General features: G+C 38.0%; 2 protein-coding genes and 1 long non-coding RNA gene across 15 annotated transcripts in view; all 3 read left to right on the forward strand.

Moving 5' to 3' along the window:
• Nucleotides 1-1,606: 1,606 nt before the first annotated feature.
• STXBP5 (syntaxin binding protein 5) lies at nucleotides 1,607-109,096 on the forward strand. Of its 13 annotated transcripts, none has more exons than XM_032102145.1 (29): nucleotides 1,607-1,849; nucleotides 3,636-3,733; nucleotides 29,479-29,560; nucleotides 30,365-30,465; nucleotides 42,663-42,797; nucleotides 43,909-43,972; nucleotides 46,330-46,413; nucleotides 55,313-55,436; nucleotides 56,491-56,569; nucleotides 62,500-62,654; nucleotides 63,683-63,755; nucleotides 65,862-66,009; nucleotides 66,223-66,290; nucleotides 67,326-67,366; nucleotides 68,241-68,461; nucleotides 69,997-70,175; nucleotides 71,969-72,094; nucleotides 72,542-72,693; nucleotides 74,173-74,256; nucleotides 80,009-80,074; nucleotides 83,419-83,478; nucleotides 83,583-83,630; nucleotides 90,516-90,566; nucleotides 94,669-94,908; nucleotides 96,340-96,709; nucleotides 99,223-99,388; nucleotides 100,136-100,247; nucleotides 102,391-102,611; nucleotides 103,304-109,096. In XM_032102145.1, the coding sequence occupies exons 1-29, from the start codon at nucleotides 1,697-1,699 to the stop codon at nucleotides 103,343-103,345; spliced, it is 3,543 nt and encodes a 1,180-aa protein (XP_031958036.1). In that variant the 5' UTR covers nucleotides 1,607-1,696; the 3' UTR covers nucleotides 103,346-109,096. The 13 variants fall into 13 exon arrangements, with proteins under 13 accessions (XP_031958036.1, XP_031958037.1, XP_031958038.1 ...); XM_032102146.1 differs by having other exon boundaries at nucleotides 80,012-80,074; XM_032102147.1 differs by lacking the exon at nucleotides 90,516-90,566.
• A 6,224-nt stretch (nucleotides 109,097-115,320) lies between these two features.
• LOC116440868 lies at nucleotides 115,321-137,839 on the forward strand. The gene is made up of 2 exons (XR_004238788.1): nucleotides 115,321-119,179; nucleotides 125,049-137,839. It is a non-coding gene; the product is annotated as an uncharacterized LOC116440868 (long non-coding RNA).
• Nucleotides 137,840-140,212: 2,373 nt separating this feature from the next.
• SAMD5 (sterile alpha motif domain containing 5) overlaps nucleotides 140,213-144,179 on the forward strand; it is a 5,579-nt gene continuing 1,612 nt past the window's right edge. Inside the window, exon 1 of the mRNA XM_032102159.1 lies at nucleotides 140,213-144,179. This exon is cut by the window's right edge and continues 1,612 nt beyond it. Coding sequence (XP_031958050.1) covers nucleotides 141,360-141,905 — 546 coding nt within the window. The 5' untranslated portion in view covers nucleotides 140,213-141,359 and the 3' untranslated portion in view covers nucleotides 141,906-144,179.

Genomic DNA, 144,179 nt, shown 5'->3' on the forward strand with positions numbered 1-144,179 from the left:
TCTCTGCAAGTTTTCCCTCCAAAAGTGATGATTGAACAGTTAATTTTAGCTGAAAAAAAGTTCAATAAAGAGTCAAAAATAATAATGACCTTCATAAATAAAGCAGCGTGACTGAGATGAGTAATATCTACTGCCTGACTACTGACTAGATACTCCCAAACTACAAGCTAGCTAGTAAAAGAAAAATAAAAGCATATACAGAACACTGTACAAGAGAGGCTATCAGAACGAAACGTTTTAACTCTGTGCCACCTGTTTAAATTGGTTTTGCAACCATAAGAATGAATGGAAGCACCTCCGTAACCCCGGCGCTGGCCTTGCGACGCCAGGGCTGGCCGTGACTCCGCGGGGCGGTGCTGGGCAGCTCGGCCGCAGCCCTCAGTCCGGCCGCACCGCGAGCACTCCCAGGCCGGGGCCGCAGCGCCAGCACGGCGCTCGGGGTGAGTGGTACGGGGGGATCGCACCCCTTCGCACCCCTCCTCTGGCCTCTCCCACCGCCCCGCCGCGAAAGAACCGCCGGCGCTGTTCCGGCCGCGGCCCGCACCGGCCCCGCCGCCCGGGACGAGGCGCAGCCGCGGGGGGATCTCCCGCGGGAAACCGCGCGGGGAGCCCGGCTCCGCCGCAGCCATCGAGCGCCTCCAGCGCCGCGCCGGCGGCAGGGACAGCGCTGCCCGCGGCAGTCTCCGGCCGCCGCCACCTGTTACCTGCTGCCGCCTCCGCCCTGCCGGAGGCCAGCACTCGGCACCGGCCGCCCCGCCCGCCGCCCCGGCCCCCGCACGGCGCGGTGGGGCGGGGGAGCCGGCTCCGCCACATCCGGGTGCCGCCGCTCTCAGCGCGCATGAGCGGCCGCCCCGCCGCTGCCGGGCCGGGCGCCGCGGTATCGCTGCCGCTCCTCCTCCTCCTCCCCGGGGCGCTGCGCTCCGCGTTGTCAGGCAAGGGGGAGCGACTGAGAGGCGGGGGAGGCGCCTTCCACGGCAGGAGGAGGAGGAGGAGGAGGAGGATGGTTGTGGGGGCGGGCGGCGGCAGGCGCTGGCAGCAGCCGGGAGAAGCCCCGCTGGTGACTGGCTGGCGGCACACGCAGCTCTGGGGAGGAGGCGGAGGGTGCTGAGCCGAGCCGAGCCGCGGGGCGGGCGGCTGCTGCTGCCGCGGGGGGAGAGGCTGCGGCGGCGGCGGGAGGGCAGCGGCACACGCGCACACACACGCGCGCACGCACGCGGACACGGGTGGCAGCGCGGCTGCCACGATGTGAGGGGGCTGTGCGGGGGCTCGGAGGCTCCGCGGAGAGGAGAGGCGAGGCAGCCCGCACAACCCCGGCGGCGGGAGGGGCGGCCGGGGCGGGGCCGGCTGGGCTCGGGGCGAACCGCGTTCCCCGGCGGGCAGGGCGCGGGGCGGCCGCGGGCGGCGAGCGTGGGACCGGCGGTGGCGGCGCTTGGTGTGTTGACCGGCTCCTGTTTGCTTGGCTCCAGTCTCCGTCTCTGAGCCCGCGGGCCCCGATGAGAAGAGCCCCTGCGCTGCCGGACTGACGCCTCGCCGCCCTCCCCGCGGACGAGGAGGAGCGCGGCGCCCCCGACCGCGGGCCGCCCCTGCACCGCCCTCCCCGGCGGGGGCTCGTCTGCCGCCTGCGGGGCGGGCGGCGCGGCGGTGACAGCGCGGCGGCGGCGAGGCCGGGAGAGCGGGAGCGCCGCCGCCGAGGACCATGAGGAAATTTAACATCAGGAAGGTGCTGGACGGCCTGACGGCGGTCTCTGCCGTTGCCTCGGCGTCGTCCGCCGCGCAGCAGCAGGCGGCGGGGAACCGGGAGACCGAAATCCAGGAGACGCTCCAGTCCGAGCACTTCCAGCTCTGCAAGGTGAATGAATGCTGCAGCCCCGAGCCGGCGGGCGGCTGGGGAAGGGGGCGCGCCGTCGCGATGGGCGCTGCGGGCTTTGCTCCTCCGTACCGACTTCGCCGAGCCTGCCCGCCGCTCCTGTTTACTTGTTTGGATTGATTATTTCGGGGGGCGAAGACGGGAAGGAAGTAGGTGTAGCTGTTCAGGTCTTGCTGGATTTCTCTAGTCATCTTTCGTGGAGAGTTTCAGGGTTTGTCGTTTTCTAGGCTCTTTCGTTCGAGTAATATTGACAGTGTTCACGAAGGCTTCGTAGAAAGAGTTGGATGGATGGGAGAAGGAGTGATACTTAGCTGTAGCGCAGATCTGATTATCGCGGCGTTTGAGTAGAAGCCTCTGCCAGTGGGCCCGAAGGACAGGGAATCTGTCCCTCTGCATTATTTGGAAATCAGTTATCCTTTTTCTTTACAACTGGAGAAGGCTGTCGATGTTTGTGGTGGTTTCACTGCAGTGTGTTGCCACGTTGCTGATGCTGCTATTGCAAATCCTATCTAGAAACAAAGTTCCCGTTTATTTATTTGCCTGTGTGTGATACGATAACTGCAGTTTGTGTCTGCACGCTTCAGAAAATGATGCAGCGAATTAACCACCAGCTGTATCAAGAGGAATAAAAGCTGATTGGAATATCAATACTCATTTTTATCTATGCAGTGCACCCATGGCCTAGCTTGACATGGATGAGCTTGTTTGTTGTTTCTCCTCGTTTTTTTTTCTGGTATTGCAGGTATTCCTGCTGCTTTCATGAGTTGGTCACGAATGTTGTGGAGAAGAGCGGAGCTGTTCCCTGTTAGACTTTATTCACTTGTGAAATACAGAGAGTTGTGGGGTATGCCTGCAACTTCAGTGAAGTACAAGGAGTATATCAGAAGTTTGCTGTGCCTTTATGAGGTGCTGAAATACCTCTGCCTTAAACTAAAGGCTTAGAAATAGAAAAGCTGGCATTTGTATGGCTTATGATGTGTGTGTTTATAGTGGAAGTAAGTGACACTTGTATTACATTCTCAGTTCTGATTAATTGCAGCCTGAGAAGTTTAATGGAGTCATTGCTTGGTCAATTACCAAATTAGTCTTTGCCAACCAAAAAAGCTGAATGTGCCAATAGCTCCATATTAAGAAAGAATCTCGTGGCTGAGGGGTTTTGTTTTTGTTCAATGGGGTATTTTTTGGTTTTGTCAATTCTGGGGCTGCATGTTCTCTTTGAGGGAAGCAGAGGGTGAGAGATTGGTTCTGTCAAGCTCAACTTGCTATTTTTTTTTCCTTTACTGAGCTGAGAGAGGTTGGGTCTGTTGGATTGAAATTGTAGTGATTCTCACAGAGGCAAGTCTAGTAGTTTGTAATAGTTCTGCTGACAAGTCTGGCTTTGTTGCCAAACTTGGTAGGAACATCTCAGATTTTAATAGTGTCTTTGTTAGAGCTGAAAAAAAGATTACTCGGAATGCGGTAGATGAAAAAATGAAATGCTGAGTTGATACAGTCTTTATACAGAAGAAATGTAAGATTCAAATTAAGTTTCAGTAAGTCTGACTGTCACTTGATGCTCGAAGATGAATGAGTAATTATGACTAAAAAAGTCTTTTGTAATTGGTTCGTGTGAGGCAGGTGGTTTTCTCAGTCTGTGATTAAATTGCTTTGTAGTTCCTTTTTAAATTGTGATTAACATTGAATCCTGTTCTCTAACACACAGTCTTGATTCTGTTTATTTTTGGTATCCTGCTTGACCCATTGTTACTGCGCTGCTCTGACTTGTTAGACTGTACGCCATGGTTTCCCCTATCAGCCTTCAGCCTTGGCATTTGATCCGGTTCAGAAAATACTGGCCATTGGGACTCAGACTGGAGCACTAAGGCTGTATCCTTTTGTATTCTGAAGTGGATTTAGTGCACCTCACACAAGTGTTGTCTTGATTCAGCTGCTGGAGCCATTGAGAAGTCTTGGTGGGAACCAGGTATGCTGGAGGGGAGAAAAAAAGTAAGCTGTCTTTGGTGTTGGTGGGTGTCTTGGCTGTTCTGGTTGTACTTTGTGTCAGTTCAAGTTCTGTTAATGATGTGAGGCGTGGCTGCTCGGTCCCCATTATCTCAAGTTAATAGATAAATTTTGTAGAGGTTTATTAGTGTGCTGACAATTTACAGCAGCTGACTGCAAATCTAAAAAGAGATGTGGGCTGAGCTCTGTTTTGTTGTTCTCCTCTATCCACTGGGATTGAAAGATTTTGTGCTGCTTGGTGAGGTGTTGGGTTTTTTTTGGTGGGGTTTTTGGTTGGGTTTTTTTTTGGGTGGTGGGCTTTTTTTTGTTGGGCTTGTTCTTAAGATAAACTTTGTAATGCTTTAGTGACCTGCTACTAATTGTGTGTTGCCAAATGATGGTTTCAAGTGAGGGAAGTAAAAGGTACAGGAATTGTATCTTGCTAAAAGCTTCCAAGTGACTGAGATAAGCAGAATGAATTTGTGAAGTAAAGCACTAGTAACCCTGCTTCTTTTTGTTCACTAGAAAGTGAACTACCCATATGTTCATAGCCATATGGTATCACAGCCATATGGTATATCCAAGTCATGTAATAACATGTGTTTAAACTTTTATTTTTAAAAGATGTCCTGTAGATTCTTTAATCCACTCTGCTGTTGCCTGAACCTTTACTTGTCACCGTAAGAGAATGAATTGAATTCTTTGTTGTCCTGAAATTGACTGAATTCTAAACATTATGGGGAAGGCTTAGGCCATCTTGTTAGAAATATTGACTTAATCCTCTTTAAACTGTAGGTGAATCTAATAATTTCCTTTGGTGTTTATATCAGTCTTCAAATAGACCTTTTTTGTTTCTTTCTGGTATATCACTACCTGTCTATAAGGTTAATTGCCATAAGAGGGTTGACTTTTAAAAGTTGAAAAACCTGAACTGAAAAACTAGATTGCTATTATGAACTTTCAAGATTTCTTAACTTAGAGCATGAGGAATAGGGGTGATAATGCAATGTTCTTAATGCCATATTTGAAACTACACTGTAATGTCATAAATTTTCTTTTTGAAGAGGTCATAGGGTTGACTTAAATGAAGAGTGAACTGTGTGTGGGTGGTGTTAATTGCTCTCATACTGGTGGAATGTATGAGAAAGCAAAAAGAGACACAGAAGTAAGAACTTGGTTTGGAGGAAAAGGAAAGATCAAAATGTAACTGTTTAGAGCTTACCTGTAATTTTGGGCAACATGATGTTGCAGTTTGGATAATGATGACTCAACAAAACCTGTTTGTGGGCACTTATCCATGGCTACACACACCTGTGAAATCTTGGAGGGTGAATTGCCTTCTAAATAATTGAAAGAGGTATTGCAAGATTGTTTGGGAGGAAAGTGTTACTGTGAGAAAATTACAGAAAATGTGTTTTCTAAGGGAAGGGAAGAAGTTTCATGCAGGGGCTGAAATGTTAGTGCTCTTCCAATTTGATGAAGATCAATATGCTTCTTAGTACTTTGATACAGCTCTTGATTCTTGGAAGAACTGGTTAAAAGCCCTCAGCCTCAGCTGATGGGGCAGCCTTGTAAGCAGACAACACTGCAGAATTTACATTTCCTGTGATTACCTACTTCTTGTAGGAGGAATCCTCTTTGTGATGGAGGAATGCAGGCAGAGGGAATAGACTCAGACCTATTCCCAATGTAAAAGCAGCCTCTCTCTTTCTGCTGGTTTGAAAAGCCCTCATTGGATAAGAGTGGGGCTTGCAAGAAGTGCTTATTTCATTCTATTGCTTAAAGATAGAGCCAACCCTCAGGATGCTTTCTTTGCTCGCTAAGGTTTTTATGAGTAATAAATGATGTGCATGGGTTCATTAAAGTGGGAGCCACGTACTCTTTAAAGCTGCAAAAGTGTTTTTATTGAAATGAGGTATGGACTAGAAAGACTGAGTGTCAGTAAAGTGTTACTCATTGAGAAATCATAAAAGTGCGATAGAAGTCAATCCTTATTTTCTGCTGTGTTCATGTTGTGAGAGTATAGAAGTAAAGGAATGATAATGTTTCTTTCGTTGCTTTCCAGCAAATGGGAGCTGGGTATTAGTGTTTTCTTTGTGTCTTCAAGTATAGGTACATCTTTTTAAGCTTTCTATTGCAAGTAAGTAATCTGAGGAACTGGGAAACAAGTTTGGGGCTTTTTTTGGAAAGAGTATTAAAGATAAAATATTCTTAAAACAAGGAGTGAGAACCTCTTTGAGATTTCATTAATATGAGGAAAATAATGTTACAGTCCTGTTTTGGCTTTGGGCTATTTATCAGCTAACCTCTTTACAGAGGTTCTCTGTATTTGGTCAGTCTTCAAATTGGGTATTTTAAATTCAGAACTAGTATTGATCAGAACAGGTTAATGTGAGGAGGAGTTTTCTAAATCACACTGTTATCTCATTCTTCTTTATGAGGACTCTGTAACCACTACTGGAAGAACAGAGAGAGTTCTCTGTACACAAGTAGTAAATGTTTGTAGTAGTGTTAAAGTGATCTGTAAAAATAGAACTTAAGCTTTTTCTGAAGAACCAAAATCTGTGGATACAAATATACTGCCAGTTCACTGACTTTGTCTTTCTTTGTCTCTAATAGATAAAGATACTAAATATCAACATGGTGTTGAATTCTCTAAATCCACAAAGTAGTTGTAAAAATGGAAGTACCTGAATTATAGGTGTCGTGTTGCGCTGATTGGATTAGAAGTAGAATTGCTACTCTGTTAATATTTTTTGCCTCTAGGCTTGATGGGTGTAGTTGGTAAGATAGTGTGCCAGAGGGACAACTTTGCCATTCTATTCCCACAAGCAGCAGTTGGTTCTAGATCCTGTAGTTTTAAGAGGGAGAGAAGTCCATAAAAATACTAGGAAGAGACTGCTTTTAGTGTAAAATTTGCACCTTATGAGTAATGAAAGTTAGTTTGGGATTATTCACTGGCTTAACTTGAGCAGTATATCCCTTGTATTAATTTTAAAAAGCTTGATTAGTTACTAAGAAACATTTCTAACTCTTATTTAGCTAGGAGATTTAAAACCTAGTATTTTTGAGGCAGACAGATCCTTAATTAGAGAAATATCCCCCCTCCGCCCCCCCCCCCCCCCCCCCCCCCCCCCCTTCCAGAAAGGAATATTTTTAGCAGTTAATAACAAAGCCTTGTTCTGTTCTCAGCTATGAACAACAGCTTGGTTACTTTACGGTGTATGAGGAAAAGTAACAAAGTGAGTAGCTTAGTAGAAACCTTGAGCAGCCTGCTGATGTGACACTAGGATCTGTTGAAAACAGTTAAGCTGTTGGATTCTGTTTTCTTTGTTACAAGGGAAATTGAGGGATGAGGTACACACAAGGGCAGAATCACTCTGCTGAGTGACATAAAATCTCAGATGATTTCTTACAAGTAGTGGCACTCACCTGGAGATGCTGGTCCAGTTGTTCATCTGATTTTGTGGTTCTGATTGGAGGATAATTGTTCCAGCAGTTTGAGGTGTGTGAGTCTTGGCTGGTGGCTTGCCTCTTGTCTGGCAATTCTGCCTCAGGCTCCCCCTCCTCTGTGCTGGATTTTTGTGGATGTGATCCCCCCCAGGGAGCAATTGTGCTCACTGTTGATTTCCAACTACAATGGTCAGCGTTAGCTGCTGGTGGCCTCATTTGTCACTGCAGGTCAGTATCTTTAGTTTTCTCCATACTTGAAGAGATTTAGCTGCTCTTACCAGTGTGGCTTTCACTTCTTGATCTGCTGTTGCAACGTGTGAGATACCAAGTAGTTAAAAATCCATCTATGCTTTGCTTCTTTTCTGCACATACCCGAACCATTACGGTAGGACATGTAGTCCTTGGTCTTTAGCAAGTTTTGTGCATAGTTGGCTGTACTTTGTTTACCCAGCAGATATTAAAACCTTCTAAGGAGTTAGAGTTTAGTTTATCTGCTCAAGGTTTAACTTGGTGTAATCAGTTAGACTTTACCCCATGATGTCCTGACAGTGCTCACTGTCATAAGTAATAGCCCTGCTTCTGTGCTCTTCATTTCTTTTGCTCTTCTTCCTAGAAGTCCCTCTGGAAGCCTAATGTGATCTGAACAGGGTGGTGTGTAAACACAGAAGAGGCTAGAGAAAGATGAAATGGACTCTTTCAGGATTTTTTTTTTTTTGCCTTTAGGATGGTGTTTCCTCAGAAGTTTTAAGTTCAGGGCCCTGTACAATTAATAGTAATAGTCTGCTGAGCTTTTTTGTTTGCTTTTATAAGGTAGAATAAACTTCGAAGCTAAAGCAGAAATATTGAAGGAATTCTTCTGCTCCCTGCTGTTTAACTGTTCCATCTTAAACAAGTTTCTTCATTTTTCTGCACTTTAATTTCTCTGTAGCAGGACTAGGACAATACATCAAATTAGATGTTTTGTGATTGTCTCCCAACACGAATACAATATCTACTGGTGCTTCAAGCCTTAAAAATACACATTTGCAGCATGAAGTTCAGCCTCTCTCTTGATAAAGAGAGTTCTATAAAGAAAGACCATTTTCTGTAGAAATTCTTGAGAATGAAAGGGATACCTGTAGAGTTGAAGTGTTGTACCTTCCACACAGACCAAATTGTGCTTCTGACTCTTTATTCCCAAGCAGAATAGGTTATTTAATTAAAGTTTGGCTTTTTTGTTTCCCACTTGCAAACCAAGTTCACAGAAGGAGAAAAATTAGATTGTTCATCATTCTGTCATTAAAAATCTGAAGATTCCAATCATTCTGAATGTCTGAATGTCAGCTGTTAATTTCCCCACAGCCTTTTCAGCACTAAAAGATGAGTTATGCAAGCAAACGGCTGAAGTTCTTATGTCTTTGGGGTGTATAAAGCTTGTTTTCTGTGATTTCCATTCTCCAGCCTTTTTGAGAACTCCCTTTTTTTGAAATCGGAATAGCTCAAAAGCCTGGGTGTGTGGTTCCATGCAGTCAGTTTCTGATAAAGTGCTTGTTGCAGCATCCGGATAGCTTTGCCGTTGATGCATACTACAAAATTCAGGCAATTTGGTAAATTCTCTGAAGCTCTAACAAAATACCATTTCCAAGTTGTGATGTGATTATATCCATTAAAGTTACTTCTCCTTTGGGTTGTTCAGACTTTGCAAGGCAGTCTGACTGATTTTTTTCCTTATAGAAATATCAGCTTGAGATATTTGTATTTTGGGGTTTTTGCTTTGTGGGTATTTTTTTATTGAAGTAGTTCTATACTTGCTCTTTCTTCTCTGTAGTAGCTCTACATTGGCAGTAGGACAGTGGCTGGAGTTGTTCATAGTATGCAAAGATTTCAGTTTTCCAAATAGAGCATCCAACTGAAGTTGGCACATCTTCAAGTGGGATGCTGGACCAGATGAACTTGGGTGATCTTTTGTGACCTAAATTACTCTGTAATTCTGTTGATTCTCTGAATACACCAAATTTGAACTGAACTACTCTTTTGTGGGTGGTGAGGGTCTTTTGGCATTTGTACGCTGAAGAAAGTGGTCTCAACCTTTGTCAGTAGTGTTCTAGTCTTTGAACAAATATGTCTGTTTTGGGAAGAGTACTTTGGTAAAGCTATTAGAAGTATTGCAGTAGTGTCATGTCAGAGAGACACTGTGATTATTTATTAATAATAAATATTTATTGTCTACCTTGCCACCCAATTCACGTAGAGTAGCTTAAACAAAAAAAACTTCTTTGCTTAAAGCACATGTTAATCTTGTCACATTTCTGTTTCTTTTAACACTACTGCATTTCTTGTCATATCATCCAGCACTTTGTTCACATGGCTGTCGTTATCTCAGTGAAGAATTCCCATCCTCTCAATGAAGAAAATCAGCTAGTTTTGGGTATTGTGAAATGAAACGGGGCCAGAATGGCATGGTGAGGCATCTCTTAAAAGTGCATGGAATTAAAACAACTAACTCCTACACAGAGAAAGCTTTGACTGAATTCTTCATAATAAATAAGATGGTGTTCTTTTTAAATCTGTGGTTTTACTTGTTGGGAAACTTAGTGTACTGATTTTGGCTGGAGTAAAGTTAGTTTTCTTCACAGTAGCTGGTGTGAGGCTGTGTTTTGGATTTGTGCTGGAAACAGTCTTGATAATACAGGGGTGTTTTCCTTATTGCTGAGCAGGGTTTATACAGAGCCAAGGTCTTTTCTGCCTCTCACTCCACCGCACCAATGAGCAGGCTGGGTGTGCACAAGGAGTTGGGAGGGGACACAACCCAAGACAGCTGATCCAAGGGATATTCTATACCATATGGTGTCATGCTCAGGATCTAAAGCTGGAAGAAAAAGGAGGAAAGGGAGGGTGTTTGAAGTGGTGGCGTTAGTCTTTCCAAGTCACTGTTACATGTGATGGAGCCCTGCTTTCCTGGAGGTGGCTCCTGCTCACCCACGGGAAACAGTGAATGAATTCCTTGTTTTGCCTTGCTTGTGTATGTGGTGGCTTTTGCTTTACCCATTAAATATTCTTCATCTCAAACCATTATTTTTTCTCTCTTTCCCAATTTTTCTCCCCTTTCTCTCATGAGAGGGAGTGAGCAAGTGTCTGTGTGGAGCCTAGTTGCCAGATGGGGTTAAACACAATCCTTTATGAAACCCAGTGTGCAGCTCAAAGGATTTGAGATAATGACAGGTTTGCCTGGAATGTGCTAGATTGAATTTATAGCTGTAATTGCTGAATAGCTATTAATTGGCAGGTGCTTGTCAGGAGCCTTGCTTGCCTGACTGTACATTAGTCTAGTGCTCGTTAGTGGCTGGTTTTTGCTCTCGCTGCTGCTGTGCTGCTTTATCACCTCACTGTGCTGTGCCTGGGAACATTGTGATAACAGCAGTGGCGATGTGCCGGGGCTGGCAGGTGGCCAGGGACTCACTGCGTGTCTGTGCTGCTGCCTGGGCTGGCTGGGACTCTGCTGTGAGCTTCAGTCAAAGGGACCCGACCTGTGGGTGAGTCCACGTGGGAGTAGGCAGATCTCGAAGCGGCTGTGGCTGTGGTTACGTCAGTGCAGCAGCAGGAACACCTCTGGAGGGACTGAGGCCCAGGGATAAGTCTGTTCCAGCAGGTAGATACTGAAGCATCAGTGGCTGTGGATAAATCCATGCTGGAGCACCTGATAGCGTGTGGCCATGGATAATCTCACAACAGAGCAGGTATTCCCCATGAAGGACTGCAACCATGGGTAAGGCTATGATGGAGCAGGTTTATCTCTGAAGGAGCTGTGGCTAAGGCCACACTGGAGCAACTGTGACTGTGGGGAAACAGCAGGTCTGTCATTGGAAGTGTTACTGAATATACTTTAATTCTACTAATGCAACTTTTAGTAGTAATTACTTTTGTTCAGAAATATCTGAAGTATAACGGTATTGAAACTCATACTGTAATTTACAAAAATGAACTTTACAATGAAAACTCCCCTCTAGGTATTTTACTGACAGAGCAGAAACTTAATGGATACAGCCTTGCAGCTTCAAACTTGCTGGGTCTTGGTGAGACTGGGGAATGAAATCTTTGGAAAGCGTGCAAAGTTTGTAAGGCTGCAGCACTAGCATAGTTTGTTTCCTTGTACCACTTTGCTATTTGTGAAACACTGAGGTGGTATGTGGATTGTGTGATCTGATGAGGTTAGGCTAAACTGTAACAGGAAGTTGGATAGCTGGGGCCCAGTTTAGGCTTTCCGACTTGTGGCACACTGCTCAATTCACTAGGACCTTAATTTGACATTTTAGTAGATTTGTTCTTTCTTGATCGCTTTGGAAGGGCTTTTAGAACTGAAGTAGCATTATTGCTGCAGGAGATGACATGAGCAGTTTTAGTAAAGTCACATCTGGAAAAGTAGAAGCAGCTTAAGATTTGAGATGTGATAAAGAAAGCTTGAAGGCACAAATCAGGGTTGCAAACTCTTCCTAACAAAACTCTGACAGAAATTTTGTAACTGCATTAGATTTCTAAGTGTCCAGGTCCCTTTGTTGTACAAAGGTTTCAAAAGGCAAAGGTAAGTGTTCTTACACAAAAACTTTAGGGTGACTAGAAGTTGGCTTATCTATTCAGTGAAAAACAGAATAAAACTTGCAAATTATTACATTCGATATGAAGATAAACAGAACTGCAGGACATGGATTTTGGGAACAGTTGACTTTGTCCTTGATCTTAGCTATCTGGTAGTGGTTTTACAGTTTGAAAAATATTGGAGTTCTTAATAGTTTTGAGAGAGTTTATACTGCTTGGGCCTTCCCTTTTCCTCTTGCTGCTCTCAATGTGCCTATCTTGAAGTGTACCATCAAATTGATCATAGTTTTTCTGAAAAATGTGGATTCTTAATCCTGCAAAGTACATCTCATTAAGTAGACAAGACTTTGCTTTCCCAGCAGTCTAATTCTTTGACCCGTAGTGATGTATTTGTTTGCCAGCCTCAGGAATAGGTTTGTGTTACTTTTGAGGCAAAACCACATTGCTTACCCACTGGCAGTGTGCTGTCTGCCAGCAGCTTTTGGAGTTACGTTATTTTGCTGACCCACAAGTTTCAATTGTGGTATTGTAATTGGTACTTGAATGCCAGTCAAGTGTAGCCTTGTAGTATTCGTGATAACTTAGTGACTCTGTTCATGTCAACGCTTCCATCATAGGCGCTTGATCATTGTACAGCTTACATGTTTATCAAAGGAAGCACTAAGTTACTACCACTGTTGACTTTCAGTGCAAATACAGATGAAGGTCTAATGACAGAATTTAAATCGCTGTCAGTGATATTTGTATCACTGAATTTAGACACATTAAAATAATGAAGGTCTTGGAAACAGCTGAAATAGAAATGTTTCAGAAGAGAGGACTGGTAGAGTGGTATAATGCCTTATTTAGTAAATTTCTAAAATATGTAACAGTTCTGTCAGCCTCTGAGGACTCATACTGGATCCTGATTCCTTGTGATTTTTGCAATGAGTTTATGAAATTGCATTTTCTATGGCTATTTAGTTCTGGCACATTGATATTCAGTTTAAGACTGACACAAATGAGAACCATTTTGTCTTCCACTTAAAAATCTCTCCTTTTAAGAAATTCTGAAACTGGTGTTGTGTTGAGATATGCACAACTTGATGACATCCTTGGTCTGTGTATTACTTATTTTAACTTAATCACTTTGTGCAATGATTCAGTGTATTTTGAATCCCTGAGCTTTGCTTAAACAAAAAATGTAGTTATTGATAGTACTTGTATTGAGGCAACTGTATCAATTGCTGGATTAAGATTGATTTTAATACTGTATTAGTAAAAATTCTGTATTGAATATCAGGAGTAGGTCCTGCATAGTCTTCTGTCCACAGTAGTTCTAATCTTATAGATTTTTACTTGACAGATTTGAGATTTTTATTTGCTTTCAATTACTTAGAGATTTTTCTTTGCCTTGAATTCTGAGTGTCAAGAACAGTGAAAGTAGGTGAAACTTGAAATGTGTGTCTGCTATATTTCTGTAGTATAGAAAACAAAGTGCATTTAAGGAATGCTATGTTCACAGAATCAGAGAATGGGTAAAGCTGGATATGACCACTGGAGGTCATCTAGTGCATCCCTCCCCCCCCCCCCCCCACTCAAACAGGCCCTGCTAGAGCATGTGGCTCAGGATTGTGTCCAGATGGCTTTGTTAAAACATAAAACCAGAAGTTTTTGTAGTAACAATGATGAGGATCTTGTAATACTTGAAAAAGGGCAGTCTGAAGAGTTGCAGCTTGCCAAATCAATTATTTGATTGTGGTTGTACAGAGAGAAGTTTATAGCTTGATAGAAATAATTCAAGGCTACTTTATTTGCCCACTTTGCTAAATGTCTGGGATTTTGTTTCATAAACACCTTAAAAGGTAGTAACAAAACCTGATTTATATTTGGGAAACCTGAAGCTTAATTTTCTTCTAGGATTGACATAATTTAGTAGCAGTGGCCACTGCTTCCATGTTCTCAGTAAGTCTTAGCCTGTCCCACCCAAACCACAGTGTTCTTACAAGCAGTCCTGATGGAGAGAAGAGCTTAGGTTCTCCACCAAGAGGGCTATAGATCAAACTCATCCTTTTATGAGGTGTATCTCACAGATTCTCCAAGAATTAATTGTCATCTCCTGCTTCTGTATTCTTGCGTAAACTCCACAGGAGTTTAACTTTGAAACTTTGTAAGCCAGGGAACTAAAGAAAGGATGCGGATCTGAAGGAAACAAGACCTTTGTACTTTTGCTTAGAGAGCTATTATTTTATTTTGTGTGATTTGTATTATTTCAAGCAGAGGTTTGTATTGTGTAGCCTCTTGAAGCTGGTGCCTGGCTTGTACTCTGTATGTGTACAATTAACATTATTAGATTTTTGGTTCACATAATGATGATAAATTTAACACTTCAAGAGTAGCCAGCTAAAGAGGTAATCCAGCTGGTGTCCAGGGTTTTTGATAACAGTTTCTTCTAATAGGCCCTCCCTCGTTCCCAACTAGTAGTAATAATTTGTAGTCAGTAGCAGCAGATGGACAAAACCTATTTGCATTTTCCAACTTGCTCATTAGGGAAAAAGAATACTAATTTTTTCATGATCGCTTGATGTTCAATTGATAGTATTAGCATGCCTTAGTTTTTTAGCATATGCCCTATCCAGTCATACTAACTTGTTAAGCAGAGCAGATGTTCATCTTCACAGTTGAAAAACATTCTTAACTGGACTTCATAATGTTGATGTTAGAGGTACAGTTACTAAGCTTTAGTGATGCTTATTAATGTGGAGAATGGGCTGCAAAACAATAACTTGCCTGGCATTCCCTTTTATATGTGTTCCAAACCTGTATAGTAAACTGATACAGTAAGATTACTTCCACAGCCACCCCTAAATGTCAGATAAAAAGGAAGCTCACGAAAGGAAAAATAGCTGGCATGGTGAATATCACCCTCCTTCTTTAAAATAACAAGATGGGAAATATAACATTTTAGAAAGAAGTCCTGGTAAATTACTAACCTGGAAAGAGAGATGTCAGGTAGCCTACCTCTTAAAAGCACGTATTTTAGAGGAGATGCAGCAGCAGTTAACTTTTATAATACTGTTTCTTTTCTTCCCTGAGTAGCAAAGGAGAAAAACTACTTTGGAACTCTGGCAGTTTAAAAAAATTTTTTTCCCCATATGAATACTCTGCCAATAATTTCCAGATCAAATAAATGCTGTTCTGGTTTTTTTTTTAAAAAAAAAAAGTAGGGAGGAAGTGGCATTTTCCAAATGAACTTTATTGACTTTGACGATCTGTTCTTTCTGCTGGCAATTCCCAGTGAGAGAAGCAGCACATCAGATAATGCTAACAGTGATGCTTGGTTTAAAATATTTAGAAACTGCAGTTTTATATCACAGCATATAACCAGAAGCACTTCTTCATTTCAACTCAGTACTTCATATTGTTATCATTTTTGGACACAACTTACAATTTTCTTAGTTTTTCTGGTTTGTTAGCAAGGAAACATCTTTGCTACTAAAGCAAAAATTGAGATGCCTGGACAGTTGATGAAAATGTATTTACGGTATGGTAAAAAGTAAAATGCCAAGACTGCTGAAGTGGTGTAGTGGTGAGTTTATCAAGGAAGCTGTTGTGCAAACAGGAGCGTGATGATCACACTGCCATCTGATAATATTCTCTGCCTTCCCTCTTTTGGCTGCAGCGGAAGTTACTCTTGCAATGCAAACAGAGTGCTGGGCAAGTTCAGAAAGCAATGCCCTTGAGTAAGTTTTGAAGGAGAAATGCTACTCTGTGCCATTCTGCAGTGGTGACAGTGTGCTACCAGAGTAATTGTAACCAATTTGATGAAGAAGGTACTACTAATGCTAGCTGTTTTAATCTGTGACAGACTGGCATTTCTCGGAGTACAATCTCACTTGTAGAAAAGCTCATACAAAAAGACTATCCTTGCAAAATATTTCTGAAATTATATGTCAAACTTGAATTAAGCAGACTTTGATTACAATACAGGTAAAATATTTAAAAGCATAGTTTGAAAGCTTTATCCACGTAGCTCATTCTACAAAAATGCCAACCTTAAAGTTTCAGAATACAGAGGATTCTCTACCTGTCTTTATTTGCTATAGTACAGACAACACCTGTAAATTATACAACTGTAGTTAATTTGGGGGAAGTTCACCCCTGATGAAATTAAACTCAGTTGTGGATACTTGTTGTTAGTGTTGTGTTCGTGTTTTAATGGAGAATCTGTGAAGATGATCAGTCTAAGTGCATTCTGTAGAAGTGATACTGAACTGCTATATAATTTTCAGCTCCTAACAAGAACTTCTAAACATATTTTGTAGTCTGAAGTATCTTAGTAGCCCAGTGTTGCTCACAGCTATTATTTGGTATATTAGATCTCTGGCTGTCTTATTATTTTAATGACTACTAATAAATGCCATTCAATGTACTAATTTTCTCGACGTTTGACTGGAATACATGTATCAGTCTATCACAGTGGTTTTTAGTACAATAGGTTTCATCCTGCATTTTTGCAACAGGCCACTAATTAATGCTCCTTTTTTCAGTTTTATTCGAGGAAATTATATAAAGATATTGTTTCTTTTATAGTTGCTGTTTTGTCTTATTAGAAATTGTTGTGTAATAAAAATAATTTCTACTTTTCTTTTGAAATCTCATCTTTAAATTTTTCAGCATCTCTTTGTGACTGGTTTCTCAGAAAATAATTCTTAAAAAATACTATCTTAGTTTTTCAGGTGTGATTTATAGTATAGTGCTTTTTCTAGCAGAGCTCATTGTAGCTCTTGTCCATTAATAGTTTCCAGGAACGTAACTCTCTGAGGTCTCTGGTGATCTGGGATGAATGACTTAACTCTTTCCTCTTTCTTCTCTGCTTCAAGAGGATCATTCCTACAAGTTTGTGCGTGTATGTGGTTTGTGAGGAGGGGTAAGGCTTGATTGTGTTGAAATGTTTTTGTCCTGGCTGAGGTTTTATTACCAGTTCTCTGCAGACTCACCAAGTTTAGAGTTGAGCAGACTGAATATGTGAGGGAAAAATGAATAGTAATTAGACTTCAGGTGCAAGGCTTAGTGTATTGATCAGGAACTTTTATAGTCCTTTGTTGCAAAAGAAGTAGGGATGCTTTGCAGGCAAAACACTTTCAGATTTGTAATGCTTTGAAGAACTAAAGTGAATGTCCATGCAGTTAGCCAGAAAAGGTTCCTTAGCTTTTTCTCTTAATACATATGTTACTTGAATTTTGTTCTGGTGGAATTCTTTACCATCAAGAAGTCTAATGCTTTTCTTGATTTTTATTTTTTTTTCAAATTCACACAGAGCTATTGGCCACTGTAAATATACAATGAGGTTATTTGTTCCTGTTTCAGTGCCATTCTGCTATGCTAACATTTGAAAGAAGAAATAAACTTTGAACAGTACCTTTTAAAGGTGATATTTATTTTCTTCAAACTTTACTAGTGAAATCTTAGAAACAGTAGTTTTCCCCCATGGTTTTTTTTTTCCCCTTTTAAATGTTTGAGGAGCACCACAGGTGACTTGTCTGACACATATCAGCTCAGATGTTTACTATTCCAGCTTGTATTTGAGCCTCATGTGGTTTTTATGCCTCACCATGCAGAGCATACATAAAACTTCTACAGGTTACAGCTTCTAGTGAGTTGTCATAGCTGACTGACAATTACATCTGTTTTCCTCTTGGATTTTTGATGGAAGATGTTACAGAAGTGAACTTCCAAAACTAATTAATTCCATTTTCTCTATTGCTGAGTAGAAAAAGCTATCTGACACTCAAAACATTAAAGCAAATATTTAATCAAAAACATTAAACACTGGATTGCACTGCATAAATGCAGCTTCTGACTCAAAGCAGGTCTGAATTGATGGGACTACAATGCCACATTAATTTTAATGATTTGGATTTGGTGCTTAGAAACTGTCTTGAGGTTGGATGAAGAGTCCTGTTCCAGACAATGCTTTTCTTTTGTCTGAGCCCTTGGTATTTTCATGTTATGGCATTTCTGAAGTGCACTTTTTCACAGCTGGAAACTTCCACAGAGAAGGTAGGAAACCCTGTCTATTTGACATCTGTAGCTTCAAGCTTTAACATTAAAACCTCAGTAAAGCTTTGGACTATGGTGATAGTCTGCCTCAAACAGCAAGTGATTTTTTTTTTTTTTTTTCCTTTAAATTTTCTCTTTGGGGTAGTACTGTGACCAGTGGCGGTGATCAAGGTTACTTTTTTGTAATATACATAATTGCTAGGTTTTATCTTTTAACTAAACAGCAGCCATTTCACTTTCTTCTAAGCAGTTCTTGTGTAAATAAGTTGCTGAAGATTCCAGTGAGAACCAAACCACTTAAAAAAAGTTCCAACTTCCTTAGTTTTGTAATTTAACAACAGTCACTTTGAAGGTAATAGTTTTAGGGAATCTGGCTGTATTTTTCTTCAAGCATATCTTTGTGCAGACTTGCTCTTTACATTGCCTTCTCTTTACCATGGTGAAAAAAGTGAGAAGAGCAGTGGAAATGGGAATGTGTTCTCTTGGCATTTGGGGAACAGGGTGGTAGTGAAGGAGATGGAAGTGCTATGTGGGAAGGAAAACTTCTACTGTTTCTTCAGCCTTTCCTTTACTCTGCAGGAAGCGTACATAAACGCTCAAGTTTCTTTACAAACCCAACCCCCTGAACCTTTCCTTGCTCCTAATAAATCAGAGATCTAACTATTAACTTTCAGTGCTTGTATTTTTCTTAAGACTGTCTTACTCATGCAGAAATGTTGGTAGATTTTTCTGTTAAGGTACATGACTGTGGAAGAAACTTGGGAGTTCTGAGCAACATAAACAGCCCTCTCTGTGTTTGGGGTCCTTGAAACAACAATTTGCTGTGTATGGCACTTCTTCATGTTCCCTTGGAACTGGAACAGTTTCAGTTATGTGAAGTGAGTTGTAATATATGGATATCTGTTATTTTGGATACTTTTGTCTAGAGGAAAGACAGATGTTTTCACTGTGATACTTGCTACTGTATGACTCAATCTTGTAGTACTATTACATGTGTTGTAACTCTTGAAATGCTTCCTGTGACTAAACAGAGCCTGTATTTTAGGATGTTGAGGTAATGCTTTGGATGGGATATGGGCCTAATCTGGATTTTCCCCCCTCTTTCCAGCTTCCTTTATCCCCTCTTTTCAGCTTCATATTTGCATAAAATTTATGGCAAAGTATTATCTGAAGACTTCTTATCTTCAGTCAAAGTTGATTGAAATAGCTCTTCAGACTCAGATTATTTGTTTGTTCTGCTAGTAAACCAAACATTCTTGTAATAGCAGGGCAGATGAGCACTGCCTGAATTACCAAACATCACTTGGAATCTGACAGGCACTGAAAGTAAGGAGAATAAGAGATGGGGAGATTCTCTAAAGTATCAGGAAAAAAAAATCGCTGAGACTACAGTTGCAAGGTAATACTTCCTTCCATCTCATAAAGTACCTGCTAGGGAAAACTGCAAGAAAGATGTACAGAAGTACCTTGGACTGTTCTTTTTCTGTTGATGATCTGTTTTCCATCTTGTTGTAGTCTTAAACTGGGCTGTGGGTACTTGGAAATTTCATAACACTGAATTATTCCCTTCCCAGTGCTAAGAAAAACCCTTGGGTTTCTGACACCCACAGCTTGTACAAAACAGTAGCTTAGTATTTATACCCCTGTGGGAACTCTTTAGCACTGTGCATTTCTTGGGGCTAAGGAAAGGACCCATCTGAAGTCCTCAAGTACACTGAGAAAGAGAGCAAACTACAGGATCTAATGTGGCACCTGCAACAAATTTTAAGAGAAGAGTTAAGGTGGAATGGGTAGTGTTATTTTTAAGGCTATGCTTTACAACTTAATAATATTGAAGACACATGTTTTAATGCAAATTTTTAAAATCCACCAATTTAGTTTTTGTTAGTAGCCACTATTCTTTTTACACTTAAAAAATTAAGCTGAATAATGGAAAACATTTACAATTGAGGTTGAGCTAGTGCATTAACTTTTACAAATAAATTACCATCATGCATTTGAGGAGATGTGAATTAAGGTTGAATAAGCAACTTCTAGGGACAATGTCAACCTTTTAATAGTCCATGTCAAGTTGGATTTCTGGTAAACACAAACCATAAAAATACTACTTTATGCAATGCTGGTATGCAACCATTTTTGTGGTGTGAAGTGGAGCTCTATGTAATAGCAGAAATGCCTGGACAAAATAACTAAAATTGCAGGCATTTCCACAAAACAGTAATTTCTTTTAATGTTTTGGCATGTATTTTTCCATGTCCTGTGAAAAGCACCAAAAAATGCAGAGCACTCTAATGAGTGGGCATTGGTTTTGCATATTTAAAATAAAGAGTTCTAGCTCCATGGTACCCCTTGTTTATGCGAGGACCTAGTTTCCTCTCTTGATTTTTGTGGAATAGTGCCATCTACTGAATTGTTGGTATTGTACCTTGGTTTTTCATTTGTGGTGGTAATTTTGAGCAAACCTATAAAATGGTCACTACTGTTTTGATAGTAGTGAAATAGTAAGTTTCTCAGTCCTTTGGTGATATGCAAAACTAAAAATTATGCTGTAGTGGAACATTGAGGAGGCTTAAGAAAGTGAAAAACACTGTCTTAGTGTTACAAAATACTTAAAGTAGCAATTAAAGTATAGCTGTTGATTGCTTACACTTGAGGCTAATTTTAACAATTTTTTAGTGTCATTTTGAATGAGAATATTTAAGAAGTCTCTCCTTCTGTTTTGAGCAGACAAGGGAAACTTTTTCCCAAGACCCATTTATTCCATTATGTTTGAATTACTAGGGTTTAGACACTGCTAAAAAGCAATAGCAGCTTTTTGTGATGCTGTGCCTTTGAACATCACGTGGGGTATTTAGAAGATCTTTCAGCTTGCAACTGCTATGGATCTGGGGACAGATTGTCATACCAAGTTGGTATAGACAGAAGAGGTAAACTTGTACCTGCCACCTGGATCTGGGATCTAAGTTTCTCCTTCTTGCCTAATACCATGGAAGTGTTGGTACTTCTAATCCGTGACCTGCTTAGCACTCCGACAAGTGACTTTGCTGGTAACTACTTCAAAAAGCTGTGTAAGCAGAAACATGGTATACCTGCATCACTGTATTGATAAAACTTCCAATGATTAAACTTCCTTCAGAAGGATGTTTGGAAGAGGAAGTTATTTCTGTTGTTAGCACGATGCAAAATGGTGTGAGAAACAGAAGGGTAGATTTAAGCCTCATCCACAAGTCAAGTGTTAAAAGACTGGGTCCAAAGGAAGGAGCTGATACCGGTACTGAGAGAGAAACTACAGCAAAGTCTGGGGGAGAAGTTCATACACATGACCAACTTTTATTTTAATTTGAGATCTTCTTTAAGACCTCTTCCTATGCCTAAGTCACCTGCTTTTTCTGCTGCCTTTATCAAACCAAGTGAGTAAGTTGAGTGGTAAGTTGAATAGCAAAGGATGGGGCAACACCTGGCTTGAGGTAGAAAAGGATTTAAATGGGATTAGTAATTAATTTGAGAAATCAGGCATTGGTGCCAAAAGGAAAGTTGTGACAATAACCATAAATGTCTGCTGAGTGATAACAGAAGGGGGACACACAAGATGAGGTAGCTTACATAAGTTAGAACAGTACCTGTGGTCTTATTCTATATAACCCCATAATGGTGTAAAGGGTTAATGAGGTACAAGTAAAATTGGCTCAGGAGACTACACTCACTGCTATGAAGTTTGTGAGGAGGGGATTGGAGAATAGGCTTGTGTGTGAACAAAGCTGAGATGGAATGACTGGTGATTATAGTTAGTCTTATGTCACTTCTATCCAGTGGTTGGTGACTTGGTAATAACTGAAGAGAACTTGCTTGTCAGACAAGAGTTAAGGGGAAGTATTTTAGATTATGCTGTGAATGAAGAGTGATTTCTGGACCTAGCAAAACACTTTACAGTCAGAAATAGGTGTTGACAGACAATAATTGATTGGGTAAGGATTGGCCATGTTCTTAGTAAATGTTAAATTGTCCTTTTATTAGATAATATCCATGGTTATTTATGCTTTCATAAGCTGAATTAAATAAGTATATAAATTCACTTAGCATCTAGTTCTAGAACATTACACTTGTTAATGCTGCTCTTGGCAATGTCTGTACATCTGGACTCTGGGAAGAGACATCATTCTTATTCCAAGTGTACATCAGTTCTAGGAGCATAGAATGCCTCTGCCTTTATTCTTGGCCAAGAAGCTATGCATGTAAAGAGGAAAAGCCTGGTTAATTATTAATATTGTGATCTAGTATGTTGAAGTTTGACTTGGAAACTAAACTGGATTAAATGGATAACAGGTGAGTAGGATTTGGAAGCATGCAACAGACAACTAAGGTTTTTACCTCTGTATTTTGATGAAGTTCTTCAAAAATACATAATTATCTCCTGAATTTACTCTTATGTGTGCAGTCTTTGGAAAAACTTTACTGAATTAGGAGCTGCCACCCATTTCACTGCATCTTGTGTAGTCATAGGAACCAGTATTTGTAAGTTTCTTACCCTTGTGTTCTACTCTTCTCCTTCTCTTCCATCCTGCCCAGAAAAAGTAGTGGGTTAGTCACCTTCTTTGCATTGTTAGTGCTGAAATACAGGTCTAAGACTAAAGGAGTACAACCTGTATCAGAATGCAAAGTCAGTAAAATCAAGGAAAGCCTGTAGCCTTTTTAGGTTTTTTTCTTGTTTGGTCTAAATTGATGTTTTTACCTCTTCATTTAATGGCATGCTTTGCCATCTGTGAATTGTGCATATAGAAACTTATCATTAAAACCAATTTTGCTTCTTGTTTAATTTTAAGTCATTGGGGTTTTTTTAATCTTGTGTGCATTTGTACTGCTCAATTACATCTTGTTCCAATGAATGATTGCCTCTCACTGACAGCTCTGAGAAAATCTACCAAATACAGCCTTTACAGAAAAGTTGCTGGCACTTTCCATAGCTATTTGGGAAATGCTGTATTTGTGCATATTTATGTAAGCAAGATTGAAGTTTAAGAAGTGCTTTGATCCCTATCTGTTGTTGTTAAAAATGGATTGTATTTAAGTTACTGCTCCCTACCTGTTCACTATCAGCTTACATGCAAACTAGTTCAGGCATTGTTTAATTTTAAAATACAAAACTCATGCAAATTGAGGCAAAAAAAGGTGGTTTTGTGCTTTAAAATAGCTACAACTACCTTTATACAAAAACCAGTTAACAAACTTTAGCTGAGATCTATAGACTTTGGTATTTTTCAAAACAGAGCTCCTTTTTACTCTATCAGTCTGAGATTATTTTTTTTTTTTCAAGTTGACATTGAATCATTTGGCTTCTGGTGTTTAAAGGAGCTGAGCATTTTTCTATAAACAGAGTAAATACTTAAGGAAGCTGCTCTGCACTAATTTAGAAATGAACATTACTGGTAGCTCATTTGGAATTTGAGAAATTGAGCTTCCAGCCAGTTGTTTAATCACCACTTGACTGGAAGTTCTAAAGCTGCAATAGCAAACAGCAGTAGTAGTTTGCTATACCCTGTTAAACTACTGTGATATTTGTAATAGGATCTAACATCACTTTTTAAAATGTTGTGCCTGTTACCGGCCTCCCTCCTTACACTCCCCTGTCACCAAAAGGACAAATTATATTTTATCTTGTTTGGTAGTACATGGATGTGAAAGGTCAAAGTGTATTTTCTAGACAGTATTTGACTGTAGTATTTTCTGAATTTTTGAATAACTGTCTCTTGCTAAATAACTGTGTCTTGACAGATTGTTCTTTGAGATGGTTGCTGTAGATTATGTATGCGAAAGTAATAGTACTCATTAGATTTGATGAGATACAGTGGTGCTTTTTTTTTTTTTTTTTAATGATTTGGGGTCTGATTAAGTGGAAAACTGCTACACATACATGACTATAGTAAAATATGCAGGTATATTATGCAGTCCTGGAGAGCTGTATGCTATGGACTGGTATACATAAGCATACATCGAGTCATCTACTGGTTTTAGGGTTTTGTATGCAATTCAAATCAGTGGTTTGTGTCTTTCTCTAGCCAATAATCCTCTTTTTTTGGTCAAAACTGTCAAATGTTTAAGTACTGTTAGGTGTTACAGCTACAGTTTTGAGAAGTATCTAGGAATGAATATTAAAAGCTGCTACAGTTTCAGATTTGTCTTAAAACTCTTGAGCTATTGTAACAGTGGCAATTCTGATACCTGGTCTGTCTTTGCTGTACTATCAAGACTTTTTATAACAGTGTAATAAAAAAAAGATGCCAATACCTGTGTGGTGATAGTTTGGAAAATAATTTAAATTATAAATGTCTTTGTATACCTCAGGGTATACAGCCTGCTGAGCTGAAAGACAGGGACAGGAGCAGAATTAGACCCCCTGTAATCCAGGAAGAAGCAGTTAGTGACCTGCTGAGCCATTTAGGCACTCATAAATCTGTGGGACCAGATGGGATTCATCCACGTGTACTGAGGGAGCTGGTGGAAGAGCTCACAAAGCTGCTCTCCATCATTTATCATTAGTCCTGGCTACCCAGGGAGGTTGACTGGAGGTTGGCCAACATGGCATCCATCCACAAGAAGGGCAGGAAGCAGGATCTGGGAAACTACAGGCCTGTCAGCCTGACCTTGGTGTCCAGGAAGGTTATGGAACAAGTTGTCTTGAGTGTGATCGCATGGCACTTACAGGAGAGCCAAGGGTTCAGGCCCAGCCAGCATGGGTTTAGGAAACCAGGTGACCTACCTTGTGCACGAGGGGCAAGGCTGGGGATGTTGTCTACCTGGACATTAGTAAAGCCTTTGACTCTGTTTCCCACAGCATTCTTCTGGAGAAACTGACTGCTCATGGGTTGGACAAGTGTACTCTTTGCTGGGTTAAAATGGCCAGATCAGAGGGTGGTGGTGAATGGTGTTGTATCCAGTTGGTGTTCGGTCACAGGTGGTGTTCCCCAGGGCTCAGTGTTGGGGCCAGTTCTGTTTAATATCTTTACTGATGATCTGGATGAGGGGATCGAGTGCACCCTGAGTAAGTTCACAGATGACACGAAGCTGGATGGGAATGTTGATTTGGTGGAGGGTAGAAAGGCTCTCCAGACAGATCTGGACAGGTTAGATCAATGTGGTGAGGCCAGTGCTATGAGGTTCAATGAGGCCGAGTGCCAGGGCCTGCACTTCAATCGCAGCAGCCCTGTGCAACACTGAAGTCTTGGGGAAAAGTGTCTGGAAAGCTGCCCAATAGAAAATGACCTGGGGGTGCTTTTTGACAGCTGACTGAACTTGAACTAGCTGTGCCCAGGTGGCCAGGAAGGCCAGTGGCATCCTGGCCTGTATCAGCAATAGTGTGGCCAGCAGGACCAGGGCAGTGACTGTCCCCCTGTACCCAGCACTGAGGAGGTCACACCTCGAGTGCTGTGTCCAGTTCTGGGCCCCTCACTACAAGGGCATTGATATGCTGGAGCATGTCCAGAAAAGGGCAACAGAGCTGATGAAGGGTCTGGAGCACACGTCTTGTTAGGAATGACTGAGGTAGCTGCTAGTGGTTAGCCTGGAGAAATGGAGGCTTGGGGGAGACCTTACCACTCTCTACAACTGCCTGAAAGGAGGGTGTTGCCAGGTGGGGATTGGCCGCTTCTCCTGACAGGACAAGTGAACATAGTCTCAAGCTGTGCCAGGGGAGGTTTAGGTTGGATATCAGGAAAAATTTCATCATGGGAAAGGTTGTTAAACATTGGAATGGACTGCCCAGAGAGGTGGTCGAGTCACCATCCCTGGAGGTGTTCAGGAAAAGACTGGAAGTGGCACTTAGTGCCGTAGTCTAGTTGATAAGGTGAAAGGCTGGACTTGATGAACTTAGAGGTCTTTTTCAATCTAAATGATTCTGTGATTTTGGACAACTGCCTTATGCTGAGGGTTGAACTGATAACTATAGGTTTTGCAACTGTCTTCTATGTCAGAGGCATCAAGGTGAAGAATGCCCCAGTACTCCATAGGTCTACTTGGAGTAACAAAAGGAATTAAAAAAAAAAAAAAAATACTGGTCTTCTCTGACTTTCATAAATATTCTGGAATTAATTTTTCAGACATGATTTCTAAGGGCAGATGCGAACTGAGTTGCTGCTATGTAGCTAAGCTATAAATAATAGTAATAACTTTAAAAAAGAGTATTTTGCAGAGACAACTTGCATATTGCTAACTGAAATGCCTAAAGTGTAAGCTTAAGTCTGAAGCTTGTTTGAAAAAATATCTTTTGGGAATGTTGCCTTTCTCATAAATTAAAGTGAAATCAGAGTTATGGGATATGAATTCATGTGTTATGTGATACTAAATTAAGGTCATACTGTGATTTTCTTGTGTATTACCTGCACTTCTAGCAGTTATGAAAATGAACACTGATGTTAGGACATGAGCATGTTATCTCTTTCTTCTCTCAGGCACAGCTGTTGTCTCTTGTTTTCTTAAAAAATATCCTTGAAGACAATGAAATACTAGTGTTTTCCAGGGTTAATTTCCAAAAGGCAGTGGGGAACATGGAAGCAATATTCAAAGGTACAGCTGAGAAGCTATTAATTTATCCAATTTGTTAATATTTGGAATAGGGAATGAAACAGGGATAGTAGAATGAACTGCTTGGAATTGAAGGAGCAGGGATGGGTCTTTGATTAGAAAACTGCTCAGAGCAGACTGTTTCCTCTAAAGCTGCCCTAGGTCTTTGGCAGAGTTTTTCCTGTCTACCAAATTAAAATGCTTTGCTCATCTTGTCATTATTCATTATAATTTTTGCCTGTTTTGGGAACAACTATGTAGTAGATGATCACCGCTTAGTACAGGGAGCTCTCTTGCCTAAAGCACACATACACAAGTGTAGCGGATTTGGGCAAACTGCATTTCCTGGGCTGCTGCCTGTTTTGTGTGGTTGAGAAATGCTTCACATGTACTGAAATGGGCATGTATTATCCTTCCACAGTCAGGCTTTGTGACGTGCTTTTTCAATTCAGCATACCCTGCAAAACTGGGAGGCTTTGCATGGCTTTAGAAAAGAAGATTAATGCTGGTTAGGAGGATGATATTAATTTGAGATGAGAAGAATAATTTTAGCTACTAGGTGAAAAAGTGAAGATGCCATAATCCTTGAGTAAAGAAACTAAATAAGACTAACTGCAAGGACTATTTTTTTTTTTTTTTTAATGACAGCAAGCACTACAGAAGAGGCCAAACTATTTTCACATCTGGATGGGAGTTTCCACTAATTTGTTAAAGAGGGATTTGCTTTGAATATATAAAACTTGTGTGATCTTACTCCTAGTGCTGCATATTTACTGGTTTATGGAAAGATGGTTCAGGTGTCCTGGAAAATGTGGAAGAATTTTTTGTTTAAGGAAACATTGAAATATTCTTAATAATGAAATTTTTACTGACTAGTTATAACAGTGCTTCCAGAAATATTAGCATCAGAAGTGCTTGCAGAAAGCATCTGAGGAATAGAATTTGAAGGCAGAAGTAACTCGAGCAGTCTATGGACTTATGTTTTTCTGGGTCATATTCCTCTTATTTTGAGGCAAGGTAGCTGTAGAGTCTCAATTCCAAATAAACTCTGGATTTATGAGCAAGGTTTGCATTTAATTATGTTGGAAAATGATGTTCAGGGGAGGGCCTGGGAAAATCTTTTATTAGAACACTACCTGTGTCAGTGCAGATAAACAAGTTTTATTCCTATATTTTATTAATTCAATTCCTGTAAGCATCTGAATCTCACATTTGGAAATTGTTTTTGTCTACTTCTGCAAATAATTATTAATTCAAGTGAATGCAGATGCATGAGGAAGGCCGAAGGCCATCGGCTCTGAAACTTGTTATTCCTTGTGGGTTTTTTCAATCTGGCAATTTGTGTTGTCAATCCATAGTTAATATAAGAGCAATGATTTTACATTAAAAGTATTCTGAGGTGGTGTAGGAAGGTATCATTTATGGGGACAACACCCCCTCTACTCTTTTTTTTTTTTTTTTTTTTTTTTTTTAAGATATAAACTGTGACTGGAATACAGATGAGTTCTTTGTAAAAAAACATATTGATAAGAATGTAAGAATGTAAAATAAAAGCAAAAAAACAGGTGAGGCTATCTGACTCTTTAAGTCCTTCCATGGCAGAACAAAATTAAATTACTTACTCTGTTTGGGGAAGAAAGCTGGTATTAAGTTTGGGGGATTATTCAACATCTGTTTAGTGTATATCTCACCACTTAGCTGGATGTTATGCAGATTCATTAGTCTAGAAGAATGTGATTCAAGTTTTAAAGTTAAAATATTGCAGTGTGTTGAAGCAGACTTCTCCCTGCTGTTTTTCTACTTACATTTTATTTCACCAGCTTAGAGGCTGAGCAGGAGATGTGTCTGAGTTTTGATTTGCATGCAGCCTAGTAGTCTTTTCAGCCTTCCAACTGCCTGTAGCATGAATGCACATGTTTTTTAAGAATGCACGTATTATCCACTTTGGTTTTTTTCAGCAATTTCTCAGTAAATGGAAAGCTTGCAGAATGGGTGAGAATTACACTGTTTTATTAATTTTTATCATATACTGAGAGGAAAAAGTTGTACATACATTCCCTGTTTTGTATACAGCTTTTATCATTTCCTTTCTTCCAAAAACTAAGGTGCTTCTTTAAAACAAGAAGTGTTCAGCCCTGACAAATTATAGTCCAGAAACTCTGGGCATACAATGATGATGAAATACTGACCAGTTTGCTTAATTCCTCTGTTGTTTCTGCTCGATCTCCTAGATGTTGGAGAACTTAGTTTTGTATCAGAAGCAGGTGCATAACCACATATAAAATACAGAATGTTTGCAACTAATAAATGAGTTATGTATGGAGAACTGAAAGAATCTGTTTTGCTGCTGCTTCTATCAATATTCATTATGGAAGGATAGGACTAATTTACATATGAGAGTGAAAATGAGCAAGCTTTTGTTATCTCATAGCTGGTGTGAATCCAGGAAGTCTTCATACAGAGATCCTGGAAATTTACATTATACATAATTTTCCATTGACTCCTCCATATTTTGACTACTGATCTTCTCATCTCTGTCACAGCAGATTTTTTTTAATATGCCTTATATTATTCAGCTCTTTTTACCTTAAGTAATGTTTAAATGGTGAGAAAGATCCTTTGGCATTTGAAAAATGCAATAATTTTTTTATGATGTTTATTTAGATTAACTTCCTTTTATTCTAGTTCTTATATTTAACATTGTTAAAATAACTGCTTCAACATTCTTCCAAGTTGTCCATGATGAAGAATCCCTTAAATCATTGTAAGTTAAGCAGTTATACATAATTTTTATATTTCATAGTAGGTCTTTCAAATTTTGTGTTACTTTGTGGCATTTATAAACTACTGTTTTGGTAACAGCTCTGTGTGATTAGATATGTTGAGTGCACTAGCTAGAAGCAGGATCTTAGCCTGTGTGAATGTGGTATTAGTGAAAGTGAAAATGTTGGTTATGCTGTGTGTTTTGTTTGTTACATGCAACAATTATTCCTTAATGATGCCAATTCCAGCTTTGGTCGGCCAGGAGTTGAATGCTACTGTCAACATGACAGTGGAGCTGCAGTAATCCAACTTCAGTTCCTGATTAATGAGGTTAGTAAAATAATTTATGTGTAATTCAGAGAAGGTATGGAGCATATTTTCTTTAATTTTTCATTAAGCAAGCATTAAAATTAGCTAATATAAGTGATGTAGCATGAATAGCAAACAGTAATAATAATTATAAATAAATTAACTTTTTTAGTTTTGGAAAATGCTTGACTAACTGCTGAGAATGTCTTTGTCTCTAGAGTACTCTTTTGTTATAAGCAAGAACTAGGAATATCATTTTGTGTCCTTGAACATTGCAAGTTATCTTTGCAAGTGGTGAAGTACTTTTCCAATAGTACTACCAGTTTCAGTAGGTACTTAGTTTTATTTTAATAGAGTTCCAGTCTTAGACATGAACTGAATAATGCTGCCTCAGTTTCAGATGTGTTTTGCTAGGGATGTAGCAGCTGAGATCTGACAGCAGTGCTGTTCTTGAGCTAGCTAGAGACAGGTTTTTAGAGGGACCTCACTAGCTTTCTCAGCACATAGATATTAGTAGTTCAGTTCATTGCTTGATTTGTCTACAGGGATGGACATGAGGAAACTGATGAGCACACACTGGAAAAAGCTTCTTCCCCACCACCTCTCAGTATAGCACTGAAACAAATATGAGTGAGCTGAACAACATGTGATCACATCAGTTGTCTCATTCCTGCTACTTAGAACTTACCTGTGCTATGGTGTTGATGCACATGCTTACTCATTTTTTTCCTCCTGGTAATAAAGATGTAGTATATTTCCACTGTGATGATACACTGTTCCTAGGGTTATGAAAACAAGTTGACTAAAACATTTTCTTTCTCATAGGGAGCTCTTGTGAGTGCCTTGGCTGATGACACCTTACACCTGTGGAACTTGCGCCAGAAGAGACCTGCTATACTTCATTCACTCAAATTTAACCGGGAACGGTAGGGACTGGGTTATTATTGCACTGCCCCTTAGCATCACACTACGTGCTATTGTAAGATCAGATTTTGTTAATGAAGTCCAGGTTGTAACTTGGTACATAATTGAAACTGGGCTTACACTGGGTTTGAATTTCAATCTGTTAGGGCCTTAAATAGTTGTAAATAGACACACTACTGACCTAAACTGAGATGTGTTTTCTATCACTTTATGTATTGCATTGCTGAACATCAATTTTCATATCTTAAAAAAGTGGCAGGATAAAATACTTTGAATATATGTCTTCAGAGGAATTTTGGAACAAAAGGAAGTGTATGCACCAACAAGACAACAGGAGAACTAATTCAGTTTTTTTTACCTGGAATTTTTTCTCCATTAATGGCAAAGCAGAATTCTGTAGTGTTAGAGCTCTTGTTCATATCAGAGTAGCTGAAAACAGCTTGGGTTTTGACTAAAAATTTTTATACTCAAGTAATAGAATTGTAAGCAAGCTAAAGAGGTATTTCAAATTAAATTTCTGAAAGTCAGTTGACTAAATTTCTGAAAAAGATGGACTTTTTTTTTAAAAGCAAGTATTTCTTCTTTTCCAGTATATGTAAAGTCTCAGCTGGAATTCTGTGTTTGCTTTTGAACAGTATGCATTAGCGATGGACTGCTTGAGGAGCTCAAAGAATGCTAGCAAGAGCACAGAAAAATCTGTGACTTTTATCCCTTTTGAATAGGGCAGGAGGTAATAAATTTTAAGTAATGGGTAGCAACAGAAGAAGTTAAATACTTATGTAATACCTTCTAATGTAGTGTCATGTAAAGTGCTAAACAAACTGTTGGGTGGGTTAAATGGTAACCTTGTAGTTTTAAAGAGCAGGTTATGAACAAATTCATTAGGACCAACATGAATGCAGACTACCGGGTTTTTGTGTATAGAGGATTCTAAGTACCTTTTGAAATTATTTCTATAATCACCATGCATAAAATCTGACCAGGGCCTGTAGAAATAGGACAAGGGGTAATGACTTTAAAGTGAAAGAGAGTAGATTTAGATTGGGTATTGAAAGAAATTCTTCACTGTGAGGGTGGTGAGACACTGTAACTGCTTGCCCAGAGAGGCAGTGGATGCCTCATCCCTGGAAGTGTTCAAGAATAGGTTGGATGGGGCTTTGATCAACTATCTACTGAAAGATATCCCTGCCCACAGCAGGTGAGTTGGACTAGGTGATCTTTAAAGACCCCCTTCAGGCCCAGAAAGTTCTGTGATTCTGAACTGTTATACGGAAAACAGAAAGCTTTGTTAGCTGAGGCAAATTCTCAACCCCAGAGGAGTGATAGTGTTCCTTTATACAGCATAAAAGTCAAATGGAGAGAAATGCAGTTTATAACCCCTAGTTTAATGAGGGTTGTCAAAGTGTAGGAGATACAGTAGTATGTCCAAACTGAATTTCCTACCTCTCCCTTCCTTTTTTTTAGTGACTTTTCTCTTGTAGTGTCTACTTAAGTGTCAGTGTAAAATTAGGGTTTGTATCCTGAAATCACACTTAAACGTGGGCTTCTAACTAATGCTTTAAAACAGGTATCTGAGGAGGTGATTCTGATTGTGTGCAAATCTGTTGTAAGCTGGCTTAGAGTTTTAGATGTATGGGTATCTTTGGTTAAGCAAAGTGAAAGTTTTAAACTGTCCTTTTTCTGTCAATGTGATGATGTCGGTAGCAAAACCTGTCACAGGGAGTTGAGTGTGGGTAGAAAGGAGGCTCGGTCACTGATGTTGCTTTAGTGGCTGAATTAGTTACTAATCCTGTCTTGCTAAGGTAGGTAATGAGAGCACCATAGTTACCATGAGTGGCGTAAGCACAGCTTGGGACAAGGGCTTATTCTTCCAGCAATTTTAATTTTAAAATATCTATTGTGAGAACATATAAAAGTAGCCAGAATGCTTAAGATTCCCAGATATGTACATTGTCATAGCCACTTATGTCGTGCTGGATGACTGTTAACTGTTTTCAAATATTCTGTTTTCTTTTGACTAGTTTATAAAATAACATGTAATTTAATTATCAGGTAAATATTTTGATTTGAACTCAAACTGCAAAAAATTCACTGTTGAATAATTCTAAGTAGGGGCCTTTATACACTCAGTTCTTAGTAATTCATTATGCCTAGTATGTTCAATATGCTGTATGAATCTGAAGTAAATGGGCTTTTCTTAGGTCGATTTTATGGTGTATATTAACAACTAAGTTTATTGAGGAGAGTGTTTATGAATAAAATTGGGTCTTCTCTGTGACAACTCACCCTTAAGGGAAAGGAAGTACCTAAGATTCAGAAGTGCTCATTGGTGGAAAGGAATGTCAAAAGTCAGAGGGTCCACAGACAATCAAAGTTTTATTGATAAATTACATACTTGGTATGGAAATGGGCATATTAGTCCCTGGCCTACTATGTAACCACATGGCAGTGGATTTTGGATAAAGGGGTAGGGTGAAAGGGAAGAGGGGAAATAAAGGGGGAGAGATGAGATAAAAAAAGAGTGAAAGAAAAAAAGAAAAGAGAAATTAAAGAGGGGGATGAATTAAAGGAAAAGAGAAAAAGAGGGGGAAAAGAGAAGTAAAGAAAGGAGAAAAGAAGGATGCTGAAATGACAACTACTGATCTTTTTTTATCTAGCTGATGGAATGTCAGTCCTGGTTTCAGCATTGATCCAGCTGCCTTGGTCTGACTGATGAGATGTCCAGGATCCTGGGGACATTGCCCAGGCTTGGGGGAGTACCTTTGTATGGGCAGGTTTCTCCACCTCACAGATAGGTTTCTTGCTTTCTATGTAAATTAGTTATGTACAGTCCATTCTTTCAGGCCTTTCTGGAAATGAGTCAGAGGGCTTTGGGGGTCTTTGGTGGTTCTAATCCCACCTTATTGCCGCGTCCACTTCCTACCACTCATTCCTGCACTTGCATTATACTGTGTTGTGTTTTTTCTAAAGGAAAAGTGCTTCTCTTATCTCCACCTGACCCCCCTTCTCCAGCCGAAACTTGCTCTTTCTCATAGTGTGTTAATACCAATAGTCCTTGGTTTTACCAACAATTCTTCTGTGTTAGTAATAACAGTCCTTGGCTGGCTCCACAGCCATCTGGTTATCTGTGTTTGAGACGTACACATTAGCCCCTTCTGGGAATCGAGAGTTCAAAAGGATCTCACTGTGGACTGCTGCTTATAGGCTTGTTAGACAGTGGACTTTAATAGACGTTAGCCTCTTATAATCAGGAGCTCAAAAGGGTCTCACTTTGGACCACTGTTTAGAGGATATGAAGAGAGTGGGCTTTAGTTGTAGTAATTTTCCATCCTGGCCAATTTGAATTGGTAACTTTCTTGGAGTGTTCAACAACAAAAATATTATTCCACTTGGGTTGCTGTTCAGACAAGAAAAATAAATTTCCAAGGCTGTTTGTTAAAAATAAAGTGTTCATTAGACACCTGTTAGTTCCTGGGGACAGACAGTGTTCCTGATAAGCTCAAGGGGAGCTTAGTCCAAATGCAGTTCATCAAGGCCAGGGCATAATGAGCATTTCTCAGATCAGAGAAGTGAGTGTCCTGGGTGGCAGAGGGGTGCAGCACCACAACCCATACCATAACTAAAGTCAGCTTCTCTCAGCCTCTACGTTCTCAAGTCACAAGCATGAAGATGTTATAAACCTAATTAATAAAAATTTTAAAGTACTTTTTATTGTGGGATTAAGATCTGTTCATAAGGATAACTAACTTCTCAAACTGGATTTATTTAAAGTATTTTGTATACTACAACACAGCCTTATAACTGCCTTCTCTAATGATAATTTGTCAGTTTGTGAAGGGAGATTAGATATCTTGGAATTCTTATTATATGACTGAAGCCATGAATCTAGTGGCTTCAGTATTTGCTCTAGGATTTTGTTGAGGCTAATGTTTAAAATTATATAACTGAGTGGATTTACCTGGAAGTGTGTTGGGATGGAAGAAAAGCAGTATTTGTGTCCTGTTTAACAGGAGTTGAACTTTAATATGTCACAGGCAAATTTTTATTCAGATTTTGTTTCTAAATAACAATGTCCTATGTAAGGTTTAGATTTGAACTAAAAAGTTTTCTTTACCATAGAAAGCTGACTGTAGCAGTTAGCTACCCAGATGAAAGGATTTTCTTAGTCTTGAAAGCTATTCTTTAACCGTATTTAAAAAAATTAATTAAAAAAGCAAGTGGTAAGGCTATGACTTCATTAATGAATTCTGTAGTCTTCTGGCACAGCCTTTTAAGAGCTCTGACTAATTCCCTTCTTTTAGTCATGTGGAAGAATGACTGCCCCATGTCTAACAACTTGATTTCTAGATTTCGTATTTGTTTATCCTGTTGGTAATTGAATTTGGCTACCTCACTTTCAGGTGTTTTAAACATCTTAAGATACAAACCACAGAGCTAGCTTGTCTATAAATGCTTGTGTCGTGTGTTTAAGTATTTTGTAAACTTACCTGAAAATTTGAGTTTTAAATCTGTAAAGGATTTCAGAAAGCACTCTTTAGTATATGACAGGAAAGTGATGTGAATTCTTGCTTTTCTACTCATGACTTTTAAGAACAGGGAGTGGTGAGAAAGAGCTGATTCCTTTTAATGTAATTCTATGCCATTACAGGCTATGTTCTGCTTCGTAGAAAATGTCTTTGGGTAACTTGCATCATCTTAGATTTGAGCAAAACATTTCTTTAAAAGCAGTGGCCAAGAGTCCTGAAATATGCTGCTTTCTGTTGAATCATTAAATTAGTTGAGAATCTGTAGATAACAACCTGACCTTTAATGGATTTATGGCTCCTGACTGCCTTTTGTAACAGTGATGGTTAGTAATTTGAAGCAAGTCTTCTGAAGCGTGAGGTTTTAGATACATAACAAATCAGTTAGCTGAAATTACTGACAGATGTCAAAAGCTCAGTGCAAAACAAGCTAGTTCAAGTTTTCTAGCCTTTTGTTTGCTGCATTCATGGGGGTTTTGCAGCTGCTTTATGTTCTAGTTACCAAAGCAGAGTTAGGAGATAGTAAACCAATGTCATGCTTGGCCACTGTTACTTGACTGTGAGAAGCGGTGTGTAGGGGCCGGGACAAAAATGCGTAATGATGGTGAGCAATTGCTTGTGTGACTTGTCATGCAAATTAAAAGTGTCTAAATACTACCTCTTTTCAGAATGCACAATTCAGTGTGTGAACTTAGTATCTCATACTTCTCTAAGGTGTCTTCAGTGGATCACTATCTAGTTCCTTTGTCATCTACATATCTATGTAAAAGTATCTTAAACACAAGATTGTTGTGTGTTAACAAGTAATGCAAGATTCATGTCAAGTTTGCTTTAACTCAGTAAAAAATATAAATGTCACACGAGGCTAGCTCTGAAATATGTGTAGTTAACACATCTTATTAGAGTAAGTATTGGAAGCATGTTGTGAGATAGATAGATAGATACCTAATCTGGCTTTAGTTTCCTGCTATGCAGGAACTGTTAAACTTGGTGCTGATCTAAGGTGTGAAAGGTCAAACGTATCACTAACCACAGACTTTCACAGATCCTGTTTGAGAAGGTAGAGGGACAAAGTAACTTGATTTAAAAAAAAAAAAGAAAAAGGAACATAGGATTACAAATTTGAGACCCCTTTGCCAGCCAAAGCAAACCAACTTTGTATACAAGTATGAAAAGTTTCTTTCATTATCCAAGACTTACATCCTTCCTGAGCTGACATTCCCTGTTCTAATGCCAAAAGAAAGTTTGTCTTTATGGTAAGTCACAAAGCAAGAATGGTATAAAACCAGAACTGAGTGTTTCGTGTGAGTGCTCTGCATATCGATCTCTGAATGCCTTGATAGCAGTTTAATTTTTAATATGTCAACTATATCAGCTTCTGTGCTGTGGGATTTAAATAGTTTTCTACAACATGAAACTGCATAATTCAGAGTTACAAAATTATGCAAAAAATATCTTTGGCTTTGTATCCTGCTGTAAACAGCAACTTTAGCATTGTGTTTGGAACACTGTCTACAGAGAGTGGAAGATCCCACTTGTGTTTACTTATTAATAAGAATTTAAACTTGTTTTGGCATGTATGTTGCCCTGTTAGATACTGTAACTTTGTACTCAGCCTGTGCCTTAGCCAAAGTGGGAGTTTTCTTTCACCTTGAATTTATAAACTGACCAATTCTGCCACTTTGTGGATGGCAGAAGGACATACAGGTTGTCTTGCCTGTGAGAGCAGGTGATGATAGACATTGTTTATGTGGTTTTGGTTCATTTTTCACACATAACTTAAGGTTTTGGTTTGGGGTTTGTTCTTGTTTGGGTTTTGGGTTTTTTTTTTCTCCCACTTTTTAAAGTGACTTTCTTCAGAGTGAGAGGAAATAATCACTGGGTCTGCTTGCCATGATGGTGTCATGTAAAACCTTTTACCTAGTGAGCTTAAAATTTTAACTCAGTGGTGATTCACTGGGGGATGTAATTAGAAGGAGTTTGATCTTGTTTCAAGAAATTAGCAGAAGAAAATTAACTTACTGACTGTCTGGATTTGCCATATATGTGAATGTTTCTTTCACAAGGATAAAATTCCTTTGAAAAATGTTTCCTTGAGGCCATGCACGCATGCAGAGTTCCACATGTCAGTGTGGTTGATGGAACTGCAGTTGCATCAGTTGCCTTCTGCTGCCTTTAGCACTGAGGCAGAACCAAAATGCTGAGTCCTGTCACTCAGAAATTTCAAATTTCTGAGAAATGGGTTTTGAATTGCCTCAGTTGCTCTGTTAGCTGGTTCTTTCACACTGACTTTCACAGTGATATGAGGCATAGAATGGCCAACTGCCACTTTCTTGGGCAGAATTTGACCTCTGGTCTTTAAGTTCTGCCTAGATGACAGACTTCTCCCTCAGTGATAGGAATAATTTTTCTGTCTCCTGTGGGAGAGCTACGTCTCTGATATGGCCTTTTTTTTTTTTCCTTCAGTTAGAATTTGTGGCTTCCCATGTACCTTTTGAGGCAACTGATTTGAAAACCAAGAGAATTTTTCAGTATTGAAAGAATTTACACAGAACACCCAGGAAATCTGAAGCTTTCTTACCACTGGTGAAATACCCCGCACTATGTATTTGTGAACTCCTCTGGGGGTGTCTGACATGCCAATGGTCTGGTTACTTTTTGTGTCATCCCAAGGTACTTGAGTATCTTGCTCTGACACATGCTTACTCCGTTGTGACACCACTGGTGGCTACCACTACTCAGATACTGAACGTCGGTGCTTCTCAGCTGCCTTAAGAGGCAGCCATTCAAGTCAATATATTTGGGGAAGCACCATTTGGAGTGCTGTTATGGGATATAAATGGAATTGAAGTACCTGGTTCTGTTCCTGTGGTGTACTGCATTTACCCACGTGTTCTTTTGGTGGGACATTTTTGGGATGCATTGAAGAGGATTTCTTCCTCTGCATATGGCTTCTGGTCTTTGAGGCCTTTTTTGTACATGTAGATGTTTTAAGCCTATTGAAGTTATCAGATGTGGAAAAAGACCCTTTTGCAACAGTCAGGCAGTATCCAAGCCACCGCTTGTTTCCATCAGTATGTCATTTTGACACTGGCTTTTGACTTTTTAAGCCTGTGGAAGACTTTGACAAGAGTGCATGGATGTGGAGTCTACACTAACATCAGAATTAAACTTCTCAGCTTCTGAATTTTACATGATGCTATCTCATACGTGAAAGGTTGAGGATAAAGGTGTGCAGAATTCAGCTTTGATAGCTTAATCTTTTGCTTTTATTTTTTTGATGCAATAATGATCTGAGCAGCTTGTGTACTTACAGTAACTGCAGACCTATAATGATAGCCTGAAGCACGAGAAATATTTTAGTGATTTAACAATAAAACCTGTTATCAGTGTTTGTCATGCTTCAAAGCATTCGTCATTGTGCTTTGTTAAAGCAGTGAAAAATTCTGAAGAATATATAATGCTTCATAATGCAGTAGACTAGGAAAAGGTAAAGATTAATTTGGAAGGATTTCTGCTGTCATAATAATACAGTCGAGTTAACAGCCTGCCAGTTTTCCTTAATATTTTCTCTTAAAAAACTAATTCTTTTACTTATGTATTAATTTAATAAGTTGTCTTCTTAAATATTACTGTAATTAAATTCCTGTAGGGAGTATTATCACTTGCTATATTAATAGTTTTGATATATGTGTTGAAACAGCAGCAATTAAGATTTTTTTTGATAGCTTTGATAGATTATAAGAAAAGATACATGCTCTGGAGTTAAGAAAGGGAATCCTTTCAGCAGGTTTACAAACCACTTACTGCAGATTCACTTGTCATTGCTAAGACTCTCCCATAAGCAATATCCTAAATTATATTTTAGTTAGTGTAAGAACAGTAAATATTTTATCATTGTTTTCCCTTGCGGATGTGTCACTTGCTTTTCTATATATAATTTTTTTTTCTTGAACTATTGGTGGTTCAACTCTTACAAATTCATTTTGCAAGAAAGAAAAATCTGGGGTTTTTTTGGGGTTTTTTGGGGGGTGGGAAAGGAGTAACTTTGCAAATATGTATGTGATGAAGAGGAAGATTTTGTGCTTACAGTAAATTACAGATGCAGGAGAATTTAAAACTACCCTAACTGCTTTGGGGTTGTGTAACAGTACCTCATTTTAGTGATGATGTTAGTTTGTACTGTAGATTTCACATTGAAAAAATAAATCTCCTTAAAGCATTTTTTTTTTCTATAAAGGGATCTTTCTCTTTGTGAAGATATGGGAAAGTGAAATATTTGAAATGACATGCTGTGCCCAGTATTGGTTTATGCTAAAAGTTTGGTCTGTTTCACAAAATGTACTACACTTAGTGAGGGAGCTGAAATTGCCTTGGAGACAACATGAGGAATCTGTTGTGCCATGAAAGAACTGCCTGCAAAAGCCTGCTTTCTGTGACTGCTGGCTCAGACAATCCCAGGCTGTCTCTTTAGACTCACAAAACGGGACTACTTTAAATCATAGATGCTTCTATTTTAATATTTTTTGGGCAGAATGGCTTGCTACAGGAGAAAAGTGTGGTAGTCTGCTTTTGACTGCTACATTGTTTTCAGGCAGTTGGGGTTTATGTGCAAGAAATACTAGTACAAAATTTTTTCATCTGTAGTCTTTTTGATGTGTTCCCAACAATTGATTATATTTTCCACTTTATTGATTATATTTCCCAACAATGGATTATATATCCATTTGTGGGTAGGGAGAGAGGGGGAAGAGTGCTCGAGTGTTAGGAATGGCTAGAGCATTATATGGCCAATTCTGCTTCTGTTGATCCTAAAATACATTATGGATGAAGTATATTCTAATCTTGTGGCATAAAGATAGGTTTCTGAAAGAAAAATCTGCATTTTTCAGAAAAAAAAAACAAAGCTGTCTGTGGCCAAGTGTCAAATAAGCAAGTATTGCATCACTACCAAGACTCAAACCCTTTGTTTCCATCCTCCAAAAGGAGTTTGAATCCCTTCAATCATCAGTCCAATTCTTAGCAGAGCAAACAAGGCAACTGACCATTTGGATGGTCATAGCTTCACTGATTTTTAGTTTTTAAGAGGGCTGTAACACTTCTAAAGTTGTTTAAAATATACATAGTTTAAGGTGAAGCCTTAATGGGGGAGGAGAGAAGCTCCTCATGAAGTGCATGAACTTTAATGTTGGAAATATTATTCTGTAAATTGTTAAAATAAATACAGTTATGTGAAATGAGTCATCCAATCAAAATATAGTTGAGTTTCTGAAAATTGGAAGATGTAGTTTTTCTATTAAGAAAACAAAAAAAATAGTAAATATATTTTTTATTTGCAAATGGAGTAACATTTACTACATTCAGGGAGAAATGCTGGTTCTTACAGCAGGATCAGCATGCCATTCCTTTTGGATTTAACTAGTTCTGTGAAATAAAAGATCTAGAATATTTTTTAGTGTATAGAACAATCATACAAGACATTGTAGAAGAATGGTAAAATACTTCAAAGAATAAGGTTAAGAACTCTGTTATGTGCCTATACTTCGCAAGTTTGAAGTCTTTTCAACCTCCTGCCTTCAAGAGTTTGTAAATATTTTGTGAAGCTACTTGTTCTGTTCTTTTACTATTGTCATGGAATCACTTCACTGTTTGCTAACTCTTGACAAAATTAATCTCGGTTGCACAAAAGAGACAGTAAATTGAATATACCTGCATATTCAAGAAGAGTATCAAGAATATTGAGGAGCTGGGCACTTCTTTAAGTGTCACCCTTGTGCTAAAGTAGTCAAAGCTGAAGTCCCAACTTTTATTTTTGCCCACTTTAAATAATGTGAAATAGATTGGTTTTCATAACAAACGTGTTGGACAATTGTAATTAACAATATTAACTTGCTAATCAAGACAAGCCTACAACCCTGCTACTGATTATTTTTTCTGGCTGCTAGGCCATGATTTTGGATCCAACTGATCTGGTTGCCAGCTGCTTTTGGCATGTGGAGTGCTGGCACAAAAAGCTGCTGTGGAGTTGCAGAGTGCTGAAGGTTTATGTTTATGCTGTATCTTTATACACAGTAACTGCCTGCCTAGGAGGAATGTGTACCAATGTACGTGATTTAGCTTCCATTAAAATATTTTTTTTCAAGGATGTTGGGAAAACACAAGTCTTCAACCTGTGGTGTTTGCAGATTAGTGTGCTTAGAGTTAAATGTGTTACAACCTCTGTAAGTTCAATGAGTTGGAAGAGCATTTTAAGTCATGTGTATAGTATTTTTCTCCTGTCAAACATCAATGAAAAAAGTTAGTTCAGCCTTTTGGCATAAATATTCAAGGACAAGAAATTGAGTTGGAAAGAAGATAGATGAAATATTTGCTTGAGCAAAGTGCGTTTCCTAATTAGGAAAAAATAAGTGAAAAAAACCCCAAAATAGTACACTTCTGAATCCAGGTAGTATCACTACAGAGGCCTTAACTTTTGAAACCACCGGTGCAAATTAACATCTCTTCAGCCACAGCAATTTCTCTCTTGGCTGCTTTTTCCTTTCAGCTCAAGTTGGTGTGCATATAGAGCATATAATGCAAAGGATCTAAAGCTGTTCTTTGCATAAATACTTAACAGGCTTGTGAAGTGATGCATGGATTTGGCAATAAGCAACCCAACTGGGAGAAAACAAGAACAAAAAAATTTGTAAAGCTAAGGATTAGAGCTGACAGAACAAATTCTTGTTGTACAATTGTTTTACCTTATCGCTGAAGCATTTCTGAAACCCCAAGTTTGATAGCTAAGTAATTTGGCAATTTCTTTCGATGTTAGACCCTGTCAGATTAAAATGGTGTAGAGTTTCCAGAAAGTTTCTAGACTCCAATTTTGAGTTAGCATTCTGTCAGTTTGCACAGACGTTATTTCCTTATCTTGAAGAAATAGTCAACAATAATCAGGACCCAAGGGGGGCAGAAATAATCAGGTTTTCAAATGCTACTATTTGTGCTGGAGCTACCATCAAAGAGGAGTCCTCTGCTGGTACATACAGGTGTTAGCTGTTGAGTCTTCTAGCAGAAGAAAAAACTATAAGGCAGAATATTAAAACATGACAGAAGTAAAGTAACAGCCTGAAATTTAAACTACTTTTAAAATGACTTTTATAATTCTTTAGGATTGTTCTAAGGTTTGCTCTTCAGGGGTTAATTTGGATTACATGTGAACTTACTTTTCTTGAGTTTTATCTTTTGTCTTTGTCTCCTTACCTGAAACCAGCTTTATCTGCATATGGTAACTTCTAAAATCCTTTGCTTTTTAAACTGGAAGGTAGAATGATTCCAAAGGGAGATTTATAGACTATAGGAGTATTGTATTTTAAGTTTGACGTGACAGGAACCTTGATCAAATACATTCAATATGGTAATTTTTAAAGGTGACTGTAATTTTTTTTTTTTTTATTGGATGATTTATGAGTTTTAGAATACCTTGCTTTCTATTTTTTTGTTTAGGCTGAGGTTCTACATTATGTTTTCATATCTTACTTTGGTCATATACTGGCTTTTCTACTTTACCTCAAACTTGTCATATATCTTCTTGTTTGACTATTGCCTTATTTCTACCTTTTGGCAGCATAGACCTTGCAGTGCAGGATATCAAAAAGACATTTCTTTAATTTCTTTTTGGTGGCTTTCTCTTTCAGGATAACATTTTGTCATCTGCCTTTCCAAAGCAAATGGCTATATGTGGGCACCGAAAGAGGAAACATTCACATTGTCAATGTGGAATCATTTACTCTCTCAGGCTATGTCATCATGTGGAATAAAGCCATTGAACTGTGAGTTTAACCAAGTGTTGTCTTGGGAGGGGAGGGAACAGGAGTGTCCCAGATGTTGTTAACGTCAGTTGCAGGAATATTGTTGTCTAGAGTGGCCTCCATATTTATCTTACTGCACTGCATACACTGTCAAAGTACATGGTGATGTAAATACTTTTTATTTTCATGAATGTGAAGTGCTGATGTTAATATGTTTCTGCCTATTAGCAGTATTTTGTCATAGTTCTTGGGATAGACATGGAAATAGACAAAATAGACAGTATAGAAATAGATGTAAAAGTCACTGTGTGTGGGGAAAAAATAGAAGAAAAAATAATATACATTAAAATATGGTGTGGCTGGTACTTGGACAGACATGTCACTTCTACAGTTTGGGATTAAAGACCAAAGTGTAAAGATAGGTATTTTTTAAGAGGGCTGATGTATTCTAAATTGAAAATGACTTTCTGAAATGCAAATTTAAATAAGTCTATTCCAAGAGCAAAATACATTTTATAGCTATTGTAATTTCTTCTCCTTTTTTTAATGTTAAAATTGGATGTACAAATATAATGGTTTGTAGGGGAAAAGATGTAGTTGTGTGCTTCTCTTCCTGTGCTGGTGTTTTGTTCCCAGTACATCTACTTTCAAAAATACACGGAGTCCATCACTTGCCAAAGGGTGCTGCAGCAAACACAGCTCTTTAACAGAAGATTCTTCCATCTTCTTCAATATCAAGAAGTCAACATAAAATGTTAATTCTGTGTTATTGTAACAATGGCTGTCTTGAGCAGTTTATTAATAATGGCAAAGCCTGTTTTCCAGTGTAAAAGTCAACATTTTATCCAACAGTGTCAATTTTGTAACAACAGGTGTTAAGATAAAATTTTTAAAGCTAATGGTAATTTTTTTGTTGATAGGCAGTAAATAAGTCGTTCCTTAAGACAGAAACTAAGTGTCTACATAGACACAGCATTTATGGGCTTGAAGATAAAAGTAACTCCATTTTGAAATGTCACAACTTGCTTGCATGGAGTCTGTATCTGCAGAATCTGTATTACTTCCAATCATTTTGTGATGCCGTTTAGGGCAGGGAAACATTTTTTTTTTAATTGAAGTATTTCTTTTTTAGGTCATCCAAATCTCACCCAGGACCTGTTGTCCACATTAGTGACAATCCAATGGATGAAGGAAAGGTAGGATATGTTTAAAGACTCTTCAATACGTTATTTTCAAAGCAAGGCTTTTTAAAAGTATAGATACCACTCCTATTTAAGGAAGGATTAAGTATATGAGGGCAACAAAGGTTTTAGGCCCTGAAAGTAATACAAGGCAAGGTACAGACATGACTGTAGGGCACATTACTGGAATAATTCATCTTGTAATCGGAAACATTTGAAAACACAGATGAAAATCCTTAGCTGCAAAACTTCTGGAAATAAAAGCAAAGAATTTTACTTACGGTGATAAAAATTAAGATGTTACAAAAAAAACGCCTGTCATAACTAGAGTGCTGAAAGTGTGATGGAAATTAATTATCATGCTCTTTTTCATGCTCTTGGATGTTATACAAATAAACATTTTAAAGTTGTGAAACAGCGTATTTTTATAGAATACCATGTACTTTGTCTTTAGATTAACTAATCTGAGACAGGGGTTTTGTGGAATTTGACATCTAACTCATATTCACATTTTAGGCAATTTATTATAATCACTAGGTGCTGTGTGCTAATGAAACTGGCCTACATAACAACAAGATATTTCAGAAAAGTGAACCAAAATGTGTGAGAAAGATCTATGTATTAGACTTGCCTTTTCATTCTTATGAGATAGTATTAACAATCATAATACATCTGTTCATCTTGACAGAAGGTTTTACAGTACATGTTCTTGAAGCCCTTGCAAGACAAGAGTCTTTGTCCTGTGACATACCATTTTGCTTACTTTGCTTACTAGTGTTCTGCATATGCAAGAGAAATATTTTTTGTCTACTTTGTGCTTTTCATGTCAGTAGTAGATTAAATTGTAGAGGGAATGATCCTGTTGTCTTAGCAGTGGTTTGAAAGTTTTAGCTAGTTATCAGCTTGTATCCTGAACACCTGAGGTTTCAGTCCAGCAGAAAATTTAATGAGTAGAGGTTTTTTCATTAGTGTGAAGCTCACTGCAGTAAGTGCATAGCTAGTGTGTTTCTCTGTAGAATTAGGTTTGAATCACATTGCAGGCTTATGGACTCTAGAATATGAAGTTGTTGATTTTCATAAAACACAAATGATCAATTTATTTCGATGTATTCCACCCCACATCTAATTATTGTCAATAAAGTTTAAAAATTACTGGTTTTATTGATCAGGCTATTAATCATTGTTTTGAAATCCAACCTTACATTTTCTTATTTCTCATAAGAAAAACATTGCTGGAAAAAACCCCTGTGCAGTTGCAAAAACTCCCTGGGTACTCACTTTTAAAATTTGTTCATGCTTTTAGCTTTCTAATCATAGTGGTTTTTCTAAGGTTTTAAGTAAACATAGAAAAATTATAATATATGGCATATGATAGGCAAGATAATTTAAAATAATAGTATACATAATGTTAATGGGAAAAAGTGAATATTCATTTTTACTAGATCAAACATATCTAATATTTATGGTATTTTAGTGCTGTATAGCACTGAAAGAGATTAAATATTTTCTTTGTAAGCTTGTAGGAGATCTGTTGTTTTTGTACTGGAAACAACTGGACATGCTGGAAAGACTGTCCAGGCAAAACCTCTAGGTGTGGCAATAGATTGTTACTACTGCCTTATGTTGGCCTTGGGGTTTGGTTTTTTTCCATTACGAGAAGTAGCACTTAAGATAGGAGAGCAAAACACTTGGATACTCAACAGTGTGTTAGACCAAGTACTAAGAGCAATTTGAGTCTTCATTCCCTGCAGAAAAGGTTTCATCTTGCTTCTTGCAAAAAGATTATTTGGGAAATTACCTAGTTTAATTTATCTAGCTTTCCTCCTATGAACAAATAATGTTTCTGGTGTTCCTTCAGCCAGTTATCTCAATTGTGATTAACATCTGGAGAAAGCTCATAGTACATAATTTCTTTATAGACGATGAGCTCTTACTGAGAACTTCAGGTGGGATATTCTATTCTTCCAGCAAATTTAAGAAGAATTAATTCCAGTGAGGATAACGCCCAATAAAGTTTTCTTTTTCAACATCCCTCATTTTCACTCAGGATGGAATATACATAGCAAGGTTTAATGTTGGTCTTTCTGGAACTCAAAACAATTTCCAAGGAATCTTCAGAAGGATGCTTTCATTTTTTTCTGATTTTGCATGAATGTCCATTATATTTTCTGGAACGTAAGGAGAATAAGTACGAAGTAAACTTTTCTAACACTGAGGCCTTCACCTCTTTAATTTTTGTTTTTTGTAACTACTTGCAGTTACTACATATAGTATTATGCTGCATATCTTTTGGGACAAGAACTTCAGGCGTTGCAAATGATACCATTTTGCTTTTCCTTATAAAGAATTAATGCATCTTCTTATTAATGCAGCTTCTGATTGGCTTTGAATCTGGAACGGTGGTATTATGGGACCTGAAGTCAAAGAAGGCAGATTACAGATATACACATGATGAGGTAATATTTTTCATCTGCATTGCTTTGAGGATATAATTCACTACTGTAATAGTGATTTTTATTATTTTTTAATCTCCTGCTTCTGTGACCAGTGGATCAATAAGTAGGTCTCTTTGAAATTGCAAGTACTGGAAATCGTCTCTAAAAGAGCAGTAGGGCTTGGATAATAAACTTCAGATCAAATAACTTCACTGAGTTTAAGTTTGTAAAGTAATGAATGGTGGCATGGATTGGATTTCTTTACTAAGGTTTTAGATCTTTGTTAAGGGCTTACATTGAAACAAGATGGTTTAGCAATTTCTGTAATTTGGAATCTCTCACATATTCTCAGAACTGCGAGAGGAAAGGGCAGGGGAAGAAACCACTAAATACAAAGTCTCACTACCACATTTCTGTAAACACCTTTTCTCTGTAGAATAAGATCAAGATCAATTCTTTGGAATAAGACTGGGGGAGGTTTAAAAAAACAATAGCATTAAGTGGCATTCATTTCTTTAAAACTTGATTCTCGAGAGAAAAGACTTTTTGAAAGACTGAGATTTAAGAAAAATCATTTGGCATAATATGCAAGTTGATGTATTTCATTTAAAATAATATAAAATTGGTCTTGATTACATTTTGTTGATTGTAAAATGACTTTTCATTGTTTGGTACCAGCTTTAGGGGTTTTTTTTGGGGGGGAGGGGGGCGTGGTTGTTGGGTTTTTTTGGTGGCAGTTCTGCCTCAGTACTTGTACTTGTGTGTATACTACCAATCAAGAGTTTGCTTGGTGGGGGAGTTTCTGAAGTAGTCTAAGCCTTAGATCATCAGAAATGTCCATATAACTCCCAAAGTATGTTATCCAAAGAACAATTTTTCTCACTTCCATTTTCATTGCATGAACTTAATTAATTCCCTTTGTAATTTTTTTTCGTAAATTTACTTGTGTCTTCCTCATGTTTTTCTTCCTATACCTCTTACTCGTCATGCTCTTCTCTTAACTTTTTTAACCATTCTATTTTATCTTTGTTTTATAAAACAGAAGCATAGTATGTATGAAGATGTGGGCACACTGGATTTATCATGTGGAATAATTATCTTTGGACTTGTTTTCTTTTTCCCTTGATCTTGATATTGGATTAGCCTTTTGATGCTCCAAGCATAAAGCAGATGCTTCCTTGGAACAACCCACTATAAAACTAGAGACTCATTCTTCAGGTGTTACTTGTCAGGTCAAAGTCCTGAGATTTAGGCATCATTTTACATTGACATAGTTGGACAGTAAAAATTTAAGTCTTTCTGCAGTTTTTCACTGAAATCATGATTTTTACTTCGAATGTAGTTTGGTACTGTCAGTAGACTCTACCACCTTAATGTTGTTGTTCTAGTTTTCCAAGTTGCTTATGGGCAAACTCAGCAGTATAGATCCCTGAGGGTTTCTACCTTAGCTTCATCCATGAACTAATCAATTGGTGCCATCCTGTCTTTATTCCACATTGTGTTACTTCATTAACCAGTTATTTATTTGTTCAAAAGTATTTAGTCTGTTTAGTTTTAGCTTCCTTTGAGATACGCTGTTGAAGGACTTTGAAAATTGTGTAGACAGCTTAAGTGGCATTTCCGTGAGCCACATGCCTGGTACCATTCTTGGAGGTTTGTTGACTACTTCTCTCTGGTATGTTATACTCATCCATATGTCAGTTAACTCTGTTCTTTATTAAAATTTTATTGCAGTTTCTAGAAACTCAGCTAAGGCAGACACCGTGCTGCTTATTCTGTTTTGGTTTTTTTTTATTTGGTTGGTTTTTTTGGTTTTTTTTGTGGTCCATTTATTTAAAAATTGACTAAATATCTGTCTCAATACTTTTTGGAACCAATTCTGACTTGAGAGGCTACAGAGATCAGTGAATAGTTCAGATGTTATATCTTTGATTTTTTTTTTAGGATTTAGAAATGAATGCATCTGGGCATTCAGTTTGGGTTTTTTGGTTGCAGAAGAGATAATGAAATACCTCAGGTCAGACCCTTGGCAAAGAAATGTGCTTATCATAACTTGGGAATGGTTAGGAAGGAAAGAGAAAAAAAATTACGATCTGGTAATGTTGTGGTTTCCTTGCTCACGAGGGTGTGCACACAGAAGACTCAAAGAGGAACAGTGGAACAGTGCCTTATCTCAGGAGATCTCCTCTGTCTCTGGTTAGTGTGATGCAGAGCAAATAAAGTTCTTTGCCATTTTGTTTCCTGCTGACTGCATAAATTTGGATATTTCTGTGCACAGAATCTTTCTAGCTAGTTTCTTGTTGACTTCCTGGTTTCCTGGCATTGTCAGAGAGCTTTTTATGCACTGAGTGTAAGGGCTGTATTCCATCATGAACATGTGTGCCAACCTACCTTTAAGGGACAGGAAGCATCTAATGTCACAGCATGCTTCACCTCTTCCCTCACGGGGAGTAATGCATGCAGCATTCTGCCCGGTAGCAGGAGCAGGATTTTAAGCCTCAGGATTTATACCATTGGTTCTCTGCTTGTTCTTGATGAGAGCTCTTCTGAGTGTGGAGTTGACAACCAATAAAAAGAGAGCTACTTAGTCCAATCTTGTCACACTTGCCATCTTAGAGGGTGGCTAGGCTTCCTCAGGCATCATGAGCAGGGTGGCCAGGACACTGATACCATAAAGAATGTTTACTAGAAACTTTGCCATTGGATTGGTTTCCTCCTCTCTCATCACTTTGCAGCTGATGTTCTTCTTAAAACATGTAACTTGAAGGTCTGTGCAATCTATCACCATCATTTGATGCAACTTTCTTAACTCAAAACTTCGGATGTGTGCAGGGATCCAAATGTCATCCTTTGCTCCTTAGCAGAGGAAGATCATAATGAGGGTTAAAATCCCTGTGTGTCCAGAGGTTTGTAGAAAGGTACCTGTATTTCCTGAGGGAAGAAGTTGAATCCAATTATATGGTTTTGTAGCTTCCTGCTTGGTTTCATTTCAAACGGCCTGACCTTTAGGAGGCTTTCTTGAAGCAAATTCCCATGTTGTGGTAGGGCAGTCTCATTTGTTGCCTGAAAGCCAGGTTAATGGAACACTGTCCACACTTTCTTCTGTCTGAACATGTGTGCCTTCCCAGCATCCTGGTCTAATAGCTGCAGCACTAGGACACTCATTCCAAGGACAGGAGCAGGTATGCAACATTAGCCGTGGCTGGGGGCGCAGCTCTAGGTCATGATTAGGGTTACTGCTGATTGGTGGCATGTTCTTCCCTCCATAACATCCTAGTTACAGGAAAATTCAGAGAATTTAGTTCTAATTTGTACTTGATCTTTCTATATTATGAATTAAATCCTGAACTTAAAGTAGTGTATATTTTTTATTATAACAGTAATATTTTGAATATTTAGAATTAGTTAGAATAATGCACAAATGTAACATTCTTTTTCAGAGAATTTGGAGGAAATTATTTGTACATAGTGAAACTGCAGCTATGAATTAACTTTTGTTTAGAATATTTCTTTAAAATCCTTTACTCAAAACATCCTTTTTGTCTTAGGCAGGCTCAATGAAAAAGTAAGACTAAATTCCTTTTTCACCATTCTTAAGCCTTTTATATGCAGACACAGGGCATTTAAGGAAAGTAAGCTGTGCATTTGTTATGTGAAATACAGTTTATATTGCAGTCGTTTCCCAACTCATATGTTCATGAAAGAAATAAAACAAATTTCTCAACTATTAGTTTTTTCCTAAAAAAACCCCCAAATCCCTCAACCATAACTTCTGAAAACTAAAGCTTATTTTATAATCAAGTCTCTTCTTCAAGTAATATTTTGTTTGTTCTGATGTCAAGTAAGCTTTTCTATAATGCATTATAGATCACTATTTTTAGACTCAGTGTTCTGGTACATGGTTGACCGTAAGAGATTATTTTAGAGCATTAAAAACATGTCAAAGTAGCTTGTGGAATTAGGAGGACAGGGGAAAGAGAAACAACCCTGGTATGTGACTCGCCAGAAACCAAAGTGTGTCAGCATATTTCATTTCGTTGAAACAATTTTCATGATGTATTGTCATTTAAGTCTCAGTAGCTACATTTTTTTTTTGTTTTCTTTCTTTTGCAACATTCTTTCCCCTTCCTTAGGTTGTTGACAAGTACCTTAGCATAGGTACTTGCAAGTTTTAAAATACTTTCTTTTTATATTTTGGTGAACCTGTAGAAAAGGAGTCGGTGTCATCATCCATTCACGTTTAAGTGAAATGCTGCCCATGTCCGTGGAAACTAAGGGACTGTCATAATAAGACTGTGAAATCTGGATAGGATGTGGTAAATAACCAATCTGGTTTGCAGAATAACTAATCATGGACTTTGCCAGTCATGCACAGTATATTTCAAGCTCAATTAATGTCACAAGAGAGTAAAGGATCTTTGAGAAATCCAAAGAATTGTGAAAGGACTTATCAACGTCTGGTGCATTCCATATTTGCAGTGGTCTAAATTTGGTGTTAGAAAACAGGATTAGAAAAATTCTCTTGAAAACAGGGTGGAGTGCTTAAATTAATAACTTTTGTATTTTCATTATGTGAAATTCTTCATGTACTGTTCTGGTTTTCGCTGGAATAGGTTTAATTTTCTTTCTAGTAGCTGGCACAGTGCTGTGTGTTTAGATTCACTATGAATAACTTTGATAACACACTGATGTTTTAGTTGAGCTGAGTAGTTCTTTTTATTCGGTTATTAAACTGTTCTTATCTCAACCCATGAGCTATACATTTTTTTCTGATTCTCCCCCACATCCTGCTGGTGAGTGAGCAGCTGTGTGGTGCCTGGCTGCTGGCTGGGGTTAAACCATGACAGATGAGAAGAGTGGTCTCAAACTGTTCTGAATATCATATGCGTGTAATCAGCTGTAGGGCTAAAATGAGCCCGTAGGAATTTAAAAGAATGGGATTTTTTGTATCCGTATTTAATAAATTGAAAGAGCTAAATTCTCTTGGTGGAAAAATACCATCAAAACTTGAGTCTTTATTGGTGAACTTGTCTCTTAAATTGTAAGGCTGCATTTAAATTATTAATTTTTGTACCTCTTAAAGGAACCAAGAGCTAATAGTAATTTCTAGGGATATTGACAACTTACAGCAGCAGTAAAATAAAATTTCATACAATATTTTTAAATATGCATTAATATCTTGAAAATCTAGTGATCTACTTAAGGTATTTCTGTAGGAGACTTGCATATAAATGCTTTTAATTTTGTTCCTCAGACTTTTTTTATTTGTGATTACATTTTACAGTCCTATGTAAGTCTCCCTCAGTTAACTGCTGCAGTTGCTGCAAGAATGTTTCCTTCTTAAAATAAGATATATTCACCTTTTTTGCAGGCAGCACAGCAGTAATTTTTCCACATGGGATAATCTTCCTGGAACAGATGGTGAATTGATTTTGCGTTTGTGTACAGCCTGTCTCCACATAAAACTCAGGGATAGTTTCTACAGTTTCTGATAAAGTTTTGGCATATGTGCCAGAACAGAACTATTGTGCTGTTATTCAAAAAAGTAAGATTCAATTCCCCACCCCCTCAGAAAATACATAACTATCTCAAAGTTTTGAAACAAACTTCCTTAGAATCCAGAACAGGTACCTTAAATTTGAATTAAAGTGAAGGTGGTAGTAGGAATACATCCAGTAAGAAACCTTTAGTTGTAATTAATTGAATATAAAAATTTATCTAGACAAAGTTGGTTGCTTTCTTATTTGTTCTCTCTGTGTAAGTTCCTGTGAAGTTTCCCTGTATTTGGTTTGTGTTTGTAGATGGAAGGACTCAGAATGGTAGTGAGGTCAGGACTTGGTTTACCTGTGCAGACGACTCTACTTAAGGATACAAATGCCCTGTGCCTTAAATATAGCAACAATCCTCTGTGACACTTGGGTATGATTTTGTTATAAGGAGTTACTTTCTGGTCCCATATGACCAGCAAATATTTGAGAGACAGTTAAATCTGCACCAGCTGATATAAGCATTCTGCTGTATTATGGTACCAAAAAGAAAACAGGAAGTTTTAATCATGGTGAGAATTAAGATTAAAACTGAGAGTTTTATTCTGCATCAGTAAGTTTTGTGTAAAATATTGGAATAAAAATGTATTACTCCTAGGGGCTCTTTAGTGTCTTACAAGATTTGCACAGATTTGCAGTCTTAGTGGATTCTGCTTGATTTTTCTCTTTTATGCTGTCCTTCAAATTCCAGCACTAATATTAACCCTGGAAAAAATGTCAACATTTTCTGCTGTTGTGTATTGAGATGATTTTTCAGATATCAGGGTTTTTTTGGTGACTGAGACTGTTTCTAGTAAACTAGTGCTATCAGCTAAGTAGTACTACTTAAGGTTATTGTACTTTTTCCATTATAATTGTCTTGTCATTAGGTCATCTTGTTGTGTACCTCGAGATAGTGCTGGAGCTACTTACAGAGTTGGTTTTATTTTTTAAGCTCACAAGAATTTCTGAATAGTGTGATAGCAAAGGATAAAAGTTTACCATACCCAGCTCACAGGTTTGCTGGATTATTTAAAAAAACATAAATCATCTATTTTAGTTACATTTTAAGAAATACTTAGCTGCACTACTAAATATAACAAGACAGTCTAGAGAGGCTAAAACTAGACAGTAAATACCACAAAGCCAAAAGGCTCATTGTTCTCTTTCAGAGTTTTTTTTTCATCCCTCCATGTTCCCTCCAGAAAGTGAGTGCAGTCATCCTTTTCCTTTGTGCTCAGATCTTTTTAAGGGTTAGTGCTGTTTCAACAGTAATAGGTTGTTGCATTTCCCTCCTCTTAACTTTTTTTTTAAGAAAAGGAAGTGATCATTTCTCGTATTTATTCTTCCTTCCTTCTATAAAACTTGCTTTCTTACTGGTTCTTAAGGTCTATTGCTACATAAATGTGGATCAAAACTATTCTATTTACATTATTGGCTGCCTACTGTTGTCAGGGTTAGACTTCTTATGGGAGATTATGTAAAATGTACTGATTATACTGTATTGCTAAGCATGCTGTAGACATTTATTTTCTTAGTGACAAGAGCTTATTAAAATGCATCTTTCTCTTTACTAGTAGAGTCTGCACTCTCAAACTTGTTGATTCCTTGCTTTATTTGGTATAATGTTGGTATATAAAAACAAATTTTCAGTATTTATGCAAAATTTCTTTTACAATATCATTTGTTACTAAATAGAAATTTATTTGACAGAATGAGCAAGACTATTTCACTTGGACACTAGGAGACATCACGTGAGGCATGTAGGTTTCTGGGCTACATGTGTAGATGTGATATTGGTACACAGAATCTAACAAATTCTGTAGTGATTCTACAATACCTGGGGAACAATATTAAATTGAAATTAATAGAAGACTGGATATATGTAAACTACAGATTAATTTTGGCATAAATGCCAAAATTAATCTGTAGTTTACATATATCCAGTCTTCTATTAATTTAAATTGGATAAATTATTATCAGAGACTCTAGGCTGATGTAGTATAGCCGTTTTCGTCTGTTGTTTAAGCTCTGGATTCTCTCAATCAGTTTGCTGGAACTTGTCTTGTCTCTTTGTATAACTTCATGAAATGTGAAAACCTGATCTGTGTATAGTCAGTTTGAGCAAAGCTTGCTTGGATCTGTCTTGAGATGTGCTCTTCACCCAGTGATTACTGCTTAAGCTTTCAGTGCTGGTTACAATTCTCTACTGCTCACACCACCAGGTTTCCTCACAGAGGAAATCCCTAGGTCCCTGAAGAGCTGGAGTGAGTGTAAGCCCTGCTTACAGACAGAATCACTGCTGAGGGTATCCACTCAAAAGATGATATTGTGGAGCCCATTAGCTTTCACTTATACAGCACCTGCTTTTCTAGTTTACCCAGAGTAATGCCTTTATAACAAAATCTACCTTTTCAGTAATACTGAAGTTCCATGTTTCTTGCAGTTAATAGTTCCTTTTGCACGTTCTGGGTAGTAGAGAAATACTTTGAGGTTTCATTGTTTACTGATATTTTCATGCTATAACTAAAATGCCCTTGCATATCACCTAATGGTTTTGAAATGTCTCCAAGTACTAACAGAGATGCTGGAAACAGAAATGGCACCAATCTTTTCCTGCTAGTTCATATTTTTGCCTTATTTTTATTCTTTGCATCATTTACTTTCCTCTTGCCTTAAGGCAGCAACTAGATTTTATTTATTTAGCTGTTTTCTGCAGATTTCATGTTGCATGGTGTAATCGTTCCATTCCTAATTTTGAGAGTATAGAGATGATTTTGTATTTATGGAAAGATTTACTAGTAGATTCCTACGCTTTCCTGAACTTCAAAGCTGCCATTGCTATATTAGAGCATCCAGGCCAATACTTTCCTTTCATCATCATCATTTCAAAAAAGGCTTATTACTTCAATTCTTGTTTTATGGAAGTTTTGAGCCAATGCTTGCCTCTTGTGCGCATCCACATAGACATCCCAAAACGATATGCAATACTTGAACTTAATAATCTCATCCCATGGTTTTTTGTATGGACAGTATGTTTTTTCCCAATAGTGAAAAGTTTTGGTTAGAAAAGCTTAAATAAGTGCTTTCAGTTATTATCTTCATGCTACCTTTCATGGAAAAACACATCAATACTATGCTGAAGAGGATGGATTCCCCCCCTTCCCCCTAAACATGTCATTACAGTGAAGTATTTTTGATGGATAAGGTGTATCTGGAAGTACTACTTACATACAGAAAACTTGCCATGGGTAAATTCGGACATAATAAGATAGGTATTATTGAATTAGTAACTTCTCTAATTGGCTTCTGCTGTTTAATGTCACTGAGGAAGGTATAAGAATCAAATGATAAGAAGATACATGACTTGAGCTGTTCTGCTTTTTCTTGCATAGGCTATCCACTCCGTGGCTTGGCATCATGAAGGAAAACAATTCATTTGTAGTCACTCAGATGGTACCTTGACCATATGGAATGTAAAATCTCCTACCAAACCATTCCAGACAATCACTCCACATGGTAAGATGAAAATGGATACTCACTGCACTTGACAGCTCTTAAAACATAGAGAACTTGTTTTTAATAGAAATGTGGTTTGCAAAAAAAACCAAGTATTAAAAGTGCACTTTCAGTGCAGTAAAAAACTTTGTCATACCAGTTTCTCATAGATTTCACTTGAAAAAGAAAAATCTTTATGAAGTAAGAAGCCAAATTAGCGCAGCTTTCTCTAAATCTGTAAACTTTAAGCTTGCCTTTCACACGATGGCACTGATCTCAAAGTTAACTAATGCATATTTTGTAGGGCTTGCTTTTCTCTTGACATTACAATCCCATGTATTGTTTAAAATGCATATAAGCAAGCACTTGTTTATGTATAAATGTGTAGGTTACCACATAAATTCTCAGAAAGGTTTGTAACAGAGGAAGACAAGCATCTGATAAGATGCTCCCACTTCTGAGAGGTCTTGCATTAATGTTAATCTAGGAAATTAACATTACATGTTGTTCTTCTGTGAAATATGCTGCTGCTCTTCGAATAAGTTCTGCACCAATGCCAGGCTTACGTGGTGTTCATGTCTCTATGTCATGTCTTAGCAACTTACTTTAGGTCCTTAAATGAGGATGTATCAGTGAGGATAATTGAACAGTTGAGGGAGAGCGGGCTTTTCATGCTCAATTGAAGTCTCAGCCCTGAAGGATAATAGTCAGGATAAACCTCACTTTATTTGTAAGCTGACCAATTTTAATTGCAAAAGGGTAGACACAACATAAATTTTAAATCTCCTAGTGCTGCTTAAAACAGCACTTTAGGGGAGGATTATATGTTTGAAAACAAATATTCTACAGCAGTTGGGTTTAGAGTTGTTTTTTTCCTAAACATTCTAAGCTGGTGTGTGGAGAGCTTTAACAAATTTTTAATTATATTATTCCAAGGCATACTCTATAACTGTCAAAGTTGTTGAATATATGTTTGCGTGAATGTTGTACTTCACAAGGTGCACACAGTGAATTTCATTACTTGCCATAATGTTATGGAACTGCAAGATTAACACAGGAAAATCATTTACTTTAGGAAAGCAGCTGAAGGATGGAAAGAAGCCAGAACCCTGCAAACCTATCCTTAAGGTGGAATATAAAACAACTAGAGCTGGGTAAGACTAGTTTTGGATGCAACATGAACTTATGTAATAGTGCAACGTTCTGGGAATAGACTTTGTTTCCCGGTTGTTGGGACACATATTGTGATGGTACAGCTTTGTTTTAGTTTTGATAAATCAGAGGTTGATGAATAAACTACAAAAACTTGTATGAATGAATTACTGTATACAAACCAAAGATGCTGCTAATGCATTATCTACATGCTTCTTTCATGCTACTAAAAGTTGTGTGCATTTTTGCTCAATTTTTTGAGAGTTCTAAAGAAAAAAAAGGCTGATAAAGCATAGAAGACACCAAAACACAGACGTGATAAATTGAACTTTGACAAATAGTAGCCCAAATCGAATATTCTAAATTTTGAATACGTTCCTCCCCCCTAAAATGTTATTAACAGAAGTTTTTCTAGTAGAGCACAGTCATTTATGCAGTGAAATGTGCCTAATTATGCACATTGAGAATGTAACAAAGTAGTAATTGCAACAAGAGGCTCAGATGGAATTACAGTATCTAGAGTATCATGTTTTGTTACCAAGACTGCAATTAGGACTGATGGATTTCATGAACTGTGTGGAATTTCTTTTATTTGAGGTTCTAAAGTGATTTAAAGTGTTTGAGTAAAAAGTGCAATATAAAGATAAAATAGTCATGGAAATCTGTTCAGCTATTTGCAAAAGCTGATATTTTTTTTCTTTTTTTTTTAATTTTTTGTTTTGTTTGTTTTCTTTTTTATTTGGGGGGGTTTGTGTACCATTTTCATTTGCTTTCCAGGCATTCAAATCTGTAGAAGATGGTTACTTAAATGATGCAATATAGTATGTGTTGATATACTCATAATATCACTGGTTTTAGGTATTTTTATTTTTTTGCTAAAAGTGAGGTAAGTAGAAACTTAAAACTGTGGCTAGTTCCCAGTTTTATAAAAAGCTATCATCATCTGAAAAGCCATGTTTTACTTGCAGAAGTGTACATCTGTCTGCATAATCCTTTCTCTGAAAGGATTACTGAAATATCAAAAGCGGATCTAAAGAGAGATAATCAAAAAATCTCAGCTTCAGCAAGTTACAATTTCTGCAATCAAAAGCCTTCAATTCTGAAGGAGAAGATTAGTTTGGAGCTTGTTCTGTGGCATTATAGTATTACAATGTGAAAACTAGTTGATTTTTCACACAGTTTAAAGAGGAGCTTCTTTTAGTGTAATTTCTAAGAATTCTTGGGGGTTTGGGAAGGCTACTTTTTCCTAGTGTTGGGCTTTTTTTGTTTTTTCTGTTGCACCTCTCATTTTCTGCTGTTTATCCAAACTGAGTATTTTGATACATTTTAATTTACTGCTCTCTCTAATGTTTTCTATCTTCAGTGCACCATTAAATCTACAATTATTGATAACTCTTCCTGAATCTTGAAATTAAGAGAGGTGAAAAAACTCCACGACAAATAAAGCCCCACCAGTCTGCACTGTGGTGGTGAAGCAGTGCACTGGAAATCTCCATTCATTTACTGCCATGGGTACTTCAGTTTACACTTCAATTTTCAGTTTCATTTGTAATCTTAAAAGAATTTCAAGGCAAGACAGAGCTACCTTTCAATACCTAAAATGTTGTTAGATTTTCTATTTACCATTTGGAATTGGCTAAGTAAGAACAAGATAAGATTTTAACTTTTATCTAAAGTGCTGTCATTTCTTATTCATGGTTTAATTTCTATAGCACAGAGAGTAATTTCTGGACAGGACAAAATTTTTCAGGCTACTGAAGCAATGTAAGAAATAAATAAACTTTTTTCTGTAGCAGTTCACTATAGCAGTTCTTCAAAAACAGATTTAAAAAAAACCAGAGGAAAATAAAACAAAGCAAAAAAGCTGATATTGGAGGGATACTATTTAATGCATACTTAAATTATATTTCAAGTCTTTATTATGAAAAAATGTTCACTATTACCATACTTTATTTTGAACATCTCTCTATCATCTTTTTTTTGTTTCTCCGTTATCTATGTAGCATGCACAAAAATCTAGGTTTGTTTCAGTATCTCCTCCAGTGGAAAACATTTCATTCATATGATCTTAACTGTTTTTTTCACTGCTTCTAATTCTAATAATCTGTTTTTGGAGAAAAGGGGTTCAGAACCACCCAAAAGGAAGGAACATAACTGATGGCAACCTATATTAAGGGCTACAGACACTATTATTTTTACTGTTAAAGCTCTTATTAATTCTTTCTCACTTTTTTTTTCTGCATTATGTTTTCCATATTGTAAAACTAGGGTCAGGACAACAGGAGGACATGAGGCCTTTTCTGGGTTTTATGGGCTACCTATTTATTTTTCTAACTTTGTGGGGGTTTCTGTTGTTTGTTGGTTTGGTTTTTAAGTTTACCGCAAATAGTGCAAAAAGTGAAGTATCCAGAGCCCAAGTAATTTACCCTACAACGAGGGTATGTCTGTAGCTTTATTTCTGGGAGAATATATATGGAAAGGTTACTATTGATTAATAAGCGGTGAAAAAGGTACATGCTTGGTATATTCCTTGTGCAAACTGGCATGATTTTGCAATCCCAGAGCATAATGTCATTGTACTGCAGCCATTTTTCATCTAAAATACTCTTTTTGTGAAGCACTGCATTTCAAAGGTAGCTTACTTTTTGATCTTTCTGAAATAGTTCCCATGTTGCCTGTTATGCATACTTTTTCTGCCTAAAGTGAATCCAGAAATTGAGCTTCCTAATGCCACTCCCTTCCCCTCCAGATTCAGTCCGTCCTGACGCCACTTTCCACCCCTGCAGGTTCAGTACCTTACAGTGTTTACTCTGGTTGATATTAGGATTATGGTAAAATTGCTCTTGTCTAATAGAAATTAGAGCTCAAAAGTCTCCATGTAAAACAAAATCCAGAAGGGTTTTGTCTTGGTAGCTGATGCAGGTGTCATTGACTGACTGAGCAGTGCCTCTTAGCAAGATGGTTGTGTGTAATTGGGACCCAGAGGTTACATTAGTGATGGTGTCTCCCACTAAGTAAAAGTTTTTGATCTGTTCATTTAGTTTGAATAGTACTATTTTCTTGTGTGAGCTTGTTGGTTTAAAACCACACTTCTCAAAATGAATTTGTAGTTTTATCTTCACTACGACTTCAAGACTTCCAGAATTAAGGTAAACTACTTCTTGATGTCTTTTCCATCTTTATACTAGGATTAACTTCTCAACAGATTTACTCATGGTTTGAAAAATAAGCCAGATGGTACCAATGACCTGATTTCTGTATATACCATTCTCTCACACATCTGGATTGCCAGAAGCTAGCTCACATTTGACAGTTTACTTCTAAAATTGACCAGAAACATCCTCCTGGGTTGTGAGCTACTCAACTCTCAATTGTATTATGTTTTCATATGTTGCAAGACCTAATCCTGTGTTTTCTGAATATTTTTTCAATGACCCTTTGCCCCCTTTTATAGTGAATTTCCCATAGTATTGTCCAAGTGATTTTACATATTTAACTGATGAGGAAATTCATGTAAGGGGCTTACTTGCAAACCTGCTGAAGCAGAACTGTTTCAAAGAATCTCTGTATGAGCAGCTGCTAAAAATGCTACATAGCAATTCTCTAAGATCTGAACCCTGTTTTTTTTAAATGTCTTCCGTTGTTTCAGGTAGGTAAAATGTAATTCCCAAAGTTGAATCAGTCTCATCTATTATGTAAAATATAAATCTTTTAAATTACTTATTTCTAATAACGTTGATGTCCACTAACCTTTTAATATGTATCACAGTGGAAGGATAACACTTCAATTAGAAAATTCACAGCCTCATTCATGGTAAATCCATGGTTTCATGAAAATATGAAAAATTCATACACAAACTTGTAGTGGTCTTTCTGTCAGACTCAAGTCAGCTTTAATCTTTGATTCATTTGTGGAAAATCTGTGTGACAGATCAGTGTGCTCTATTCTTAGCTCTTCCATTCCTTGCCTCTAAAGGATACAGCCTCCAGCAAGCCTGCCCAAAGCAGTTTGATTACCTTGAGAAATAAAGCCAGGAGAAACCGACATACAATTGTCACTGTGACATATGAAAATTAAAAACTGAAATGTGTTACTTTGTTATTGTCAGTTGATCTCAGTGAATCTGCAAATCTGGTAATTACTGCAAATTGTCCTGGCAGCATTATTGTTTAAAAAAACCTGATGATTTCTGTGGACAAAAAAATACTGCAATAAATCATTCCTATGCAATGAAACCACACCAGTATTTTTCTCTTCACCGACATCCTGAAAAATGTCAGACTAAATTTGAGTGTGTAACTTTCTGGAAATTACTTCATGAACCTGACCATAAAAGACTGTGTGACGTTTCAATACAAAGAGCTAAGATTAAATGAAGACTCGGAGAAAACTTAATCCTTTTCTAGAAATACACTCTGGGCTGCTGTGGGATGCAGGATATTGAATTTGATGGAGCCATGGCTTGATTTATGGCCATTTCTTTGAGGTCTCTTCCTCAGCCAGCCGTACTCTTTGAGCCTATCAAATCTTCAGTCACAGGTCTTCCTGGAAGATCAAGCAGGTTGTGAAATAATTGTAGAAGCTGGAAGCTTATCTCAGTCTGTTTTGTCTTCAATGCTACAAACATGGAGTACATTTCAGCCAAGTCTTAAACTCAGGAATTGCAGCATGTGCAGAAACCAAACCCTTAATATACAGTTTTCAAGAATTAAGGTATATCTAGTCTCACATTTGTGTTTCAAGTGCCAACTAGTGAAAGCCATTTAGACAGTGTGGAAAAGATGGTATTATAGGAAAGGATAAAAAAAAGGTTTCTTCAGCCTCCCTTTTTACAATATATCAGGGTGGGGTTTTTTTCCATAGGAAACTTTCTCCAGATACTGATATACTAGCTTCTTCAAAGGAAGATGCAAACGAAGGTTCGGATTTCCACTGAAAGTGAGCATAAAAGTAGATCAGAGGCAACTGATAGATGTGTCAAGTGCCTATTTTTCCTTCAGAAATATAATGTGAAATTTCAGGCAATAGTCAGTAATGAGTAACATTTATTTTTTGAGCTGTATACTTACAGTCAGTCTACTCTTTAAAAAGGATTATATCCTATTTCAAACATAAGCAATATTAAAATGAGTGACTCTTGAAAATCAGGAAATAAGAAAATACCTAGTAAAATGCATGCATTTACTTCATCTTGTTTTTCAATAAATGAAATGGTAAACTGTACATGATGTGCATATTGGAAATATATGGATGTATTTAAAAGTATGTTTCTGCAAAGGCTTTTTAAAAAAAATTCAAGGGAAGCCTCTAATCTCTTCTCACGACTAGAAGAAATATCTTTGCTTTGCTCTACTCAGCTATTTGATTTTGCACTGGGAGCAGTGTATGACAAAGTAGTTTCTTGACTTTTGTGCACGGTGGTAGGGGGGAAAATTAATAAAATGTCTAGAGTAAATGTGTGATGCTACTTAAAAGGTTTTATGTCTCTGAAGCTTATCAAACAATTGGTTGCATCTCCAAGGCAGTCATATTACTGTACAGCAAGTAAATGGGACTATTTCTTCCAGATTCTGCTGGACTGTTTTATGTTATGGATAAATGGAACTGTTGGCAAATCTGAATCTGCAGTTCCATAGAAAAGAAACAACTCTAAAGTTGTACAAATTTTTTTTTAAAAATCCCATCTTGCCAAGCAGTTACAAAGATTGGTTAAATAAACAAAAAGTTTGGAGGCGATGTCTGACTTAAACAAGAGTTAGAATAAGATTTGAAATACATACCCAAGCTGTATATTTCATGGAGAGCTGGTTTACATTTTTTTTTACTCCCTCTCTGCTTAATGATATCTCATTGAACTTTATCAAAAGGTTGCAAAACCTGCCCAGTCTCTTTTATCCTGACTTGATCCTAAATGCCTCTGCTTTATTCCAGGGAGCCTTTCATCATTCTCTCAGGAGGCTTGTCATATGACACTGTAGGAAGAAGACCCTGTTTAACAGTCATGCATGGGAAAAGTACTGCTGTGCTAGAAATGGATTATTCTATTGTTGACTTTCTAACCCTGTGTGAAACACCATATCCTAATGGTAGGCTCTGTAAAGATTTTTCTCAGTACCTTGTCTTATCATCTCTGGATTTTTATCCCATCAGAATATTCTTTACTATTGTCTTTCTGTTTTATCTCTGGGGATCAGACTGCAGCGGCAACATCTGTTATCCCTATTGTATGAAGTGTGGTTCACTTGCCAAAACCATAATAGAATAGTTTATAATAAGCCTATTTTGCTTCTAGAAAAAAAGCCAATTACTCATAGCATGTTTTTTCTTTTTAATCCCAAAAGCATGTGCAGACAAAAAGCATTACAACTTTAAGCTGTAGTTACTGGAGCAGATGTGTTCATCTATGTATATTTGAGCACATAAGACCTTTCCAGTCAATGCTAAACCATGAGGAGCAGTTCTGTATTATTTTTAACTTTTAGTGGCTTTATTCATTGCAATATTTACATGGATTTCATCAATAATCTATACTCTCCCCTCTGCAGCAGGGGATTTCTTATCATAGTTCAGGTAGTTATCTCACATGAATAGTATTATGTTGCTGATGATTCCAATGGTTTTGGCGGTCAACTTGCATCAGAGTATATAAAACTGCTTAGCTTGGAATTTGAGGTCTGGCTGAAAGAGGGCAATATAAGATTTGGAAACTTTTTCAGGTTTCTTATTTTACTGTCAAGTCAGCTCTCTTTTGAGCCATTTTGTAAGCAATTAAAACTTAAACCCTACTGAGTATGAGGAAAAGCAGTTTAGGGGTGGGAGGATGTTATGATTCAGAAATTGGCTCTGTCTCTCATATAACCTGCTTATACAAGTTACTCTGCATGTTCCTTTTTCTGCTATTTGAGCTGTTGAGAATTTTGAATAAAAGAACATGATTTTTCCCAACTTAACTTGGAGTATTCAGTAGTCTGCGGTTATAAAATATCTTCAAAAACTGTAGCCCATCTGAGTGGCTTTCTAATCTCTTGCCAGAGTGCAAGGACTGATTCCATTCTTGAGGCATACATGCCTGAGCTCCATTTACCAACAGGTAACTTTTTGTTGTTGTTTTCAGACTTTCAGGAACCATATGCTGTAGTTGTTCTCCTAGAAAAGGACTTAGTACTGATTGACCTTGCACAAAATGGGTAAGAATCTTCTGTAGTCCTTTTTAATCATTGGCTGCGGTGATCAGCCTATTGTTCTACTTTATAGTGTTTTAGTCTAACATAATACCTCAGAGCATAAAATTTTGAATATTAAATTTAAAATTTCTTCAGCTGAACTGACAATCTTGTTATATCAACTTTTTTCAAGTTAATGTGTAGTAGATGAGTAGAATATCATGTGACTTTTTCCAGGTTTTATTGACTGACCAAAATGATTCATAGATCACTTCTGCTTTTTAAGTATCCCAGTTTATTTTGAAGTTGATTCCTTAATGTTATGAGGGGAGTTTGAAGTTTTGGGGAGCTTGCAGTTTTGAGGAAGGCAGCAGGGAGAAGAACTGATCAGATAAGCCAGGTAATTTGGCTGTTGTCATCACTTAAATACTTGCTGATATTACTGCCAGATAAATTGCTACCTTTAAGCATAAAGTGACTCCATACTGATGCAATAATATCATATATATAAAATTTGAATGATAACATCTGCTGTCTGGTTTATATCTGTGGGAAGAGGCTGCTCAAGAGGAGTATCCTATTGCAGTATTCACTAATAATACCTGATGAAAACATTGAGTCTCTTGTTTCTTTCTCCGTGGAACAGTCCATACACTGTTACTTGTGGTGATTAAAATTCTAGATGCTACATATTTTTTTGTGAAGAGTTTTAACATTTGTATAGGCAGTATCAACTAACTGTTAAGGGATAAGGAGCAGAGGAACTAGGTAAGACCTTGGTACTGTTCCTGATTAAAAATCTCCAATGGTCAATGAAGAAAAATCCTTGTGAAAAACATCCTTCTAGGGCAAAATGAAAGCCTGGAATTATTTGTCCTCAAAGTCAGTGATAACACCTTAGACAATGAAGATTCTATGAGATTTCAAAAAAGATCAAGTTTTGTCCAAATATCTCTGCAGCTACTGAGCAATTTCATTTAGCTTTTCCCAATGTTATATGGCCATATGCTGTATCCAAAACTGGTTTCTGATATACCAATAGCGTTAAGCTTCCAACCTTCATATTTAGTTTGCAGTGCCTGAAACTTTAAGTTATGTTAAAGCTTATTCTATTTCATACTAAAAAATCTTCAGCAGTTATGTTTTTAGTAGACTTACAATGGTCTTTGTTATGATTGACTTGCAAACTATTAATTGTTTCACACCTGAAAAAGAAACAAAATTAATACCAAAAAAGTCTACAGGCTTTCTTTTACCTTGTGTTCTCACAGGGATTTGTCATATTTTGTCAAAGTTAAGCCTCTTCTGCGTGTAATTTTTAAAATATCTTTGTAGCTTTCCATATAACCCTGTATAAAGTTCCTGATATGCAGAATATTTTAAGCTGTTGTTGCTAATTTTTTCCTTTAGATGGGTTGAGAAGCTGTGTCTTTTCACCTCTCAAAAAAGGGGAGGTAAAAAGTGCAAAACAACATATAGCATGCATTTCTCTGGAGATACATGTTCTTTGAACACAGATACATTTCCCTCTGTTAGTATTATTGACCTTTTCCTCGTTAAGCCTCTGTCACTTTTCTGATGGAGGTAGTGGTGGGGACCATATGTGTGTATGTTCTTCTAATTGGTGACTGAGTGTTGCTGTCTGTAATTTTCAGAAAGTGATCTTAGAGTTGCAAGTAGATTATGCAAAGTGCTGGATGATTTTCTGTTTTAGTACAGTGTGCTAATACAAAGCAAGATGGGAGTCTTCCTGTCTTTATCCCTGGAAGAATAGGCTGAAGAGTTAGAAATAAATTCATAGCTCCATGTTACTACAACTGGGTCTTCCACAGGCCACTAAATTAGTATGCTCTTAAAAATATGAAATCCAGGGAATAGTAGTAGTGTTCTAGAAGTACTCTAAAAACTGTACAAACTTCAGATTCCGTCTAGAGTACTGCACTATCTTTATAGTGCACTAGATGAGCAGTAAAGTTGTGTAGTATATTTGTTCGTAGTCTATTTTGATATGCATTTATTTTTCTCTGTCCAAAAAGAATGCCAGTTTAGTCCTTAGTATTTTACTTGTGTTCTGCACTTCCAAAAAAAGTTTTCCCTGGATTAACAGTTATTATCTTTCTTCCTTTAAAGGTATCCTATATTTGAGAATCCCTATCCTTTGACTATACATGAGTCTCCGGTTACCTGCTGTGAATATTTTGCTGATTGTCCTGTGGATCTCATACCTGCCCTCTATTCAGTTGGTGCTCGTCAGAAACGTCAGGGTTACAGTAAGAAGGTACAACATCTACTACACGTTTTTATTTTAAAATACTGAGAATCAGAAGCTCTAAATAACATGAGTGGCCGTACTAAGACCAAAGCTTCACCTGACTCATCCTGCCTTTGACAGTGGCTAATAGCAGGGGAGGATCTGCAGTAACTGTAGTAATTTGCCTTACCTTTGCACTGTATGATATTTTCTTCCTCAGTATATTTGTTAATCTTCCAGGAATGGCCTATTAGTGGAGGCAACTGGGGTTTGATCACTCAGAGCTATCCAGAGATAATTATTACAGGGTAAGTGATACCATAGTCTACTGATAACTTTCTTAGCTGATTAAGCAGAAGTGAGAATTGTTTGTTTCTCTTTTGGAACATTGTTTTGCATGAGTGGTTTGAGTGATTCATGAAATTATGATCACCAGACATGTCCTTGGCATAATCTCCTTGAAGTGCTACTGAGAAAGTAAAGCAGAATGTGGAAGGGAAGGTAGAAACAAAATGATAGCAGATGTTTTACAGGTATTATTATTATGATGTGATATTGTGATTACCTGTGCTTGCTATCAAAATATCTTGGATCAAAGTTACCTTTTATTCTTTAATTTTTGCAAAATAGCTGAGTACTGTTTTAAATAAGCACGGTAAGTCCATTGAGTAGTTACTGAGTTCAGTTCTCAAAGGGAAGCCAACTTTTTATCTCGAAAAGGACGAGCAAATACTTAAATCTGATCATTTTGAGACTGATCTTTCTAATACAACTGTAAGGAACATAAGTGAAATTTAATTTATAACTGTACAGTGCATCACTGAAAGTGAGAGCCCTTTTAAAGTGTTTTTAGAACAGTCCATTAGCCATAATCAGGATTACTGTCACCTTGTACTACACATTGCAGAGACTTTGAGACAGTCCTGAAAAAATATAGTCATCTGATTCTCAAAATCAAGGCTAAATAAACAAGTTAGGTGACTCATTAACAGTGGGATACTGTATATTTAGGCATCTTCTTTATAAGTGTTGCTCCTAATATAGGGCATCTTTTAAGAAACAGTGCACAGTAAGGTATGCTTCAGTATTTAAAATGGCAAATTAACTTAGTACAGTGGGATCATCAGGGAGTTAGGCTCCAAATGTTTTTCTAGTCTCTTCTGTCCAAAGTATTTGGAGCACATATTGGTAAAATACTGGCTTTTAATAAATTGTGAAAATCAAGTGTCACTAAGAATACTAATAAAAATAGAATGTTAACTGTATACTTTCCCATCAGTAACAGAGGTCTAGCACTCCAACTAATCATTTTATCATCTCGGGTTTTTTTTAATGTTTCATAGGCATGCTGATGGATCAATCAAGTTTTGGGATGCGTCAGCAAGTAAGTGTTTTCAGTTGAGATTTTTCCTGTGCTGTTTTAGATTTTTCATCTTTAGTTAAAGGGTCAGTTACATCTGATGGTCTACACAGCTCACAGTGAAAAATGCAGCAAGAATTCAAAGTAGAAATCATTGCACTAAGTTAGATGTTTGGTCTAGTTTGAACTAACCCTACTCTTGGTACTTAAAAGCTGTTTAAAGTAATCTTGGAATCATCATCAGTTGTCTCGAAAACTTGCAGAAAACTGGTGAGATTCCAAAAGGCTGAGGCGTGTATGGTTGTGGGAGGGAACAGATGTAATGTATATGTTTAAAAACTGGGAGGAGGACTATTTGGAGTGTTAGAGATCTTTAATTTCGGTTTGGAGTGGGAGTGGAACCTGGGAGAGAGGAGGGGGGAAGCCAAACCTGATTGAATGTGTGCTTAAAAATTCTATTCAGTATAGATCTGTCAAAAGGAGATTCTGTTAAAGACACTAAGTTTCTTTCTAAAACAGATAAATAAACCTATTAAGGGAGAAATTGGAAGTATCCTCTGTATTGATTTAAAAACTTTTGAGTCTTTCTAATAGGACAGTCTTACAGATGAACTAGGGAAATGTGGTTCAGGTAAAACTACTGAAATGTGGAAGTGGAGAAAGGATGCTGTAATTTAAGTTTTCCTAATGTTGTGATTAGTATTTATAGCAGTGATTTGGGTCATTGTCTAGAAAATATGCCTGTGAAGTTTGAAATCAGCATGAAGACAGTTGAAAGAAAATGTATCACAGAATTAAAATTACAGTTAAGAAAGATACAATTCAAGAATTAGCTATGTCAATATATTAGTTATATGTTTAGATCAAAACTAATTTTTCTCTTTTGCTTTGTTCCTAGTAACATTGCAAGTACTCTATAAACTAAAAACAGCCAAAGTATTTGAAAAATCACGGAATAAAGATGACAGGCCAAACACAGATATAGTAGATGAAGATCCATATGCTATTCAGATCATCTCATGGTGTCCAGAAAGTAGAATGCTGTGCATAGCTGGAGTTTCTGCACATGTCATTATTTACAGGTTCAGCAAGCAGGAAGTGACAACAGAAGTCATTCCGGTAAAGAGTTATGACCATTTTTTTACTTCATAGAATTTAGCTATGAGACTGTTCTAGCAATTTACTGGTTTTTTGTCTTTGATTATATTAGTGAAATGGACAAAAATAATTGACTCACAACAAAGAGATGTGGGTTTTTGGAGAAAAAGTAATTAATTATGAAATCCGACAAAAGTAAATATTGCACACTGAGACAGAGGTTTCAGTGACTTTTTGAGGTTTTGCAGCCAATAATCATTCTTTGGTCTGTCTATCAAAACAAATAGTAGATCAAAACTTGGCTGTATCAAAGGTAAAATTATAACGGAAGTGAATGAGGTATGGAGTTGACGAATTTCAAAACTTTTAGGGTGTTGATTCCTTGAGTCCTCATAATTACCATCTGTCCTGTCAAAACTTCTGCAGTATGCAGAGCTAGAATAGTACAAATGTGCCAAACATGCCCTGAAATCTGTTAAGGACTTTGCTGTGTCACTGTTTTATTCTGTATAAGATACAACAATTCTCTTACAAGGGTTTGAGAAGTCTTCTGTTAAATCAGACACACACATGCAAATTTATGTATTTGAATGTATGAAGTAAAACCTAACTTGAAGCCATTTAATTATAAAGTATTGCATGTTCTAAGTAAAGTGTTAATTGTAATGTAGTTGGGTTTTTTTCTCTCACCTCCTTCCTCCAACACACACACACACACATACCCCTCCATCCCCTCCCTATTCTGCTACCTTATGATAAGTCTTTGTTTAAGGATGTGAGGTGTAAGTCTTTTTCTTCTGTTTTTTTTTATGTACAAGTACATTCCCTTCTGAGGGAATAGTTTTTCCTGTCCATTTTTTATGAATCAGCCCCAATCAAGCTAGTCTTCAGAACTCTGCAATATTTTAAAAAAATACTATATAGTCCTTTGTTACATAGTTCTATAGTCCGTGAGTTAAGTTCTATTTTGCAAATGATAATAAAACAGTGGAAAAATTCATTTACTCTGCACTGCAGTTAATTCTGTTACAAATAATGGAGAAGGAAATCAAAAGTAATGATTAACTTACAGTTCTTTACAATGTATGATCTAGTTCGACACAACATCAAACATTGAGCTAAGTGCCATGTGCACAGTATTGCATCAGTAAAAGTGTAGCTGTCTGTGTGGCTTTAGCTCTGTTTTACTATTCCTGAATTGCATAAACATAGTCATCTTCCTAACTGTGAATGTGTCTCAGCAGAATGATAATTAAAAGGGTCCAGTACTTAATTTCTTTCAATATTAAGAAGCAAGCTTTTAACAACTGGGAAATATGTCAGACATTCAAGTTCTGGCAATCTTCAGATATTCAGGCTGTGATAGTATGACTGTATTTCTGAAAACTACGTGTGTCTTTAAGTTACACCGTTTATTAAATGGTTATCTTTTATAAGACAGAAAAGTCCTGGATGTCACTTTTATCACTACTGTCTTAATTTGCACTTCATTTATTTCATATTCAGTGTTTTGAAAGGCAGACTTTACTGATAATTTTTTTACATTAATTAACCAGATGCTGGAAGTACGTCTTCTATATGAAATAAATGATGTTGAAACTCCAGATGGTGAGCAGGTGCCACCTGTACCAACTCCAGGCACAGGTTCCAATCCTCAATCCATTGTTCCCCAGTCTCATCCATCTACTAGTAGCAGTTCGTCTGATGGACTTCGTGATAATGTCCCATGTTTAAAGTAAGTGTATTCTGTTATGCTTTCATTGAGTATGAAAAGTTGCAAGAATATGTGATTAGAATATATGTACTTTGGTATCGTTACAGATGTGTCATTGCTGGTGAAAATGTTTTATATTGTGCAGCAAAGTTTTCCAAGTATCTGAAAGCTGAGCTCTGCTTTAAGAAATAAATATTTCAGTCTTAATTTTTTAAACTTCTTAAGCTGATTTTTTAAAAATTTTAAAATCCTTGCCTTGTTTAAAATCCTTACCTGGTTTTAGGAGAATTTGGCATAGATGTTAGTATAGCTATAGATGATTGTGCTTTAGAGCAAACAGTTTTCAATAGCAGCAATTCAGTCGCTTTGATATCTTATTGTCCTTGAAATGAATAGGAAAATTGATGTTTTGTGCTCCCTCTTACTTTAGTCCAAGTATGTCTGAATATGTTTCGTCTGTTAGTTTTGCAGAGCCTTAGTTGTAGAACCAAATCAAAAGTGAAAATTCTTACAAATAGCTAGCTGAGTGCTAACTCTTTGGGCTTATAAATATATTTATTTTTTGAAAACTCTCCAAGGGAACAACTTCATCTTTTGGAAACAGAATTAATTAAATGTCCCTTTGTCATGGATATTCACTGTACATGATGCCTAATAGTGCTCGCAGTATATATCTTTGAAAAGTTTTTTGATCTCTTTAAATTGGGAGGTTTTTCTGCAGCTTCTTTGTGTGAGCTTTTATCCATTTAAAGAAATTAAAGTTAAAAGAGGTCTATCTTTTTTTACTCTCCTACAAGAGTGTGTTATGTGACTTCTGAGCCATCACTTTTTCTAACAGCATGTAAGAAATATGTAATAGATATCCCAGAGATATAAAGTTAAGTATATACTTTGTTTTCTGAAGTTTAAGGTCCCAACTTGAATTTTAATTCTTTGAGTGTATCCATCCAGAAAATAACTAATCCTGTTAGGGTTGCTTTATTTGGGTTAGAGTTCCCAAACTGTATTGATTGTAATGAGTTGGAGAGGTGTATTTTTGAAAGAAACTCATCTTAATAGAAAAATTGGAAAATTCTGAACTTACGTAAAATATTGTCAAACCAAAATATCCATTAGTGAGAATAAATGGGTAAAATAAGAGGAATTCAGGAAACAGGAACTTGTTCTACATAACTTTTTTTGCGTAAAAAAATGCAGGACCTAATCCTTCCTGCAGGACGTGCGTAAATTTGTTTGTCAGCATGCAAACAAAATCTTTACAGGAGTTTCAATTCCCCCAGTCCCAGGTTCATTGCATACAACTGGTCTACCATTACAATAATTTCCTGGTTTTTGTTTTGGTTTTGCCATATTACCATCTTTTTATTTGCCTTTTTCTCAATACATTGTGCTTCTGTTTCCCTTTTTATTGTACTTATTCCACATACGCCTCTCACTCCCATTCTCTAAATCAGAGGTCTTTTGGAAACTCTGAAAAAAATGGGAAACACCTTCTTTTTAGACACTGACTGAACACCTGTATCTATTCAAGGAAGTACAGCATGATAGCACCGTTATGCATTGTTCTGAAGTTGGGAAAAATGAAACATTTGTGATCATTGTTCAATTAATTTTCAATTAGGTAGTGAATCAAAAGAAGTAAATTCCTAGTTTCAATGTGGTTTTTTCTTCTGGTTGCTTTTATTTGGTTTTGATCATAGTTTTTACAATTTTCCAACATTTTGAAGTCTAGCATGGTGTAGAATTTAATGAACTCTGATCCCATAAGGAGAAAATGGAGACAACGGAGAGGCCATGTTTTGTTTATTTTGCAGAGTTAAAAATTCTCCTCTCAAGCAGTCTCCAGGCTACCAAATCGAGCTCGTTATCCAGCTGGTGTGGGTGAGTGGAGAGCCTCCTCAACAGATAACCAGCTTAGCCGTCAACTCAGCGTATGGCCTGTAAGTATATTCTACACAGTTTTTTCATTATTCTGTCAAAGTGGTTTAAAATTGAGTCTGTGTGTGTGTTCACAGCAACATAGAGGTAATCAGTTTCTTGTGCTTATGAGAGAATTCCTTTTGGTCATGGCAGATACCGATGATGCTAAGAGCAGAAGCAAATCAGCATCATTCTTCCTCACCTGGCACTGTACAGCCAAGAATGTCATTTAAAGCTCTGTCAGATAGGGTGGCAAGTACAATGACAGTGGTCTGTTCTACTCAGTGCCATGTTTTTACAAGAGAACAATTAAACAATATTGCACTCTAAAATAGTAATTTATAAACACGTGCAATCTAGGATAATTCATAAAAATTAGGAAGTATTAAATGCTGAACTGCAAAAAATACTTACATGAAACATTACCAACATTTAATTAGCATTGTCTTTCACTTCTCTTTTTCCAGAGTAGTTTTTGGAAACTGTAATGGTATTGCCATGGTCGATTACCTCCAGAAGACAGTGCTCTTGAATCTAGGCACTATTGAACTGTATGGCTCCAATGATCCATATCGCAGGGAGCCACGATCTCCCCGAAAAACTCGGCAACCCTCTGGAGGTGAGTAACCCAAAACGTATTTTATGCTCAGAAGAAAGGCACAATTGGTCATCTATTCTGGTGTATATTCTTTGAATACAAACATGCTTTTCTTCACTGTGGTTTTCTCCTTTCTTCTTGATCTATTGCTAATGTCACGAATGCAGCTTTGTTAACTCATCTTTCCTTAAAAATTGTTGCTTAGAGGAATCTACTGATGTTTGATATCATTACTTATTTTTCTGTGTAATGTATGTTTTAAGAAAAAATATAAATTTACAATGGTTTTATGCAGTTTACAGCAATTTAACACAGCATGAAGAAGTATCCTGATATTTCTTATAAAGCTAGTACCCATATGACATGTTTGTATAAATCCATTAATGTTTCCAGATAGCCTGAGTGTTTGCTGAGATCTTTTGGCTTCCTGTTTTAAAATTTTACTAGAAATTTCCCTGATGAGCTAAATCATATTATGTTGTTAATACTGTTATGTTATGCTTTAGAGGAAACCTTTGATTTAAATGAACAAAATAAATTTCTACATACAAACTAGTAAAATAAATCTCTCTTTGAAAAAGAAAAAAAGGACTTAGATTTAAAACTATGCTGAAGAGTGTTCTTTTTCAGCTGAAAAGGAAAGTAGCTTTTCAATCAAAATGCAAAGCTTTTTGTTACCAAAAGGAAAATTTAGTATTCTAAAATTTTCTTCTCCCAAATGTGTCATGGATACTCCTAAGTTATTTCAGAAAACAGCTTCAGACATAATAATAATAATTATTATTATTATAATGTGTCATTGCTACCCTAGATGATTATTTTTCAATAGGAAATAAACTGTTCAAAATACTCCTTCCTCGTGATTGAGTGTTAATTCCTTTAAGAGATCCAGAATAAAGTCCTTATAAGTTCTTCGGGTAATATTTTATACAAATTGAAATGGATGTTCTAGGAGGTATTTTAGTAAATGGTTTGAAAAAGGTCCAGTTAATACCAGTCAGCTTGTTTCAACTGATGAAACGGATCTAAAAATCATTAATATAGAACAGAGCATACACAGTTGGTATCCTGTCAGATAAAGTACTTTCTTGTATGAAATAAACTTTGAGAGAAAGAAATAACTTTACTGTTTGGCTGTGTTAATTTGTCCTGGGAGTAAAGGGCTTAGATTGTGCCTCATGTGTTTAGATTACAAACTGCCTTTTGGAGCTTTAAACATCACTTGCCTTTGTTTTCCTAACTTTTGTTATTTTAATCCAATAAATTGGATCCACATAACTGTGTTTCAGCTGTGTCTCTAAGATGTTCATGATGAAAGTCCTTTTTGCTCATGAGTATAGCTTTTATACGAAGTCATACTTTTTTCATAACTTCTAACACTAACAATCTGCATGGCAAAAGCATTTTAATAACCTGGTTGTACAAGTTACTTGGCTGGCTTTTCTGTCTCAAATGTACTGTTAGTGTCTCCGTCTTTCCTTTTCTCATTGCTTCATGAAGGTATGCTGACTGTGGCTTCTTGCATGTGCGGCCTTTCTAACTTATATTCAGAGTCTGTGAAAAAGCTTCGCACCTCTTATATAAGTAAGTCATCTCATGGCATTCAAATATTTTTTCGACATCTGAAGTTGATTTTTTTGTTTTGTTCACTCACCGCAATTATTTTTCTTAGTCCTTTTTAAGTAATTATTGTATTTGTAGAAACTGATTTCAATCTGTCATGCATCCATTGTATTTCTTGTTTGTGATAACTTTAAAAGAAATTTAAAGGAAAAAAGCAACCATAATAGTCTCTGTATTTTGTGGTTTTAAATAAGTAAATCTCAAAATCAAAAGGAGATTCTATCTCAGAATTTACTGATGTTTATAGAGCTAAGAGCTTACTCACAAATTTAGTGTTGTTTTACTAGTAACTTTCCTTGCTTGGTTCCCATTCTGACAGAAAAAGCATCAGAACTCCACAGTTAGAGTATTAGTAGCAATGATAAGAATAAACATTGTGATTACACAGAGATTTTTCTTCTAAAAGTGAAAAGTTCTACAAAAATGTTGTTTGTAGGGTTTAACAGTGGAGGTGTTTGTGTACTGTACTGCTCTGTAAGCAGTTTTGAAGTTCAGGTATCTGTGTGAGGAAGGTAACCCATCACAACCATGAATTACCTGAGAGAGTCTGACTTACTACGTCATTCACAGCATCCAAGAACCTGGAGAGTGTAAAGCTTATTTTTTAAAAGCTTTGTTCCTTTTCTTAGGATGTCACTTTTCTCCAGCCCTCAGGCAGAGGTAGGTAATATCACCCCTTTTTTAAATGAAGTAGAGTAGATTAAGCTACTGAAAAAATGGAGTTTAAAAAAGAAACCAAACAAACTTGAAATTGTCTTAGTTCTTAGTCTTAGTTCTGCCGTTTCTTTTCCCCCAACAAGAAAAAGGAAATGCATCTCAGAGGACAGTCTCAATTGCCAAATACTGCTTTCTCTATAGTCTTTTCTCCTCTAGTGTCAAGGCAGAAAGGGAGCTAGGCATAAAAGAAATGCCCCCACCTTAACATGATACAGAACCGAAAAACAGGATCTGGCACTGATTGGTTATTGTTTTGAAGAAAAGAAAAAGATGGGTAGAAATCCCAAAACTAGTTTCAGAAACCAAATAAAGCTAAATTTACCTGGACTATTTTATTTAGGTATAAGTTTAAACAAGTTTTGGAGCCAAGAGTTAATTTCTTAATGGTGTAATTCTTTTTCTGTTTACCATCCTGACAATATCTTGGTTAACTTGGAGCTACAGTCATTTTAAAAACTGAAAATAATTTCTTTAGTTATGATTTAACATTTCTCATTATTTGTAGCTATTTCAGTATATGTGTTGCCCAGACTTCAATAATTACTTCATTAATTTTCCACAAATGATAAGTCTGTTACATTTAAGCACTACCCTTTGATTTATTTATAGGATTGGAACTATATGAGAATCAGAAAACTTGGATTTTGCATTCTCACTTTCTTGGACATTCCCTGTCTGCATTTAGGGTTCTCAAAAATGCAAGGAGCTTATGCTTCCTTGATTTTGCTTTGAAATATGTGCCTTCATTGAATCTTTATCTTGAAAACATTTCTATTTTAATACTTCAAAATTATTTTTTATATGAATAAGATATTTTCAATGGCTATACAACTAATAATCTTCAGGAAGTACTGGTACATAATATCAAAATCTTCCTAGAAAAAGTGCTTTTCTATCTAATGTGGTTGGTTTAGAAAATTCCTATTCTTTGAGACAACAACAGTGTATTTAAGGGGAAAAAAAAATCATACTAGCTTATACGTGCATTCAGGCAGCATGCAACAGAGCAGCATATTGCTATTGTATATTCAACCACTTCCAAAAAAGGCAGGAAGGATTGGTCCTTCCTTGTTAAAAACCCTGATATTCTGTATGTTTCAGCATAAAATGTCAATTCAATCAATCATGAGTATCTGCTAACATACTTAGGATTTAGTAAATGGTATGTCCTTAGTCAAACAATTGAAAATTTGCAAAGGCATCTTTTAAAAAATTTCATAGAGTAAGAGTTACGTATCTCCTAAAATATGAATGGAAATGCAAGATTTTTTTCCCTTCTCTTGTGTTGCAAGAATATGATGTATTTCTCTGTCATCTTATTTTTTCTACTCAGAAAAGAAATTCAGATTCCCGTCTTAAAGCAGCATCTATTTAGAGACAAGGCTCTCTACACTAGCTAGACTGTAAACTGTCATTTCAGGCTAGCTCTACAGATACAAGCTCCCAGTTGGGATCGTGTTTTGGAATTTATCAGTGATTCGTACCAGGTATACTACTCACATGTTTTGGGTGGCAATTTATAGTTTGTGAAGCATGCAGTATATGTGTTTTGTTAAGGCCTGCTAGACAGTGTCATCAGGTGCTTGTCAAGGTTAAAAACAAAATCAACTTTTGCCTTCAGACTCTAATAGTGAGGGGGAGGGTGTAGAAAATCAATTTGGCCATGTGCCCAAAGACATGAAATGTGTAAGTAAAAGCTTTATAGTGTGATGAAAACTATACACGGTGGAGGCTTACACTGTTAGGAGACCTTTGCTTGATATACTCTTTGCCAAGTAAGACAGGAGCCATTAAATCAGTACTGATAAAAAATTGAGACAGGTCATCACTTCATGATGAAACACCAAAACTTATATAGCTGTTATTTTTTTTCCTGCTTAGTTCCACAAGTTCTCAGAGGACATGAATCGTAACTCATTTTTTGCAAATTACTCTTGGTGAGAGTTACAAGATTTTATGTGACTTTTTGATTAGTGCAAATAGTACAACTCTTTAAAAGTCATTATTTCTTAGTTCTGCCAGAGGCAGTTTAGGTTTCTGACAAAACTGAAGCAGTTCTGACATGCATGTGACTTTTAAAAATTTTTATTTTACATCAAAAAGCTTTTTGACAGTAATTTATGAGTCATTCAAAAAGTGGGATTGAGTCAAACTGGAAGGAAATACTTGGAACTCTTCTGGAGTTGCTTGGTCATGCTCTTTTCTCCATCCCCTTTCATGAACTATTTAAATTTTTAACTTAAATGTCATGAGACTGACATCAGCCAAGGCTGAAACTGTATCAGAAAGTTTGATTGTTAGGTTTGGGATGGTGTTGGGTTGGTTTTTTTTTTGACCCTGTTTTTCAGGTTGTTTTTAATTCTAACTTTTACATCTTCATGTCAAGTTAGTTTTAGTTGTAATTTTTAATTGGGATGTTTTCCAGTCAAGTTGTAGGTTCTTCTGAGATACGTCTGCTTTTGCAAAACTGACAAAAGTCTCATGAAACTTTATACATCAGTTAATTTCAGTTTTAATTTTAGGGAGTTTTTAATGCAGCATGGTAATGATGTCTTCAATGACATTATTTGATTTTTGGTAATTTGGAGGGTTTTCAGATTTCTTGCTTCTGGAGTTCACAGAGATAAACTAAAAGCTTATTAGGTCACTTGTACTTATATTGGTGTTATAGAAGGTTATAGTTTCTGTAGTTCTGAAACAGAAACTCTTGGATCAGTTTGCTTTTGTAGTTCATAGCAATTTGCACGGATGCCTGAAACAAGCCTGAAACAAGCCTGAAACTAGAGAATTTTTCCAGGACAGCTGTCTTGCTGTCTATCAGTGCTTCTATCAGGGTACTTGGGGTTTTCAGATGAAGAGCAATAGAGATTGTCTTGCGAGTTTCTTCAGCTTGGTCATGGGCAGACACTCCTAGTTCACAGACTTAAATCATTCTTGTTATACTCTGCTTCGTTTAATTACTAATATAATCATAGCTAAAATTACTTTTCAATTATTCCTGTTCCTTTTCTCTCCTAAGTAATAGCAGTAATGGCTATGAATAGATTTCCAAGGTTTACATGCCCTAATGATTACCATAATGCACACATATTATTAATTAAGATGTATATTAATCAAATTATAGCCTTGAGAGTTCCTACAAAGCATTCAAGTATGCAGGTGTAGGACTTCATTCTTGGCTAAAGACTATTCCTGTCAATTCATGAATTTTCATAGGAGAACTAGTACAAGAAGTTAAACTCATCCCTTGAAGGTAAAGAATTAATCTTTATGGAAAAGAGGAAATTGTGTTCCTGAACTGCATGTTTGGTTTTGGTTGGTTTGGCCCCTGAAGGGAAAACTTCTAAGGGCACAGTATGGGTTTATCCTCCCAGCACTGCTACTATCTAAAACTTGTATTGCTTGTTGTCAAAGCAACATCAGGATTTTTAAAAAATCTTTTTACACAATCCAGTCTAGTTCAAAACATTTAGTCTCCCATGCCTGTTTAAAACTCCAGTTTAAAACTATGATTATCCCATTGTGTTCATTGATTCCTGGCAGATGACTAAATAAATTGCTTTTTTCTTTCTCCTGTGTCGTGGAAAGATACAGCTTCCACCTGGAGTTTCGTTTGACATTTTAGGACTTAAATTTGTTCCAGTACTGTTAAGTGTAGGGTTAACAAAGCCTTAAGGTCATTGGACAATTCTAGTCATTGAGTTTTGGGGTTTAAGCTATATATGCTCTTAGTAACCTTAAAAAAGACTATTTTGGATAAATGAAACTGTTAAAACCACATACTTTCAATGCGTTCCCTATTGATATTGTAGTTCAGGAGAACCTTTTTCCCTTTAAACAATTAACTTCTGGTTTAGTGTTTGGAAATTTTAAAGCTTTGATGGAGTAGAGCTGTTCTTAGATTTTTGTTTGTTGACAGATATGTACAGATGCACTTGTGAGTGTGTAGTGTACAGTTGTATAGACAGGCTTTCCATGTTATACCTTTCTTGTCTTAGCCATTACCCTTACACATCTCAAACATTTTCAGTATTGGAAATATTTGTGTGCATGCAAACCCCTTTAATTTTAACAAATATTTCTTAGCTATTACTGTATTGTTCAGTATTACATGCTTGTTTGCCTTAGTATCACATCATAGAATTTCTGAAGGAAAGCTTCATGATAGGAACCTGAAGATGCATTACTAACTTTAAAATATCAACAAAATGCACTTCTCTTAATTGTGGGCAGTCTTGACAGAAATTCCTTGTATACTTTTAGTTTGTGCAATGGAATAATATTTAGGACCATTTTGAGGCAGCTTCCATCTTTTGCATCTGATTGTGTATGACTAGGTTTTATTTCCTTTACTGGAATGAAAGGAATTAGCTTTGAGGTGTTACCATACTGCGCTTATTCAAATTGATCAGATTTGATGATGTAAGAAATTTTGTGTAATTCCTCCATGCAAGGAAGAACACATATGTAAACACCCTAAGACCTGAATTCTCTTAGTGAGTTTTTCTGGAAAATCACCTTGGCAATACAAACTGGTAAATAGAAAGCATATCACTGTAGCAGTGGGAAGGTAGTTTGAAAAATGGCACTGTAGTTTCACACATCATAGGTTTGTAATCTTCAATACCCTCTTTTATCTGATTTTCTTTTGCAATTACAATTTTAATATAACTCATAATTTTTTTCCAAAACAAATCATGTTTGTGCTATATATATATGTAGCATGTAAATAATTAACTGTTCTGATAAGTCTGTCTAGCTTAAAATGTAGTGGTTCACACTGAAATGTATTGAGAGAGTGTATTTTGCAATGAAAACTTTAGTAGGAAGAAGTGATTCTACAGTTACTGTGGGTAATGTCAAAAAAAGTAATATGTAACAGCAATTCTATCACAACTGGCTTGTTGGTCTTTAATAAGAAATTACATTCCTGACTGCATTGGAAGTAAAAATAAAACAGCAACTGTATTTATAATACACTGGTTTTGTGTTTCAGCAGGTCTTTGTGATATTAATGAAGGTACAGTGGTGCCGGAAGACCGTTGCAAGTCGCCCACGTCAGGTAATCATAACTTTCTCTGGTCTTCAGCTTCTTATTTTCGCAGAAGATGGCATGCATTAAGTTAACACTTACTAGTTAAGTAATTATATAAAACCTGTTGTCCTCTCACAAACTGTTTGAGCTTGTCATAAATTTTGCTGTGTTGCACAACTGCATTTTTAAAACAAGGCTGACTTAAGAGATGCAATAGGAATATGTCATAAAGATGATTGAAGAGAGATATAAGCTGAAATATTTATGCCTCAGAGGACATACTGCACAGTGGAATTTTGAAGCATTGACAAGAGATGCACAGATTCCTGTAATAGTTCATGTAATTGTGTTTTGTGTTCCTCAAAAGTGGTAGAGATTATTTCTGAGCAAGTTTACTTCTGCTTCCTTGTAAGTGGCAACTTAAAATTTTTCTGTGGAATCAGAGGTCTTCAGAAACTGGCATCCTCAAAGAGTAGGAGTTCCCTACTTAATACTCCTCCTACTGCACCTGGGTTTTTTGTTTGTTTCTTTTTTTTTTTCTGTTGCCACTGCTGTATGTGAATATTTTAAATGAAACCTTCAAGATTTATTATTTTAATATTGGCTAGTTGAAGCTATAACCATGTAAATACTTAATAATGCATGTCAGTGCATAGTATTAGAGTTTATTAGTATTAGAGAATAGTTTTTGTAGTAGCTAAAAATTGTCACTTATCTTTACTTATTGCTCTGAAAACTTCTAAAGATGTCACTTTGTTTCATTCAAAACTACTCAAGGTTAAAGGACTCAACTGCAGATTTAAATGAAGCATGTGAAATAGAATGTAGTTTAAAATGCTAATCAAGATGGGTGTCTAAAGATAGATTCCTTTTCTATTGTAGCCTGTATCTTTCAAAGCCAAGTTGAAAGCCTAACAAACCAAAACATTGTGTTTGGAGCTCTAGTAGAAATTTTAACATAAATTTTAATTTTTGATCTGAAAATTGTCTTCTGATGTTCATTTTAAATTGTGCAAAACACTCCTCTAGATGAATCAATGTCATTTTCATTTTCATTAGCTCTTTCTTTGGGTAAATTTGATTTATTTATAATTAAAGCAAAACCTGGCTGTGAATTTTAATTAAAAGTCTTACCTGAAGATGTGATTTCATGACGAACCTTTTTTGCTAAGCACTGGCATGCTGAAGCCGTCAACTTCAGTATAGTTCATAATGAAAGCATTTTTTATGGTGTTGAGAATAAAGTGCATGTTTCCTATTTCATTTTTACATATTGAGACCAGTGCCTGCAAACAATTTGCCATGCATTGCTGCAGTTGCAGTAAATCCTTTCTCTGTCAAGGTTCAGCAGAGTTATCAATCTCACTAAGGTATTTGAATTTGACCCACTTAGAAAGTCTGGGCTACATCTAGTTTCTGGTACATTGCTATAAAATGTGTTCAATGAACAGATAATGAATCATAACCTTTAATGTGTATCCTTTTTCCCCTTGCTCCAGCATCACCCAAATGTCAGCCCGAACAACTTTTGTATCGCTTAAACTTAAAACATTGCATAGTTTAAATAAGAGGGTTTCATAATTGGGTGTTGAAGTAGAGTAAAACTCAATTCATCACTTCCCCAACAGTGCAATGAAGGCAAGTCCAAAGATGAAAATTAATGTTTATGGAAAACTCCTAAGTTTAACAGTTGGCTTCCCCTACCTTCCTCCTGCTTGTTTGAGTTGTGTGAGCTGAAGCAGGTTGAAAAATAATGTCTAAAGTACCAAAAACAGTGAATGAACAAAAGATGGAGGAAGGATTTAACTGTAAGATAGAAACTTCTAGTAGTGAGGTTGGACTGTGCCTTGCTTCCCTCGATTTTGTCCTCTGCTCTCAGTGAATGAGATGAAGTTTATGGTAGGCTTCTCAATTTTTCCTTTGAAAAAGATCTTGAGGCACCACCCTGGTATGGAAATCATTTGTTGATGTTTGTGAAGAGAGAACTGCAATTTCTTAGGTTTGGTTTTAAGTTTATATCTTTTCTGGGCAAAAGCACAAGGCTGGAAAGAACCTTGAAAGTGGCATTTAGCTTTCAGAGGTAAGAAAGAACCTTTTTGAGAGATTTGCTGCAGAGTATTGGCAAGCTTGAGAAGCAGGATGGAGGCTAAATTTAAGGAAACATTTTGCAGTCTAGAGGCTTTCTAGTTAAGAGGAAAATACACAAACACAAAATGTTCGCATGTTACTAGCTCTAAGATTAGAGGATGGGATTGGCAGTTGAATGCCTTATTGGCTTTCATTGTTACAATATGATCTGTAAAAGAGACCAGTCATCATTTGGACTGAAGTCTGCATTTGCTCAAATCCACCTTTCCATGTTCAGGTAAGGAGAAGTGGAAGGTAACTTAGACTTCCTCCAGTGGGTGGTTATATAGATGAAAGGACTGTGAAAGGGACTACCTGTCTATGCAAGTTGGGAGAGTATTCTACAGTTTCAGTAACACAGAACTATAGAAATACTGTGAAAATGCAGGAGGAATAATCTTATCTCCTGCTTTTTCTGTAGAAGTCAAGTGGTAATAGGCTTAGACTCTGGGAGCGTTTATCTGACCTAAAACATTGTACAGCATTTAAACTGCCAAGTTTTTGTCTTCAGGAGTGCCAAAATGCTTGTGTTCTATTCTGGTTTTACACTTCCACAACATAAAATCTAATTAAATTTGAAAATTTTTAGATTAGTTCTGTTTTAATTTCCTGACAATGTTTTAATTTCATGACAATGATAAGCCTGAAGCTGTGGTCTGTTACCACCATCAGTTTTTCAGGGTTGGCATACAGAAAAATCCAGGTGGCAGCATTGACTCAGAGTTGTCTGCAGAGTAGTTGAAGTCCAACAGTGATTTACTGCATTGGAAAAAAAAAACCGAAACAGATTTATAGAACTTGTGTTTATTGTTACAGCTGTGTTTTGTGAATCATAGCTTAGGCTAATCTTTGTGTCTGGAGCAATGATCAGTAGAGCCATTTAGTTATTCAGTGTAAACATTTGTTCAATGAGGGAATTATTTCTAGCAATAAACTCACTGCAATGTGCAGCGCTGTACTTTGCATTATAATTTCTGTGGCTAATCCCAATATGGTAGAATTCGGTCATGCCAAAGTAATTTGTATTTTATAATATCTAGTACAGCTACAGAGAATACCAATATCAGTATTTGATATTTTCTTTGTGTCTTTGTTAAACTCAGAGCTTGTATATTATATTGTATAATATATGTATACATATATTGTATAATATATGGATTAATATACATTGATTTTTGTGTCAAAGATACATCCCCTTCATTCATATCAAGTGTATATCCATTTCATTCTGTCTCCACTTGTAGGTTCTGGTTCACCAAACAATTCTGATGATGAACAAAAAATGAATAATTTTATAGAAAAGGGTACAGTATTTTTCTTTTCTTTAGTCTTAATTTTTCTTTAGTTCATCTTTTGATACACCTAGATTGATTTTTTTTTTTTTTTTTAATTAAAATATTATTTACAGTGAAGACCAAAAGCAGAAAGTTTTCCAAGATGGTAACCAATGACATAGGTAGGAACTAGCAAAATTCTACTCTTTCTAATCCAGTGCCTTACTCTATGCAGCACTAACCCAGCAGCAAAAATAAAGGCAAAATAACAGTCAAATTTCAATGCATTAAATTATTAATTTTTTCATTCTTTATGCTAATTGGTAATTCAGTGGGCTGCTTCTGTACTAAATACACTGGGCACAATAATTTAAAAAAATCAAGGATATTGGTGATTTAAATTCTCTGATTTTACAATTGCACTTCTCTGTTTTTCTGGATGGATGAAATTCTAATACACAGTAAGAGTTCAGTCTATGCAAGTCACAACATGATTCCACTACTTTTGCAAAGGCATGCTGGTTTTGGGAACATATGGCTGATACCATTTCTTTTTTATACATTGTATTCATAGCCATATGGTCAGATTTTTATAAGACTGTGGTCAAGAAAGAGGTACTATGGTGCTTTCATTTATTCATCTGAAACAGTACTGGCTTGTATATATCAGTATATCCCACTGCTGTTTCAGAACTCTACTTTTGTGCATCCAACAGTGACACAATACCCTACCAGCTCTAGACTTGTGTCTTAACAATTTGGCAACAAAATTGCCTTGGGATATGTTGTATGCAGGTAGATTGAACCCTTTCATGACTGGAATGGAAAAAAACTCTGCTTCTGATGACTGGGTCATTAAATAAATGAAGGCAAGAGGCTGTATGATTTAGCTTTGGGAAAGGAGCTCTTCTTCCTTAACTGGGATATGGTTACTTTCATTTCAGAATCACTTTGTTAATGGTTCATTTTGTTTTTATTTAGGAAATTAGTATATCATTGTAGGATGATTTCATTTTATCTCTTCAGTCAGTTTAGGTTGAAATTATATAGTAAAGCTATTTGCTAAGCTACTATTTCATAGGTTGTGTGGAACCATAGGTTAAGACTAGGGAGGAAGAGATTTCTTTTCCTGAAGTCTCCCTTTGGTTTTTCTGTTTGGCAGTTTAAGTTTTATCCTAAAATATTAATCCCTTTCATCACAATTCAGTATTTGAGACAAAGAATCATTCAAAATTCAGTGAGACAAATAGGAGTATGACAAAGTTATCCTTGAAATTTGATGTACAGAATGAGAAAGTACTGTACAAAGGGCATATTCTTGCTCTGTGCTGAGACCTTGCAATGGTATCAGAAATGGCAGGGAAAATGAATTTTGAGGCAGCAAAAGTCTGAATATCAGTCAAGAAAGCAAATGACTGTTAATAATATGTGAATTCATCTGTAATTAAAAAGAAATTACTGTCTTTTACATAAGCATTAATATGTTCCCCTAAAGGAAATTCAGGGTAACTAGAACCAGGTCTATGTTCAGGTCTTGTAATGAGAAAAACAACACCTAGTCTTGTACATGTTATATCAGTGTCCGTTGAGGTAATGTTTCCCTTTTGTATATTTTGAACATAAGACACACTCTCTTGTGCAAAACACATGGAAAATTTGATTGACTGTGACCTCCTTTTTTTTTTTTCCCACTTCTTTTCGAAGAGTTAGTGTTAGAGCATTAATAAAGTATGCTAATGAGGATTCTATAGAGCCATTCACATCTGTTTCAGCTTGAAGCCTTTCAACTAGAAGTATTAGGAATGTTTTTCACAGCTAAAAAAAGCAAAACATTTATTTATAAGCAGTGCGTTCTTCTGGGTGTAAGTTATACTGTGATTTGTGTAATTTGCACCGTTTATTGGAAGCTTAAAGATAATTATTTATTTTGCATTTTCCTAGTTTTGAGTGGTTTGCTGTGCACTGAATGTGGTTGTTTCACTGCCATGTTTTCTATAGCTTATCTGGCATGCTTATTCTAGCTCTTTCTGAACTTACATGCTAAGCTCATTCACATAAATAAAACACCTCTTCTGTCTTAATAGTTGCATGTTTTTGCTTTTCATTGTTTTAAACTGAATTGACAACCAAATGTGAATGGACAATGAGTTTTGTAAAATATGTCACTGTCATTAACATTGCCATGTTGTGTGAAACAAATTTTTTGCCATCAGCTGTGTTTCTCAAGGACGAAATTTGATGTATATGGCATGGTAATAGCTCTCTTCACTGACACATAGGGCAGTCAGTTCAGGTTCTTTCCATATTTTTTTTCAATGTGTGAAATACAACTTGCTAAATGTGGTGCGAAACAGAATTAGAATAATTTACATTGTTAACTTGAGTTGCTGTTAATATCATTCCTGTGTTTGTCACATGGGAACAGGGAGCAAGGGAATACTGCTAGCAAAGTGTGAAGTAATTTCATTTCAGTTATAGGGCTGCAAGGTGTTAACATCACACACACAATCATAAATATTGTCAATTTAATCACTGTATTGAAACTCGTGTAGAGCATTGTTATTTCTACAGATTTCTGTAATTAGTGACAATAACAAACAAGGTTTCTCTGATTGGTGAGAGGATCAAAAAAACATGTAAAACTGAAACAATAGCCCTAGTAAAACAATATGCAAATGCTTCATGCACCAACATTTCGATCAGTTGGTCTGGTTTGTTGTTTTCTTCTAAATACTCAACTGCAAATGCTCTGTCCTAAGTAATGGATAGTAAATCAAGTTAAAGCCCTGTTGTGAATGTGTTGCTTTTGGGTCATCTTTCCCTTTTATTTGCATCAAAGATGAACCTTGAAAAAATTATAGTTAATTGTTACCTTGGAAATACTGAGATACTTAATTTAACTAACCATTTCTAGAGATTTGAGAAATTTCTAGGTGGCCATTATTGAATCCAGCCCATTCTCTTATGAATTTCACATATTTGAAAGTATAAACAATATTCTGTGAAGCAATATGCAGAAGTATAGTAAACGTAGATGAATTTACAGAAGAAAGAATTGGCAGGAAGTACTTAATTTCTAAGCCTGTGTCATTTTTGTAGAAAGACATTGGGATCCAACTTCAGTGGAAGCAAAATCTCCAGTTGTTTTACTCATAATTTGGTTAGTTAAGTATTTGGCATGAAGAGATACAGATGATTAAATATTATAGGTACAAATTGTGTTGGAAGTTAAGATGCAACAACCATTTCTGGAAAAATCTTTAGTAAAGGTGCCTGCAAAATATGATCGATTTTAAGACCTTTATAACTGTTTCTAGAAGCACACACGTCAAATACTTCTCAGGAAAATTGGTCTTATTTTTTTTCTGCACTTTATAAATTTAAAAATAATTGCAAACAGTATTAGTAGACAGACTTAAGCAGAGTAGATTTAATTCCAAACTTTTATAATCCCTGCTCTTAGTACTGACAGAGGTTTCTCACATTTGTTACATTCTAAGTGTATACCTAAATTTTTCAAACACTGCTAAAATAATTGACCGTTAATACCTTTTTCATGGAATCAAATTTTATGATTTTCATAGTAAGTTCTCATTTGCCCTAATGTCAAAGAGAGTTTCTTTCAATGTGTTTTTAATACTTTGATCTAATTTTGGATGTATCCAAGTACGAACTTTCTCACAGTATTTTGTGAAATGGTTTTATTATTCTCATGTGAATTTTAGAGATTTCAACATTTGTTAATGGGTAATGTAAATATTTCACTTTGTGTAGTTGTCAAATATATAATATTTTGGGAGCTTTGGTATCTCTAAAAAATTCTAAATTGCTTAGTTATTTCTCATGTGATATTATATGAAATAGACTTCATAAGTTGTTCTCTTGGTTGTCAAAGCTCCAAAACACATCTCCTTTATAATCTTTAGAATTTTATTTTAAAATAAAAGGAATGGAGGAGAAATTACTGTACAGCTTTCAAACCAATTTGCTATACATTTTAAGGTATATACCAGCTCAGGATAACCCACTGCAAATGAAATGTTACTTCTAAGTCACAGCTTCCTACTGAGAGTTCAGTCGTGTCTCAGCCTTCAGGTTTTGTTTATTGAATTGTAGGTTGTTCCTGCTATACTGACACATAACATGTTACAGAAAGGCAGTCTTTCATATTTTAACACCTGCCTTCCCAAGCCTGACCTGTGAGAAATCTCCAAGAATCCTTGGGTTTGGACAGTTCTTCGATATGATTCTTAATTATATATATTGACAGAATGTGTGTGACCACCTGTGTATTACTCTAGGTTTTCTAATTTAGAGAAATATTAAATGTAGGTCTAAACCCAGGCAAAACAGTCAGTGTTGTCTCAAGCAGCAGTGTGCCAGGAGGAGCACAGCAGCTCCCTGATCTTTGTCCTTGTCTCGCACCAGTCTTGGCTGTAAATGCTGCAGCAACCACCACCCCCAAGAGAGATATTGAACTCTGATATGACAGCTACTACTTGAAGTCAGCCACGTGCAGCAGGAGCAGTCAGCATCACCTCTGCCCTGTTGTACAGCTGGAGTGAAAAGCCTGACATTGAATGCTCTCTCTGTAGATCTCCATCCTGTATCTTCCATTTTTCTGATTTGTATCTTTTGCTTTGTACAAGGTGTCCAGCATGTTGCTGGTTTTCATCTGAGGCATAAAAAACCTGAATTTATAAAAAAATTGTAAAACTTAAGCAAATGTGAATGCAAGGAGGGGTTTTTTTATGCAGAGTAATGTTAGTTAAAAAGGGCTTAGCTGATGAAATATTCCTATTTTCTTACTGAATGTTTAGGCTGTTTTTTCTTTAAACACAAGATGGCACCATTGCTGTTGGAATAGGTTCTTTCTTCTCATTCACAGTTGAATTATTGCGGTTTCTGACACATTAACATGTGTTTTGAAATGTTGGGGGTTTTTTGCATAGCACAGTAATTCACAATTTCCAGTAATGATATCCTTTTTAACAATTCATGTATCCTCTTGTCCTATTAATGAGGCATATATGTTGAAAATTGCCTGACAAATTTGTTTTATCTTACCAGCCTAGTTCACACAGCTGGCCTGCCACTAAGGAACAAAAAGCTAAAACTGGATCAGCTCTCAGAATCCAACACACTCGCCTGTACTTGCTATTACCTGTTATATTATCTGTTACCTAGGGTTTTTTTTTTTTTTGGTTAGTTTTCTTCCAGTTGTTAAGATTGTGCTGAATGTTTCTATTTGAAAAGCCAAGAGTGACTGTACTGGTCTTCAATTAGTTAAATAGGTTAAGGTATTTACACATGGTGAAAGCTGTTAAAAGCCAAAAAGCTGCAGTTATTTTCTGTATATATAATCAAGGTTTTATTCAGTATCTCAGCTCTTATTATGTATATGTCTAACAGAGAAAACAAGTGTTATGAGGAATGCCCATCTTGTAATTCACTATTCCAGATGAGATTTCATGATGTCTCTGGAAGCTGATTTAAGTTCAAGCTGGCAGCAAAAAGATGGGCTCCTCCTCACTAGTGCTGTTGTGTACCCTGGTTTTCTGTTTGTGTATCTGAGCTCTGGCCTGCAATAGGAGTTGATCTTGTTTGGAAGCAACCCTTGGCAGAAACCTCATTTAGACGAGTTTTGGCCTCACCTTTACGCTAGGTATTTGCCAGTGCTAATACAAGGATGAGGGGTAGAAAACATGTAGTCAGGGTGGCCTTTTCAGTTTCAGCCTGTACTAAAGTAAGTGATGAGCATTTCTGCCTGAGAGTAAGTAATTTCAATTTAATTCAAACATACTTTTAACATTGACACATGAAGGAAATGAAGAAGATTATTCTGGAATCTTGTTCTCAAATTTTTATGATGTATGACAGGAATAAAACTGTTCAACTATTCAGATAACTAGCATTTGCAATATTGATGAGCATAATTGGTGATACAGTGAAGTATTTCACTTTTTGAAGGAGTGGAAGTAACTTTAAATCACCTGCTGTTCTTCAGGATATGTAGAAATTGGAATGATTTCTTTTAAAGTGATAATTAGAATGAGGTAATGCCAATTTTAACAGAGAAAAGCAGCAAGATTCAGGCTGCTTTGAGTGGTATCCATAAAAGGTACTCCTAGAATTATAAGCTTGTGCTCAGTATCTACTTTAGGAAAAGAAGTATCAGCCATGCAAGATGATAAAGAATTCAATGATACATCAAAACTGAAGCATGTGGCTGGGAAATAAATTTAGACTGTAGTCCTGGTCTAGCAGAAAAGCTATGTCAAAATAATTCCTTCTCCAGTAATTATTGAAAGAAAGATGGAAGGGGGATGTATGCCTACTAGTTTATTTGTGATGGCTTTTGCAGCAGCATTTGTTTGTATTGTACTGCAGTTTAAATGGACTGCAAGATTTCCATTCCTATAAAAAGGATTTCTAAGTCAGGGATGAGTTAAAGTGCTATTTTTCACTTGAGCAGTATTATCAAAATCTTTCTGGTTTTTTTGAATGTGTTGCAAGTGTTTGTACACTGCTTATTTTATGATTATTCTCTGTAATTCTTTCTTCTAAGGTTGTGGATTGCATCTCAGAAGATTAGCTTTTTACACATGTGCATTAATTTTAGTGTGATTTCAATTTTTTTTTTTTTTTCTATTTTAAATGTCTCAGGTTTGATCAGAAAGTAGGACATAAGAAAGGGGGATGGGATCTGAACTTTTTTGTAAGAATCAGTGCACATCCTTGCAATTCTGACCTCTCACCTGAGGAGTTAAAACTTGAGGTTGAGCCAAAGCCAAGTTTGTCCAATCCATTAAGTCCTGCCTGAAGCCTGAAGAGAAATCAAGCTCAGCAAAAGTGATAAGATGCTGTATTTAGGGATTTTGCTGTCTTCCATTATTTAGTTTGTAGCCCTCACTTGAAGAAGCGAGGCTCTGCTTTAAAGGAAATCCTGTAAAGTACCTCAATGAATGTAATAAACAATTATATATTAAATATTGCGAAAGAAGCAAATAAGGACCAGAAAAATTATGTTTATTCTTTTTAAAAAAAAGATATACTTCACTTTTCAGCAAAGATGTCCAGGAAGCTAAGTTTGCCAACTGAGTTAAAGCCTGATTTAGGTAAGTTTATATAGTTGATTTTATTTTTACTAAATCTGAATGTGAGTATGTTAAAGTAATAGGCCTAAATTATGTAAGTTATCATGACTTTGTTGCATTTGTCTGAAGTCTAGAAATAAAATTTTAATTCCACTCTTTTTGGGGACTCTCAGGCACAAAATGTCATTGCTGTCATCATAAGGTAAGCCTGCAATTCCTGTATATGGCTTATCACACTTTCATCATAATTTTTAGGCATCTGTCACTCACATCAGTAGTGCTGTGATAGCAAAAGCGTGAATAAGCAGGCAGCATTTGGAAAACTGCTGCCTGTTTAGGACCATCTGATGCATTTTAAATTGAAAAATGAAATATCTTAACAGGATATGTTGAGGTGCTCTCAACAAATAGTTGGGCATAGTTTTATAAATGTTAATTGTCTTGTGACCACTGTCTCTAAAGTAAAGCAATATACAGCTGTTTGGATGGATGACCAGTCTGAGAATTTATTTTTCTTGAAAATGCACAGTAACTTTTAAAATAAGGATCAGCTCAGTTATGAGATCTGTAGTACTAAAGGTCATTGTGTTGCCTAACTAAAACAGCATACAAATGAGTAGGTTGGAGTTTTTTAATACTTTGACTGCCAGCTGTTAGCAGATCCAGCTCTTCTGATTTGTTCTCTAAAGATGATGGGGGACAACTGTAGACCTACAGCAGTAAATGCAGCTGCCTTCTGCCTGCCACAGCATGCTCCTCTTTCTGCAACAGAATTGTTACCACAAGCCCAGCAGAAGACAGACGGGATCAGACTGGCAGCTGTAGCACTGTGTTTACCAGGTGCTGCTGCTGTCGACAAGGGAGAAGTCCGTGGCACTAGGATATTCTGAAACTGAGCTGGACCATCCTGGTTTACAATTACAGCTTGCCCCTCTCAGAGAAATGCAAAGTTGGAAGCACCCCTCGGAGAGTCTTTAATCCAAGGATTGGCAAGGATCCTTTGGCAGGGATACAGATGTTTTGACAATTTAACCTCCTGATCTATTCATGAGCCTCCAATAAATAAGTTTTTAGAAATATACCAGATAAAGTTTCACTGTTGTGTAGTCCAATTAGACAGATTTCCTGTTATTTAATCAAACTTCCTTGCTTCCATGTTAACTTTTTCTTGTCCTTTCCACGATAAACAGGGATAACATGTACTTCCTATCTTTGTTAATCATTATTTATGCTGTTGAAATCTGTCATCGTATCTCTAATTTCATTTTTGCGGATTTTTTTCTTTACAGAATTCAGTTCCTTCTTCTTTAGGTTATGGTATCTAAACCTAGAGTGGCTTCTGTTAATCTCCTCTGGAATTGGAATTTTTCCTCATCTTTGTAAACTTAGTATCCGGAACTAGAGCGATTTAAGTGTGTCTATGTTGGCACAAAAGAGCAGAAGAATTTGACAACTCTTTTCAATATCTTTCTGGTGTTCCACACTACATTTACTAATGGTTTAGGAATAATTTTGGTATAGGGTGAATTTCATACTTGGCAAACTGGAACACATTTATACTGTAATTGATTGTAATTCTGCTGTTTTACTCACAGTTCTTTGGTGGCAGTAAGTTCTGGGAAGTGTTACTTTTTTCTAATGAAGACTGGTGAAAAGTGAATGCTGAATTTTTTTCAGCACTTTCCAATCTTGAAGGAGTTACAGTGTTTTCTACATCACTTAATATTTGCTGTTCCGTCTACTGAAATAGTGGAAGGGTTTTTTGTCACATCGTTTCTGATATACTCATAAAATAGTCTGTACTTTGTGAATTGTAGTAGCCTTTGACTGGTTTTGACTTTGCGTGTGTGTTAATATCTGTGCTTAGAAACATCATTTCTGTGTAAAATTATTCTAGGTTTTCAGGTCTGTAAATAACTTTCTTAAGCAATTATATTTTTTTTTTAAATTTTGCTTCTGTCTTTTCTTGTAGCGGTATAGCTTTTGCATAGTGTTCTTCAGTGTTGGCTTGCTTGTATTTTTGTCACTTTAGTGGCCATATTTACTCTGGCTGTAGGAGACAACTGAAATGCCTTTCTCCATAAATTCATTATCATTTTCTCTCATTTCTTTCCATGGCTTCTTGAAACCTACTCTTCCATGATCTTGCTCTTTCAAATTAGTTTACTGTCTTTAGATCTTTAACCTGCTCCTTTTCCTTTCTGAACAGATAAAATCTAAAGTATGTGTTTCTGTATTTATTCTCCACTTTCTAAAACAGAAGTTATCTTGAACATACCCTTGTCTGCGTTATACCATTGCTTTTCAATGTTCTAATCCAGTGATTGATACTACTGCCACTAGGTGCTATTCCTTGCTTTACTTACTCAAAAGAGCCTCATCTTTCCATCCTTCTGATGATGTGTAGTGATTCATCACGCTGCTGTTCCTTCCTCTTCATCTGAATCTAATCCATTTACAAACTTCTTCCTTGACTTCAGGATAAATAGGATGCACTAAAGCAGTTAAACTTTTAACCCTTCATTCTCTCTTCTGAATGGATTCTCCACTCTCAAAAATGCCCATATTGTTTGACAAGTTAGTTTTTATTGGTTTTTTTCCTGTCCATCCCAGTGCTTCTGGAATTTGTACACATGCTCTTCAAATCAACCAGCTAGAACTCACAAATGCACATTTAAAACTATGCCTATTGCAGTTACTGTACGATTGATTATATTCAGACTGATTAATCCATGTTAAAGTTGGAAAAAAACATTAAATTACTAATGGTTTCTCAAGCCTGAAAAAAACAAGCATCATAAGAGGTGGTGGTCATTAGAAGACTTATAAAAACAAATTATTGTTTTCATTGTTTTACACTGGATTTATTGTTTTTAATGTGAAAACTTAGTATGTCAACATCTGAGTGATCGAGTTAGTTTCTATAATCCATGTTTTATATTTGACAGCTAAAATTCAACAGGACAATGTTTTTTTCTATCCTTGTTGGAATGAGGCAATTACCTCTTGAGAAGATGCACTGTTTGTGTTAAGTAGATGTGTGTATTTAGTCAGTTGAAATCTAGTATGTATGCTTTCCAAATGCATGTTAGATATTCTTCGTAGAAAGTTTTTCAACAATTTAATGAAACTAACATGGTAATACTTCCAAATAGTACATGGTTAAATGATGTTCTTTAGGTCTTAATCCTGCTTTAAATATGTCAGTTGCATCTATATCCTACTCAAAAGATTTTTTGAGTTATTTTTTTAAAAAGCATAGTATAAATTGCACAAACCTTTGCTGGTGAGGGCTGTCTTGTGCTAAAACTTTGCAATTATGAATTAAGAAGGTATAGCATTAATTTTTTGTGAATGCACAGATAAATTCAGGGTGTGCTGAATTAGGTATTGCCATACCTAGAGATTGCATACAGCAAGAGTGGAACAGCACATTTACTTTTGTTAACATTAGAATTCGTTTGCTAAGCCGTGAGCAAGACGTCCTGAAAGGCTTTAATGCTATTACTGACACTGTGCTGCAGCATTCAAAGTGGAGATCTTCAGCTTTGTATAGCAGCACCAGGTGGCATTTGATAGCATTTGTTGTTTCTCTTACTGAAAGTTTGGAGGGGTGTGTAAATAGGCTGTTAGATCTCCTGCACACAGTTTCCTAAAGTGGAATCATATTGTGAGTCATTACAGGTTCCATGCTATCATGCTGTGTGGATGTCACTGCAGTTCTAACGTAAAATAGTTTTATCTTCCTAAGATTAGTTAACTGTGTCCCATGGGAGCTAATATTTTTTCATCTGATCAATGAACTAATTGGCAGAGAGGTTTGTAATTCAACTATTTTAAAGGAGTGCCACTATTATTCTCTGGCCCTAGAACACAGAAGTATGCCTAAAAATTGTTCATGGTAATTACCTAATGGCACCCTCTGCAACAAAGATTGGGTGCTTTGCTCAAGAAACAGCTGGAAATTCAGGCATAAGGAAATATGACTAAGGAAGGATAGGGATGGAAAAATCAATAGCATTATAGTTAGTATACAGTTGATGCTAAAGAACAAAAAATTAATTAAATTCTCTTAATCCCTGCAATTTGCCATTCTTTTAAATTAATACTGGTTTATTTTCAGATGTCAAAGACAACTCTTTCAGTCGATCCCGGAGTTCTAGTGTAACTAGCATTGATAAAGAGTCACGCGAGGCAATTTCAGCTCTTCATTTTTGTGAGACTTTCACAAGAAAGGCTGATACATCGCCTTCCCCGTGCCTGTGGGTTGGGACCACGCTGGGTACAGTGCTTGTCATTGTACTGAACTTACCCCCAGGAGGAGAGCAAAGACTTCTTCAGCCAGTAATTGTTTCTCCTAGTGGTATGTACAAAGCAGATGGCTAAAGTATGCTTTGATAAAGTATTGTTGTACTTCTTCACATTTTTTGAGAAACTGTTACAGGTTTTCTTTTTAATTATTGATTAATTAAAAATATATATACCATTGATTTAGCTGCTAAGTTTAACAATCTAGAGTAATTACTTTATTACCAGAGTTTCTCAAGTTGGAAAAGTGAAAAGTACAATCTCCTAAAATATAAAAATACAACTTTAGTGTATACTTGCTGAGAAAACAATGTTTGCAGTTGTTAAACAGAGATAGCAGAAGAGATGAATAGTATCAAATGCTCAGTTTATTACTGTGTTTTAGTCATGGGGTAAGAATCAATCAGTTTTCCTGCAGCAAGAAAAGGGAGTGCAAACTAAGGCTGTAAATTGAACAACTAGTGTGAAATATTAGTGATAAAATATTCCTTTGGATTGCTATGAAAGGTCTTGTATCTTGTTTTTCTGATGCACAGCAACTGATTTTGTTGTAATTATGTATTAATGGTTTATTGGATATACTGTTGCACATAGATTTAGCTTTCCTGCTACCACTGTCTCATGCAGAACATGCTGCTCTAGTCCATTTTGCTACACAGATGTATCAAACATACAAATTGCAATGCTAATTGTTTGTAGGAATGATTAGGAGCAGACATCTAGACCATATATGTGATTTGTGCCCATCGAGTAAGGTACTGATAGCAGTGTTCAGATTTGGTAACATTTGGTCATAAAGGCAATGCTTCAGGCTAGGCAGTGGGTTTCATCACTGCATCTGCAGCATAATCCTTAAAAGATACTGCTTTATATTTTGTACTTAGCAAATGTTCATGTTGTTACTTATGTGTGAATAAAGTAAAATAAAATCTATTAGCTTAAATTCTGGCCTACAGAGACAGTGATATCAGCAGTAAGGAGGGAAAACTTTTCTCTCTCATTTCAAGCTAGAGAAGTGGATTCAAGTGTGAACTGCAGGGGAGAAATAAAAACACCACACATGCTTGTTTCTGAACCAATTAAAGGAAAAAGTGGGGCTCACCTTAGACTAATAACATTTATTGTTGATGTCAAGCATACTGTGTACTCATCAGGAGAGAAGTGAGTTGCATTTGTGACACTGAACTTAAATACAGATGTGTATGCCAGCCTGGCTCTCTTAATAAATGTATTCATTTCCCTTGAAGTTAATGGAAGAGTATTCACTTAACTCTTGGAAACTGGTCTAACATTTTCTTGATTACATTTGTGCTTCATTGGTTTTTAGATAAATGCCCAAAGATTTTCGTACACCCATTTTGCTACAGAGGCAAACTGAAATTCTTGTTTTCTTTTCATTCTGCTAGCTTCTTAAAGGAATAATTTGTAGCTTGAAAAGCAATTTAGGAGAACTGTTTTAGAAATGTGCTCAACTACTCTTTCCTAGGAACCATCCTGAGGCTAAAAGGGGCAATCTTGAGAATGGCTTTTCTGGACACCACAGGATCTTTGGTCCCACCAGCACATGAACCCTGGAGAGAACACAATGTTCCTGAAGATAAAGATGAAAAAGAAAAAGCGAAAAAGCGACGACCTGTCTCAGTGTCCCCTTCTTCCTCTCAGGAAATCAGTGAAAACCAATATGCAGTGATATGTTCAGAAAAGCAAGCAAAAGTTATCTCACTGCCATCCCAGAACTGTATTTATAAGCAAAATATAACAGAGACTTCTTTTGTTCTTCGTGGAGACATAGTGTCATTGAGTAACAGTATCTGCCTTGCATGTTTCTGTGCCAATGGACATATTATGACTTTTAGGTAAGACCTGTTTGATGGTAACTTAAATATAAAAAGAAGAAATAGTCTTCTGCTGCATAGAAAGGTTCCTTTTCCATAGGATGATGAATTTTAAAAAAAATTGCATTCAATCAGGGTTGATAATTCTCCAGCACTTGAGCCTGAATAATTTTGATAGCACATACCTATTAGTTATGCCTTTAACACATGAAAAAGTTTACCACTTTAGCTTAAGCTACACTGATTCAACACATAGTTCCAAATAGGTGATACAGGTCCATGAGTTGAAGGTTTTCTAAAAGTTGTATTTACTTCCTGATGGAGAAAACTGCCTTAAGTCAGACCTTTAGCTTGTACCTGACCAGACTCTATCTATTTTTTGTGCAGCTGTTTGCATCACACTCATGGCTCAATCTTAATATTTTGTTGTGTATCTTGCTTGTTTGTTAAAGGCCTTAAACTCAGGCTATGAAGGCAAGATTAACTGCTAGCAGTTGCGTAGTAATAAGTCATCTAAAGTAAGAGGTTTAAGTTATGAGTTTAAACATGTGTTGTAGTAGTAGTAGAGTAGTAGTAGTGTTTAAATATACTTACAGGTCACCTATGTAATTTTCATGTCCTTTATCTTAAATGTTTCTAAGTGCTATTTTATTCTGAACAGCAGTGTGTATATACTTACACCCTTGCACCTGCAGTTTAGATGTGGCCTAATGATAAGATGAATGTGGAACATGGCCCTATAACATTATGCCAGTAAAGTTCCTAAAAGATTATTTTTAAGGTTGCCAAAAGAAGCTTTCAGCTTGGAAAATTCTGTAAAAAATATTTCTTTAGGAAGTTGTTAGGAGTAAAACTAAAACTGATACTATCAAATCTTGTTTTTTAATTGTAGTCTGTAAGCCTGTAGCTCCATTGATGTCTATCCCATGCTTTATGTATTCTAAACATGTCTATAAAATGCTGCTCACCTTGCAGGGCAAACAGTATCGTTTTTCCTAATTAAAACTAAACTTAGTAATGTTCGGATACCATATATTGAAACAAATCCTGTCTTCAGGATTCATGTTGTTTTCTAATGAACTCTCCATATGAGCTAAATTACAAATGCTGAATTGTTAACTTGTGTGGGGAACTTGGACTCCAGTGATGAGCTCCATTTTGTAAGCATGAATTGCTGCTGGGGAGTGGACCTTATGTGCAGTTTGTGTAAAGTTTTCAGAGCACTGTATCATACCCAAGATGGCCAAAACTTAGCTACTGATAAAAACTCAGATAGGATTTAGTAACAAACAAATCTGTACCAGAAATTATGAAAATGCTCTCATGGATGTCACGGTTGTCCTATCTGATCTAATATTTTTGTGTTTTGAAGCTGTAAAAATGTTTTATGCTTCCATTGATCTGAAGCAAAACACTTCCCTGTTACTGACTCTATCTTAGGAATATTCTTATTTTAGATACATGCGTGGCAGAGGTGTCCTATCTGGGTGATACGCTTAGAAGAGAATATTGCTTTTTATTTCTCACTTTTAAAACTTGCCTCCAAAGGCAATCTCAGCATCCTTCAAAAAAAGAAAAAGAAAAAACAAAACAAGGCAACCTGACACTGTTGTGGTTACTACATCTTTCTTTGGTTTTAACTTCACTTTGCCCCTTTACTGCTTTTTCAGTGTCTAGAAATAATAACCTTATGCAGATGGTGTCTGCAGGAGAAGCTGTTTATTGTATTATTGGGACATTTGCAGCTAACAACTTCTGTAGATTTTTTTACGAGAACTTCACAGGGGATGGTTGAGACAGTGGTTTATTTTGGGTACTATTTGTCGAGAAATTAGGTGTTTTGTCTCTTCTTACTTGTATTTATTATTACATTGAGGGAGAGGAATGTTTGGTAGAGGAACATTGTTATAGCCCAGGTGTGCTGTCTGTTCTTCAGTAGATTGATGCAGTAAGTTCTGCAGTTACATGTACAGAATCAGAAAATACAAGGTAAGCAAACTTTGCTCTAAGAGGACTTCCTCTTAAATATCTTGTCAGAAAAAAAAGGGGGACTTAATAAGATTGTTTGAGGCTACTGAATTCTGCTTTGCTTTGACAGTACACCCGTGTTATATTTCTAAATGTTCTTGAGGAGAAATCTTGTAGACTTGTATTTTTAGTCAAGGAGAAATTATTGACCTGAGGGAAGAGAGAGGGTGTTTAATTGTAAACTCTTTGTAGATACTTATCAAAATACCTTGGTAATTATTAAGTAATGCCTAATTCATTATAGCAAATTTTTGATTAGCATGCTCAGACTGTCATTTAAAAAAATGCTTTTAAATGTGTCTGCGATGCAGATGTTTAATTTTTGAGGTGCTACTTTGAAAAATCTCATGTTTTGAGGTTCTGTAATGTCATTAAATTACACCTGTTTGTGGTACTTGTCAAATGGTGAAGAGAAAAAATATGTATTGCAGTTTAAAAATGAGCCATTTGATCGATAATAGACATTTCTGCTCTATTTAATGCGTTTTTAAATTCTTTTCCTTAAGTTTGCCAAGTTTAAGGCCACTGTTAGATGTATATTACCTGCCACTCACCAATATGCGGATAGCCAGAACATTCTGCTTCACCAATAATGGACAAGCACTCTATCTTGTCTCACCAACTGAAATACAGAGGCTCACCTACAGCCAAGAAACATGTGAAAATCTTCAGGTAATTAGCTTTTTTTAAAAAAATCACTTTTTTCTTAGATACATTCTGAGCTGAGTACTCTGACTTTTGCGCTTTGATTTTTTTTTTTCCCCTTTTGTTTTCCTTCACTGTAGAGTCTGATTCCAGATGAATCACTTCATCCATGCTATTGTAGCTGAATCAGTTTCTTACTTAATTTCATTTTGATCAACAGGAATTTTCCTCCTTTAACATGCAGTTAAAATTCACTTGATCAATTGACGCTGGGGGAGGTGTGTGCTGACACAAGTAGGGAATGCTAATTCAGGATATTTGAAGGAAGCTATTACATTTCAGGGATATTAACAGCTTGAAAAAATCTCAGTCATGCTTCAGTTTGGTAGTTGCATAGAATAATGAACTAGCAGAGTTGCAGGCTCTACTTTCGTATTGCTACATGGATGTAAGTATTTGTAGATACAGTTTCAATAGGACAAAGTCGGGAGTCTTGCCCAGGTTGTTGAGGGGCAAATAAGCTTTACTTGACTGCATTTCTTTGCTTCTGAATTCCATGAGCCCTAAGCTTGCAACCATCTGCTTCAGATGGTTTGGACAAATTTCTTAATACGTTTTTATTTTTCTATTTCCTACATCACCTTGCAAAGACAGATGCCCATTAAAGCATATTTATTTTGAAATTCAAATCCATTAAATAAATCCTGAAAGTGAAAGAACATTCCATTCTTATTAATAATTTATGCCTTGTTATGTCTCTCTTTCATTGCAAAGGAAATGTTGGGTGAGCTCTTCACTCCTGTAGAAACACCAGAAGCACCAAACAGGGGGTTTTTTAAAGGCCTGTTCGGAGGTGGGGCACAGTCACTTGACAGAGAAGAGCTCTGTAAGTTATTATTAATTGTTATTTTTCTGGTATTTCTACCCAAGGAAGCCAGTGATCCTTGATAAATGTATTACCTGTATTAATAGAACATTACCTTTGTGAAGAGGAAAATAAAATAGGGAATGACGAATACTTTTTCATAGATTTTGTGTTGTGCACCTCACCAACAAGATCAGAAAAGCTTGGTGTGTTTTTTTTCATAGGTTCTTTTATCCCATTTATTCAGCAGTAGATTAGTTGTCCCATTTCTTGTTTTCTAATCTTATTTGAATTAATCTTTATGAAGCATGTAGTACTGACCATGATTCTATTTATGCTGATAAAGGGACTGAAAGGGACTGCTTTTGGACAATGCTATTCTGGACAGTGAGAAAATTAAAACTTCACTCTACTTCAGTTATTTGCCAGACTTTCCTTGTTTTACTTGTGCAGAGCTGCCTCAGGAATGACAGCAAGGACAGAACTCTATGATATTTCAATTCAGTCCTGTTTATAGAACAGTAAAATTCAGATTTGGCAAAATTTTCATTGCTTTATCTTTCATTTTTTTTTTGATTGCAACTTTTTTCTTTCCTGTGGTGGCATTCAGCACTTTAATATATTTAAGGAAAATAGCTTCCATTTATTTATTCGGATATTTGCTAGATGCAACACCATATTACGCAAGCTTATTTTTAAGAACCATTTTCTTATTAACATGAAATGTATCTGTCAAAATTGACAAGGTGCCCTGCCAGTCTTTTCTTTTAAGTTGGTTCTTTTGATCTCTGCACAATGAAAATTAAATTAGACTCTATTACTTGAGCCTGTACATTTTGAGCAAATATCAGATATTTAGAGGTCACTTTCCATGTTAAAGATTTCTTTTGTGGGTGTTTATATGTGTGTATATATATGTATATGTAATACTGTGGAAGGTTGGTCAAGTATTCCAGTAGAGAAATTTATGTGCACGAATTATAGTTTAATATGACTGGGACAGGGGAAAAATACCTTGTAACTTTAGAAGCTATCCCTTTATATTATTTCAAGTTTCCACCATTGAGTTTTGGCTTGGATCTTTAGAAGGAAAATAGTACTGAATGGAAGAAAAAATGCCTAATGAATTGTAGCCTGAAAGTGAGTTCAATGACAATTCAAAAGACATCTGAGCATGTCTTTAAAGTAGCCATATTTACCATGAAGGTCACAGCAGAATCTCTAATAAATGAAAGGATTTCTCTTTCTTATTGTGGGAATTCACAGTAAGATATTTACAATACTTAATTTAAATGTAAATCATTCTTAATAGAAGCATAAAATTGAACCAGATGTCTTTAAATACTGCATCAAACATATTTAACAAGTTCATAATTTTTTTCCTAGAGGTAGAAAAAAGAAAATATTTAAACCATAGTTTATTGTTTAAAACAAATAATCAAATTTCTGTAGTGTATACAGTTCTGTATGAGATTGGCACATCAAGTGTCTAGATTGAAATGGGTGGCTTATGAGCAAAGTTGGTGTAGCCAATGCCATCACTGAGGTCTGGAGCTGTTCAGCTGACCATTTGTACTGATTTATTCTTACATCCGTACTGTCTTTCTACATTACTTTTTCTTTTTTTTTTTGCAAAGTTTTTACAATAATGATAGCATAGACATCTAACCTACAGGTGTCTGCATGTAAAATTGAACTTCCATCAAAGGGAACTTGTGCTGGTGGAATCATGCTGGCTAGCCTATGTACCAGCAAAGCACTTCCAGAACTAACCACAGCTTGTATTATCAAAATTATTCTGCTTTGTCTGTTGAAGTCAAAACGCATTCCATGTGAAATAAGCTATATTGTGCTGGTGAAGTCGTTTTTTAACAATTCTGTTGATGAACATGAGAATTTTAGTTTCATACTTGAGCTGTGAAGAGGTTACAGTTTTATAACCTGCCTGGAAACTTGAAAATATGTTTGAATATCTCAGTTTTAACGTAGTAATATCTACTAATGTAGAGTAGTGAGTGTTGCTCATAGTCATACCTACAATTAGGTGTTTAGTCTCCAATCAAACAAGTTACACCTCTCTATAAACTACTTTCAGTGATACTTATGTAATAGAGATAGAAAAACTTACTATTCTGTATTTGCTACTTTTTGCAAATGCCTCCAGTTGGAGAATCAGCATCTGGGAAGGCATCAAGGAGTCTTGCCCAGCATATTCCAGGACCTGGGGGTATTGAAGGTGTCAAAGGAGCAGCATCCGGTGTAGTTGGTGAACTGGCACGAGCCCGGTTGGCACTGGATGAAAGAGGACAGAAACTGGGAGAACTGGAAGAAAAAACTGCAGCTATGCTTTACAGTGCTGATTCTTTCTCAAAACATGCTCATGAGGTGAGTATGTCAAACTGAACATTAAACTGATTGTCAAATGCAAGTTTTGCAAGTGACTGAGTTCTGCAAAGGCATGTTAGAGGTGCATCTAAAGGGCATGCACTATGATTGATAAAGGATACTTCCCTTTCACATATCACTTGTTACTCTCAACAATTAAGTACTAGCTTTTGTCTCATGGCACATTCGTCTAGAGCATGCAGTCTGCTGGAGTGGCATGTAAGCTTCTAAATGTGCAACTCAGTTCTCATAACTGAAAAAATTACCTATTGTCACTGAATTAATAAGAAGAGTAATGCTTTATGTCAGATTCCTGCTGTCCTTAAGAAAGATCCTGGTGTATGCAAACCCCGTGAATGCGAGTTGGTTTCTTTCCTCGGTAACTACCATAGAATGGCTGTTCTCATCCATTTTCATGCCGATTTCTTTCCACACCCTAAACTCCTGTGAAACCTCCCCATTCTCCCAAAAATGTCATTTTCTGAGGCTAGATCACTGGCAATGATGCTAACATCAGAAAATTCATCATGCTAAACTCTCAGTGTTCAGCAATGTTGTTGTTGCAACTTTGAGAAGCCTTGCTAAAATCCTTCTTTCTCATGCTGCTTTGTAAGTATATAATTTGTTTGCGTCATTGTACATTTTGGTACATTACAGGAACAGTAATTAGAAATTGCTTTTTGTTTTTCTAGATGATGTTGAAGTACAAAGACAAGAAGTGGTACCAATTCTGATGACTCTCATCAATTACATCTGTTTAATTTTGTCCTGATGAAAAAAATCTTGTTTTTTCATTAATTTTGGCAGGACCACTGAAATTTAAAGAAGTATTCACCATCGGATACTGTTGTTTCCTAGCACAAATGACACACTGTTTTACCTCAGTCATGGCTTTAACTGAGGAGCTTTATAGCTAAGAAACACACACGCAAAAAAGAACCAAACTTGAGTGTTTCTTAGCTGTTGGTTGGCATAAAGTTGGAACAGAGAAGGTAACTGGAACATGTGGAAAAGAGAGTAAAGGGAAATCGTGGTGAGATGGGCAGGGGCAATGCAGGGTCAATCCTGTGTTAATATTTCATATGCCAAAAGTTTTTGTGCTATTGTAATTGCTGGCAGTGTTATACCCTCCTGTAAGGAGAGGCAATAAATCAGAGGTCCAAGAGCTGGAATCAAGTTGGTTTGTCTTGCTGGACAGTAGCTGACTTACAATTACCTTCTCTAGGACTCGCTGTATTTACCATTATTGTTGAAGAAGAGTTGAAGTTTACTGTCACTTCTTTCATTTGAAAAGCTGGAAGCTTGGAAGATTTCTTATTGAAAATTGTATACATAGTTGACCTGTGCATAGTCTTTTCTTGGACCCCTGATCTAGTATTCTTGTATTCACATCATATTCTGTGACGTGCAAAACAAAATACGTAATTTTTGCATTAAAAAAGTCAAGTGAATAATATGACTGGAATGTGTCATGCTGGGAGTTTTCATTTGTGTTATGGCCGTGCAATGTGAAATGTGGTAACATCTTCCTTGTGGTAAGAATTCTTCAACTTCTGTTCAGTTAAATATTATTTTTGGCTAAAAATGGTTACTGGTTCAGGTTGTATAACATTTAGAATTGGCTGTGGGTTCCATTCATGCTGTGAGTTTTTATAAATGTTTAACAGAATGTATCTTTACAGCCATTAATTAAAATAGCTGAGATAGTTTTGCTCAAAACTTAAGTTCTAGATGCCCTTTTAGTCCTTTACTATGAAATCAGATAACCTTGGACTCAGGTTTTCAAAGTTTTACACACCATGGAGGTGCTGATGCATGAATAATGACAAGCAAGCATCTAATACTTAATAATTGTCAGTATGTTGTTTAGCAAATCTCTAAGTTCTGCTAGTAGAGAGCTATTTTACAAGTACCTGTCTCAGCCCCACCCAGCACTAAAGACAGTTGTCCTAAAGTTTGGATTTAGTCTCTAAAGCAGTGCTTTCAGTGTAAGCAGTGGCAAAGTGTGCACAAAACCTTTAGGAATTGCTGAAATAATGTTCAGTTTGAGTGAGGTAAATAATACAGCTGAGCTAACTTGTTAATGGCTACTGCACAAAAGCTATATCAGTGCGAATGACCAGGGCTCTTTTTAGAAGAGAGTATTCCTTAAAATAAATGCTTGCATTTCAGAAATTCCTTTAGACCTTTTTCCTCAAACTAGGAATAGTTACTGACTGGTTTTGTTTTATAAAAGGGAGTACTTAGAAGCTGATAGGTCTACATTGTCTGAAATTATTCACTTAGGTTTGCTTCTCCAAGCATTGCTTTTTGTGTACTTTTTTCACAAACTTTCTGAATGTTCCCAAAGCAAAACCTTAGTTTTATTTTTATTGTGAAGTGATGTTGCAGGTACACAGACAAGGCAACCTTACAAAACACCTCAAGGATGCAAAATATTGAAGTTACTTAATGGTTCTTAAATCACTTTTCAAATGAGAGGCAAATATGCTTGGACTTTGTAGCACAAACTGATAAATTTTCTCACTTTATGTATAGCAACATTTAATTAAAAAAGACAATTGAATTGTGTTGTCAGTACGATGGCATGCCCTACTATGCCCACTGTTCAAAGTCCTTAACGAATGAGAATGTGACAATTCGAACAGCAGTATTATGATTTCTTCATGGCTCTGTCCTGTAACTACTGAGGCAATGTCTATTTGAGTTACTTAACTCAGTTTGTCATGCAATATTTGCCTCTGCATGTTAATTTATTTTTACTGTCTAATTAATGCATATTTAACACCATTTTGTTAGACATCCAGGTAGAAGAAAACTAGATAAACCATTACGCATACCTCATCCAAAAAAACCCGCCCTAGCTGACACTTGTCCCCTTCCTTATCTCACATTTATAAATTGAGATGACTCATGATTTGACCTGGTGAAGATAAAACTACATTTCAGGGCAACAGAATCCTGGGAAATTAATCTGGTCAGGTTCTGGGGGAGAGGATTGTAAAAGTATTCTTCAACAAATTATGGTATCATTCAGTGAAAGATGACCTTGGCTCGAAAAGAAAGCGTACTTAACTTTCTCATCAAGACACATTTGACAACCACCAGCAAGCAAAATAATAAGAGGCAATGAGAGACCATCTGCCAGTACCAGACGAGTAGTGGCTTATTTGGTGTTGCAGAATCTATCGTAGTTGAATCTCTTCTGTTGCTTATTTTCAGGGCATGCTTCTAGATATGAAGGCTAATGATTTGATTGCTCATGAGATAAACACACAAATGGTTCTTGGTCAATAAAAGGGGCTATGTACAATTTTAGTCTAAAATGTTACTTTTTCCTTCCCAGTGGAAGGAAGGTGATCACACACACATCATTGCATCTTATTGTGCTATTGGTGGTGCACCTTTTGTACAACAAAGTATATGGAAATCCTTGCGGGGAAGCACCCCTGGTTTTTTCACTAGCATTTTAGTTGTGTGAAATTTTTTAGAGTGTCTGGAAAACTATAAAATACAATTGAGCTATTACTTTTTTTTTTAATGAAAGTAAGAAACTACCTGCTGCTACCTATCTGTTTATATGTAGTGTGTCTCATTAGGAACTGTAAACTGAAGAAGCTTTTCTTCACCTTAGTCCTGCCAAATCGTAACTTTTGAATCCTGGTATGTGTAAATATGTGTGTATTCCAAATCAGTCTGAAAGTGTTACACCACAGGCATCTCCAGTGATTTGTTCTTCAGCAAACAGTCAGTTATAAAGTATAGTAATATATAGCTGTGTTCCTTGTCTGTCTTTATGCAAAGTTTTTGTGCCTGAGGTGGTACTTGCATGGCAGGTGATATTGGAAAGCTAAATCCAAAGGAGGATTTTTGGAAGCAAGTTCATTTTCTTTTTTTTCCTTTTAGTTTTCCTTTTATTTTCCTTTCTATGTTTTTTTGTTTGGTTGGTTTTTTTGGTGGTGTTTTGGTTTGGGCTTTGGTTTTTTTTTGGAGGGGAATTTTTGTTTGGTTTTTTTTGTTGGTTTTTTGTTTCCTTTTTTTTTTTTTCCTTTTTTCCTTTTTTGCTTAATTAATGGCACTGATCTTACCTGAACTTTTAAACTTGAATTTTTCCTGCACTTTAATTCAATCATGGTATTTTATTCCTTAATTTCGTTTCTGCATTTGTGCAGTTCAGGTTCATTATTTGTATATATAAACACACATGTTCAATAAAGACTTTAGAACAGATTACTTTCAGGCACCTTTGCTAATTACGTGATTGATTTAGAATGTGTGTTTTCTTAGCAAAATATGTATATACAATATAGAATCTAATGAAAGGCACGTATTCTGTGTCAGCATTCAGTTTATAAATTACTGCAACACTTTCACATTTGTTACTAGATAATACAAAAGAAATCTGTTATATTTATACATACTGCTTAAGAATATACTTTTAGTTTTAAATAATTTTTATATGTACACTTCTACCTTTAATTTTAAAAAGACTTACGTTCAAGTTTTAAGTCAAAGTACTTAAAGTATGTATATTATCCATAGAAGTTGTTTTAAGCTTATGAATACATTCATATCTCATATCGAGATGATACAATTACTAAGCAATGAAAACAAATACCCCATTTTGCTTTGCAGAAAATAGTCAGTTATTTTTACCTCCCTTTATGAACATTCTTAAACAATTCTCCAAGTATGGAGCAAGTAGATAGGGAACTAGCCTAATATAAAAGTTTTCTCAATAGCTGCAGTCCATGGCTGACTAGTTTTCTATGGTTTGGTTTTTTTTCTGGTACACACGAAAGACTTTTTTCAGCTATTTCTTGGACTTTTAAAATTCTCCAAAACTGAAGTGAGGTTTGTCCAATAAACATTTTCTTTGAGTAATATGTGTATTTTGATTATACATCAGATCTTTACATGTAAATCAGGGTTGGGTTTTATGTGGGTTTGTTTTGTTGCTTTTTTGTATCCGAAACATGTGTTGGAAAACTTAAGATTCCTTGGCCGAAGTGCCCTCTGCTTTCTCCTCGTGGTTTAACATGTCTGGGTGGGCACTGACCACAGACAGAGCCTGGTGCGGGAGTGAAGGGCTGCAGTGCCTTGCTTCCCTGTCCAAGTAGAAGGGCAACTTGTCAGTTGAATCTTCCCTCATGCCAGCCAATTTCCTGGATAATTCATGTGAATCTTTTTGGGGGGATGTTGATAACTTTGCTACTACCACAAAGTCTTCAAATACTCTCTAGACTGAAATTAATGATGTTTGAGGGGTGGAAGTGAACAGAAACGGGGGGGGGGGGGGGCGAAGGTGTAGTGTAGGTGAATCAGTTAAATCAATTTTACTTCAGTTTTCATTGAAAAGCTAACCTGGGCCAATTTCTTCTTCTTAAGCCCATTATGAAGATGTGCTATATATCCTTATTACTGGTACCTTATTACTGTTTCAAGTCTGATGAGTGTACTGTTTCTGGGTTCTTTTACACCTTACGAAGTTTAGACTTAAAGATGTGGGCATTCATTTTTAAAAAGTGGAAAAAAAAGGAAGAAGGGGAATGAGGCAGAAACACCAAACAATCAAATGAAAGATGTCAATCAGTATTTCTTTTAGTATTTCCATGTGCTAATGTTTAACCTACCGCTGTAGGTTACTTTGACACTTGTGTTTCCTTTTGTTAGTACCTAAGTTCCATATTACAAGGCAAAGAACTAGAAGTTAAACTGTTTCAGTTGAAAACATGTAAGGAGTTGTATGTGGATTACCACTACCATTCAGTAATAGGTGATGGAAAGGGAGAGGGGTGGGAACATGTTTTAAATATTCCCTTTTAAAACAGAATTGTAAATAAGCAGTACTGTGTTATTTTAGACCTGAGCTCTGCTATCTGTAGTGGTTAGAACTAGGAAAACATGCTGCTTTCTAGTTATGCTGCTGTTTCATTGTACCAGCACCATGGGGGGAAAAAAAAATACATCCGTAAATTTTTCTAACATTGCCCACTCCTGGGTAAGCATGCTTGATGTGTAGCAGTTCTCGTTTCTGTATATGTTAGTGTGTACATGTGTGTTTTCTTTTTCCCTTCTGTTCATTGCAACTTATTCTTCAGTTAAGTCTTGCTGAGCCCCACTAGCTCTTCTGAGGATGATTACTGGAATATGCATTTTTAGGTAGGGTTGCAAATCCATCTGTCTACAAATATAGTTTCATATGAACTGCAAACTGTACTGTTACGAACTCAACTATGTTAGATTGCATAGAGTTATTTTATTTACATGTAGTTGGACTGAATTATGTCATCATAATGAAGTTAAAAAATTAAGTATGGAATATTTTTGTAAATAAAAATACCTGTGCAGCTGGTATTTTAAATTTAAAATGTATTATACATTAATGTTTCAGAAAAAAATGTTCATATATGTGTATATGAATGTGTCATTATGCTGAAGGGCTCTTGATTGGGCAAAATAAACTATTCAAATCTCTCCTGAAATGAGTGTAGCTTACTCTTTTTCTGCCTGACCAGTTGTTTTCCTGCTGGCTGGAGCAGCAGGAAGGTGTGAGTTGTGCTTTGTAACGAGCAGAGCAGTTTGTGCTGGAAGCATTGGCAGCCAGGCTGATGGGGAGTAGCCCTGAAGGACCCCAAGAGGTATGAAATTGTTCATCAGCAGTGATGCCCCCAGGCATGTCTAAAAACATTCTGAAATGTGTGTACTGATGGTGACAATGTGAAGTCGTGTTATCTTTTTAAGCTACCAGAAAAGTTAAGGTCATTCATTATACAGACTCAGTAAAGCAAAGTATTTTCTGTAGCTGCATTTTGTCAGGGTTTATTAAATTAAGAATCCCGTGTGTATGGGGAGAAGAGATGAAACTGGTATTTTTTTTTCTTTGCCATGTTTACAGTACAACAGATGTATTATTTTCTTGGGTTGAGGCTCAGTTTTGCCACAGACCAGTTTCTAGCTTGCAGTCTTATTAAATTTGCTGTCTTTTGCTGTTGGGGAGAGAGGGAAACACAAACAACCCGCCTTTGTAAACGTATTCTCAATGATTTGGAAATAATGAATCCGAAGAGAGGCTTGGGCAGTAAATCTGAGATGTGAAATTGCTGTACATAGGGGAAATTTTTGGAATCTCATGATGTCAAATAGCAAAATATTTCACTGCTGCTTGTTTTAGTATGTGAGAATGCAGTTTCATCTGTGGGAAAGGTCTGCTAGTTCCAGACTTCTTGTTTTTTCTTTAATATCTGATGGTTACACATAATGAACTGGAAGCTGTGCAGTGCATGGAGTTATAAAAAGGATAATGCATTGGAAAGAAAAAATTGTTTTATCTTCAGTTTAATTGGATTCAAGATATTTGGAGCTGTCACACTGCCTCCAGCTACTTGCTAGCTCTGGTAGTCTGCAATAAAAGTAAAAAAGCTACAGTAAAAGTAGCTCCCTCCCTCAGGGTACTGTGGGACTGCCCAGATCAATGGACTGACAAGAGGGGAGTGCCAGACTGAGGTTGCAAAGTGAAGCATTTTCATTTAGTGAAACTCAGGATTTGATCAGACCTATATTAAAACTTGTTTCCTTTTCACATCATGTGTTTCCACAGTTTTGGTGCCGATGTACTGGAAATTAAATGCATTTAAGACTTACAGACATATGATTTTATGCCCACCAGCACTTTTCTTACCCAGATTTTTTAATTGGGAGTTTTCATCCAGGCAGTGTCACTGAACCAGCCCCTCCTTGTTGCCCACTGGCCTATGGGTGCTCAGTGGTATCCCTGATCTTGCCTTCTCCCTCCTCCTGCCTTGATGCAGCTGGACTGCTCCCTTGGCCTCGGGTCAGCCAAGCAAGAGGCACTGTCTGTTTTCTCCCTCAGGAGAAAAGGTTGCAGGAGGCATCCCAGCCTGGCCTAAGGAAATGGGATGTTTTCCCCCACAGTCCTGCACTGAGGTAAACCCACGAGCAGGATGTCAGCAAGAACCAGTTTCTCACCTCCTACTTTGCTGGCTGATTTTTCACAATGTGTAATTAATGCTCCCTCAGTAAGGGCTTGGGGGCTTGCATATGCAACTCAATATAGTAGCGGTGTTCTGCTCACTTGCTGTAGCTAACAGTTTTCTGTATTTTTCAGCCACAGGAGACAATCTGGGCTAAGGCTTGTGCACAGGCTGCTCAGAAGGAGGAAGCTGTACCCATCCCCACTGCCCCAGCTGAGACCTGGGGATCACTCCTTTAGCCTCAAACACTCGTTTAGAGCTGTTTGATTCCAACACTACTCAGAAGGGCTGATGGAGGCCTGTACCAAAGCCACAGTCAAGATAAAAATGGAAAGGTTGATGTGTTTTGGAGCAGGTAATTGCATTTTTGTATCTTCCTGCAGTCGCAGTGTGAGCAGGACTTGATAGACAGTTGAGTGTTTGAAGGGGTTTGTAATCAAAATGTCAGACTGTGCTTATGTTTTGATAAGTTTATGAACTCCTCTGCCTAATTAAGCAGACATAATGAGAAATTTTTTGTAATTCTGGTTTCTGTGGTGCAAGACACTCCTGGAAAGAATAATGTGGAATGCAGTCTCCCGTGGCAGAGTGAACAGAAAACAATTTCAAGCTGGTATCCCCTAATTCTCTTGTGCACCTGCAACTCTCTTAGCACCACTTGAGTTAAGTACTTTTTATCGGAGTGTTAGTGTCGCCTACTGACTGTGGTGCTTTTCTTCCAGGATCTCCAAGGACACAGCACAGTGGTCCAAGGTCTCATGAGAATTCTCTTCCTTAGAGTTACTGTCTTCAGACTGAGTATGCACATCTATTGTTCAAGATGCGTGTCAGAACTTAATATTAATTTATATAAGGAAGAACCACTGTGTTTTTCTTTTTTAAATATATCCCCTATGAAAGGGTTAGAAAAAGGACCAATCAAGGTCATTGTATCACTTTTTCTTTTTAATATGCTTGAACTCAAAGTCCATTCTAGCTGTAAACTTAGAGGCCATTTACCTCCCATTTTGTCTTTAACAGAGCACTTTCTGATTGGGCTTTAGAGTTCCCAAGCACTTCACAGGTTTTTTTCAAGACATTCTGGAAATTAATTCTTTATTCTACTGTTTTAGTTAGACCCCTATAGAAAACTCTTTTTTTGCACATTTTTCGTTATAATTTGTGGTCAGAGCAGGAGCCACGGAAGTTGCATTGACTTCTAGAGCTTTCCCTCATTTTTAAAAGACCAGTAGTTGGTTTGGCTCTATGTCTGTCATGTAACTGCTTGCTCTTTTTAGGATTCTTCTGTAAGCAGCTTCTTTCTCTCCAGTAGTCTAGTTATGCTGCATGAACCAGATTTGGCAAGTAGTCTGTGGGCTGTAGTCACCAATGCAACCTTTCTCTAGGTAAAGAAAACTGAAGAATACCTGAATATGGCTGGGGCTATGAGGCTCTGACACCAGTATCACAACTACTTGAAAGTGTTTAGCAGATTGTGCCCTAAGGGACAATAGAAAAACTCTTCATGTGTCTTCTGCAGGGAACAGTGCAACCTCTTGGGGTTTGCATCATGTTGGACCTAGGGAGCATTGCATCTGAGGCCTTTCACTATTTCAGTGTATTTCAGTAGTAGGAATGGGGATGGCTGAAGGGGATGCAGAGTTCAGTGAGGGTTTTAACTCAGAACAAGATGTCTTTCAAAATATAAAGTGATAGGGATTGGCCATGTACCACATCCTGGAGGGCAAATTTCAAGCCTGAAAACCCCACTCTTTTGATTTAACCTGGGGAAAAAGCAAAGCGTATGTGAATAATGGTGACTTGCTGTATTCCCCCACTGGACTGATGGGAAGCAATAACCTAAAATTTCTGCTATAGCTGTTAAAAGAAATTTCTTTATATTTGCACTGTAAGCAATAATGTTGTCATTTGCTCTGACTTAGAGTGTGAGTAGCATGTATTGCTTTATCACTGAGCTACTGTTGTTGGTCTACTACATGATTGTTACAGGCAATGTAAAAACATGGAAAAAATGTGGATCTGAGCCTGTGGTCCTATAGGCTACAGCCTTGTAAAAGAATTTGCAGCATAACTCAGGCAAGGAGGCAGAAACAAGAGGCTTGAGCTGGTTGGCACAGCACTGATTCTCTTCTTGATGCAGCTTTTGTTCTGAAGAAAAGCTTTTAAGAATGCATTTAAAATGAGAAAAAGTGATGGTTTGTGCATTTACAAGGAGCTGCTCCCTAACATAAACAGCAAGGTAAAAGGGAAAGTTGGACTGTTTGAAAAATCCAACTGGAAGTGATAGTGTTTGGCATAATTCACCGATCATGAGAGACCTGGCATCCCACGGAAAGAGCAGTGATAGCTCTGGAGGGGACAGGGTGCTGAGAAGGCAATGGACATGGAGACAAGGTGCTTGCATTTGCTGCCCTCAAGAAGAGGGAAGGTAGCACAGGGGGAGATGACAAACCTGACAGCCTGCTCGTAAATCACCTCTGTGGCTGTGTTGTGTAGGATGGCATTTGTCAGAACTCGAGGAAATTATCTACGTGAGCGCTGGCATGAAGCTTTGTCCTGGGGATACATACAACAGGATTTGCTTTAGAAGAGGGGCACAAAAAAGGGCCCATGAGGCAGCAGGCAGCCCCATTGACAGCACCTGGAGAGAGCAGCTAGAAATGATGCCTGAGGAGACACCGGCTTGACCAGGGGACCCACGTTATCCCAGGCATCACTTCACGTATGGACACTACCAGACGTGGGCCATGTGTTTCCAGTCACACCTGGAGCAGACCTGTGGCTTGTGACAGCCCAGGAGTGACTGGCCTCAAATTTGTCTGGCAGCCAGTGCGAGGAGAGCACTGACCCCAAGGCTCTTCTGTTGGTGGTGAGAAACTGAGAGCCAGAGTCTGACATTGCTGCATTGGGCCCTGACTGCAGACCAGAATCTCTCTCCTCCTCGAAGTGATGCCAGTGGGGTTCTTGTCCTTTGCAGTTGGTGGGAGGTGACTCAGGTACCCTTTGTGGTCCTGCTGGCTTCTCTGACTCTGACTGGGGTTCTGACCCCTGAGATTTTCCAAGGTGCTATGAACTGAATGTGAAGATATATCTTTTGATTTTTACAGGTTTTTTTCTTTAAGAAAAGACCACTACCCTCCACTGCTCTAGGCCAAATTAACTGGCAGTGTTTCTTCAGGTAAGATCTGCACCTTCCTTCAGTGCACTGATATGTGGCCACATCTGTCCAAAGAGCACTGCAGATGCAAACACCCTCTGGTGCAAAGAAATTGATTTGCAGAGCACTCTTCCTTTTGGCCTCACAGTGGCTGCTCTGCAGGTCTGCCACGCCTCAGGACACTTGCTCCCTGCAGGCAATGCACGTGACACAGGAACAGATCTTTTCATTCATTCATTCTCAGAGTTTTCAGTGAAGTGTCACATTCTGGCTGAAGACTCATGAGACAGGGCTTTCGTGGGCATGCCAGATTACTGAGCTTCACTGCCGGGTCTCTGTGAGTGGGATCTGCAGCAGGCTCAGGCTCAGCAGTGAACGTGCCCTGTAATAATAAGTCCCGTGGTTCTCAGGCACCAGATGGCTGTTCATGGGAGGAGTACTGGTAATATTGCAAATTAATAAGCAAAGAGTCATCCCCTTCTCATCGTTGCCACCCGTCCTGCTCTGGAGTGAAATAAAAGCCCTTCCTGCTCCATAGTTTTAATTAAAAGCTGTGTTGGTACATTATAAGGCATCAAGAATGACTGAAATTGCAGACTCCTCCTACATGGGATGATTTACTGCATAGACAATGGGAAGTTGTATGTCTTCCCAGCAGCATTATCCTTTAGTCCTCTGCACACGGGAGTAATGCAGTAACTAGTATATGCTGTAGTAAAACTTCCCATAAAAAGTTCCTGTATAACTAAAACATGGGTCTCTAGAAACTTCTGCTTTGAACGAGTCACTTAAAAGATTCACACACTCAGCTACTTTTTATATTAACTCTTCCTACTGCCCTGTAAGGTACAGGAAAACCCTTCCCCAAACCTGTGCTCCATATTTTTTTTTTTTGTGCATCAGCATGGCAGCTCACTTGGGAGGGTTTTCCTTGCTTGCTGTGCTAGGGAATTAAAAGCCACTGGGCCACAGGAGTGAAGGCACTGCAGGTGTACCTTGTGGAAGAGGAAAGTTTCCCCAAGACTTTGTCTTTTCACAAACAGCCATCTTTTTCCCATCAGGTGCATGAAGAAGATGCTGTTACAGCATGAGGAGAAGAAATAAGAGGCAGCAGGACACAGTGTGTAGAGTTTGGGGTTTTGCAGGGCTGTTGCCCCTGCTCTGTGTCCTCCCCCCAGGTAAGGTGACCACTGGGGCTAGGCAGGATCCACATATGGGGACAAGGGACTGGGGTATGCAGGAAGGGAGCATTGGAGGGACCTGGGCTCAGGAACAGCATTTCCAGTGCAGGAGGGGCTGGGCAGGGTCCCAGCCAGATCTGCTGGAGCCCAGGCAGGGCGCAGCTGTATTTTGAACAAGTGAGGGACGGGAAGAAGAAAAGCCTGTGGACTGCCACCACAGTGGTGTTGTGGGCAGCTGATGAGTTCAAAGGTGGAGAGGATGGGGCAAGGATGGGCCAAGGATGGCTGGAAGAAAATGGTCTGTGTAGGGAGAGTTGCTGCTCCGACTGCACAGCAGAGACTGGCTTTGCTCGCCAAACACTGGGCATCCCTGGATACCTGTGAGATGAGGTCTGGCTTCTCTGACTCTTCCAGCTCATGTTATTACTCTTTAATTTAAAGTTGTTCTCTAACCAGCAGAGTACAACAGATACAACAGCTATGCACACAGCCTTTCACCTCTCCTTAGTTCTGAGAAAATCTCCCAGGGACAGGAACAGCAGCACCAGTGTGTAGGTCACCCAAAATCTGACTGAATCAAACATTTGGGAATGCTGCACTCTGTATAATCCTACTCACCTCTAACTTGCATTTGCCATGAAAATCTTGTTTCTCAGAAGATGCTTTACACAGACCTGTGATTGATTACTGCCTGCCTGGGGGGACCAAGAGCAAGAGGAAAAATTTGCCCCAAAGTACATAATGAAAGCAACAGTGTGGATTTTTTACATAGGTCTGACTGCAATGAAATGAGCCTTGGGTCCTTTAGCAATTATTATAGTTGATCAATAATAAGCACTTCACAAATTGTGGTACTGAGCTCCTGTGTGAGATAAAGTTGTATCAGATAGCAACGTTTGCCATATTGCAAAAACACTGATACAACCATCCCAGTCTTTTCTGGAACTGAACAAATCAGCTTTTGTCAAAAGCACAGTGGGGTGCTAGGCTCCTGGTCTGGATTCAGAGACATTGGCCCTGTGGTTTCTGAGGGGTTTTTTTAATAAAAATAAAATGCCTTTACTTAGCTTAGGCTGCTATTATAAAATGTCATTGTGTGTAGATTACAGATTTTGCCAGAGTCTAACAGTCAATCTTTTCCATATGAGTGCATGCTTTTGGCTGGGAAAACTATTATCTGAATATAATGGCTTTCTTTTCAAGCCAAAAACTAAGTATGGAAGGCACAGCCAACTGAAACGAGAAACGCTGCATTATTTCAGTTTTTGTAAAACTGCTCTTATTTCTGACAGTGGTTTTGCTGAAGACAGTGGTTTTGCAGAAGAGATGCAATCTTTTTAAAATAGACCATAAATAATGGCTAAAAACTGAATTGGAAGCAGAATAAATAGAGACAATTAATTCAACTGAAAAAGGCTAATTTCCATTCTGATTACCCATGCTAGCACACAATCATCACTTAATGCCATTACAAGACTGCAGGATAAGGAACAAATCATAGAATTCAATTGATAAAATAAATGGTACAATACGTGTGCTATTCACTTCAATCTGTCAGTCATTATTCTCCACTGTGCTACACAAAAATATTCCCTTCCAGTTTGAACACAGTTTCAAACGTCTCATTAGGAATTTAGAAACATATATGTGGGTGATGTTCCATCCTCTGTGTGTGTGTTTGTGTCTTTCTGCCTTCATCTTCCAAATACATATTTGGAAACTCTTCTTGGTTGGCAAGTATGTTTATGCGTCCCCTCTATATTCTGAAATATTTCACTCTGGCTATTCCTCAAACTTCAGACAAATCTTGCTTCTTTCCCCTTATCCAGCTAATTTCCCAAGCTAAACCAGAGTTAATTAATTTTTTGTCATCCTACTGTTCTGGACACATTTCATTCCTACCACCAGCTGCCAAATGAAGTTCCCTGTAAGTGGCAGCTGTCATGCAAAATTGGGTCTGGAGGAAAGTCCATGCTGTGCTCTGCTGGGAGGACCCAGGGGTACACATGCAGTATGTGATGCTGTGCTGGTTTCACACTGTAATGCTGATGTCCCCTGGAAACCCATTGCAAGAATGTCTTTTAAACAAAAGTCCTCAATTGTATTGGTAGAGTCTTCATTTTCTGTTTTAAAGCATCACTGTCTAAAAGCTTTATTTCACTGTAACACTGACCTTCCCTACCCTGACTCATTTCTGCCAGACCAAACACTATCCAGGCTTCAGCATTTCTGCCATGAGGTGTGGGCGTGATGGTACAAGTGGGACTGCTTTTCTCATTCTAACTGTTGATGACCAGAGAATGAATCAGAATTTGGAGGGGATTGCTTCTAGTGTGATGTGAAATTTAAGAGAAATTGTAAATTGAAGTTCGAGTTCAAAAATAATTTGCTCAGTATAGGCAGCTAGACAGTATATGCACATAAAATTTGTTTTTCTGAGAAACTGGCATAAAGACCCAGTTTGAAACCCTCAGTACATTTGGATCAAATAGTATTGAGAAATCAATTCAAGAAATTATATAAACAACTATACCTTAAAATAAAAAAAAAAAATTAAGTAGTGATTTCTAACTGGTACAGCAGTTTGCTCCTAAAAAAATTCTGTTAGATGGCTGAAAACTTTTTCAAGCCTGCCTTTCAGCTTATCTCTCATCTTTATAGACTCTGGAAAGGCATGTTAGTCTCTAGGCGATGAATATGATTTGTTTACTCAAAAAGCTTCCTGAAAGCTCAAAGCAGCATTACGGTATGTTATTAAAAGATAAAAAATGTATTACTGTCAGGTGAAGGGTCAATGTCAAATCCTTGTTATATCTGGCAAATTCAGATTTAAAGCTGAAGCAGTCTTGAAGATGCTCAATTGAAAGTGTCATATTCAGCAAAAATATCTCATGATACCACATTGTTTCCTATGTCTGGGTCCATCTAGTGTTGTCAAGAGAGAAATATCACCCTAACATGCAGCTGCCTGTCAATTTACCTCTCTGGATACTTGCAGTAAATTACAAATTGTACAACAGCAACAAAAAATGTTAGAGAAAGGCCATCCTTACAATGTGTGAGTCCAGGCAGGGACTGGAGAGCTGAAAGGCCTTGCTGGAGCCTTTGTCTCTTTTTGTCTGTAAGGGGTGATTCTCTACTGAAAGGAGACTTTAAAAATGGCATTGGTACGTACTGTATCTCAAGGGGAAGAGGCAATAAAAGTAATTTCAGTCAAACAACTAAGCAGATATGACTGGATATTGTAAGAAGCCATTCAGTCAGAAATCAGAAGTCATTTTTACATAACTGCATTCCAGAATAAATACTCTCTAAGTTTTTACTGCAGGACTCGATTGAGTCCTGTGTATATCTTTTCATTCAGTTTTACATGGCACCTTCTTCATAAGGGTTGCTATAAAGTATTTTGTGGAAACCATGATTAGAATCTGCATAATAATTCTTGCCCTGGGAAATTTTTTAAAATATATAGGAAGTTTGCTTGAAGAAGTTATAGTCACAGTGATGTAATGAAGGTGAAGTAGCACAACCGTAACTCTTTACTCAAGAACCAAACCAAAATGTCTGTTGCACTGGGGGGGGACAGCTCTCAGAGCAGTGTGTTACGACCCAAAGGCAACTTGTCCTTTCAGCTAAATTGTCAGAATCTATCACTTTGCAATGAGGTTCTCGGAGGCAATTTAGGTAACTTTGTTTGATATACATCTCAAAACCGTAATGGTAACAATAAACGGCAGAGAAAACAATTTATCCTGTTCCTGACAATTATTCTTTCAATACTGCAGTGACCCCATTAACCAGCCCTGTGCATTAGCAAAATCCAGCATTTCAGCTAAGAACAAGGGGAAGAATAACAATGTTTAAATGGGTTCATTCTAAATCTAATAGCCAGTTGAAAATCCTATAAAGTTTTTATCAAGCGTATAGATTCACCTAAATAGACAAGGTTCTTACTTATTTTTCCACTACAGAAAAAGATGAAATCCTTAAATCCAATGCCCTTTCCACAAAGGGCTTGAAATTCTATTACAAATCTTAGCTACTGGAAACTGCCTTTGTATTGACATTTTTCTGACAGCAGAGGATCAACTATTTAAAGTGCCTAATTTATTATTGCTCACATGTAAACAATTTCTCTCTTCCAGAATGGACAAGTGCAAATAATTACTTATGCATTCCTGACAAAAGAGGCCCATGAATTTTTCCCCCCACGTAGCGAGGCCATTGACCCATCAGGTATGTCTCTGGCAGTTGTTCTAAAGAAAAAAATTGATGTCTTTCAGTGCCTTGATATGATACTGTGTAGCATCAGCAGCTTATGACAAACCCTGTTCTCAAATGATTTTGCTGAAACAGGCGTTCTGCTGCCTTTCCATACAAGCAATACTCATTGACATATTTCTGCCACGAGCAGCCCCTGTGGGTGTTAACAAATCACATTTTATGCCCTGAGACAAAAGTGGAGTTTGTATGATGTTTCACTCTTGCTTCAGTCTACTCAGATATTTTATTTGGGTTGCAGATCCCATTTACTAACACAGTATCCATAGAACAGACCATATTCTCACAGAGCTGCTTGTGCTTTTATTTTAGTGTCCCTATGCAACCCCAGCCTCATTTCCATGGTTTTGTGAGTTATGGGAGAGCACCTTGGCTGGTAGAAGACGCGCAGGGTGTAGATTCATTAATGCCAGCTGCGAAGTAGCAACTTGTTAGTTTCAAGTCTTTTAGAACATAAAGAAAAGTTTTAGATATTTCCCTTCAAGTGCAGATGTGACAGAGTGTGATTATTTCAAACTCTTCAAATTCTACGACAAAAAAATTGTGAGGACAAGAGCAGTGTGCCAGTCAATCCAAGTGGGGTCTTTGTAACATTTGGGCATATGGAAATCATTCCAGAGTTTGCCTGCTAGCGCTCCTCTGTACACCAGTAAAGCAACTGCTCATTGCTAAAGAAAACACAGAGCAGTGCAAACTTAGGGTCTGGCTCCATCTTATGCTGGAATCTGGAGTGATAAAGCAGTTCGAAGCAGATGCTCAAAGATATTTAGCTCTTTGAAATAAGTGGAAATCAGGTCATGCTTACCTGTAAAGCTTTGCTTCTTGGGGAATTTCCAGAAGCAGTTAAGCACCAATTTTTTCCTGAGAAAGCTGTGAACCTGGGGGGTTGAGCACTGCTTTTGGGTCCCTATCCATGTGCTTGGGTATCTATGTATCACCAAGATTCCTGCCTATGGAGGTATCATCTCATTGAATCAAAACAGGTAAGTGGTATCACAGCTGATAACTACTTGAACTATTTCCCTGACACACCAAAAGGCAGCAGCAGCCCTCTGGTGCTAGAGATGTCCTGTTTTATTTGATTGCTTGGGATCATTCATAATCTCATGGCAATTTTCATGAAAGACCTCAGCCTGCAATTTAACTGCAAGCCTAAGCTGCAGCACCAGCACAGCTGCTATTTGAAATGGTAGATGAAGATGGTTTAGTGAGGCTGAGGGAGAAGGGCAGGCATGGAGGAGGGGAGTGGGAAAGGAGGGCTGGACCCCACTCAGGTGGGGATGGCAGGGCTGCTGCCAGCTCAGCCCACTTCCTCCCCTACCAGTCAAGGACAACACAGCCCATGCCACACCTGTCTGTATTTCCTCCTTGATGTGGTAAAATTACTGTCATTATTAGAAAAGAAAAAAAAAATTAAAACTGTAATGAATTAATCAAAAGCCATTGCTGAAAAGCAAAAACAGGATCATGAACTTTTTTCAGAGACAGATTCCAACACTAATGCTTTGTAGCCTCCAATTCTTTTGTTTCTCTGGATTTGAGTCATTACATTGTCTTCATGTCAAGCAAAGCAATTGTCTGTGACCCTGAGAAAATGACTGTACAGGCACTTTATGTTTTAATTAATGCTTTCCCTGCATTTCAGAGCAAGATCTCTGTGTTGTGGTGGTACAAATGCTGTACTCTGTGCTGGAGCTTACACCCCTGGTAGGACCAACCCTGAAAAATGTAGTTTCCCCCAGGGTAAGCAAAATTTGTCAACCCATAGTGGTAAGTGGGATCTCATTCAGCTGCTTTGCACTTTGTATTTATAAGCCAAGAGCTGAATGTGCTGGTTGTATGAGGAGAGGTTTTTCCCTTAGAGTTGTCTTTTAAGTAGTGTAGTAGTCATACTGTTTCCTCATGCTTTCCATCTGACAAGCTACTTCACATTTCTGCAAAACAGAGACAGGCAGCCTGGATCCAACTTACTGCACCCATGACCCTTCTTGTCACACTCATCAGAGAAGTCTCCTTTGTGCCAGGCTGAAGGGTTTGCAGTCCTTCTTATCCATTTCCTATGACTTGGTTGCCATTTCCAAGCTTGTGTACTATTTATTTGGCTTAGAATTACTCATTCAGCTGTTAGGAGTATAGATCTGTAGTTTGGACCTTCACAAATAGAACAAATTTAACAAAGTTTGCACAGAATTGAAAACCATGTTGATAGAACAACTGTGTCTGCTGTCCATTTTCCATCAAACTTTACCCAATATCTGTTAATCCAGAAAAAGAGCTTGGAGGTTTTCCATTTACCATTTCCCTTTTCTCTGCTTTTAAAAATTTCTGGTAAACTTAGTAAATGATGGCATAATGACAGGTAGAAAACTGATCTATTTCAGACTACAGAGATCCGTGGGCAGGTGGGTCAGAATGGCTTATTCTGAAGGAAATCCTTAGAGGGTAAACAAAGCAGCTTAAAACAGAGAAGTGATTTTTTTTTTTCCTTTTAAATCTTGAAAGCTGCATTTTAGGTGTTAAATTATGCTAATCCTTTATCTTTTATGCATATAAGATTTGTACACTTTATGCTAACCTGAAACATGCCGAACAGGTCGGAATAGATTGGATTCCTAGTTTGAAAAGTGAAAATGTAAGCTGCTTAGACCAAATAGCTTTGCTTTATATGAGTGTTGTAGGAGCAACTCTGGTTGCAAGGCAGAGCTCTCTGCCCCTGTTCCCACACACCAGGTTTTCAGCCAGTGTCCATTCCCATCACTGCTCCCCAGCTCACCCCAGTGTCCTGGGCTGGCCTCTGGGGACTGCTGGGGATTGCAGACCCTGGCCAGAGCAGTGATCTGTCCCCATCACACCTGTCCTGCTGCTCCTTCTGCCCTGCAGCACCTCACGCCTCTCAGCCATGCCCTCATCCCTTTATGCTAGGAGAAGCCTGGAAGGTCCAGATAGGATCCTATTAGCCCTGCTTTTCTGATTGTCCCCAATTTTCCAACATCTGTATCCTTGCCAGGCTTTGCCCTCTCCTCTAGGGCAATCTGCTCCCTCTCTACTCTCTTACCCTGTCAATCTTTTATCGTTTCTGCCAATCTGACTTTCTTCAGATCCTGTTTTATTCAGGTTTTGTCTCCAGTTCCATAGTCTGGCATTGACTTCCCAGTCCCAGGTAATCCTCCTGAATCAATAATTTTCTGCCTGAAAATAAACAATCCTTGATAAGCATTTGCTGAATTGAATAGACAAGGTTTAGCAAATTATTTGATTTTCACTAATTCCCTCAGCATTCCCTAACTTTAAAGACCATGAAGAGGGGTTACAGCTCGCTCTGAAGATCAGGAGCCCTTCTTTTACCAGAACCTTCTGCCAGGTATAAAGTGTTCTGTCCCCTCCTCCACCCACAACTTTGCACAGCCCCAGTGATGGGTGTAGGCTGACCCCCATGGGAAAATCTGCTTTTTGTCTGCTTTAATAATTGCTCCATACAGCTCTGTCACTTCAGTCACCAAGCTGTAAAATTGCTTTTGTTATTTATGTTGTAAAAGCACTTTGAGTGCAGCCTCAGCAGGGCTTTCTGTGCTATATGGTTGTTTGTTTTTTTCTCCCTTTTTTCCTTTGTCTTGCAATGTATTGATTGAGGTCCTTACAGAGGTGATTAAAATCCCAGCACCTCCCAGAACTACACAGAGTGCGGAAAAGTTTCATTTACCTCTTTCTCCAGACAAGAGGTCAAAAAATTGGCCTGTGTATTTATTTCTGAATATGGCAAATGTTTTGGTCATCTCATCATCATTCTGTAGTGAGCTACAAACCTCAAAGTCCTGGACTAACCGAGAGGAAACAAAGCATGGGTGCTCCCCCAGTGCCACTGAGCAGAGCTGAGCACCCACTGTTCTTATCCAGCTACAAATGCCAATTCCAAAATCCATTGGAGTCTACAGACACATATTACAACTTGTTCACAAAATAAGATGAATCAAACCTTTCCTTTGATTTGTAGTTACGTATAGAATTGCTAAAGACAGAAGGACTGGGGTGATATTGTTTTGATAACCTGTGCTGCTGAGCACATGTCCTTTGGTCAGCAGTGCTTTTCTTGTTGTGAACAATTTACATTCATATATCAAGGTTTCAATTTAAAATAGTGTTTATCATACAGCAGCCTGAATTCAGCAGGAAAATTGCTGCTGACTTGCCAGCTGTCATTTGGATCACAAAAGCATCATCCTCCTTTCTACCAAACTCTCCCGTGAGACTCTTTCAAAGCCTGAAGGGTGTCGTAAGGATTTTGACAGACAAGTAAAGCACTAATGTAATTTCTTTCCATATCGCATATTTACCAAATATCATAGAGTCATATCTTATTAGGATTAAGCATTTTAGTGTTTCTATCACAAATGATGAGTTTTTTCAGAAAAAAGCCCCCAAAACATTTATTTTCTACTATTGAATTTCATCTTCCTGAGAGCAGGATATCCACAGAAATGAATTTTTTTCATTCATTGTTTAAAAGTCTTTTGACAGTTCAGGCTTCTCCATTGTCTTCCATCAGGGATGAAACATATCTGGAGGCCAGACTTGGAGGCTAGGATTTTTTTTAAAACCCAATGAGGAGGTTTTTTTTTTTTGTCTTTGAAACACGAAAATATTTGACTGCAAGGGTACTTATTGGTTTGTACTGCATGGGTAGCATCCATTACTGTCTTCTGGTTTTGGGGTTTGGTTTTTCTTTCATATGACACACAGAACTTCTCAGATCTCTCTAAGTCTATGCACTTCACCTTCCAATAAGGATTCAGATTTTTTTTTGGTCTAGGTCATGAATAAAATGGTCTTAGGAATTTAAAGCAGGCTCTGGCCATCCTCTGAGTATTGTCTTTTCTTTCAGACCTTAGGGTTGAGGTCAGTAAATTACCTGAATATTACCTGCTCTTTCAAAAGTCCAGCAAAGCTTAATGCAGGGAATTTTAGAGTCCTAGGATTAAAGGAAAGACCTGAGCTAGAAGAAAGTTGGTGTTGGGCTGTTAGGGTGAAGAGGAAAACTGCTGATGGTGACAATGGCACAAAGTCAGGCCACACCTGCCTTTAAGGTATTAAGGTAGATGATTTGATCTCTGAATTCAAGAAGCCACTAGGTTGAGAATGCAAGGAGAGAGGGAAAAAAAAATGCACTGAAAACTATAGTCAATTATGGGTATAATGACGATTTGTTTTGATATTTTGTCTGCACTTTTGTTTAACCATGAAACCCTCCTGAAGCTGTGTCTCATGTGCCCTTCAATTTTTCAGGATTAGGAGGTGGCTTGTTCTTGTGAATGCCCTTGGTGCAAACATTTCATTCCCAAACCTCAGAGCTTTCTCTCTTGTAAGCATTTAATGGGCTTTTTATATGCTTTTTGAAGTTGTGTGACCTTGTGGCACTCACAGTCTTCCAAGGAATGTGAACTGATGGACAGTGAAAAGGCCATGCTTTGGGACTGTGATTTCATTTTGGGGATCTGGTATTGCTGCAGCAGGTTAAGTACAAACGGCAACGATGAAGTCCCCTTCCCCTTGCCTTTCTCATAAAGAAACAGCTGGGACTTCAGAAACACCCAACATCAGGTATTACTTCACATTTGAGGAGTTTCATTTCAAATAATTCCATGAGCAGTGTTCCAGGGCACTTTCTACCTTTCTCCATCCATTTAATTTCTTTATTCTCAGCACTAATCCGTGTGAGTAGCAGAAGACATGCAGACCTTCCCATAGTCATGTTGCTCCAGTTGTTTCTACTTAATCAGTCATGAAAACCAGCCTTGAGGTAAAGCTTTCCACATTTCTCACCTTCTAGCTTGGACCAGCTCTTTGTCATTTCACCTCCAGCATTAACAAAGTTTCTACAAAGAAAGAAATTGAAACCAAAATGAAACAGAAAAACAAAGGACTGCACTAACCTACCTTGGAAAACAAAGAATAGTTGGTGGACAAGGACAAGCCACCAGTGGCGTGATTTTCCTCTGCTCCCAAAAAAAGATTTCGGATGCTGATCTCCAGAGACTTTGTTTGCACTGGAGGAAAAGAAAACCTCTATATTCTATTAAAATACACCTGGAAACCTAGTAAGTACTCCTTACTCTATTTTTTTCTGTGCAAATAGTTCTGGTTGCCAGCATACATTGCAGTAGAAATAGTCTGACAGGTTGTAGGTGGTGGGGTGGGATTTCACAAGAGTCAATGGCTCTGTGAACTCATAGCCGGCATTATGAAAGCTACTTTTCCATGGCTTTAGGCACTCTGGCCCTGCTTCTTCTTGCTGCCTTTCAAAATATAGACCTACCTTTAAATCTGTGTTGGGTTTGATTCTTTTTGTTGGTTTTGGTGGGGTTTTTTTGTTTGGGTGGGTTTTGGGTTTTGGTTTTGTTTTGTTGTTTTTGTTTTTTGTTTCTTTTTTCTTATGAGATGCACAGATTGAAGATTATGTCACTGCTGCTGATATTCTAATCCTCTGGCCTGGAATATTTGAAAGAACTTGGGTGCACAAACTCTTAAAGCTGAACTTACAGCGTTTCAATCCACTGCTAGGGCTCACTTAAACAGAGCCCCTACCTGTAACTTCCACTCCCTTGTTGGCAGTAGAGTCCTGTCATCAAGTAACAGTACTTAAAAGACTTCTAAGAAAAGAGCAGGTTTTTTTAGTAGATATAACAAATATCCCATTAAAAAAAAAAAAGATATATCTCTGCCTTGTCATTATCTATGGAATAAGAGCTCTTAAGCCTCCTCTTCCTTGTCACCATGCAAGCTTCCCAGACACAGAGAATAAATGCCTTATGAGAAGACTGCAGTAAATTCAAGTAAAATGTATTGTATATAACTAGGGGTAGATCCCTGAAAATAATTGAAATTACATAAATTTGTACTTTTGAAGAAATGATTGTTTGTTATTCTGTTACTTAGTTATGGATAAGCAGGACCAAGGTGCTCTGTGACATTCTCAAAACTCCAAGGTGAAGGTATCTTTCTTTTCGCTCAGTATTTTCTTCCTCTCAGCCAGTCACACAAGAGCCTGTTCTTCATTGTACCCAATATGAGTTTCTAAGCCTGTTTTCCAAATCTCCCCTGACCAAGCTAACTCTGGTTTAGCATTTCATGGGGATTGGGACAGGGGGCTGACTGCTATTACAGCTTTTTAAATGCAAATATGCAAATGACCTTCAGTTTGTCCTCCTTCAAGTGCCTCTAAGCATAGCATGAATTTCCCCCAATATTTAGACTGCTAATACCACCACTTTCTCCAAATCTCTAATTAGTATTTGCTTCTGTGTTGGTGCCTGCTGGAATTAATTGATATTTGTTAGATGCTGAAGGGCAGGAACATATGGTGCCACCTTGTGTGCTGTGCTGATCTATATGAAACCCTGCTGCTGTGACTGCTGAGTCAGTTCTTTCCTTTTCTCAGCAATAGCAGTAGCTTCAGGACTGACAAGTAGAGAAGGTGAAAGCATTTAACCTGTCATCTGAGTAATGCGGCTACAGCTGCATTAGAAAATAGTAATAGAAAGATAGATATTGGTAGTGAGAAACATTCAGTGTTAAATATCTGATTTTCAGGCTATACCCGTCAGGAAGGTTGCTTTGGACCAGGTTGATTCTGGTCCCCTGGGATGAACTCCAGTATGCAGATGAAGGACATTGATGTATATCTGTAACACATACTTTTTTATTTATTTAATGTTTATTTTTGACCAGAAGGAAAACAGCTCCTGTGCTCCAAGGCTGCGCTGTGATGCCCATCAAGCATTTGCTAATCTCTTCCAAGTTTATCAAACCTGGGGACCGTGAGCAAGCCCTGCCCAACAGCCTTGGCCATGAGTTACTGGGGCCTCTCCCAGGACACATGCCCCACTGCTGCACAGGAGCCCAGCTCGGGAATCCATTGTCCTGGTTTCTATGTTTTGAAGAGAAGGAAGAGGGTACAGTGGCTTCATGTAGAAGGCAAACATTGTCTGACACTGTATGTGGGCAGTGAGGTGTGAGGAGAAAAGCCACAGAGCTCAGAGGCAGAAGGGGCTTCCAGAACCACTGAGCCATTTTTATTCCTGCCCCATGACAGCTAAACAGTAGTCTGAAGCTACTGTTCTTCGTGTCTGACAGGGGCCAGGTGCCACTTCTGCATTGCACTGACCCATAGCACAGCTCTGCTCCCCAGCCACAGCCACAGGGCACACATCCGTCCTCAGGAAGTTATGCCCTTGGAAGGATCTTTGCCCTACTGCGTCCACCAGGCAGGGATGCTGTACATCATTAGGCAAATGTTATTTCTTAGAAAGCAAGGGCTGGATTATAAATTTTCTGACATGCTGCTGCAGGATTAAGGCATCTGGTTTTGTACTGAAATTGCTGTCTGTGTTTGTTTTCGATTGTTTGTTTGTGTTTTTGTGGGGTTTTTCCATTTGGTTTGGTTTTTTTTTAATCATCCTATTCAGGAACTAGTGTTAGTAGTATAAGTACAGTGTATTACTGGCTTCCTGACTCCATTGTTCACTTTCTTTCCTTCAGAATAAATAAACTGCAAATACACTGAAAAGCCCTAAAGGAAAAGAGAAGAAAACCAAGCGTGCCACCAAACCTAAAACTAAAACTAACTCCCCTTTGCAAAACAAGGTGGTTTCTGGGAATGAGAGGCGCTGAAAAACTTAATGGGACATAGCTTCTGGCATTGATTTGGTACAGCTTGCTCCCAGCTCTTCAGCAGATGATAGTACCAGGGAATTAGTACAGAGCTGGGGGTGCAATCTAGCTTTGTTATTCCTAAACCATTCAGCTTAATCCCTTCTTAGAGAGAATATATGCATTGAATAAAAGTTTATTGGTTTAAAGCTGACCAATCTATTGAGGTTTTTTTTTTATTTATGGACTTAACTACATACTAATCGAAAGTTGCCTCCACATTTTTCTCACCTGAGGAAAACCACAAATTGGCTACATTTACAGACAGAAGAAGGTGCTGCTAAGGCAAACATTCAATTTCCTGCTGAGAGGCTGTGAATCATAGCTCACAAAGCAATACACACAGAGTTTTTATTTTGTTGTGAAAATACAGGGGTGAATTTGTTGCCTGGAAGAAATGAAATGCAGTGAGTTAGTGTGGAATGCCTTAATTTGTTGTTTGCTGACATAATGTGTTTTGGATAGCTTTCCATTATATTACCCTAAACAGCTGGACACTGGAGTTGATTGGATTTTTTCAAATTTTCATTATTAATATAGGTTTTCTTTTTCTGAGGGAATGGTATTTCTAGCACAGCAAAGGGTTATTTTTTTTTTCTTATTTCATTCTCATTTATCTTCACATCTCTCTCACTGACTTTTTATTTCAGCACCTTTTGCTTTTCATGGGTCTTTAGTTCCATTAAACATCCAGCGCTAATTAGACTCTGTTGTCTAGACTGTACCAAACACTTCACTCAAAATCAAAGAGCATTTAATTAGTTAGTCTACAGGTTACACCCTATCTTGCAACATTAACACAAATGAACAGTTGAAATGCTTGTTACAGACTAGCAAAAATGCAAAAAAAAAGCTTCTATAATGGCAATCAAGATTTTAATTTCGTTATTGATGAAGGCAGTCATGACAAGTCCCTGCTACTCAGATGACTGCCAGGCTGTTTGTGGTGAGGGAAGGCAGGGAAGCAGTAATACTTATTTCTATCCTTTCCCAGGAACAGCTACACAGACAGAGCCCCTTGTCTGTGTTGAGCACCCATGGGGTCAATCCAAAAGTGGGGTGAACCCACATGGTGGCCTTGGCTTAGCACAGCCTGCCACAACCATGGGCAGGATCCATCAGTTTCACTCTTGCGGTTATTTGGGATCTCTGGGTATTTATTCTGACATTCAAATTGGGAGCAGTGAAGTCAGAAGCAATTGCTAATATAGTAATATCTTACTGTAGTCACAGATATGCTAACCAATCCTGGGCTGCATCAAGAGGTTGAGGGAGGTATTCTGCCCCTCTACTCTGCTGTGCTGAGATGCCACCTGCACTGCTGGCAGCGCAAAGCTTACTAAAATTTACTAAAACTCAAAATCACCAAAGCAAGTGATTTTGTGAAATCTTCTCTTTCTTTATTAAAAAAAATAAAAATGAAAGAAAAGTAACTCCTCCACACTCTAAGCTGGCCCCACAAAAATGCCAGCTGTCATGAAAATCAAATTAATGTCATCAAACAGTAGACATAGTTCACGATTGCTGAATATTCTGGACTGAAAACACAATGGTTGCTACAGAGGCAAAGAATAGTAGGCAGTTCACTTAAGGAATTAAATCTCAAGTAATTATTCTTCAACTTCTCAAAACTATGAATAATTATTTGTGGTCTCTGTAGTGGTCTGAGTTTTACACTGAAAAAATGGACATGGCTAAACAGAGCCAAAAACTTGATCTGAATGTGCTTTAAATCTGTATGATCTCTGGAATACTTGGAGAAAAATATCTGCTCGAGTGAATGAACAATTCTTCTCAAAGCAGTGCAGGCTAGTGACCAGCAATAATGTTTTCCAGGCATGCTTTACCTACCCCTCCTTCCTTCTCTCCTCAATAACAATAATCTAGCAGCATTCAAAAAGGAAATTATTACAGGTTCAGAGTGTGCCTCTATTTTGCAAGACATTTAAGTGTCTGTTGAAGCCAAACTCACCAAATTAGTTTCTTCTTGCAGATGGATCTACATAAGTCATCTTTTCAAAGAAAACTTCTGCTGAAATATGCAGAACTGCTCAAAATGTGCTTGAGATAATTTGCTAATGACATTGGGTTAGGCAGCACAGTCTGCAAGAGCTAGTTCTGCAACTAAAAAGGAAAATAAAATTAACTAAACTGCTGTGTTACCCCTTTAAAAACTTGAAAAAATATTTTTGATAGAGAAAATAACGGAAGCAAAACAGAATTGAATTTATAATGCTTAATTCACTTTAGTGATCTCCAGAATGCTACACTTCAGTCACTTGCTTTGGTTGACTAGCATTGCTATTAACAGAGGCAGATGTATTCGTGGTGTTCCCATTGTAAAGTATAAAAATGATATTGGCATTACCAATTTCTAAATATTATTATAATTTTTACAGTGCACTGCTGTCAATGATTGCTGCAAGACCTCTCTCTTTCTTGTTTATTCTAGCAGTAAAAATCTGATGAAATAAGGAAGCTTTAACATTCTTCCTCATGAAATTAAAATCTTCAAAATAAGTTGAGCTGTGCACTGACAAAAAATAGCACATATTCCTGCTCAATGTGTTCCTTTTTTTATTTGTTTGTTTTTGCTGTAATAAGATCTTGCTAGAGCAAACTTTTGATACAATTACATTAAATACAAATAGGGAGGGACTGCGTATACCGCTGCCATGTCTGCGTGACGATTTCCAATGGAGGTACAATGCCATGAGTGTGAGGCATTTGTCACTCCTTGAGGGGAAGGTGAGTCAATAAAGCAAAATGTCCTCCTTTATACTTACTTTAGCATATAAACCAGCATGTGTGACAAGCAGTCATGATATATTAATGGAGTAATATGTCTTTAAACAGCTATTAGAATTAGCATTTGAGAGGCCACATCTTTGAATGATGACTGCAGCAATGTTTTAGGGGTGCTAGATCTCAGGGGAGTTGAGGAGACTTTTGGAACATAGGTCAGATTTGAAAATATTAAAAGAGCAGCATTGAATGTTTTCAGTTTTCAGTAGAAAAACCCACATTTTTCTATTTGTACTTCAGGCAGGAGCAAAATGAAGATAATATGGTGTTCTCTCTTTACTTTTTGGAGCTCTGAAAGCCCCCAACATCATTATTCTGGCATTTATAAACACTATTAATTGCTGTATACCTCACTGAGGAGTAAGCCAGTGCTCACAGTTTATTCTGGAAGTTCAGTGCAGTCTTCTAGCATAGCAAAAGTTTAGCTACGTGCTTTGTATAAAGTGCCCTCAAAATTTTATTTGCATTTTTAAATTAAATTAATTATTTATTAAAATTTAATTTATATTCATGTATGTTAAGGTTGAATTACTAGGCAGAACACAGACACATATATGTTCCACTTCTACAGTTTTCTTTGATCTCATTGATAGGATCTTCCATTTTGTATTCGTTATCTAATTCACAAAAATCTTTAGCATCTCTCTTGCTCTTAGTTCAAAAATGTGCCACTTCCAATGATCCCTCCCACAATCACAGTAGACAGGTGGTGGGTAGCTCAGTATAGCAGTGACTAAGGGAGAAGATATCCATTAAATAGGGACTTTAAAGTTTAAAAGCTCTGATTGAAACCATCCAGAGAGGACTATCTTTTTCTGAAAGTAAAAGAGCTCATTTGTGTGAGATGGGATTTTGTTAAAAGTTTCTAATACAAAACCCATGAACCCTTCATTGAAGGCAGGGCATTTTGCCTGGGCTGGAGCAGGTGAAGCTTCCCTTGGTTTGATTTTTGCTGCTGTAAGAGAGGTGAGTTTTTATTGTAAATAGCCAGGGAATGTCCACAACAGTATCTAACATGCCTGCTAATGGAAAGGTAAACTACAGATTGCCTCATAAACTTATTGACTGGCATTGCTAGAAAGAGTTAGCTTTTTATATTTTCTGGAAAAAGGAAAAATTATTCATTACAGCACATCTCCTCATGATACTTCTGACACTTCAGCTGACCAGCCTGAACCAATGATGGTTTTTTAAGGCTAGGACTGGTCAGAGGCAAAGATGCATTAATCTTCTATCTGGTCTTCAACTGTGCTTGAATGAAAGATGAATTGCCCTAATATTTGATTAATCCAAAATCAGCTAATTCATCATTATGTTAGCTTTAGAACAAACCTTGACTCTTAATTCCAAATCAGAGTCTTGAACTTTGAGGACATGATTTGGCCTGTCTCAAATCATTAGCAGGATTGCAGAAGCTTGTTAGATGGAAAGGTGGGTGAGCTTCATTACATACCTTGTACTCCTGTTCTCTCAAACATCTGAATTGAGGTTTTGGTTGACATCGGCAGTAGCTGTCTTCCACGCTGTGTGACTGCTGTTCTTACCGTAAGAGTAAATGCAAAGATAACTAACTGGACCCCCCAAATTCTACTCTGGTAAGAGGTTGTGACACAGCTGGAGAGTTTACCTGCACATTTGGGAGCTCAGAAATGTCCTTGGTCCACCAAGCTGAGATACAACCTTTCTCAGAAACTAGAGCTATAGACTTAAAGCTGTGTCTTCTGAATGTGACAACCTGAAACGACGACAAGAATCAGAATGTTGACAAATGCCAAGGTGTTGTCAATGAGGCTATTTCTGGGCTAGGTTTGATCCATGTCTAGATCAGAGTTGGTGTCACATCTTGGATCTTCTCACTTGGGCAGCCGCTTTTCACTTCTACAACACTCCTATATTGCATATTCAGCTGAAGTGGGTGAGATATGAAAGTCTACAGACGCCTGTAAGGAAAGAAAACATTCTCCATCCCCTTACCAACACTTCCAGGGTGAAAAAGCATTAGTGATTTGCACATCTGGTAGTTTTTAAATTTGGAAGATACTGGCTTTAGAACTCATTTTTCTCTTGTCTTTTCCCACCAGAGGTGCAGAAGCTAACTCTCAGATCTGTCTTTCTTTCTGCAGCCAAGGTCTCTATCTCTCAGCAGTCTTCCCAGATTCACTTCAAATATAAACTGGTAATTAAAGATAGATGATGGTTCACTCTAGTGAAAGTGTTTGTAAATTAATGGAAACTGCATGCCTTCTATAGAGAAATGAAGACACAGTAATACAAACGAAGAAAAAAAACTTCTGTTGAGCTATTGGCTGTTGAAAAAGGAATTAAAATCTAAGACATCAAAAATATAAAATGGATGTGTTCCCTGGAGATAAAACCCATCATCCCAATTTTGTATCTACAGAAAAACTCCAGGTTCTTTTAGCTGTCATGACTCAGAGGAACAGAAACCCAAGTTACTTCTTCCTTTTTCTTACTCACATTTCTAATTATACTGTTATATCAACTTTAGCAGAAATATGTGTGGTGTAAATGAACTCATACAACTGTGAGAACCCTTGTTTGTTAATTCCCTGGCCTTATTATATTCTGCTAGCCTTGTATTTATCCATCTAAACAGTTAAAACCCCATAGATGCACCAGCTGTGTCTGCTTGTATCAGGAAGATCCTGGGTATCAGCTGCAGGAAGGCTGGAATCGACACAGAGTTAATGAAGGGCTGGTGCTGGGTAGTGCTGTGGCAGTCAGTGGAGGCAAGGAGGGTGTGATGGGTCGGGCTCCTGTGATGCGTGATTGACTCCTGACATATCAAGGAATGTCAGAATTAGTCCCAGACAGAAAAAAAAAGACCATACAAAGGGCAGGAGCTGAGATGCAGTGCTGTCTTCTGGGACACCTAGTTGAATGACTGACAAAAATCTATTATGGAGAGAGGGGTGAGCATGACTAAAAGGTCTCACAGCATTTATTTTGACAGGATGATTAATTTCTCATTACTCATCCAGAATGGGGATGTCTGGGGGGAATTAAGGAAATATTTGATTCTTTCAAACATTGATTATTTGGAGAAAAGCTTTTGCATAAATCCAAACACTTTATCCTGCCTTTGTTTTGAAATGCCACAGTGGGAGCTTTTTAATTTTTTGGTGGAGGTTCTTCACAGTCTTAGCAGTATTAGGACTCTTTATTTCAAAGCCAGGAGACAAATCCTTAGCTGTTTCAGATGGTCTAACATATTTGGCCCATGTTTTCATGCCAGCAGGTTCCTTCTCTTCCTCTAGGACTTATGGTCCTGCTGATGTGATGGAAAGAGGACAAATCATGACTGCTAACCTGCAGTACTGCTTCACTCCAGTAATTTTTACCTGATAGCCACCTGGATAATAATCTTGCCTTCTTTCTGTGAGGAAGCACTTTATGTTCGATGACCCTCAAGAAATAGAATAAGTATTTGCTTCTTTGCTTTTGCTGATTTCTACCTTCCACGGCTCCTGCTTTAACACCTTGTGTTTGAAGTGCCACTCAGGAATCTCCCTGTGTTTATAACATCTACAGTAGCTGAGCTCAAGAGAGAAAGGCAAAGCTAGGATGGTGCTTTCACCCTTCAAGAAAACCACACCTAGCAATGGCCACGCTGAATCAGACAAGAAGTCCCTCTAGCTTGATACTCTGTCTAGGTAGCAGGTGCCTAAGTAAAAAGTAAGTATATGAACAGGAAAAATAATTACAAGGAAATTTTCCAACTTAACTATTTTTGTTGGAGGTGTAGAGGGAAAGAATTAGATCTGGATATAGCAAGAGAAGGAGAAAATAAATGAAAGTGAGAAGTGTGAACAAAAAAGCCATTCAGAAGGGATGTTGTAAAGGAAAAGGGGAGGAATTGTGGAAATAGGAGATGGTGAAATAACGCAGTCCTTGAGGCAGAGAGAACTGCAGAAAATTTATTGAGATAATAGACATGGAGGAAGGATGGAAGAATGAAGCAGTTGGAGAAAGAGCCCATGGAATAAGGGAACCTGAACATATGTCAGCAGGTAATAGGAACAGTCAGTCTCTACCATCAGCTACGTTCATAACAGAAAGAAGTTTAAGGACTTATTGTTATAATGCATATTTACTTAAGAGAGTCTGGGTTTTGAGTAATTTTCTAGTATTACAGTATATAATTATACATATTATTATTACATATAATATATATTATATATGTTATATATTATATTATTATATAGTATTATCTATCTTCCCCTAAATACTTCATAAATCTGGGCCTTTGCGTGTATGTTGCTGAAGAGAGACAGAGTAAAAACAAACATGGGAGAAACTAGGAGATATCTGTAAGAGAGCAGCTCTGATGAAGCTCTGTAGGACGAATGGGTGACACTGCTCTGGGAGCACACAGAAGGCTCAGCTGGTCTGAACTGAATGGCAGGGGCTTTTCCCTAGTATCCCCAGGGGTCAGAACACTACCTTGAGGTTCTAGGACACCGCAGGACCCTTTTGGAAGGCAGAGGATAATTTCTGGAGGGTTGAAGGGTTTTCCCCTTTCCTGACATATGCTTTCTCTTCCACAATATTTACAGCAGGTAATTACAGCCAGTACCCAGAAGTATTAGGGGAAGTTGCACAGGCTAGCTAGAAATGATGGATTCATTTTTGCCCATTTTATTAAATCCTTTTCTTCCCTTTGGTTTCCTGGAAACCTGGTGCTTGATGTTTGTGTATTTTTCACAACATATTTGTTTAAGGCATCTGACTATACTGACTGTGAGTTCAGTTCTGTTAGGCATTAGCTAATGATTTAAATTAAATTTCTCACTGGAAAAAAAAATCCAACTTGAAAGCTTCATAAAGATTGTTGTTTCATGAGTTGTGCATGTGTCTGATGAACAATCTCTTCTTGATGAAGAAGAGTAAGTGGAACTTCATAGAAAAAAGGAAACAGAAATAAATGGCCAAGAGAGCAAAGCTGTAAGCTTTTTCTTCGTTATGATTTCCAGACAGTATCATATGGAAGCACTAGATTGTAAATTGTGGGGGTATAAATATTTATTAGTTTTCCATCCACTGTGCTGATATTCAGCTTGTATTTTTAGGGACTTCCACAACTTATGGAGTAGTAAGAATGCAACTATTAGCAATAATTTAGGATTTCTACTTATATTTACCTACAATAAGCAGTTCTCTTAAAGAGCATTCAGTGTGAAGCAAAAAGTTTTGAGTTTGGGTAAAATTCAACCATGTACACACCATATCAGCGCTACCTTCTGGCTCAAAGCTAGTAGCAGTGAGAGTTGGTCAGTGGTTTATGTTTGTAAAGACAAACCCACCCTGAATTATTATAGGGAACCATTGCTTTATGGAAATAGATGTCTGTCGGCAGCTGGTAAAATACCAGTTACGATATATTTCTAGGAATAAAGTATATTTTTGTTTTGGTTTAGGACAATTCTGTTTTCTTTCAGGATGGAGTCTTTGTTAAAATAGGCTAAGAAGGTAAGACCTTCTTAGGTCAAAATCAAATGAGAATTTACCTTCTCATTGACTGCAACATCAAAAATAAAGTGTTCAAAGTTGACTGTTAATGGAGAATTAGTCTGTGGGAGAAGATGGGCTCTTATACTTTTTCTTTCTGTTACTAAGGAAAAAGAGGATAAGTTTTGGACTGAATTCTTGTTACAGAACTTGGTCTGATGAAAACAGTAGCCTTGATTTGGATATTTATTCCCAATAAAATTCAGTTTCTTTATCTATTTCATTAAAAAGTGAACCGAAATTAATGCCTGTAAATTTTTATGGAAAAGGAGAATCACAGTAAATAAAGTAGCTGTTCTGTTTCAAATGCACTCTCAAATCCAAATTAATTTTATATTCACAACAAAGAAAAATGGCTATTTCATCAGCTAGATCCTTTCATATTCCCTGTTGTACAGTCTCAGTCAGCATTAAGCTATTACAAACAGAGTGAGTAAATTTAGAGCAGGGTCATGTTTTTGTGTATTTTAAAGTTTCCTTTATAATTAAAACATTGCTTTGTTTATATAAAATTCTAAGTGATAAATCTGTTTTGTAAACAGTTCTATTTTTACATTTAAATTTCATACAAATTCCTGATCACAATGTTCTCATTAGTCTCCTTTTTTTGTTTGTCTTTTCTGTGATAAAACATCTACTTACATACCTCACAAGCATCATGTTTTCAAATTTTTGTCTGCTGACAAAATCTGAGAAGAGGCTAGGAGAACTTGGTTTGTTTATCTTACAGATGAAAAGGCAAAGGGAATCAAGCTGCAGTCTTTCATTGCCTGTGGGGAAAGCCATGGAGAAGACAGAGCCAAACCATTCTTAGAAGTGCTCAGCAAAAGCTCATGAGACAAAGGTCACAATTGCTTTGACCAGACAAGAGGAAGAAATTCTTCATGGTGAGAGTAGCTCAGTGCTGGAAGAGACCACCCAGAAAGACTGGGGAACCTCCATCCCTGCAGATTTTCAGAAGTCAATGGGGCAAACCTGTCTGCAACCTGATCGGAGTTTGCAATTAGGTCTGCTCTGAGTGGGGTATGGGACTGGGTGACTCCCAGGGGTCCTTTCCAATCGAAATGCTCCTAATCTTTTATGGAAGAGTACTTTAAATAATGGTCATCTGATTTTTTAATGAGGAAAAGTCAATCTCCAGAACACTTAACAGATAGTACTTTCCATTAGAGTTAGTACAGCTGTGGGAATCCACATGAGGTATACCAGTTTTTGAAGCTTTAAGTTTATTTCTCTGCAGAGTTTACGTCGGCAAATCTTCCTTTAGATGCTAAGTTATGCTGCTATATGTTTTTTAGGATTAACAGTTTGTATAAGACATTAGATATATTCAAACCTTTTCTCACAGTCATTGTTATTTCCCTCTGGACTCTTTGCCAATGTATACCACGTACAGTCAAATGATGACAACATTTTACACACAAGAATAAATAGCTCTATTTACCTAAACTAATAGCCTGGTTCTGCAAACATTTGCCATTGTGTATGAGCAGTTCTAGTGAATTATTCACCTTGTGCCCTAGTGGAAAAATATTTGAGAGTCTGGTTCCGTTCTTTTAATAAAGCATAGAAATATTAGCTTCCACTTGTTCATTGCACATTATTCTTTGCAACATAATCATGGGGTACTCATTCTATGTGTGAATCTGAGTTTCCTGTTCTACCTGAACACCTTCACAAATATCTTGATGGAATTGTATTCATTTCAGAGTCTTCCTCACATTCATCCACTATGTGAGTACTCTTCTAAGTGTTTGTGTTCTTGTCTAGTTTTTTTTCAGCCATCAACTATATGAGTGTATGATTCAAAACACTGAACAGTAGTCAGGTATCCAGAGAAGATGCCCATGCTCCTTCCTTAATGTGTCAAAAATCAAATAAGTCTTGAAGGGAGAAAAAATAAACAACTTTAAGGGTTCCAGAATAATATCACTGCACTTAATAAAAAGCACATAAAGGATTTCTTCACACTGAGTTTGCCGTTACCAATCAAAACATGCCTCCATTTTCTGTTCTGCCATTCTTTGATTTTCTTCCTTCTTTACTCTTGAATTACCTTCCCAACATATTGACTACCCTCCCCCCACCCCCAACTTGGTGTTGTCTGAGAACTTCCCGAGTACATATTCCACCTTGTCACTGGGAGCATCAGTGAAGGTGTTGTACAGAGCTGGCACCAATTTCAGCCCCTGAGGAACATTCCTAACTACCCACCAAAATTTCATGTAAGTCTTCACAAAGACTTGCCCCAGATTTTCCCTGGGGGGTTGAGGTGAGGTAGACCAGTCTTTTGTTCCCTGGACTTCTGATTGTCTTTCTTAAAGGTGGACATAATATTTTATTTTTATTGTTGTTTATTTTTGTATTTCAAAGTCACATAAAACTTTACTATATTTGCTGACAGGTGAATTAATTTTGTGAAACTAAAATCAGTGCCAAACAACCAGAGAGTTTCACAATGTTGTAACCTGGCAAGACTCCACAGTCCCATGGGGGTGCAACACTTCCCCTGCTGTCCCATCAGAAGGGTCTTACCCTTTTACCAAGCAGATCTGAATCATAACGTTTGCAATACCTTAAAAGCCTTTCAAGACCCTTCCAAAATGCACATAAAAATTATATAATTCTGTATGTATTGTCAATAAGACCAATGAATAGGGCCTGCATCAGTCAATTTTTCCTGCCTCTCATACTATCAGTTCCAGCTCTAGATCACAGAACCTCCTTGCTAATTTTGCAGGTGCTGTCAGTCTTTCACCAGGTCTGTGAAGAGAAGATAATTGCTGCTTCAATCTGTCTCTGGGCTGAGAAGAGGGTTTGACGTATTATGTGGTCTGAAAAGAAAATAAGATTAAGGAAAAAAAAAAAAAAAGATGGAAGGAGATTTTAAAAGGAGTAAAATGCTTTTCCTCCTTTTCTCCCTCTCTAGCAGACGAACCTGTGATCCCTAGGCTTTATACCCAGAGGCTGCATTTTAACCACTGGTAAGAAGCTAACCTTTCCAAAACACCTTGCAGTGCAATGCTTTCTGTGAGAATGCCACTGTGCTGCGCAATCCTGCGGCCAACTATCTGAAGCCTGAGGATAAAAGTGCGCCTAACTCTGCTCAAAAAAGACCCGCTACGAATAAACCACTCGCCAAATTACAAAAGGGAGCGCGTCCCTCCTCCGGCAGCCCGGTGCTGCAGGAGGCTGGTGGGTGCCCCCCAGCCTCTCCCCAGCTCCCCCCAGCCCGCATGGGGAGGGATCTTCGCAAGAAATGAAGTTTGAAGCAAGTTTTAAATTACAACGGCAGGGGGTCCACGCCTCAGCCCTCTGGGGGTCGGCGAGTGGAGCCGGGGGCGGCGGCAGGGCCGGGCCGGGGCCGGCGGCGCTTCCCGCGGCGGCCCGGCGGGGGCGCTGCGAGCCCGGCGTTCGCGGCAGCGCGCGGCGCCTCAGCGGCCCCGGGCGGCCCCGGCGGCGCGGGGGGAGCGGGACCGGCGCCTCCCGCCTGCCCTCGCCGCTTCCCGGGGCAGCGCCGCTCCGCGCCCCTCCGACCCACGGAGGGTCCCTCTTCCACCGCGAAAGGCTCGGTGCCCCCGCGGGGCAGCCGGCGCTGCCGTCGGTCCGGCTGTCCCAAGGGCGCTGGGGGGCAGCTCCCCGGGCCGTGCCCCCTTGGCGTTCCCTTGCCGCGGGGAACGGGGACGGGCAAGCCCGCCGGAGAGCCCGCGGGGCGGTGGCAGCCCCGAGCTGCTGCCTGGCCAGGCTGCCTTGCCCCCCGGCCGGCTGCACGCCGCCTCCCCGCGCCCCCGGAGGGTCGGGCAGGGCAGGCGAGCGGCCGGCGGCAGAGACCGCGGGCTGCCGGCGGGGAAAGTTGGAAAGGCCTCGGGGAGAGCCGGGGCAGGGGGCTGGCAGCGGGGTGGCGGGCGCGGAGGAGGAGCGGGGAGAAGCCGCACCGGGAGGAGCCGGAGGAGACCTGCGGGCGGCGCGTCAGGCGCCTCCGGGGTAGAGGGGAAGGAGGATCCGGGCGGGGAGCACCGCTCCGGGTACCGGTGGCTGGGAAGGGAGAGCTCTGGCGGCATCCGGGGAAGGCGGGGGCAGCGCCGGTGACCTGCCGCAGATCGGCTCATCCGCCGCTCCCGGAGGATGCACGAAGCGCCGACCGCCCGCACAGCCCCGCCGCCGTCGCCTCCTCCCCAGGGCGGCTGCGGGCAGCGGCGGGAGCGCCAGCGGAGATAGGGGAACGCGGGGAAAGTTGTGCGGGCCGGGCGTAGGGCTGCGTGCCCCGCTGGGCAGGAGGGCACCGCCGGCATCAGCGCGGAGAAAGTGGGGTTGGAAAGCTGTTTCTGGTCTCGCTGCCAGCGAAGCGCATTTAACCAGCATTACGGGGATGAAGGAAAACTGGGAAAGTAACTCGGAAAAGTGAGTGGGATTTTTTTTTTTTTCCTTCCCTCTGTTTTGCTCCTAATCCGAAAAGAGCCGTTTAAAAGGAAAGCAAAAGCCTCCGTGTGCGCCCGCTGCTGGGAGAGGCACGGGAGAGGAGGGCACTGCGCACCGGCACCCTTACCCGCGCTGGGCGAGGGTGCGGGATCCTGCGCTTGGCTCTCCCCCGACACCATCGTGTACCAAAGCAGCTACTTATAGTAAACAGATTCATCATGCGACAGAGCGCAGGAAGGTGAGACACAAGCAGAAACAGAAACTAACACTAAAAGGAAGAAAGGAAAAAAAAAAAAGACAGTGACTGCGAATTACTTCCAGAGAAAAGTGGGTGGATGTTGTGCAGCAGCGACCTGGGATTTTAGGGGATGCACCCTTATAGCTTGCTTCTCTCTTGTCCGAGCCCCTCTTCTCCGGCGGCAGAAAGCGGCTGTACTTGGTAGTAAGAAAACAGGAGGAGGGATAAGCAGGAGAGGTTCGCTCAGCAGTGCTTGCGGTGCCCTACTGATCTGCTTTAAGGATTTTTTTTCTTTTCCTGGTGGATGTTTTCTTGACCTTGATTTTGAGACCTCCTACTTGCATCGCAGTTTTTGTGGCTTTATTTCCTTTGGCGAAAAGTGGAAAGGGGGAGGCTGGCTTCGGTGCTGAAAGTTGCAGTCGTTATTATTTTGGAGCCAGCATGTGCACCAACATAGTCTACGAGTGGCTGAAGACCCTGCAGCTTCCCCAGTACGCGGAGTCCTTCGTCGATAATGGCTACGACGACCTGGAGGTCTGCAAGCAGATCGGCGACCCGGACCTGGATGCCATCGGCGTGGCCGTGCCCCACCACCGGCGCCGAATCCACGAAGCCGTGCGGCGGCTGAAGGAGGCGGACGAGAGGGCGGCGGGGCTCTACTTCACCCTGGAGCCGCCGCCGCCGCCGCCCCCCGCCCCCGCCGGGCGCTGCCCCCGCCGGGCGGGTGGGCCGGAGGAGCCCCGGCGGGGGGCGGCCCCCAGGGCCCGGCCCGGCGGGCGGCGGGGGGCGGCCGGGGGCGGGGGGCTGGTCGCGTACCCCAGGCTGAAGCTGAAGATCATGATCCGGGACAAGCTCATCCGCGACGGCATCAACCTGAGTAAACCCCCCTACTCCAACAAGGTAAGAGGGTCCATGCCGGCCGCCAGCCCAGGAGGAGCCGTGGATGTCGGGTGTGCAGGAGCAGCGGGGCTGCTGGGCTGGAGATGAGGGGTCCGGCAGGGCCTGGTCCCACCTGGTCCCACCAGTACAGCACGTGTACTGGTGCTGTCTCCAGTTGCGCCAGTGGCTTTTTCGGAGGAGATTACGATAGGGTCTGAGCACCAGCAAAGTGTAAAGAGTAGTGGGGCCAACAAAGGTCAGATCCACCAGCACTTCTTGGCATTGGTGGTGTGGCATGGTGCTGTGTTTTGGGTTTGCCTCCCTTTTTTTTTTTTTAACCGGTTCTTTCAGTCTGGTTTAGTTTGAGGTGGTAAAGCGGAAATTGACAGGATGGTCTTAATGGTTTGGGAGTTTGTTTTTTCTGTGAAACTTTTCCATTTTGTTGAAGAGAGATGGCTTATCTTTTGCTAGTGATCCTGTTTTAGGGTCAATTTCTGTTGGTGAAATGCCTCCTGAAGCAAGTGGTCATCTGGCTGGAGGAAGAACTCCAGCAGCTGAATCCAACTGTTGCCTGGATTTATTTGCTGGAAGATGGCAGTGACTGGTGAATGTCAAAACTATTCATCAGCTGCTCCAGCACACGTCAGTCAATCTCCAGGATGCACAGTCTGCTCGGAGACCAGAAAAGGGTACATCTCAGAAGAGTCTGTTCGAGTTCGATGAAACCTGAGTTTTACCTAATTCTTATCTTTTGAAAAGGTTGCAATGTAAGATTCATCAGTTTTGGAAGTTAGAAATTGTTTTGTCTGAAACTTTTGTTAGGTTTCCTGCTGGAAACATTATACACAGAATAAGTAAAATGATAGAATAAAATGAATAATATCATGGAGGAAAAAATTATTTGTGAAAGAAACTAAGGTATTATAATGCCTGGGGACTTCAGAGTTCGGAATGGAGTGCTTCAGAGTAGTTTGATGACCCAAGTTGTCTGTATTTTCTTCAATGATTTGAAGTCTCATTTTTCAGAAAGACTGAGCAGTTGAAATTGACCTTCAACTTGCGGGTACTTTTTCTCTCTGAAATGCTTATGAATGTATGGAAGCAAGGTGATGGGGAGGGCTGCAAGTCTGGGTTTACAGAAATGTGAGGAATTAAAATTGAGAATGTATTATCTGCTGTCAGGGACCTGGGTGTGAAGATAATGGATAAAATTCGACTTGTATAACATTGTGAAGGTACAGATAATAAAACTGTAAATTTCACTACACCAATTTTTTAATGTCTCAGTGACAGAGGCCCAGTCACTTCTCAAGTAGAGCACAGTTGTCTGGTTTATTTGTTCCCTTTTTCTGAAACTTCTGGCTGATAATGTCAGAGACATTATCTCAAATTTAACATTCATGAACATGTAGTCTAAGTACAGCATCTTCCAAAAGTTACTGCATCATTTTGGGGAGATTTTTTTTCCCCCACCTTTTGGAGTAACACATCATTAGACTGAAATTACCATTACATGTCTGATATAAAAGAAATTCCATGGAAGTTCTGTCTTGTCAGTGTAGCTGCACCACATTACCCACCTCCACAGCTATGTTTCACTCCTTCCTTTTGACTTCGTGTGTGTTCTCAGTTACCAGTTCAGTCTTACCAAGTGGTTCCTCTGCCTTCTCTCTGTGGTATTTTAAAGTTGTGTAGAAGTGGCACTTTGGGACATGGTTTAGTGATGGACTTCGCAGTGCTGGGTAACAGATGGACTCAATGGTGTGAAAGGGCTATTCCAACTTAAATGATTCTATGATACTCTTCCACAGGAATTATAAAATTTATAAGATGCCAGCATATGACATCAAGGCAGTTCAACTCCTTGGCGTTCATTTCTTCTTTAGCTCACTTTATTTTAATTTGATGGGTCTGATAATAATGTGGATTAACTGTCAGGACAAGCTTGCCTTACACAGAAAGCATCACTCAGCTTTAATTGTTTTAAATCTAAATGTAATATGTTGAAATACAAAGAGAAACAAAGTTTAGTTTCCTAGTTTTATTTCAGGCTGTGGTGTCAATGTATTTATTTTGGATAATAAATGCATGTAACACCATTTTTTACAGTAACAGAAAAAACTTTCTTCTCAGCGTGAATCACTTCACATTGTAGCATGTTGTAAGGAGCCATAAAGCTGGCAAGATTTGAGTGTGTTGCTCAACATGCATTATTCTGAATGCCACCCACCATAGCAATCCATCTCCAAAATGGCTTAAAGTGAATAGCAAAAGATCACGTCACTGTACATTATTCATTGGATGTTGTTTAGAGCAAGAAAGATGAAATAGTGTATTTTTTCATATGGGAAAGAGCCATATTATAACAGAGTCTCTTAAAAA

The sequence above is a fragment of the Corvus moneduloides genome, chromosome 3 (genome assembly GCF_009650955.1).
Source record: "Corvus moneduloides isolate bCorMon1 chromosome 3, bCorMon1.pri, whole genome shotgun sequence".
In the NCBI taxonomy this organism is placed as follows: domain Eukaryota; kingdom Metazoa; phylum Chordata; class Aves; order Passeriformes; family Corvidae; genus Corvus; species Corvus moneduloides.

Coding starts and splice junctions, on each gene's coding strand:
- STXBP5 (XM_032102145.1), top strand. CDS start 1,697: ATGAGGAAATTTAACATCAGGAAGGTGCTGGACGGCCTGACGGCGGTC. Junction 42,798..43,908: donor TGGAATAAAGCCATTGAACT/GTGAGTTTAACC, acceptor TTTCTTTTTTAG/GTCATCCAAATCTCACCCAG. Junction 66,010..66,222: donor GTCAGGGTTACAGTAAGAAG/GTACAACATCTA, acceptor TTAATCTTCCAG/GAATGGCCTATTAGTGGAGG.